This window comes from Centruroides vittatus, unplaced genomic scaffold, assembly GCF_030686945.1.
Source record: "Centruroides vittatus isolate TY-2023 unplaced genomic scaffold, ASM3068694v2 scaffold_1172, whole genome shotgun sequence".
NCBI lineage: Eukaryota > Metazoa > Arthropoda > Arachnida > Scorpiones > Buthidae > Centruroides > Centruroides vittatus.
In genome coordinates this window covers 408,958-510,104 of record NW_027122672.1, presented here as the reverse complement: position 1 = coordinate 510,104, position 101,147 = coordinate 408,958, and the positions used below count along the sequence as shown (strand labels likewise).

General features: G+C 32.9%; 1 protein-coding gene, 1 long non-coding RNA gene and 1 pseudogene across 2 annotated transcripts; all 3 read right to left on the bottom strand.

The window, feature by feature from the left end:
- Positions 1-20,102: 20,102 nt before the first annotated feature.
- Positions 20,103-65,343, bottom strand: ric8a (ric8 guanine nucleotide exchange factor A). The gene is made up of 15 exons (XM_067284421.1): positions 65,122-65,343; positions 54,061-54,108; positions 48,224-48,434; positions 45,920-45,989; positions 43,929-44,004; positions 43,532-43,584; positions 41,355-41,643; positions 40,082-40,176; positions 39,729-39,900; positions 35,959-36,054; positions 34,004-34,065; positions 30,933-31,015; positions 28,098-28,248; positions 26,630-26,749; positions 20,103-21,344 (listed from the first exon to the last, which is right to left on the bottom strand). The coding sequence occupies exons 1-15, from the start codon at positions 65,200-65,202 to the stop codon at positions 21,263-21,265; spliced, it is 1,689 nt and encodes a 562-aa protein (XP_067140522.1). The 5' UTR covers positions 65,203-65,343; the 3' UTR covers positions 20,103-21,262.
- An 11,776-nt stretch (positions 65,344-77,119) lies between these two features.
- Positions 77,120-77,220, bottom strand: LOC136986816 (U6 spliceosomal RNA; annotated as a pseudogene).
- A 4,156-nt stretch (positions 77,221-81,376) lies between these two features.
- On the bottom strand, positions 81,377-82,368 carry LOC136986764 (uncharacterized). The gene is made up of 3 exons (XR_010882527.1): positions 81,993-82,368; positions 81,831-81,903; positions 81,377-81,541 (listed from the first exon to the last, which is right to left on the bottom strand). It is a non-coding gene; the product is annotated as an uncharacterized lncRNA (long non-coding RNA).
- Between the last annotated feature and the right edge of the window lie 18,779 nt (positions 82,369-101,147).

Here is a 101,147-nt window from a genome sequence, read left to right as displayed (position 1 = left end):
TTTTTTAATTTTAATTTTTTTTTAATTAAAAAAAATTAATTTTCTTTTTTGCATTTAAAACTGTATTATATTTTCCTTAAAAAGTACACAAAAATCTTACAATTTATTTTATCTGAAGTGATTTTTTTTCTTTTTCTACTTAAAATATCACCCAGAGAAAATGTTTTGTGTGTGTGTGTATGTGTGTATGTGTGTTTTTTATGTATTTTCTGGTGTTTTTTTCTGTTAAAAAGTCACATCTGCTACACATATTTATTTATTTTTATTATTTTTTTTCGTCACGGTTATATTTTTCTTTCGTTTAAATCAAATAATGTCAATCTATATAACGTTGTTTTGTTAGAAATTGACTTTGTTGCCGGTTTATTTTTATTTTGTTTCCTACAAGAAAATTTGTTTCTGACTTTTAACAAATTTAATTAATTATAATTAAGTTAAATGAAACTGTCGCATTCACAATAACACGCAACTAAAGTACAGAAAAAACGCACTGAAGGCATTATCAAAGTGTATAAGCTGTATATTGTAAAAACTCAAATCTTTCGAAGCTTATATAAATGTTAATTTAATCTTAATTAAACGAATAAAAATTAAAAAAAAAACATTAAACTTTATCGATATAATAATTTAATCAATAAAAATTAAAGAAATAAAAATTACATAATGACTTACGTATTGTAAATGATATGTATATACGTATATTCAGGTTTAATATATATATATATAAGTTTAACGTTTTTTCGAGAGTTTCGAGTGTGTTAATCTTATTAAATTAGTAAAAATTATTTTTCGAATTTTTAAAACCGCAATTAATCACGTTTATAAGCGCGAAACCGTGTATAATGCGCAGCGAAAGAAGAACCGGGGAAATAAATAAAATGCAGCTAAATTCGAACAAATTTACATTCAAAGACTTGAAAAAATGTAAGAAAGAAAGAAAAAAAAATTGAATTTTCCAAGCTTACAGAAAATTTAATCTCTTAAATGCATTAAAGTAGCGCAAAAAAGCAATAATAAGTAAGAGGAATTAATCAAAATCGAAAAGTCGAAAAAAAAAAAATCTAGAAAATAAAAATAAAAAAAATTTGAATCGGCTTAAATCATTGTTAAAACTTTTATCCTTTCGTCGAACTTTTCTAGATTTAACAATTGAATTAATTTCGAGAGAACCCCTCGTCTCTACACGAAATTTTCTGTTTAGAATGGAAGCCATGCAAGATATTCCAGAAGGGGGTGATGGAGAATGCCAGGTCATCGCATTCTTTCTTCAATGGCTCGTGTTTTTTTGTGTGTAAGGTTGGAGTGATATACACACCTACTAACGCTTCGATCACATCAACTGTAATAACAAAAACTAAACTTCTAGATGTATTATAGAGAAAAATATAATAAAATATTTTTTTTTAAATATCGCGCAGATATCTCTATAACTTGTTTTTTTGCTTATAGAAAAATTCTGCACGCTACCAGATCTATATATATATATATATATATACACATACATACATACTTACAGCCAAGAGCAGCTGTCGAAACCGAAATTCTTTTATTGACCAAGAGGAAGTGAAATAAACAAACAGAGAAAAGCTGTGTAGAAAAAGAAAGCAATTACTGACATTGCTTACAACAGCAATTTGAAAGATTCGAACATGTCGAAAATGACAACCTAACAGCAAATCTATTAATTTTGGAAAAGCAGAAAAACAATTAAGGGTCAAAAATAAACTCTTAACTTCATTTCCTGTTCCATATCCACTGCTGTTTTATTGCATTCTGATGGAGGTAAGTCTCGTTCGCTCTCGTGCTTACCTTCACCTTTCTTCGCTTGTTATTGAATTGTAGAAGATTTCCTCCACCTCCACGACTAAATTTTAGGTGAATAAATTACCCCTTTAATTAAATATGCTAACAGAGTAATACATTATAAACTTCAACATGCTATTATAGTAATAATACAGCTGTAATTTATGGTCGTCGTTGCTGCGTGTAACTCGATGAGGTAACGTAAAATAAAGCGAGATTTTCGAGATTTTTGCGTGAGAATATATTAAATTTTTGGACTTTTTATGAAATTTAACTATTTAAATACACATTTAAATGCTTCTATGGTTTGATGCAACGTGAATTACTACTACATTTCTGCTCTAGTTTATTGTATTGGCTTCACGTTTCGTGTCACAGTTTTAGTTTGACAATCGAATAAATTAACCTTTAATTAAATATGCTAACATCGCAGCATGTTATAAAATTCTGCATGCTGCTACAGCATTAATAAGCACTTTAACTCGTATATAATTTATTATGATATTCCTCTAATTCGCCGACGTGATACGAATTCGCTGGAGAAAACAGAGTTGAGGATCGAACTTTTAATTGCAATTTTTAAGATAAACGTAATAAATTTTGAAAAAATTTCGACTAATATTAAATAAAGTGTGGTGTAATTTACACTTTTCTCCATTTTTCTTTAAGAATTCGACAAAAAATGGCCCCCTTTTTTCGCTGCTTCGCTCCTTATCAGTGCCGAGTAGCTTCACGTTGCCTAGCAAAAATTTGATATTCTAGAGAATAAATTACCTTTTAATTAAATATGCTAACACCGCAACATGTTATAAAATTTGTCATGCTACTACAGTAATAATAATCGTTTTAAATGGCTTATTATTTATTGTTATTTTCTAAATGCTAGTTAATTCAGCAGTCACATAAATTTAAGGCAAAAAAGGGGAAGCGATTTTCTTAAATATTTAACTTAACTTTTAAAATTATATTTAAAATCGAATGAAGAATACACACTTTACGTAACTGCTAATGTATATTAATATAAAATATTATAAACTTTCCCCAAGAGTCCTTCTTGCAAAAATCCTTAAGCAAAATCCTTAGAATCGTTACAAGATAGAAATTATACTTATTCTTGTATAGAATCCTTTTTATTTTTTAAAGGAATCTACTGTCTTACAGAATTTACAGAATTCTTATCACTTAACACAGAATTCTATAGACTGGTAGAACCTTTCTATAGAGTCCTTTTTACCATTTTACAGAATCTATAGAATCCTTTTTACCTTTCTACAGATCCATAAAATCCTTTTTATCATCTTAAAGAATATTTCTTATCCTTCTAAAGAATCCTATTTACCATTCTATAGAATTCTTATCTTTCTATATATCTATAGAATCCTTTTTATCTTTCCATACATCTGCGAATTTCCCTTATCTTTCTATAGATCTATAGAAACCTTCTTATCTTTCTATAGGTCTGTAGAATCCTTTTTATCATGTTACAGAATCTGTAATATCTTTCTTATCGTGCTAAAGAATCCTATTTACCATTCTATAAATCTAGAAAAACCTTCTCATCTTTCTATAGATCTACAGAATCCTTTCTATCATTTCACAGAATCTACAGAATCCTTCTTACCTTTCTATAGATCATTTTACAGAATCTTTCTTATCTTTCCACAAAATCCTTCTTATCTTTCTACAGATCTATAGAATCCTATACATCCTGAAGAATCCTTTAAGAAAAAAAAATCTAATTAGAATCTCGTTTTTTTATATATAAAAATAAAAAAACCCTCAAAATTTACAAACAAGATCAGCGGGTGTTAGAGCTTGACTTAAAGATAAAGAGCAAGGATGCTGAAGAGAATCCTCTCAGCATCCCCTTCAGCATCCGCACTGTTTGTGTACTTAAGAACACGTGATTTTTAACACGAGTGACGTAGAGATATTTGTATATCGATCGATTAAAAATCGTTACGGGGTGGATAAATTGTTCATTTTTTTCTTTTTTTTTCATATTTTTTCCTTCTTAAAACGAGTTAAGAAACCGTTTGAAGAAGAAGTTATTAATCTTTTGACGATAGAGCAGTTTCTGCAGTTGACAATGGAGGTAGTTGGTCAAGCCACTGACAATTTATAACATTTTTTTTCTTTTTTTTGAAAGGTGGTATTGTATAACCTTTTCTTCTTCGTTTGGTCAAACGTTAAAGATTTCGACATTTTGCTAAAGGATTCTCTTTCTTTCTCTTCTCGGTTTGCTGTTTTAACCAATCATTTCTTTGTTTTAATTAATAAAACAGTAAGGGTGACCTGAGAAAAATATGCTCCCTTTATTAGAATCGATTTTTTAATTAGGGAAAATTCCCTTTTAATCATCTTTTATACATTAAAGATAATCGAGTCCTTGTTCTCCTGGTGATCGATCTCTTTTAAAAAAATGCAAAAAAATCGATGATTTTTTGGGGATTTTTATCAATATTTTCACCTGGATTTGACATTTTTATTATCTTCTTTTTAAAACAATTTATCTTTTAAATCGTTATTTTGATTTATTTATCTTTAAAAAATCTTATAAATATGCTTTACTTCTTACTTAAACTACACTTCTTTGAAGTATTTAATTAAATTTGATTATCTTCTTTTATCCTATTGATATCCTTACACACGTCTCCTACTAGTATCATATTTTTTCTTTATGGGTATCAACAACTTCCTTAATGATATCAATTGACACAATTTCTGAAGTGTGCGACTGATATCATTAGGGAATTTGATGACGTAAGGAAAAAAAGAGAAGCATTTATATCATAAAATAACTAAGATAGGGAAGAAGTTATTCCTATTCATATCACAATTTCTTTACTGATATCATCTACTTTCCTATAATAAGTGACTTTTTTTCCATTGATATCATTACACTTTTACGCACCCTTGTGATTTCTCTGTTGATGTAATTTCTTCGCTAATATCGCTTATTTTTCTACAATAAGTGCATTTCTCCTGCTGATATCATTATATTTCTCCCATAATAGTATGCTTCTTTATTGAATGTTTCGTTTCTTCATTAATATCGCTCATTTTCCTAAAATAATTGCCGTTTTTACCTATTAATATAACCATATTTCTGTATATTATTATGCTTGCTCTATTGACCCTATCATGCTTTCTCTATCGATTCTCTTAGGTTTTCTCTATTGACACTATCGTGCTTACTCTATTGATATTTGCTATTGTTTTGCTGTCTACTATTGATACTCTCGTGTCTTTTCTATTGACACTGCTTTGCTGTATTGATATTTGCTACTGTTTTGCTCTCTATTGACACTCTCATGCCTTCTCTATTGGCACTTTCATGCCTTCTCTATAGATATAACCTATTTTTATACTGTATTTTCTTCGTTAATATCATTCGGTTTCCTTGAATAATTTTATTTGTTTCCTATTGATATCGCCTATTCACGCTCCTATATATTATATATAAAAACTGCAATTTTACATAAAAAAAAAAATAAGCAGAAATTCCTACATAAAACTATTGATATCAGCACGAAGACATCAAAAAGAAACTTTATTGAATTTCACTAAGATTTATAAGTATTAAATTATTCTATATATTCAATATATTCTAGAAAAGTATATATAAATAAAGAGATAAATAATTTGTTTTGGTATCTTATAGAATTCTTCGCATTCATATTTTATGGCTCTTCAGAAACTGATTTGTGTCGGAGAATTTAACTTGTTGAGCACGTTCTTTTAAAGTAAAGAATATATAGAGAAGATGCTGGACGTCTCTCAGCAGCATCTTCACCAGGAATTCTGCATATTTTTTTTTCTTTTATTGAAAAACGATTTATATATTCGCTTATTTTATCCGATTTCATTCAATTTACATGGAAGGATTTTTTAAATTATATGTACTTTTTTTCCAAGTGTTTGCTTGTAATGTTTACTTCTTAAGGTAAAGAAAATACGATCAAAGTTACATTTTTATCTCGTAGAAAATGCCCCTTACAAACGTTAATCTGCGCTCTTACATCCCAACTTTTGTTTATTTTAATTAAGATTAATCTAATGCGAAGAATAAATATAGAAAAATTAAATTATCCCAACGTTTTCACTGCCGTTTTGAAATATTTTTCGTTGAATTTCTTTCGATTTCTAACCAAATTTCTTCTTCGTTCCTGCTGTTCCAAAGTGTAGAGGCTGGTTCTAAGCTTAATATCTATAGTATAAATACGTACAATACAAGAAATTCAGGTGTGTAATTGTAAAAAGTGTGTTTAAAAAAGTAACCCAAACCCAAAAACGTCACATTTTTGGGTTTGAGTTCGAGATTTTCAAAATTTTCACACGATTACTTCCCAGTGTTACGGACGTAACAGCCGTGAAAGTAAAAACCTCCATTTTTAATTATTGTAGATAAGTTACATTATCCGGAACAATTATAATACGTCACAAGAGATTATGACTTATATTATTAAATACATAAATTTCTTTCTCGATCCGTACCATCCGGATGGGATCCAGGAGTCGGCAGTGTATTATGGCATCCGGAGAATAAACCTGTATTGTGAGAAACTAGATTTGGAGATGTGCAACGACATAGATTATTCCAGGATAGAGTTGGTTTAATGGTCCATAAAAAAGGAGAATTACGACCTGTTGGTTCGTCGTCTTGTAATCCTGCAATCTTCAGTAAAGACAAGATCTCGTAAAATGTGCAACTGAATCACGGCTAATATTGATCTAGTGCTGCATCAAATGAAGTGAAACAACACCAAAGATCGTCGCCTTAAAAACTCTTAATGGACTAAAAACATCTCCAACTTCTAAATATAAAATTAGAATCTTCTCCTAACTTTATTATGAAAATGGTAATAAAATTCGGCCTTCGTTTAACACGTCTTTTAATACGGGATTAAATTCTCGGGCCTTGTGTTAACGGTGCCTGGAAGTCGATTTGGAGGGTTGGATCACGTGCTAGCGGTTTAGGAGGTGAGGAATGACGTCCCCATCCGACAATTCGTGAGAAATTCGAACCCGGATCCTCGTGGTATTTACTTCGTTTAATGTGATGCCGATTAAGATCTTCCGGGCCCCTAAGACAGAAGATTACAGGCCCCCAGCTGAAAATTGCTTTTTCTTTCCAATTTCGGGGTCCTTGTGCTCTGGGCACTTTACTCTTAAACGTAGGCCCCAATTTTATCCATTAAACACGTCTTAATCCCTAATAACTCAGGATGAATAAAGTAAGAAACTCCATCCAAATTACCATAATAAATTACCAATCTGGGTCGGATCCGAACCCGGACTCTCCCTCTATCGATCCATTTTCGCATAAAAGATCTCGATTTTAACGGCATTAAAACTAAATTAAACTTAATACACAACACCCAGAGATGGTGATACAAGAGGGTGAAGAATGCCAGAATTAATGCTGTTTTTTGTGTGTCCTCTTCGCTATTGTGTGACGTCCAAGAGAGTTAATAGTTTTTTCCTCGTTTTCAATACACTATAACTGCAGAATTGTCGAACCCTCCTCGTAATTCGACCGGTATTAATTATAATGTTAACACATATAAAGCGAACTATAAGCATTAAGATGTCACCCAGTTGTCAGAAATGTCGTGTAATTAGGTTTTAATGATGTCGGCACACTTCATAGACACATGTCGACTAACTTCTATACAGTGGCATCACTCAGTCTATATTAATTATATTAAATTTAATAATATTCACCCTACTTAACAGTGTTAAAAAAATCTGGAATAAATATAAATTTTTATGCGTAAAATATTAAAATATAAGTGTAAAAGGAAAAGTAGAAAATAATAAAAAATTAAATCATTTCGGTGAATCGGTACACACAGAAATATATTATTAATAACGTATAACACGCGAGTTAAAGCATTGACCTTACATTCTTGGCAATGTTAAATGCGTCTATACACGAATACTGAAGTAAAACTAGGAGAAAATGTATCTGTAAACAAACTACTTAAACTAGAAAAAACTTCTACCTGTAACCTCCAGGGGATTTCGTACTAGAGCTTGAGATTTGGTTCCTATACTATTGCTGAAAGTAGAGAGAAATGTAGCTACAAACTGCTGAAACTAGGGAGAAATGTATCTAACAATCGCTTAAACTAGGGGGAAATGTATCTAAAATGGCTTAAATTAGAGAGAAATGTATCTAACAATCGCTTCAGCTAGGGGGAAAGGTATCTACAAACTGCTTAAATTAGAGAGAAATGTACCTAATAATCGCTTAAACTACGGGGAAATGTATCTAACAATCGCTTAAGCTATAGGGAAAGGTATCTACAAACTGCTTAAATTAGAGAGAAATGTATATAATAATCGCTTAAACTAGGGGGAAACGTATCTAACAATCGTTTAAACTAGAGGGAAATGTATCTACAAACTGCTTAAATTAGAAAAAATAAATCTATAAATTAATCTTACCGCTAAAACTAGTGGGGGGGGTATTTTTGACATCACAAGTAAAAATCTCCATTAAACTTAATATAAAATACATCCTTTTTCAAAATGATGTGGACAACTTTGTCAATTTATTTCTACATAAATAAATAATTTCCAAGTAAATAAATCCTACTAAATAAAAGCATAAATATCGAAGTTTTTAAACTGTATTCTACAATATTGGTCCCACGTGTAACCTGGCAGAAATCGACAAGAGAAAGTATGGCACGAATCTGATTACGGAATTGATGTTTGTGGGGTTACTTAATACTTTTAACAAATAGAACTTGTTGGTATCGATTCTGACAGAAATCCGTTAATTTCCCTTTTAACTTCAATTTTATTAATAGAGAAAATACCCTTCCTCTTCCATTTTTATAGAACTCATCCGGAAAATAATTACTTTCTTCTAGAAAAAAAAGTGTAATTAAATATTTCCAATCTGTTTCCAAACGAGCGTAATTGATTGGCCGAATTTATTGTAGATTTCCGTAACTGAAACATTTATAATTTATTTTTTAAATTGTAATTTACGTGTTCTAGAAAATTTAATTTTTCTACAATTTCACTTAAAGATATTACAGCGAAACCTGTGCAAACCGGAATCTCACTAAAACGGAAACCTGTCTAAACGGGAAAAAATATATTCGATATCGCACGAGTCCGGTTTACACAGGTTTTACTGTACTTCTAATCCTATTAAGTTCGTACTTAAGAATTGCATTAATAACTAAACTAAAACCAGAATTCGATTTAGCGCGCCTAAATCGATACTAAATCGAACGTAGTGCTAAACGTTGTATGCAGTAATGAGGTGTACACACGAGTTTTCCTTAAAAGTCACGTGGTTTGGATGAAACAGATTTTTATATATTGTAATTTTATCTTTCATATGACTTGGCCCTTTATGGAATAAACAATAAGGATTGTAGTTAATTTTACGGACCGGTATTTAAGGCAGGAAGGACTGTGGAGTCGGAGTCGTCAAAAATCCCCCCCCCGACTCCGACTCCTTTTTACTTTCCCAACTTGTTATGTATATAAAATACGAAAAAAATCGACAGGATAAAGACATAGAAGGGGTCATGTGTCATGTCTCCAGTGTGATCGGACTTAATGAATATTTTACTCGTTATTAGCATTCACAGTCTTATAATATAATCGAGATGGGTTAATAATAATGATGATGATAAGCTCAGAGTTCAAACGGTTAAACATTAAAATTTGTATTTTTTAAAAAATAATCAAAATCGTCGTCATTATTACTTTCCCGGCCGTTATACAGTATAGGCCAGCGGTGCGGACGACTTGTTCAAACACGCTCTCACAGCGAGTATTATAGAAGATCAAATTACACGTACACATCGAGTTGGAACTTGTAAATTGCTCGTGTATGTACACGTCATACATGCGTGTTCATACCCGTCGCTATAAACGCGGCGACATAAAATAATAGGAATAGTTGTATTACATTTTTTATACTGTCGGTATTTTCTTAATGTATAAAATTAGTGCAATGTGATTATGTTATATTTAAAAAATTTACATTTATAATTACAGTCAAAACTCAATTAGTAATAGTAAGGCTTACTGTTATTATTCCTTTTGGTGGGGGGTCGCGAAATATTAATTTTATTTATATTTACTATTTGGAGGGTCGCGCAGCTAAGAAGGTTGAGAATCGCTGCTCTATTATACATAACAGAAGAGTAAAAATTATCGTATTGACCCATTACTTAGAGGAATATTTTAGCTTTGGAATAAAAAAGTTTCTACGTTCTATCTTTATTAATGCTAATATTCTGAGGTCACTTGATGACGTCAGAATTTTTGGGCCTGCTTTGTTAACAAGTACGTCCCTGGTCGGAGTCGTGTAAAAATCTACCGACTCCACAGCCCTGATTTAAGGACTACGTAATTAATTTTAAATAGTGTCAAACTTACCAACACCATTTGGAATAATAATGTAAATAAAATTGTTAAAAAATCCAACAACGAGTTGCATAACTTTCCCGGCAAAAAGATTTAGAATTGTGGTGGCACCATCCGTTAGGAGATTTTATTTTTAAAAACTTTTTATATTATTAATTATTATATGATGGGAATGGGCTTAATTTTTAGAATGAAGACGGGTTTTATATAAAAACTGTAAATGTTAGCATTTACAGTTTTTATATAAAACTGGGCAATTTATTATTGTGACACGGTCACGATGCTGGGCTGCAATTTTTAATCATTTTAATTTAAAATATATGCTCTCAGCTCAAATTAGTAATGGCTTGTCCCTGTACATCAGGCCTGGCCAACCCGCGGCCCGTCACGTTAAATTGTGTGGCCCGCTGAGCAATATTATATATCTATTAAAACTTTTGTTTCCAGTTATGCGTTTATACCAAAACAATTAAATAAATGAAAATTTGCATGTGTCATTGTTATAATGCACAAGTGCGAGTACGAATTCTTGGTATAACAATAAAATCTTATTCATTTTGTATTTGTTTTACTTTTTTAAAAGCATGTTTGCCTAAATTGTGGCCCACCGTAATTTTACGCGTGATCAAAGTGGCCCGCGAAACAATTTGGGTTGGCCAGGCCTGCTGTACGTCATACTTTTCCTTTTAGAATAGTCGTGCCGATCTAACACCTTTCGGGAGGGGTTTGAATTGAAATAACGTGACTTCCGGTACAAACAGTACATTTGTATACAGTTAATAGGGACCTCCTGCCCCTAAGCTTTCCATATCTGGTCTTGAATTTCATTTATCTAACACCGTTCTCGAGATTAAGGAAAGACAGACAGACATCGAAATTTATGTCTACAATTTTTTAACATTGCAGTCCAATAACGAGTAAAATCTTCGTCAAGTCCGACCACACTCGACATATGACTCCTTCTAGCTACCCACCCGCTCGACCTTTAACCACCAAAATTTAATAGAATCAATCTCTCTAATACACAAACTGCCTTGCAAAGTTTCAAAAATTTTCGACAAAAGACACAGCAGTTATTAAGTTTAAAGTGGGCGAACAAAATCGTGTCCCCATACCCTTACATACGAGAAAAAACCCGAATTTTTTTATTTTTATTTTTATATTTTTTCACCCCATGAGAAAATTATAGAAAAATTGAATTTTCTAGAACGTGTAAATTACAGTTAAAAAAAAAAAAAAAATACATTACACATGTTTCGGTTACGGAAATCTACAAATAAATTCGTCCAATCAATTAAGCTCGTTTGGAAACTGATGGAAAAATATTCGATTTTGCTATTTTTTTTTTCTAGAAGAAAGCGATTATTTTCTAGATAAGATCTACAACAATGGAAAAGGAACGGTATTTTCTTTATTAATAAAATTGAAGTTAAGAGGAAAATTAACGGATTTCTGTCAGAATCGATACCAACAAGTTCTATTTGTTAAAAGTATTAAGTAGATAGCTAGTTAGATTAGATACTTCCCTGTAAAAAAAAGGGGGGGAAATAAGAAGAGGAGAAAACTAGTCCATTAGTAATCATTTATCGACAGAAATTAAGAGAAAGGCATTGGGTGTTAAATCTAACGATGAATGTTAAGATAAAACTGGATGAACGTCGTTATCATTGTCATTTTTCCTCTCTCACAATGAACTGAATATCTTCCTCTCACAGCATTAAATTGCCTCTTATCCCTTGTCATTTTTCCTGATAGAAAATGCCTGCCTCTGTCATTTGCCAACATAAAGAGGGAAAAACAGGAGAATAAAATAGAAAAATCTTGATTATTACTTTCCATTCTAGAATATATTTTATGGCCTAGTTTCTTCCGCATTCTTTATTCTAATTTTAGTTTTTTCTTCTATTAAAAAAATATATATAATAATATAAAATAACTCTTCTAGTCACTTCGGTGATTTTTAAGCTTAGTAGGAACGGGGTGGGGGAGTTTAATACATGTATCTAAGATAGTATTCTGGTCATTATCTCGGTAACAGGTTCGATAATGACAGCATCGTTTACTAGTCTCATTAATTAGTCATGAGCCTGGTTTGGTGGATGAAGGGTGAAGTTGATTAAAACAGCATTTACAAGAAATTTCCTACGTTCGAAATTTATATACATATATATATATATAGGTTTTTTCCTGAATTCCCAATTACCTTTACTCAGATGAGAATCCATTTTTAGAATAGGATATTTAAAAAGATGTATCGATTCTATTAAAATGGTTATTAAGGTTCCTTTTTTTTGTTTTATCTCGTAATGTAATGCTTAGTTATATATTCCGTCCGCATTTTGTAAGAATAATTGCATAAAACTGAGTCTTTAAAACTGGGAAAAAATAATCCAACAAAGAGTTGCTTAACTTTCCCGGCAACATTTAAAATTTCGATGGCGCCATCTGTTACGATATTTTATTATTAAAAACTTTTATATATATATATATATTTTTTTTTTAATTTTCAGGCAAAAAAGCTTAATTTTCAGGGTAGGGATGGATTTTATAAAAATAAAATTATAAATGATGATAAGTAAAATCGTCATTAAGTCCGATCCTGCTAGATACACACGCGACCCCCTTTAACTCCTCAACCCGTCGACCTTTAGCCACCAAAATTTAGTAGCATCAAATCCCCTAATACACGAACCTCCCTGTAAAATTTCAGAAATTTTCGACTAAAAGCACGGGAGTTATTGAGCTTCAAAGAGAGCGAACAAAATTGTGCCCCCCAAACACACCCATACATACAGGGGGAAAAAAATAGTAGTAAAATTATTTATGTTTATACTCACTTAGCGTTAGAAATGCAGAAAATTTTATTAAATATTCCAAATATATCAGGAGAAAAGGATGAAAGGGATATAGGTGAAGCTCAAGAGCACTGTCATTGAAGATCTAGAATAGTGTATTATGTTGTCTTTACTGACATTAGATCCCGAAACGGGTGTAATATATTTTCCAAAACGATAAAAAAATACTTTAAAATTTATATATTTAAACACCTTCCAACCTTAAATATATTCTATCTTCCTGTAAATATTCTTGTACGGGTGTATTACGTCGCCTTTCCTGCTATCACATCCGAAAACTAAAAAAAATCACAAAAAAAAGGACCAAAATTAGTTGAAAGGTATAAATTTAAAGGTATTTTAACAGAGTATATCTAGAAAAATACACTCACTCTACTGTCAACAGTGATATATAACGTTTTATGTAATCCTTGAAGGAACTGCAGCACTAAACTGGAATAAGAAAATATAGAGAAGTGTGTATAAATAAATTATAATTAATGTAAGCATCTTTCAACGAAAATATATAATAATAAAAATAAAAAAAAACACTCACTCACTCTACTGTAAACGTTCTTATATAACTTTACGATCATCAACTTCTTAGAATGGAGCTCTGAAGTGAATTTTATGATGGTACAGTGAAAGATCATGAAGTGCTTCAAGAGAAAACAGCATTTTATTCCGTTATTTTTAATGTAAATAATTAAAAAAAATCGATTTGAATCGAAGCTACAGGGTTTATTTCTCGTAAGAAATAGGTTAGAAGTTGAAAGAATGGCGTGTATCGACGTGGAAGGAATAAAAATCAAGATTAGTCTGAGAAGAACAACAAGTGGATTGCCTTGAGATAAACAAACAAGATCACGAAAGAAATTAAGAAGTAATGTTAGCCTGCGGGCTTCTTGTAGAGAAAAAAAAAAGGTAGAAAAAATAATTCTAGAGTAATATTAAGTGAGGAAAACTTCAGTATATTAACAATGCCAGAACGTTTTAAAGGTATTAAAACACGTTAAAGATGGGATTATTAAGGAAGATTGGCTCCAAGCTGTAATTGAGTAACGATCATTAAAATAAGATAATCATCAGAAGGGTATTCTGAAGATAATATCATTATCACTTTCTACACAATCAACGTCAAACCTTTCAATTTTCTAGAGAAACAAACTAATTAGACTAAATGCAGTTAAAAGGAAAAGTAGTAAACGTTATTAACTCGTTTGGGGTCAATCGAAATGATCGGATGTTGAGAGGAGGAGAGGGACTTAAAACTATTCTTTACTTGGTAGAAAGAAGAAGAAAGTGTCAAAGATCGATTCAAGCTAGAGAAAATAGCAAAATTATTAGAGAAAATCCTGGAAATAATGACTTTAGGGATTTACTAAAAGGAGGAGGAGGGAGAGGAGAAAGGGGAAAGTAGTAAAGTTTTTAGTGAAGCGAAACTCGAAATGGGATAAAAAAAAAATCCATTTTATAACACAGGAAAAGTCGAATTTTTCGAGTAACATACCGCAACAGTGTGTAATCCATTAATAAAGTTGAACAAATATGTCATTAAGGCAACAATACATGCAATAAATTAATTTGGTAGGAGACATGTAACAAATGGAATTACTGTTTTGCTGCTAGATATATATATATATATATGAAAGGGAAGTGAAATCACAATAGCGAGTCAACACAATCCATTTGTTTCGCACATCTTTCATTATGGATGGCACAATTAAAACAAACAAAACGTTACCCGCTTCTACGGTATTCTGTTGAAGAATTTCCTCTTTTGGCACAATTACTTCAGAGATCCGTTTAAGAAAAGTTTCTTCTTTTTCTATTGTGTTAGATGCTGCAAAGAATATAAAAATCTTCCCCTTCTTCTTCTTCTTCTTGAGTGATTCTAACATTCGAATAATTCATAATTCTTGCCTTTTCTTCTTCTAAAAATAAAACTAATTACACTTAAAGAAAGGAATAACGTAGCAGAAGGGTAATTTGGCCAACGAATTAATTGCCTAAAAAGATAATTTATAAATTTATGATCTCGTCCTACTCTTTAATAATAAAACTACTTAAGAGGAGGAAGAGGAGCGGAAATAAAAATAAATAAATAAATAAATATTCCGCATCATTAAACACGAGAAAATTCCGCATAAAAATGCCCAATTAATTACATTCGACACCATTAAAATCCTCACGTTAATTGAATTGTAGATAATAATAATAATAATAATTAATTAGAATTAAATTAATTAATCGACATTATTTTATATTTTATCGTAGAAAGCGGAGGTGAGAAGATTCGATCGATGTAAAGATTGATTTCTACTGTCATGGAGAATGTACGTCTTCCTGTCTGTACGACTATATCCGGTTTGTCATGTACGTCGAGACAAGCTCGGTATTTTCAATCAAACTTAAATTAGGATTTGTCAGAGGATTCCATAAAATTTTGATCGAGTTTTATTCTATTTTTTTTTTTTTTTCTCTCTCTCCCCCTCGTGTTCTACTTCTTGGAAACGTGGTTTGCCTTCGGAAACCTCCGGTTGTCGATATACCGATCCGAGTCATTGTTGGTAAATCAATGGTAGATAGTCCTTAATGGTGTCTAGAAAACTAATAAATCATCCTGGCATGTTATTCTTTCTAGCTTATACTACCTTAAATATTCCAGACTGACTCTAAAATAGGAAATTAACGAGAGTAATACTCGGCCTATTCAATCTCTCACCCCCTTAGTAAATTGCTATACAGTCACTACTACTACCACTACCACCCTGTTTTTTTTTTATTTTTCATTTTATTTTTTGTTTTACTTCACTCGACGATAAATTACTATCGACTGTAAAGAATTATTAAATATATTTTGCAGTAAAAAATCGGTAAAACCGATTATTTTACTGGTAAATATGCTATACCAGTGTGAAAGTTACACTGGGCATTCAAGGTCAATTACGCGAAAAAAATTGCTTAGAATAGATTTTTTAAAAATATTTTAAGTGTAAAATTTAAATAAAATAAGTTATTATACGCTAAAAATCAGTAAAACTGATTATTTTAGTGGTAAATGTGCTGCCAGTGTGAAAATTACTCTGGACATTCAAGGCCAGTAACGTCGAAGGGTTAATGTAACCCTTGGTGCCAAGATGGCGGCTCGTCTCTGATTCCAGCAAGGAAACAGTGGGACGCACGTTTTAACCTATTCTAATAATTTGGTTGCTAATAATTATGGTAATTTATTAGAATAGGTTAGAACGTACTGTACGTCCCACTGTTTCCTCGCTGGAATCAGAGACGAGCCGCCATCTTGGCACCAAGGGTTACATTAACCCGTCAAAGTAATGTGGAAGTTGCAGCAATTAATAAAGTAAATTACTTTAAAATATTATTTTAAAAAATCAATTTTATGTGTAAAATTTAAATATAATAAATGATGCCAACGTGTAAATTTCTCTAGATTCTCTGAAACAAATGTTTCAGTGAATCCTGGGTTTTTTGCTATATTCTTTGAAGTAAATATCCAGATCTTGAACCTTTTTTTTATAATAATATTTCTTAATTTTTATTGAATATTTTACTAATTTCTAATTAATTAAACTTTAATTAAAAAATAATATGAATATTTCAAAAATTTGCCTGCTTGTAGTTGTGAATTTTACATCAATCAATTTCTTTTTTTTTTGTTTTGAATTTTCTAAATTAAAAATTAAGATGAAAAATTCTTTAAAAATCATTATTTATTGTAAAATTTGTAATCATAAATGGTAATTTTTTGAATTTTTTTTATTTATTTATAAAATTTTTCTTTAAAGTTCTAATTAAAAATGAATAAAATATTCAAAATTTGATTATTATATTGAAAGAAAACAGCAAAAATCTTTAATTTTCTCAAGGAAAAAAAGAGAAAAACAAAAGGTTAAATTAATTAATACAAAATTTGCAAATATCAATGGGAATTTTCAAGCATTTTTTTTTTTACTTTTCTTCATAAATATTTGAATTAATAATAAATGTAAAAGTTAAATCTGAATTGTTATGTTTAAAATTATCATTTTTCTCCTCCAATTTTTCAATATAAAAAAAAAAATTCTAAAACTTTAGAAAAATTTCTGAAATTTTCAACTGAAAAAATTATTAAATAAGTATTTTATATGTTAAATACATACAATAAAAACTTTGTACATTTTTATTAATTTGACATGACTTAAAGAGGAAAAATTATATAAAAATTTTATTTTTCTGTATATTTAAATAATAATATATAAAGTGCAAGTTAAAGAGAATCAAGAGAATATTTCAAGAGTTAAATTTAAATATATTTATTAAACAATTTTTAAATTTATGAATTTTAAATGATCTTACCCTTTATCATAATAATAATAATGTTTTTTATTTTTAACTCCCTCCAACCCTCCACGCACTAATAGGAATTTTTTCCAGTTTGTTGAGGGTTTGGATGGATGCACAATGGGACAGTCCAGCACAGAGAAACAATGGACCCCAACAAGTGCCCGGGTAGGCTGAAATTTTCGTGGGTTTCTACCGACCCAAAATCAAACCCACGCCCCGCAGTGTGGCACGCACGGAGTCTTTTTCTGTTCGTTGAGGGTTCGGTCTCTTCCGGAGTGGGGCGGCCGAATGCCGAAAAACGACAGGACCCTACGTACTGGGTTTGTCTCGACGGACTTGATTTTTTGTCGGTCTGAACCGGCTCGATCGAAGCCGTGTCCTACGGAGTGGCACGCGCGAGAGGGTCTATTTTACGTGTGTTTGTCCAAGCGACAATTTAAACAATTTTTTCGGTTCATTTCTAACAAGAAAACACTTTAGTTTTTGTCTTTTTTTTTTAATTAAAGGAGAAAAAATGTTTGTCAACATTTATATTGAGTTTTAAAAATATTTATTTTAGCTTTAAAACCTAAAATTATATATATATATACTTATTTATTTGTGTGCAAATGCTTTTAAAGTTTAAAATCTTTATCAAGATATTCTGAATTATATATAACAATACAACATTACTATTTTTAATAATAAAAAATTTTCTCTTTGGCAATTTATTAAATTTCAACTGATAAAAATATTTAAAAAAATAATAAATTGAATTATAAAAATTGTTTTTCTTCTTTAATATATAATAATAATAAATTATAAATTTTGCAATAAATTCAAAATTTTTTTAAAGAATTCTTCCTTTCCTATAACTACTCAAAAGTCCTTATTTATTATGGGTTTGGCCACGCTCTCAACAATATAACCAAGTAGTGAGAGACGAAGCCTCACGACAGTGAGGATGAGGATTACAAGGGTTTACCTGCTCCTCGAGGAAAATTTCCAAGCTGAAGTGAATTTAAAACTAAATATTCCAGCGTGTCCAACTGCCATATTTCTGAAGGTATTTTCCTAGAACTTTTGCACTGTTCTTTAAGGAAAGGAATGATATTTTAGGTAATAACTCTCCTATTTTATTTCTGAATTTCTTACAAACACGACTGTAAAAACTGATCTGCACTGGAATCCAGTCTTCGAGAGCGGCAGACTGGAGTCTTTCTGTAGATATTTTCCTATATTCTACCTTATTACAACTTTTAGGAAAAGTGTTTTAATTAGAAAAGTGTCTTTCCTACTATTTCTAAAGTGTTTAGACGCTTCAAATAAAGGTATCTTTTGCCAATCGACAATATTCAAACATGTAATAAACGGTTTTATTGATGTTCCTTTAGAAATATCAACAGATACACTTAAAATAAACTTGACGATAAAAATTTATTAAGTTAAAATCGAGAATAATTATCTTTAAGAAAATCATCATCAAACAAACATTTAGAAATAAAAGAAAAAAAAGATTTTATTTGATCTTTTTTGCATTGAATTTGCTAAATAATTTAAATAATTAATACATACTTTTGACATTAATGAAAATATTCGGTTGATAATTTAACTAATTAAAATGTTTTAACGATCGGCAGATAAATTAATTAATGCCATTAATTCACAAGTTCGAGAAAACGGCAATAATAATTAGTTAATGGCCGAAGGAGCGAGAAAGTAAAAGTGTATTTCCTTTTCCTTTTTTTTTTCTTCCGAGTATTGTTTCCTTTCGCAGTCGTTCGGATTTATCATTTATCGGAGCGAATTAAAAATTAATAAGGCATCGTTTGCCGCTTTAATTTTTGATAATTCGACTAAAATGTATACTCGCATAATCAAATAATTCTAAACTTGAAGTGGATATAAATTAACTAGAGAGTATTTAATTATATCAACTCCTCTAAAATACAAACAACAATAAAACTCTTGTGTTTATCATATTTTAAATTATTACTTAAATTCAATTTACTAATTTCAATTATTTAAAAAAAAAACTAATCTCTTTGTAGAAATAATTTGTTTTCACTTTAAAAATCTTTGTAAATGTCAGACAAAGAGACGGCGTCGGAAGCAGATTTTAAAATTGCTGTTTGTTTTTTGCGTAAACGCTCGGTTCCTCTCGCAAATTTAATCAAATTAAAAATATGCGGCAGACGAGAGGAAAAGTTCTTTTTTCGAGTGGGAAAATGTAGCGAAAGTTTAAAAAATTCAAGAGAAAATAATAATAATTTACTCACAAATGAAGATAAAGTTCTTAAAAATCTTCTAGCGAATAATGTAATTTGATATTTTTCCTTAAAATAATTATCTTAAAAAAAAAAAAAAAGGAAACAAAAATTAGAAAATAAAGCAATTACTCCTTAAATTTTAATTTTTTAAATAATAATAATAACAATAGACTGTATTTAAGTGTAAATTAAATAAAATTTATATGTAAATTTCTAAATCAAAATAAAATAAATTTTCTGAAGTTAAAATGAAAAAAAAAAAAAGTAATAAATTGAAAAATAAAATTAAAATTAAAAAATAAATCAATAGGATTAGAGTGAAAATACTAAATTCAGTAACTTACAAAAGAAGAAGCGAGGTTGATCCTTTAATTCTATATCGAAAATAATTAAAAAAAAAAGTTCTAGAAGATTTTATTTTCTATTTATTTGCAAATATTTTCGTGCAAGAACAATAAAAACACAAGGATTTCTTCATTATTTTCCTTTTTTTTTTTCGGTTTTATTTCTGAAAACAGATTACATATTTTCCTGTTGAACGACGAGGAAAAAAATTATCTTAAAATACCTTTCTTCTTTCGGGGAAGGTACCGATGATAAAATATACATATTCACTGTATAACGGCAATTACAAATCCTAAATTTGCTGAAAGAATTATCGACGAAATGCTACACTTAAAGATATCCATCAATAAATTTTAATATATATATATATAATAATAAAGTTCTAAATTAGAACCATATAAATATATAATGTATCAATATTGGTCTCGTAACAAATTTAATATTTCGGAAAAGCAAGAATGCACTTTGTGTAATTGTTTTTAAGACTCTGAAATAATAGATTTATATATAATTTTATATATATATATGTATGTATACGTATGACAGTCGATAGATCACGAAACTTTCAAAATTCACTTTCAAACGATACACAAGAGTTTACATTACTTACAAAAACTATTACTAATGATGATAATAATAATAATAATAATTTATAAATTTGTCTTTGTAGTTTACTTTGCAGAAATGTAACTCGTCCTCTTCTTAAATCTATCGCATAAAAAATAAAATTGTTTAAGGTTTAATAAGTATTCTTTGGCATAAATGCTCGCAGATACATATATATGAAAATATACGACTCGAAGGTCTTCCTTGGAACTGAATGACGGAGGGAGAGGAACTTAGAAGATAAATTATGTTTCGGCATTCGCTGCATTTACGTAACATTAAGTTCGGTAAACGATAACAAATATTACAATTATATAGTACATAAAAATAGATTCACATAAAGCTATTTCTTTTATAATATTAGCATTCAATAAAATAGTTTTGCAGTTTGATGCTTTCTTTCCGTACGTTTGAATGAACACATTAAATTCTCGAGGTATAAATAACCGTCCAATTTTCTAAGATCATTAGAAAACAGAATGTACAACGAAAGAATTAAACAAATTTGCCAAGTATACATAATTGATGGTTACGTCACCAAAACTGGCATATAAATAATCTGTAAGTATAAAGAACCGCTAAAAGAATCTTCATACTAAAAAATCTGGCAATATATCATAATTTTTTTTGTTTGTAATGCTGTAATTACAAAGTAATCGAATTCGATGATTAGACGATTCATTCTCGAAGCTCGAGCACGTGTTCCACCGGATGGGGCTTTCCGTCGTCACCCACTTTCATGGGTTGAAGGATGCCGTCCCTAGAAAATAAGCATCATTTAATATATTTGTAACTATTTACAGACAAGTAAAGTAAATCAGTTCTCGAAATTTCTATATATTGATACAGGGTGACCCAATATTGATTAGTTAACTGACTCTTGGGTCATCCTATATCTATCATTTTCTTTAATGTATAGCTGTTATACAAAATTTGATATATAGTTGTATTTGTTTCGTATAAACCACACTCGTACCCAGCAGAATTCAATATACAAAAAACTTAGATTTAATGGAACGATATTGTTTCTTTTTCGAAAGTTAAAACCTGAAGATGGCTTATTGAGTAAGCCGAAAACGTTAGTTAAATTAATAAATCTCTCAGCGAACATTAAGGTGTTAATTTAAGTTTTTTGTGTATTTGTTTCTCCATAAAAAATGTTAAATACAGTAGAGCATCGATTATCGATCAAGCGAAACATTGGTTAACCCAAAGCGTTCCAGTCGGCAAATTTAAATTTCTGCTAGTGCTGTGAAGCTGCAATATTCGGCTATGTCTTGGGCTACTACAATATTATTTTTGTTGGTGTGTGTGTTTTAGCTGGCAGTACTGGAACGACCATGAGAGGATACTTAATGATGCACCAGGATTTAAACAAATTTCAACATGGGATAGGTTAATATAATTTTTCGTTCATAATCAGTTATCCGAAAAATTGATTATCCAAACAACCCCCGTCCCAAATTGTTTCGGATAATTGATGCTCTACTGTAAATAAAAACAGAAATACAAGCTTACTTCAAACTACTTTGTCAATAAGTTCCTTTCACAATAATTACTACAATCAATTTTTGTTAAAAGGCTGTACAATTCCTATCTCAATTTCATATAAAGAGCTTTATTTTTTAAACAATATCCACCCTGTGGCACTAAGAAGGCCTTTTTAGCAAGCTCATTATGGATTTGATCGGGGGCCACAACGAGGTAGGGCGAGGGATGGGACCCAAAATACCAGGATAGACCATCTCCAGTTCTCTCACCTTAACCACTTGGCCATACAACCATCCATATATAGAGCTTATAGCCAAGTTTATAAAATGTTTACATGTAATTTCTCTATTATCTTCAAAGATTAAACACACATTTACAGTATATTGTATGTATTTTTTCAATATACTTTGCTTCGTATTTTGATTAAGTAAATATATAAATTAATAATATAAGTTTGATTAAAATAATTTCTCTCATATTTTTAATTAATATAATGATTTACATAACTGTACATAAAATGTCTCAAATGCTTTATTATTTAATTCGTCGAAGAATCTTAAAAGACAATATAAAATATTGCGTAAAAGAGAATAATGCTTGTCAATCACTCGTAAATTTTTTGTGGTATTTTAAAATTTACTTTCTTTAATAAGAAACACTTTAATCAATTATATACAATATAAATGCAATTATAAAAATCTCCACTGCATCAAGTTCTTTGTAAATAGTCAATGTTGAAAGTTGTAAAAAAATAGTAAAATAATGTAAATGAAGTGTCATTCTGAAGGAGCGAACTGCCAAACAATCTCAAAGTCGTAAATAAATAAAAGGCGTTAGCCGTCGCTCGGGGAATTCAGCAAATGAATAAATCAATTGGTTTCTTAACGGTTACCGGCTGCAGCCTTAGCAACCGTCCTTTCTGGAATGTTAGCTATTTTGTTTTATCATCTACTAATTTCAATTGGCAGGAAACGAAAACTGAAAGATGTTAATCTGAAATTTATAATTTTTCTTTTGTACTTTACACAATAAAAATTTCAAAACAACAAAATTTATTGTTTAAAAATATATATTTAGCATTGAAATGATTTACTCCGACGAAAATTCTTGGTACAAAGCAAAATGGTGTCTTTGAAGCAATATTACATTACGTTGATAAATAACTGAGTTAAATAAGTGGAATTTTGTTGTTGTGAAATGTTTGTAAAACTTGAAAACTGTAGATGAATATCAAACTGATATCTTTGGAATTGATGATAAATTTTTGCCAAATGAACTGCTGTATTATCAGGCTATAATAAAACTAGTTAAATAATTAGATATAAAGACTTTTATAATCTTATTGCCACCCAATAAAATGGCAGTTCGTTTGGCGTTAATTGAAAATCGGATTGGTGGATTTGATGATAATTTTCTCACGAAATTAATATATGTCAATACTAAAGGATTACAAAAACTGATTTGATTTAAGGAAAACTAATTATTAAATAAAGCAAAATAAACCATAAAAAATGCATAAATTAAATAGTCAAGATTTAGAAGTCATTTGCTTGCCTTCAAAGTATGCACTAAACTTAATGTGGTGCTAAACCGAAGGGTCACAAATAATAAGGTGTATTCACAAGTTTAAAATTCATGTAATTTTGTGGTAAAAATGCTCTTTGAAATTCAAAAATTATACATTTAGTAACTCAGGTTGGAACATTCTCTAGTTAATTATTAAAAGAAAAATCCATTTGTAAGTATTTATTGGCATTTTGTGAGGGTGGTGTTATATCAAGGTTGACTGTATTTTGCAGAACATAACATATACAATAACTGAATGAGTTCAAAGTACAGAAAAAGTAATAACCAGCATAAAATTCACCCAACAACTAATTAACTAAAAATGTTTGTTCATATCTCAATTTTATGTCAGATATTAAAAGTTTTTGTTTAAATAAACTTGGAGGAGACAATAAATATTAGGAAATATATATATAAATATATATTTAACAAATAATATGTCAAGCTGTGAGTTCAAAGTCATGTACATTTAAAGCAGCCCAAGTAACCCATACCATTATCTTTTAAATACATCGATTTGGAAGCAAAGATTAGATGGAAGTTCAATTAGCATAAATGGTAATTCATCTGTGCAGTAAACAAAACTTGCAGGTTCAGACAAATTACAGATAAATCTAAATTAAAGCATGACTTTTTATTTTGATATATTTACATATACAGTGCAATTGTAAAATCACTCTCAGTGGGCAAAGAAACAGGAGGAGCTTTCAGGAAGAAAATAATGACATCATTGGCAAATCAGGCATTGAAAGCGATAAAGTTATGACATCAACATTCAGCTAAGCCACATGGACTTGACCCACTGTATAATGGAGCAACTGTATAATGATTTGAAATGAATATTCTAAAATTCTTTAAAATTGTGTAATTTTTTGTTTGACAATTCTATTTTATCTAAATTTTAAAGTGTAAAGTCATTCAGCAACTTTGGCTAGCCTAAAACGTCATGTAGAAAAATATCTTAAGTAAATGTAAAATGAAGAATGTTCGAGTATTTATATCAATTATAAAATATTACATTATATACAAGATATTAAACATCTGTCCGAGAACAAGAGAGATCTTTCTAACATTGAACAAGTGTATGCATGTGTAAATGCTTGCTCCAGTACTAAAATAATCAAAGGGAATCAATTTAATACAATTTAACAAAACACAAATAATCTCTGATAGAGAAAACATTGCAGAAATTGATATTTTAGTGCTGAAACAAGCACAGACCGCACGTATAACTCATGAAATACTGGAAAGATCTCTCTTGCTACGACTGCTACGAATTTGTAGTTTCCTGCAGCAGCCACGTCATGCATGCGTGAATCTGCAAATGTCTGTGAATTTCACCGAGAAAAAAGAAGAAAATTGCTAGAAAAGTCATTATAAAACTATTATTTGTTGGAACCATTCTTTTTGTTCAAATAATAAACTGACACAAAAGCATATTAAAGCCATCAAGCTTGTTATAAAGAGAAGACTTTGATCTTGATTCTGGCAAATAGTAACAGTTGTAGCAGCTACTTTACAAATTATAGCTTTTTAGTTAGAAAATTAATAATGCTATACAGGCTAATGCTTATATCTCAATATTTTGGACAAGAAATTTTCTTTGAAACAGAGCAGTTCTTAATAATTTTGACTTTTAAGTCAGGGCAGTTTGGAGTAATTTAATACTTCACATTTCCACAATACTCTGATATTTTTCTATCAAGGATAATTTTATGTAAGTTTATGGTTAATTTAGCAAAAAAATACGATTTTGTTTTAATTTAACTTATTATTATTTTATCAACGTTTTAGGAAAAAATATGTTGATAAACCAAATGAGATCAAACCAGAATAAGCTATTGAAACTGCATAAAGAATTTTACATGGTTAATATAACAATTAAAATCTACTATCTCCAAAATTCATTCATGAAAACGGTTCAATATAAATTACATGTGGATTAAACTGACTCTTGTTCTGTGCTAGAATATTTATTGTACAAAGAGTTATTTCACTGATAAAAGGGCTGAATGGGCATCCTGGCATGTGTCCAGGGGACTCTGCAAAATGATCATCATAAAAATTAAAATAATAAAAGAAACAGAAAGAAAAAGTAAGAAATGATTCAGGAAATGTAATATAATGTACAAATCTAAAGTAAAGAAAGTTGTAGTAGAATTTTCATGGACACCAGTCACTATAGGGGCCTCCGAATAAACAAATCTGTCTGTGACTGACAAATAGAAACACATCTAACTAGCCAAAAGCACAGTTCTGATCCATTTTCATATGCTCATCATTAATAACCAGCATTTTAAATGGAGTATACTATCTTACATAAAATACAGATTGAAGCTGACAGTATTAGCTTAGAACTGCATTGGAATTGTTCAGACTAAAAAAGAAATTTTTTAGAGGAGAGGTTCCACATCAGTATCATCTTGACTGAACTTGTGTTGGATTTGATATCTTAACCAAATAATTTCTTTAAAATTAAAATTAGGTTACTTCTAGAACACTTTGCAGATGAAGATTGTGATAAAAAACAGTATAATAGTGTTAAAGGATTATACTGCAGTGTAAATTATACTATATTAAATTATACTATTATATAATATTACACTACAGTATAATTAATACTTTTAATTATATTAAAAATAGTGTAAATAAAAGTTTGCAATGTTCAGTCAATAAAATGTTTAAGTGAAACACATTCCTATTTAAACAGTGCTTGTATATATGTAAAATGTTGGAATACTAAATATACAGTAATCCCTCCATTTATGCAATCAATTGGTTCCACAAAAACATGTAAATAACAACTGTAAAAGAATCCATGGAAAGCTGTTCCATATTCTCAAATATAGTATTTTACTCTTGACGTTTTTTACAATTTTTTACCACATTAATGTATATTTTCACAAATGGACTGTGTAAAAAGAAGAATTACAGTATTTATTTAATATATAAATTAAGTAATAAATAAAATTTAAAAAACTTTAATACCTGGTCAATTTATTCATCATATTTACAAGCTGCATTGCTTCGTATTCCTTTTGCTCTTCTGACATGCCTTCGAGTGGACTAGGTTTTGGTTCTTCGTAACATCCTGACACTGGATTTATTCTACATACATAAAAATAGAAATATACACTTTTCACAATGCAATTAATAACAGTCAACTAAATGCTTTCTATATTATAACAGGGTAAAACTTTACTTCTTATGTATGATGTCAAAATGTTTTCAACACTTAAGAGTTCTTTATAACCTTATTATTTTATACATACCAATGATTCAGTTTTAATTTTTTTAAATGATTCTGTTGTTTGGTTGTTTGACTATTTTAATATTTTCTTCTATAGAACATTATTTTTAATGAATAGACAGCTTGTACAGTACAACTGAATGCAGTTCAAACAAATACACTAATACCAAATATCCATCATAAAAAAGAAACTTTAATACACAAACATTTTCAATGCCATTATCAAGTTTTAACTTAGACTGCATTCAAATTGCCAATGACAATAACCACAGATCCTAAACTATAACTGTGATGTGTCTTTTGTCATATTCCTTCATCACCAAATGCATTGTTCACTAGTTTTCATGTTAGATCGTGTGTAATTTACATTAGCCTTAGCAATATTACATAGATTTCTGCACTTTTAGACTCACTTGTCTGTTTTAAAAATGGATATGTAGAGTAAAATGGTAATTCTTCAATGTCGACAGCTGAATTTATTACTGTTGTTAAGGAAAACACCAAAACATCGGTGGTGAATCAGAGCTACTCATATTAATATAAATTAGTTCCTCCATCTTATTCAAACAGAATTGTGAGAAAATTATGTTGATCGGCCAATCCTATTACAGTAATGAAAAATGTCGAATCGTGAATAACTTTCGGATTACAAATAAATAATAAAAATATTAGTTTTTGTTGTCATCAGTGTAAATGTAGCATTAGAAAATTCAAATAAAAATTGTAATTAAAACAAAATTTTTAAATCAAAGGGACATTAGTTTTATTGGATGCAACTGTATGCATAACAGATGACGCGTATTACTTCAAATAAATTATTGTCTGTGCTGTTACAGGATGGAGGTTCTTTTGATTAATGCGAGTTTGTTTGCCTATTAGTATTTTAATGATGCTGGATTTTTATTGTTATTGTCTTTATTGCTTATAATAAATTTAATAACTATAAAAAAAATAAACCTTTAAGCACTGTTAAGTTCCAGAAGGTAAGAAATTAAGCTCAAAAGTGATTGACCGATTTATGATTTTTCATAATTATTACTCCATTAATTTAAAAGCAAATATTTTCTTGTTTAAACCATTGAAGAATTACCTTGTTTTAAATTTTCATTGTTACAGAATTCAGAATCAAACTTTTCTTCATCAATTTCATTTGTAAATCTTATGTAAGAAGTATGAATTAAACTTGAAATATATAAATTTTATTACTTGTCTTTATATTTAAGATATTCTTCTGTATCACTATCATCAGAATCACTAGAATAATCCCTTGCATTTCCTTGTCTTCCTTGCATGAGACCGTGATTAGTGAGAAGTCCTGCGGCATTACCATAACCAGTATACTTAATAAGTCGTTCCACTATACAAAAATAATAAATCATTTTAATATAATTTCTTAGATTTTTGCATTCAAAATTCAAGAGATAAAATCTATGATAAATAATTATAAAGCTAATCAAATTTAATCAATCATTAATTGAAATTACACTAATCTTAAAAAATATTGAAATGAAGAAAGGAGAGATCTTTATGTTATATTCACACTCCTTCATACTTAAAACTAAGATATCTAGAGTTTTTTTATTCTTTCATATCTGTGGACACTACAAAGTATTTTTTTGGGCCCATTGTGGTTCAATCTGGCATACAATGGGGCAGCTAAGTGGCAAGGGATTGCACCCAACACATCCCCGTTAGACCACTCCCCAAAAAATTCCTGGGTTCTTTTGATTGAGTCGGTAAGGCTAATGCCTTATCACATCAGCCATCTGGCCAGCTACATCAAGAAATTAGTAATGCTCACATTTTATTATTATTTACAACAGGCAATGTAATTAAATTCTATAAAAAATGATAATACTATTTCTAAATGAAAAATTATGAAAATGATTTATGAAATTACTTTTGAAAACATAATACATAATCCCATTTTTCAAATGTTAAATTAGAAGAGAAACAATAAACAAGATTAAATTAAAGTACTTTTTATTTTAAAGCCTGTGTGAAATTGGGGGGGTGCCGAATAAGTCGGAAACCCACTCGATTGTCACCAATGTGTGAGATCCCGGGGAGGTAGGTAAGAGTTTGTCGTACCTCTTTTTCCGGCGTCTCACTTGTCAAGGATGGCTGTTACGTTGTCGGCGCGTTACGCGTTACGCAAGTGGATGAGGAGGAAGGATGGGGTCGACGATAAGGCGAAGCCGACAGTCAAGAAAGACACCATTTTATAACAAAACAAGATTTAATAAAAGCTAAACGAACTAAAGTACACTTCTATTCTTGTATACAAAAAGGGGCCAGAGAGAGAGAGTTTACAATTATTTTTCATACCTCTTAACAAGTCCGTAATAGACGGAGTTCGTAATGGACGAATATTCTCTCAGAGGTGACGATGATGTTCGGGATGACAGAGAATCAGTTAATGGGACGATGGCACGTCGAATCTTAGAATTCGTAGACTGGACAATGGCACTTAAAACATAGACACCTTGAAACTTTCGGGTTCGGTCGACGGCGTAGTGCACTTCTTAGTGGAGAGACGGTCCGACCCCTTTAGGGGGAAGGAAGCGTCTTTTATAAGTTTTTGATGGGAAAACTTGTCACGTGAGCGAAAACGAATCGCTATTAGGGCCATAGGTGTTCCCGGGATATTAAATAAACGACTAGTTCGGACGCTAACTATAAACCATCGTGCAAGATGATCTACCTGCTCCGAAGGAATAACGGCTTGTTGACAGTTAGGGGACAATTGTTGCCATTCGAGGGTCAACAATTTCCCGGGTATGGAATGTTGTTGATTAAGTCGTTTATAACTGGAGTGAAATAATTTAGAAATTTTAGGTTCTTAACTTCCAGATTTCACACCTGTATCTGCAGGAATATGGCCATTAAACAACAGCATTTGAAATAAAACATTTAGAATATTTAAAAGATTGAACAATGTAAAAGACATCACTTTTATAGTTAGTGCATAATTTGACTTTCTAGCATTAAATAATAATTAAAAAAGAAACCTCAAAAATACTAAAACTGACAAACATTTGAATTAAAATTTGTTACATTCACTCTTCTAATTTAATACCTTCAAAAGTTATATAGTATGGGATTAATAATAGTTTGTGTGCATAATATAACTCTCCATATGTACAGGGTCTTCCAAAATGAATGCTATGAATTCAAATTACTGTAATTATGTTAATTATTACCCAAGAATTATGCAATTTACACTAATCAATAGATTAACCATCCCTATTTTGTCTCCCATCTGCATCCAGACATCTTGCTGTCTACTACCTCTAGACAGTGCCATAAATGAAGGTGGCAAATTTTACTTTACTTTTTACATTAATCAAATGTTTATAATTAAACTAATATATGATTGAAACATTAATCTTTCTACTTTTTTAAGAAAAAAACTAATCTTTTAATGTACAGTATCTATGTTATTATTATGAAGACTGTACCAAAAATAACACAAAAGTGGGCATAACATTTTTACTTACTGACATCAATCATTGAAATTGCACTTGTTAGTAAGAGTAACACTTCCTCTATACAAAAGTACAACTCAACAGAGTCACAAGCAATGCATTTGTGCCAAAGTTGTGTTCAAAGTGTAAATGCATTATTTATAATATAAATTATGTTGAGTAGTATCTTTGTATTGAGGAAGAGTTACTGTATGTAAATAAAAAAAAAATTATGCCCACTTTTGCATTATTTTCGGTACAGCCCTCTTATTTTATAAAAAGTTACATCATGTCAATAAAAACATTTTGTTTTATTTTCATTAATAAGTATTATTTAATAATAGCGAGGTTGAGGCTGAAGTTTTCAACGCAAAAACATGTACGTTGGATGTTCACTGCCACTTTCCTGTAAGCCTAGAAGTTTGGCAACGACGTTTGGAAAGTCAGTGAAATCGTGCTAGACATTCCAAAGGCCATTGCCAAACTTCTAGGCTTACAGGAAAGCGACGCTGAACGTCCGACATACACGTTTTCGCATTGAAAACATCGGCTCAACCTCACTATTTACACTTACCATTTTCTTTACATAAAATAAAGAGAAATTCTGCTACAAGCTCTTTAACATCAGTCATAGGTGAAGTCATCAATTTAACTAATCTATTCATCAAAAAAGTGTAAATAATATATTTTATTAATGAAGATTATACAAAAAAAAAAAAAAAAAAAATCCATTATTCTATCATAATAATAAAATAACATATATATATTTTCTGATTTATTAGGTTTAAAATCTACACTATAATTTAATATTTTAATAGTTAAGTAAGTAATTAGTAATTACTTAAAATGTAAATTTATTTATTTAATTAATTTACAATCACATAATAAAAAGGAATGTCGCATGTAATTAATAGTTGTATGTATATCATTAAAAAACATTTAAGTAGCAGCAAACTTATTATTTCTATATTAATTTAAAGCAAATGAATGGAAAAACGTTTCTGATAAATACACTTCAAACATTGGCTAAAACAAATATAAATAAAAATAAATATTCAAATACTAAAATAAATAAATATGTTTATTTATTTTAGCCAATGGTTGAGTGTATCCTGATGAGTCAATGTTCTTAAAATAAATGTTTACATCTACTTCACAATCTATATTAATATTATAGTGTTTTTCAACCTTTTTTATCTCATGGCACACTTGAACCTATAATTAAATTTTCACAGAAAAATCACATAATTTAAAATTGTGTTTGTAAACATTCTATTGCCATATTACTTGCCACTTAACCTAATTCTTTTTGTCTATATTTTTTGTGAATTAAATAAAACAGTATTGTTGTTCCTTAAAATAGCAGCAGGTTACAGCAATAGTTATTAAAATTAATAATTATCATTTACATAAGAAAAATAATTAACGTTACGTCTTAATCTGCATAAAAAACTGGCATGATAATTTCCTTTAGAAACCTGCCCTACGTCCTGCTATGTCTAAGTTAAAATAATTTGAACTAAACAGGGACAATTATAGATACATTTTTGATTTAAAGAAAATTTCATTTTAAATGAAATAACCTGGTGTTATGCTTATATAATTTTGCTTATGAATATATATTTTTTACTACATTATGTATACTTTTATTTACTATAACATTGAAAAACTCGTATAATCAATTTATAGAGGTTTTAATTTTGACGTGCAATTAATGTTCTTGGACTTCTTTCAAAAATAATTTATTTAATAATCTTCATAATTTTCGTGGCACACCAATTGAAAATCACTGATATCATATTATATCTACTATAGGATATACTCAAACATTGGCTAAAAAGTAATGTTTGAGTGTATCCCGATGACAGAAACAACAACACACGAAAGCATTATTATATATTGTATTATTCATGTGAGAGCCCAGACTTGACGAAAAAATTTTATTCAAAAATTTTTCGAAAGAGGAAAAAAAAACTAAAAAAGATATAGTTGTGTGTTTTCCCACAGACTTGCTTCTTTTCCAGGATGACACATCAAATGTATCACCAGGAACCTAACGGAAAAATCGCCATTGGACTGTAGAACTAAATATTACCGAAAAAGGACACGAGTAGCGAGGGGGAGGACCCAAAAATAAAAGAACAGAATCGATGACGACAGAGGAGTTCGTCGATCATCTAGAGTTGGTTGGAGTTAAGGTTCACTATTTTGTAAGTTGCCAGCCCCAATTCCTTTGGACAGTTCCCCAGCTGTTCATCTATTTAAGACATTGGATAACTGACTTTTGAATTTACATCCACCTATATTAAAAGCTATCCCATCCCAGGACAACTTACCAATGTTCAGCTCAGCTATAGAATCTACAGAATATCTCCAGCACTGTCTGAAACATCTCTAGAAATCCCCAGGAAAAAGGCTTATCTCTTTGGAAATTCCAAGGTATTTATCACACCACAAATTAAATGTAAACTCTCTATTGTGCAGCCTACTATGTTAGTCTTTTTTACATAAAAGCTTATAAAATATTTTATGCTATACAAACCCTTATTAAATATGTCATGCTATATAGCTAAACTCTAGTATGTGTATATGTGTAAATTAATCTATACAATAAAACGAGTATTTGTTCAGAAATGCTGTAGTTGGGTGCGCTTCATTCTTGCAGCTATGCTGTCCATGGACATCCTCCATCTCAAATCTGGCTGCCTACAAACAAGACCGCTCACGCACGAAATGAAACATAATCGCTATCATGATTTCTGCGTCCTTTAAGGCAGAGTGGAGTCAGTCCTGACGTGGCATCTTGATGTGATGCCGACTCTGTAGTCACATTCATAAAGCTTTCTTAGATATAAAGTATTTTTTTTTACAAACACACTCAGATGCTTTTAAGTACTACTTCCCGTGCTTATTTTAATAAATATTGAAATAAAACAAACGTTTTCAGCTGCTTTAGTGGCCCTCATCAGCTTACAAAAAGAATTTCTTACACTTTTAAATTAACTTGTGCAGACAAAAAATTAGCACACATAAACTGGAACTATACTAACCAAAATTCACATCTAAAAGCTAATTCCAGCAGTAAAAGTGAACAAACTTTAATGTTCGAACGTTTTCGGCTTCTTTTAGAGGCCCTCCTCAGACAACAAAAAAAAAAAAAAAAACAGTCTATCGTTCTCTCTTATCTTGGTTAAGAATAGATTTACGCATGGTGACGCTGGCCAAATTATACAGAAAGGCCGTTCTATCCCTAACCAAGATAAGAGAGAACGATAGAACTCTTTTTTTTTTTTTTGTTACCTGCAGGAGGGCCACTAAAAGAAGCCGAAAACGTTCAAACATTAAAGTTTGTTCACTTTTACTGCTGGAATTAGCGTTTAGGTGTGAATTTTGGTTAACTTGTGCATTCGATAAAAGAATTTTTTTTTACAAATAATCTGTTTTACATAAATTCAACAAACTTTAACATTTGAAATGACTTCTGAAAGCAATTTTTTTTTCAAATTTAAAAATTATAACAGCAATTTCTCATTTTATATTAATCTATATTTAATCTAAAAGTTTTCAATTTATTTTTTGTTATGAAAAATCTGTAAATTACTATATAAAAAATTAATGAGTTTTGAAAGTTAAATTTTTAAGTACCTGTTTCTAAGAGTCATGCCTTCCTCTGGTCTGTTCATGACATCTTTGAGTGGTGGCAAGACCTACAGAATTTTTTATATTCATTAATCATTTTAAATATATGAATTCTGTACATTTATAAAACAAAATAAAATATAATATTTAACAAAATCTAAAAAATTACAAAAAAATTAAGATACTTTAATAAGTCTAAACATTAAATAATATACTTAGGAGCAAAATTTATTGGAAATGAAAAGTAAAAAGTGGAAAAAATAAACTGTTGTAAATACAATACAAAAAACACATTAAATAATCATTTGATCTATAAAAAACAGTTAAAACTTTGGGTCACCACACACAAATTTTCAAAAATGCAATTACTCATAAAGCTTGTAAAATAATTTATTAAATCCTTACTCATCTCCTAGACCAAAGTCTAATAGGTTTTATTATAGGTCTATTAAGGTTTATACTTTATATTTTTTAATATTAAATTTTTATATTATTTAAAATTATTAATAAAAATAAGAAATAAGTTTCCATAAATAATACATAACAAACAAAACAAATAATCAGCTCTAATGTCCTTTATTCTGAACTACCCCCTTTATGTTCTATCTTAACCTTTTTCTGAATCTATGAATATCAAGTTAAAGCATCAGAAGCTATATTTTTCTATCTGCCTAACTGCAAAAATTGGTTTTCTTTGTTAATCTATCTGGCATAAATCCAAACTCATTCTTACTTATCCCATTCCTAATCATATTATCTATGATCTTTCCTTGTGATGTTATTGTATGACTCATTAATTTTATTCATCTAGAATTACATACTCCATTACACATCCTTTTCTGTTATATAACAGCTCTTATCCAGTTCTTCATTCTTCTAGAATTGAGTCCCCTATTGCTATCCTGTTAAATAACCTAATTAACCACTTTACTCCAAGTTCACCTACAATTTTCCATGTGTCGGCAGTGATCCAATCCAGCCCTACAGCTTTTCTTCTTTTTAAAGCTTCATAAACCTATTTGTTATATTTTCATTGAAGTTTTTCTGATTTCTAAATTTGAGCTACTGCTTAAACCTGTACCTTAATTTAAATGCTTACTAAATATTCCATCAACTCCCTATTTACACCCCTTCCTTCCTTACACTAATTTCTTATCCTCTTTATCTTTTTTAAGCCTACCTTTTCTATATCTCTACTTTTTCTAAGCATTGCTATTTTATAAATGTCCTTTGCTCCCTCCTTACTATCTAAATTCTCGTGTATTGTGTATTATTTCCCATATCTTGCTCTAGCTTAATTACTTTTCTGTTATTTTTTATTTAATTTACTGCTCTCGTCTCTGTTCAGTTCAAACTTCCTCATTAAGATATTACGTTCTTTAACTACTTTATTTTTCCCTATTTTTGTGACATCCAAAACAGGTTTTGAATCTTTCCCAAACCTTTGAAGCTACCATATTCCACATTATCCCTGCTTTTCCAACAAAGCTCCAATTCACCCATTCAAATTCTTCATGAAACCGATGGGTTAAATTAACAAATCAAAAAACCTTAATGTGTTGCCAGAAAAGAACTTTAATTCAATTTGTTTCAGACAAACTTTTTTGATCTAAAATAGATCTGCTTCAAGTGTGTATGATTTAATGTTCTATACCGGAATCTACAAAAGAACAGTGATGAATTTCAAATCTAAATACAAATTTGAAAATTCAAAAACTGTAGTAGTATTTGACATGGAGTATAGTAATGGAATAGGAAATATATATACTTCTATATTCCTTAATGCACACACGTTTTTGTCATCAAGGAATGAAGAATTTGTATGTCATCAGATGTGTGCACATTCACAAATTTATAAACATATGCATTTGTTTACATAAAATGTAAATATTTTGTGAAATAACTGCTTTAAATTGATTTGTGTACTTAAGCAATAATATTTTGAGTAAAACAATCAATACCTTAATACGGAGATATTTTCGGATTGTTCGGTTTGCACGAGCACATTCACAAAGACAAGTCAAAACTGGAGTCAGACTTTCCTTTATTTCTGTTTTCTAAAAGTAAAAATATATTAAATATTTTGAAAATATATATACATACTTTTTAATATTTGTACAATTGCCTTACACTATTTCTATAAATAAACCTTCATTTCATGAAAACATATTGAAGTATGTAATGTTTATCACCAATTACAAAAACTTACATTAAAAAAAAATTTAAAAATTCATTGTTAGAATAAAATTTGTCTTAATCTTAAGGAGGTTTGATGGGATAAAGCAATGCAACATACAAATAAACTGCCAAGGGAGCGTCACTCAAAAAAATTGTACATGAAACTAACTCCTTATTTAGGTGTTAGACACACAAAGAAACCCTGCAAACTCCTTGTGGCTAGTTCATTGTCATGTGCAAACCCACAACCAACTACAAGGTAATTTCATCCACTTGGCCACTGATGGATTAATCTTAGGGGTAAAGAACTGTTTTCATCTATAGAAAAAGTACTTATTGTCCAATAATATAAAACTTGTTGATTTTTATCTTCTCACTCATGCATTTTTACAATATTGTTCCATCAAAAACCAATACTGATACATTTTAAACATTTTCTTTTAATTGATATACTACTCAAAATTTAATTTAATATTAATGTTTATAAACTTTATTATTACTTTGTATAAAGTATCTTAAAAGCAGATTATGAAAAGAAGTAATTATTTTGAATAATCACTGCAACAATGCAGACAGATAATTCTGCATTTTAACTAAATGAGAAACAGAAATAAGCAGTTTTTGCTATAATTCTAACAACTAAAATTACTCGATCTTGTATAAATAATGAAATCAGAATGCAAAATAACAAAAAATATTTGTAATTAGAAGACACAAAAATGTAGTCTTCACATTATCTTGTTTCATATCAAAAGAACTGCATATTGTAGAGTGGATTAAACTTTAGTTAGATTCTTCGCTCTAAACAAGTAAAAATTAGACACCCACAATTGCCATAACTAATCGGGCTATATTTTGAAAATAATAATTATGAATTATAAATAAATTTGGTACTGGAGGGAGGTGTTAGGCACCATCTCATATTAAAATTAATAATTATAATATTTAATTAATTAATTTAGAACAAACAGGAAGAAAAGAATCGGCCCAAAGTGGGACTCAAACCTGCAACTCCCACCTACTGTTGCAGCGTCATTGCCAGTTATGCTATCTGGACTTTTGAACCGATTTCCTCTTCCAGTATATATAAGCCCAATGTACAATCATCAACAGTTAATATGGTGCCAACCGGGAACATACTTGCACCCTTGGCCAGAAACATCCACTCAAGGCACTCAGTCGACCATTGCATACCCCAGCAAGGTATGGATATACAAATATAAACATCAATCGAAACCTGATGCATAGTAAATTTGCTATGAGTTGGGTTTCGGTTGATGTTTTTACAAGTAAAAATTGTTGAAAAGTTTATTTGGAAATAATTCTACATCTTACTTCATTGTTTATACAAGTTCTATGTTTTAAACTATACAGGTCTTCCAAAATAAATGCTACAATTTTAAAATACTGTAACTATGTTAACACTGGCCAACAAATTTTTTCGAAATCTGTTGCATAAGATTTCTTCACTCATTCTTAATAATTTGGGTGTGCTGATTTCAAATCTGCAAACAGTTTTTTCTCTCCATGCTCTAGTTTTCACACAATTCAAACTTTTGCATTCCAGCACTTTATGTTTATATTATTGGCATGATATATGATAAAACTGTGTAGATATGAAAATGTAGATTCTTTTTCATATCTGATCATGGCTACAAGGAGACATCTATGAACAAACAACCTCAACACTTTTTGCTACATTTGTGGATACTTCACCCTTACTCGACAAAGGCGTAATATAGCTTTCTTTGCGAGACACGTTTATAAAGCATACTTCGGACTTACTATTGGAGACCAAGACAAGAAATGGGTCCCACATAGGGTGTGTCACAACTGCAAGGAAATGCTGCATGATTAGACAAAAGGGAAACAAGGGGTTACCTTTCAGAATTCCCATGACTTGAAGATCATGGAAGAGCACTACCAAGGAGATGGGACAAACATATGATGGCAGACTACTGCTGGAGCATTACACAGGATTGTCCTGAAATAGATCACAAATGCAAGAGCCTGAAATGCAAATTTCTGCTTTGATTGTATGCACTTGTACTTAGCCCACATTGTAGGATCAAATGCATTATGTAGCAATCAGTTGATGCCTGTCTGTGTTTCCAATTTTACCCACTACAGACATGTAGACTATTTTGCAATGTAATAATTACTAATCACCTCATTTTAGGGCAAAGTATGCCTGTATGTGTTTCATTTTGTACCAATAAAAGAATTTACACTATTTTGAAACTTAATGTTTATTAATTAGCTAATTTTAAGATAGTTTATGACTGTATGGGTTTAGTTCGTATTACTAAAGACATTTAGACTATGTTGTGGTTTAAAGTTTATTGCCCAGTTCATTTTGAGAGAGTTTCGTCAAATATCTATCCACATATGCAAAGAGGTTAATGAGTTAAACATGAAAAATTGAAATTTTGACATTTATCGATTGCAAAAAATCCAGAGCTTTCTGGAAAAAACGAACCTATGATCTGAACACAGTACCCCCAAATTAGGTGTTGATAGTTATTCAACAAAAAATTTGTTGGCCAGTGTAATCATTATCCTAGAAGTATGCAACACATACCAATCGATAGAGTAACTGTCTGAGTTTCATCTCCCATCTGCATTCAAACATCTTGTGTCTAATATCTCTAGGAAGTGCCATAAAAAAAATAAATAAATAATGGACTCTGCAACAGAGAAGGTATTTTGTGTACTGCAGCTCACAAACTCAGAATTACTTGAATCACAATGTGAATAATCTCTGTAGGAGCTGTAACATTGTGACTACTGAGGGAGAAATGACAACAGATATATATGCTGTAGCAAGTGTAGGTAGAATCTGGGTATTAGCTGGATGCATGCCACATGACACAAGATGCACTCTGAGAAACTGTAATGGGCAAACATGGATAGTTTCCAATGATTTAATGTACCTTACAACATTCTTGGATAATAATTAACATAACTACAATAATTTAAAATGATAACATTCTTTTTGGAAGACCCTACACCAGACAGACCTATAAAGATATTTTACAATAGGAATGATTAAAACTTCTAAAACATAAGAAACTGCAATGTAATGAAATTCTCATTAGAAATTGAATTAAAATGATTGATACATTTGCACTTAGTTAAACAATTCTGATAATAAAAATTAATTTTTCTGCCAAATTTTCAAATAAAATAAAATATTTTAATAAATAATATTTAACTAATTTAAATAACTACTCACCACACTGAATATTGTTAATAACGTACACCAAGGAACCAATTTCGGTGTGATAACGAAACAACAAAAAAACAAACTTTTCGAACCCTTCTGGGCTTTGCAACAGGTGCAAACCGTTCCTAGATGGTTATTTGATTAACGAATGTTGTTTAAATAAAAGTTTGATCATAAGTTAGAAACAATTTACGAAAAAAAAAAAAAAAACTGTTGCACATGTGCAACAAGTCGGCCTGCCCAGACAAATGAGCGGCTAGAGCGTATCACACCATAATTGGTTCCGTGTACGTTCTTGTCTAATTTATTATTTTTATAAATGCAAACCTTATGTAATCGATTTTCCATAAATTTTAAAAGCACCGAGATAACTTCCATACTCATCCCTTCGTATTCGTGCTCTTTGTTATCACTTTTATCAATAGGAATGTCTGTTAAGGGTATTAACAATTCTTCGTAGCTGGAAGTAGGCATATTGGTCAAAAGATTCACAGTATGACTGAAAAATAATTTTAAACGAAAATTTATGTGAATGTAATGATGATGATAATAATTTAATACAAACATACTGTAATCATTTAATAAAATAAATAACTTATCTATTAACTTCATTAATTGTATGAAAGTAAATTTATGGAATAATTTTAAATGGTCTTGTAATCATTTCCAAAAATAGTTACCTGTGTAATTCATTTTTCTTATCCACAGTTGACGTATCACATAGCAAAATATCATGCAGTATACTAACTAATCTCATAAAATGGGCTTCTTCTTCCTAAAAATATAAATCAATTAGCATAAATATAATGTTTTTATATTTATATATTTATTCATATATAGGTGTAGCTTGCTTTAAGATGCTTTGCAAATGCAATGTTTTTAAAGTTTATTATCTTTGGCCCTCACCTTGCTCTTAAGGAGGTTTTTAAAATTTTTTTATTTACTATTATTTTACTTTTGAAACCTTTTTAAAGCCTACTGCTATTATGCATTTGATTAAAAAAGAGCATAAGAATGTTTTTAGGCTTTTATGTGCACTGGGAAGTGGGAAAAAAGGTTGTAATTTATTTTATAGTAGCAGCCTGTAACTTGATAAACTGTATTAGCAAGGCATGAGTGTAATAAATTTATTGAAATATATAAAAATAAAAGTTATACTGTTAATATATCTGGTTAACAAACTGTTGTGTTTCCACAACTTTACAATTAAAAACTAAATAGTATTTCTTTTACAATAATAAATTACAAGTAAATTACTTGTAACTGATGTAATTCATTGTTTACAAGTAAAATTACTAGTTCCACAAATGTTTCTGCTACTATTTTAATATCCAAATTCTATTTACAAAGTTAAATTAATATGCCTCAATGTCCTTATTTTATTATAATATAATTTTCATCTACTAGTACGTATTTTCTATTATCAGGACTTATTAGACTGGCTTTACAGATAATGCAACACAGTTTCACAGATCTATTTACAAACTTTACAATCTGACATTAAGAGCTTTACTTTATTAAAATTATTGAAAGAGAAAGAATTTAAAGTAGATGTTTTATTTAGAATCAATTGTATAAATGTACTCAAATTTTTGTAACTACAGTATTTTGTCAGTTATAACATTTTATAAATGTTGAAAATCATAACGGCAATTTGAAGCTATTGAAGAATGTATTTTTGCATTGCTGAGCATTGGCTCAAGCATCGTTTAATTCCAGAATTCATTTTTGGGCTATACAGAAAAATCAATAAGCAGAAGTACATTGTAATTACGAAATTATTTGTATCTGCTTAAGAGTTCTGAAGAGCTTTTAATGTCATAACTATGTCTGTAATTAGTTTAAAGTTTTCTTAAAAAATAGTGAACAAAATCTTTAAAAATATATTATTCACATTAATTTTAAATTCAATTTTAGAATAAGAAACAAATAACTTAAATATATTTCACCTACCTCATCTAAATTATATCTATCGACATTAACTGTAAGGTTAAAGAGCACTTTCAATACTTCGCAAGCAAGATCAACTTCTTCAACACTTAAGCATGGATTAATATACTGTTCTGCATCTGGAAAACATTTATTTCCCTTCTGCTTTCTGCTTCCTCTACTGTAACGTTTCTTTCCTTCCTTTTTATGATGAAGATTCTGTTCTAACAGCCTTTCAGCATTACATTTTAATATTAAATCTAAAACTTCCATGAGATATATAGTGCCGTGAAGATTATTTCTTAATTTTGGCCTGTATAAAATTTATAGTTTATATATTATTTCACGTTTAACTACTTGCAGATTAAGTAAGTATGATTAACTACAATTTAAAGATAAAATATTTTACAATCAATCAAAAAAATCTAGAACATAAATATTAAAAATGCACAGATTTAGAAGAAATACTCAAATATTAAAATGTTTTATGTTTATATTTGAGTGTTTCTTCTAAATTTGTGAATCTTATTATTATTAATTTATCATCCCAGACCTTTTTATCAATTATATATTTTTATACTAATCCACTACTAGAAGGACCAGTTTTTACTGAGGGGGAAAAATAAACCTCAATATAAAGGTCAACATTGCCATGTGGAATGTGTTCCTGAGAATATGGAAAAGGACAAGATAAAAAGACATTTTTATTTTCTGTTTGAGTGTTTAAAAGAAACATTCAATCTTTTAATAATTTCTATACACAATTATCTACAAATTATGTAAAAATTTATAATAATAATAAATTGAGCCTCAAAGTAATTGAACATAATGACATTTACCCAATAACTTAAAAAAATATTTATGAAGTTATGTGAAATCTAGTTTTTGAAACTATTTTTATAATAATAAACATCCAGCAACAAGTTGCATAACCTTCACAGCAAAAAATATTTATGTTTAAGAAACACTACGATACATTAACACAAAGTTCATATTATGTGTGGGCCATCTGTTGAGATTTTATTATAAAACATCTTTTATATCATTATTAATTTTTATAGAAAGGCAAAAAAGGCTTAATTTTGAGGATAGAGACAAGTTTCTAAAAAATATTGTAAATGTTAATAATCAATAAAATTTTTAAGTCTGACCCTAATTGAGATAATGTGACCCCCTATCTCCCTACTCTTGTTTTCCATACTCCAAAATTTAATAGCATCAATGCCTCTTATATGTAAGTAACCATGCCAAATTTTGTTTCTTAATCCTTTACCCCCTCCTGAGATATTAAACAAAACAGATGCCAATACACACAAATACACAATACACAATCCAAAAAAGTCAAAAGGGTGGAATTTTCTCCCTATTTGACTTTTTTGGGTTCAGAGGTCTGAAAACATTCAGGTCAAATTTAGCATAATTACAACACTTTCCCATATTATTATTTTCTTGGTTGTTATTTATACAGGGTGTTCAGAAATTCTCGTTACAAACTTCTAGGACTTGTAGAGGGGAGTGAGTACATAATATTTTGATTAGGAACCCATCCACTTCTGCTTGAGGAATTTGAATTAGCTGTGACGCAGTGCAATTATTAGGTAACTATTCGAAAAGAAACATAACAAAACATCCATTTATCACTTAAGCACATTTGTTTTTATTAACACTTAAACTTTATGTGTTTACATTATTCCAAAACAAAAAAGAACCCAGCATACTATACATACTGAACAGTACTGATGCATTACAACAGCGGCTTGATGTGGCGACCACCAACGTTCTTACAGACATTGTACGTACGAAGCATGTTCTGGTACAATCTGAGACTTTTCTCTCCCTCAGCAGAAGTGGGAAGAGTTAAACATCTGAATTGAAACCATCATAGAACGGAAACGGTACGTTTCCAGACATGGGTTCCTAATCAAAATATTATGTACTCACTCCCTTCTACAAGTCCTAGAAGTTTGTAATGGGAATTTCCGAACACCCTGTATAAGGAACTCCAAAATGTTATCTCATTCTCCATGAAATATATATATTTATACATATATAGTTTTCAGTTTGTATGATTTATTTCATGTGCATTTTTTAAAAATGGATTTCTCTTAATGTTATATATATAAATAAATTCTGTATATAACAACATCTGAGTTGTAAATGTATTAAATTATACATATTTATCATTAGATATGAAAACATACCTGATTTCTGCACATAAAGCAGTCAATAAAAACAGCATTCTCATGTCAAAAAACTGTTTAAAAGAACATAAAAATTAATAATGGAATTTATTTTTCATTATAATTCAATATTATTCATTGATTAAAACTTTGGATCACAAATTTGATCAGAATTCACGTAGAATACATAAAGTATTTGTATTTATGTTCAGATTTTTAATTAAACGAAAAATTTTAAAATTATAACCATTTCCAAACAGATTTTATACAATTTTAGCATACTGAGGTGGGAGACAGCCAACAAGAGGTACACTTTTCTGAACAGAATTGCCATTCCTATGGTTAAAATGGATGAAATACAAAAACTGTGTGTATTCTGATAGAATTCAGTAACTAATTATTAAGTTTATTTACTTACTTTTACGTCGTGTGGAAATTGAAAATCTTGATAGGTTCGAAGTCTCAGCATAATACCTTCGACACAACCATTCATACTGCAATTAGATTGAAAACGTCAGCTTTCTTACATATGATATACAGTAAAACCTCTTTAATAAGACCACCTCTAAAACTTAGGAAAACTTATCATTTCACATGACCTTGCCAAAAGGAGTGATAAAAATATATTGGGTAGAGTACTATCTACCCAATATATTTTTACACAGTATAAGCAGTATTCCAGTATAATACTATACAGGCTACTGTATAAACAATATACCGTATTTTCTGGCATATAAGACGACTCCTGACTTTTACAGTTAAAATATAGAGTTTGGGATATACTTGCCGTATAAGACTATCCCTCTTCCAACGCACACCAAATAAAAGTAAAAAACAAAATCAGATTTGATTTCAATATGGTAATGTTAATTCAAATGCTTATGACATGCAGGTACTTGGGTTAAAAATTCGTCTTATACGCCGGAAAATACGGTAGTAAAGGTTATGTAAAAAAATTCCATATATTGATTTATAAATTTATTTATTTATACACAACATGTAATTCTGTGTACTGTGCATTAAAATGTAATACACGCACTCTTAAATGTTTGATTTAAAGTAACCTGAAATGGACAGGTCCGTTTTAACTTTTTTAATAGGATGATACCTTTACAATATTTTTTTTATCATCATCTCACACTACACTGTTAAAAAGCCAGGTTTTTAAGGCTAGTCAGAAATTTTTCAAGTTTTGGTTTATAGAAATGTCTCATCTACAAACCAAAAACCTCAACCTTGAATTACTATCCAAAAATAAATAAATAATGATGCAAAATTCAAGTAAAACAATGCAAAAATTTAGGAAAAGTTCAAATTTACAAGTTTGTGCATTTCTGCACATAACCATAACACTTGCGGAGATGTTTTGGTTCAATGTAGTTACACATTGATATTGTCCACATCCAAATGTTTAAATTGTTCTCTCTTGATTTCCAAGTCATGCTTGGTGGTTGCTGTTACAAGAGCTGCTGCAGTACAGAGAGGGACATTTCTCAATTGTGAGTGAACTACTAATATTCCACACTGCGCGCTCTCATAATAATATCAATACTTCAAGAGTATTACCTACATAATACTTTTAGTCAGTCAACTGAAAAACAACAAAAGTACAATCTTTAATAGGATTTAAAGAAAATTTTAAAATGAAAAATACTCTTGAAAACATTGATGAAGCATCGAAAGAAATCACAGTAACTAACATGAGAGCTATTCGACAAGAACATATTCCCAAATGCGCAAACGATTTCCAAGGATTCGACACTGAAATTAACAGTATCATAAAAGAAATTATGCAACTTGTCTTGATCTAAGATTAACCGTAACAGATAAGGAAGATGTTCAAGATTTGCTCCTGTTCCCTAATAATGCTGATAAAGAACTTACTAATTTAATGCAGAACAAATGTACAAAGTTTAAGGGATAGCATTAGAAATGATAAAATTAAACCAGCAACAAATGAATTCATGTGAAAAAAAACTCAATGAAATGATTCATGTCTATAAATAATAAACGACAATCCTAATTTTGGGCATTTGATGAAAATGCGGTGAGAAATAGAAAACACTGCTCATTGTTATCAAGTCACATACTGAAAGAAGGAACTTTTGAAGCAAAATCTCCTGCATATATTTCTATAAAATAATTCATATGAACTTTTATTTAATAATAAAGTTTTAAAACTAAATGTTGAATTTAATTTATTACCTCCTTCCTTTAAAGTATGTACATAAATAAATTTCTAATGTAATATTTAAAGTTTTAATTATTTTTTTTTTATATTATTTAACATCAATAGACAATTGTATGACTATTTAAATTTATTAATATCCTTTTGTTAAAGCCAATAAGAAATTTACAAGAGGAAAAGAGACCCGAAGAAAACAAAACTATAAATTTATAGTCACTTACCTGCATATTCTCTGGGCAGATCTGCAATTGTAAATCAGGTTGCATAAACATTTCTGAGCTTCAACAATAACTGTAAAATAAAATTTCATTAAAATAATGCCTCTTTTATTTATAATTAATTATAAAATAATTAATAAAAAACTAAGATTATTATTATTACTAAATTCATTAATTTACTCAAATTTTAGCAATAATAAGAATGGAAATACATATTTCAAGCTTAAATTTAGAAAATAATATTTATGAATGGATATTGCATAACACATTAAGGGGATACTATAGATTACCACCTATGGAATTTCGAGACAGTATATTTCTGAACTGAGGGGCAGGCAGTCCGGCAAGTCGGCTATATATACCTTCAACAGAGGCAGATGTTGATCCACGAGCACACTGATTGTCTGCAGTTGGAGTTAAGTCCTTTAAGCACACCCTTGCTCCTCCATCTTGGGGCCTTAGGCCCCTCAGCCGCCGACACACTCGCTATCGCTCGCGGTTGGCTAGTACTACACGCCACTATCGCGGCTCGTCCAACAAACATGACCTATTCCTCCAGGAGATGACTATCACCGCTAGGCGGCAAAAAAATCTGAAATGACGTGGAATGCACTGTGAAAAGCAAGAAATCGTAAATATTATAACTTTCTTAATTTTCTTCTCCGGTCCAAAAGCAGAGTATCGTTGAACTCATCTCGGTCCCGAGTTCAAATATATACTAAAAGCCCCGAAATTCCATGGGTGGCAATCTATAGTACAGCTCACATTAGTATTCATTCGTTATTATTTAAAAGAAAATTGATGATGATGATTAATTTCTCCTGAAATGACGATGTTTATGGGGCTTGAAAATCAATAATATAAAATAATATCAGAAAATATGAAAATGATACTTTCAAACAATATATTTTGTGTCATTCCTCACAAAAACCCAAGGGAAAGTAAAAGGACCATGGCAAATTTGATCAATTGCCATAATGTTTTAAATTTTGTTTGATGTTATATTTATTAAAATCTTATAAGTAAAAATTACAATTTCTGTTCATATTTCTTATAAAATGTAACTCATATTGTAACATTATTCACTGTGTTGTTTATTGATAAGAATATTAACATTGAAACACAAGCTAAGTGTATTTTATATTTTACATGATTTTATTATCAAATCTAGTAAATCCAAGAAAAGAGTTTATTAAGGCATTGTGTACATTGAGACAAAGCTGAAAGCACTTCAACCTAAAAGGTCCATTGTGCATTAATTAAAGCATAATTACTTGTTTGTGATATTGCAGATTCAAATCTCACTCTGGAATAGTGAAGTTGAAGAATTAAACTATAAACTTTTACTCCGGCAAACAAAGTTATATTATGCAACAAAGTTTTTGATCTTATTTAAAGGTTGAATACATTAACAGACGATAATGATAGTCAAGATTTACGGTATAATTCTTAAATAATGTAGACCAGTCTGTGTGAATGGGGATACTGAAGTTTATATTTATTAGTTTTATGAGAATTATTCTTAGGAAGTAAGCACTGAAGCATTATATAACATTATTATTATTATTAAGTTTTATTATGATAATGTTTTTTTTTTATGTACAGAGTCTTCCAAAATTAATGCTACCATTCTAAATTGCTGTAATTATGTTAATCCAAGAAGTTTATGACGTACATCAATGGATAAAGTAACTGTCCAAGTTTCATCTCCTATCTGCATTCAAATGTCTTGTCTACCATCTCTAGGAAGTGCCGTACACAAAAATGACAACACTGCAACAGAAAAGGTGTCATGTGTTTGGCAGTCCACAAAATTGGAATCACTCATTACTGTGCAACACAAGGAATCTGCAGAAACTATAGAATTGGAGCTGCTGCAGGAGGAGTGACAATGGATATACCATAGAGAATGTATGAAGAATCTGAGACGTGTGTTTTCTGACACAAGGTGCACACATGAAGAAATCGTAATGAGGCATATGTGAAACTTGGACAGTTTTCCAATGTTTAATATATAGCATGACATTCTCGAATAATATTTAACATAATTACAATAATTCCAAATAGTACCATTCTTTTTGGAAAATGCTGTGTAGAAATTACTAATTAAATTTATATATATAATTGAAAACTAATAAAATTTAGTTGATCAAAATTAAAGATTGATCAATGGTATTTTACATTAAAAGTATATATATATATATTGTAGTATATATACTGAAAACAGAAGACAAAGACAATTTTGTATCTTCAATATATATATTTTAATTATACTTAATTAGTTAAGAATTTTAATCTTCTTAATACCTGGAATATTTTGATTCTGGGATTGTTCAAGAATTTCTTCTCCATCAATAACCAAGCCAGCAAGATAAATCAATGTGTTTATATGCTCTTGAGTGAACAGTTGATCGAGACCTACTTTATCTCTAGTTAAAATTCGTGTCGCTTGAAGGCATACGCAGTGATTCTGAGAGCTCGAAGATCTCAAAAATTTAAATATTTCGTTGATAAACTGCTGCGAGGAAAATTAAGATTATATTTTTATTAATTTGCAATATTTAAAATCTTTAATTGCATATAAAAGATAAATACGAAAGACAATTCACATATAGGAAAATAAAAACTATTACTGATAAAAACTATTCACACTGGGTAATTGGTTTGTGAATCATAAGTTGGTAATGAATAATATAATCTTTAAGAAACCCAACCTAAAATTTAATTGACTCAACACTTATGCAATAAACTTAAAAATTATGTACGTGCTCTTACAGCCTGCTCTACTCCATCATTCGGGCAGTGTCTAGCCTAGGTTTCTACGAGTGGAAGAATCATCAAATGCCAAGCATGTACTAGATGCTGATTATCCTTCAGAGAGCAGACATCCCTGCTTCCCAGATCTACTGCCAGAGTTTACTCGCCCCTCTCCAGTATCACACATCGAATCCCATTAGATGAGTTTGTGGGGCGGCCATTATCCTCCCGCTCTCACAGTCATATTCCAAGTAATGACAGTCAACTGGCTGAGGTGGCTTCTCCTGAGCACAGATGTGTTGAAAATCTCCATGCACCCCACAGGGGTAGTCATCCCAGAGTTTAACATTGCAGATGTCTTTAACATTGACCCCAGCTGTAGTGTTTACATGGCCATAGTACTGGCCATCCACAAGGCACTCCAGACGGGAAAATACCGAGACACCCTACTGTAATTTTCACAGACGGTAAGTCCTTCTGGACCTTCAACATTGCCCTTTCCTACCCCCTCCTGATTGGCATTGCTACATCCATAACCACCTATACACCAACAGTGACTCTCAGCCATGCAGGTATTGATCCATAGCCTTCAAGGCTGCCCCACTGGCTCCCTCTGGAGAACCACCTCCCCCAGGAATTTCCGTATACATCTGTGATAAGTGCCACCAAGACCTCCTCGTGTCTTGGTCGGTCTCACTGCAACACAAAGGACAAGTGCAAATCCAGCCATTTCAACCATGGCCTTATGACCACGCCTCCACCTCCACTAGACAGGCCAAGACACTCTTGTGCCACTTTCATACCAACACCGCACCTCTGAACTATTTCCTTTACTCCAGATCCTGTCTCCCTATGCCATTGAAACCACCAACCACTTCTGGCTCACATGCCGACACTACAATCAGGCTTACTTTGCTCTCAAATCCACACTTGCAATTTGCCTGTCCCTCATCAGAGATCAACCTTGATCTACTGGCCCTCCACACTTACAACCCCATGCTGCCACATCAAGGCCTTGGAATCCTATCTATGTCACACTGGACACTTTGACAAACACCAGAGGTTGCTCAATCGGAGGAACAAAGCCAACAGGTTATAATAATGCTACTATTTAATAATTAAATGTCAATTTGGTCTAGAGGTAGGCATTAGGTGCCATATTTTGATAAATTTAAAATTATAACTAATACTTAATACCTCTAGGACAAATTACTTGGCATTTAATTATTAAATACTGTAGTAGCATTAGTACAGCCCGAAATAATCTGGCAATGATTTGGCATTCATCTGACAATAATTTAATACAATTTAGAATTTAATACCAATTTATAAAAGCCTAAACAATTCAATCATCAAAAAGCGATCTCTCATTTCTTCAATTTCCAACATCTCGACTTTACAATAACACTTACTGTATTGTTTTAAAACAATTACTGATTTTACACCACGCTTAAATTACCTAGACATTTTATAAATCAATGCTAAATTCTGATTTAATTTAATTTTTAGCACAATTTCCAAGAGATAGCATGGTTAACTAAGTACTGCCAACATTTTCAAAGCTAATAAGTTTGAATCTGTTACTTAACTAGGCATTTTTCAAACTTTGGTTACCATCACTACAATAAACAATAATGCTGTATACAGAAAGGACTTGTAGAAAAACAAATATACTAATCACTCAATACTTCACACACTATTCCAACACAAGTTTAATTAAAACAAACATATTTTCTTTAATTTGTATTTTAATGCATTTTTAACCCGAGTCAGACCTCTGAACGGGGTCGAAAACATTTGTTTTGGTTAAACTAATGCTGGAAAAGTGTGTAAGTGTAGCGTGATTAATACTGTATACTCTGCAGAAAATTGTAAGAACAAAAGTAAAACCTCTATATAACCCACATTACCGCATATCCCATGCATTAGGAAGCCAGTAAAAGCAAGATAATTAAAATAGTGCTTTTTCTGTTCATTTCTATTAATAAATAATTGTAGATATGCATTATACAACCAAGTCCGAATATTCTATAATAATCATATTAATTTCTGGAATATTCTGAGTTTGGCTAACTATTAATAATTAATATAAAATAATTTTTCTAAAAGATAGATGGTTAGACTATTATCTTATACAAACATTAACTAATAATTTCAATAATTTTTGAATTTATATTTATTAAATTTAATTCAAAATATCTAAATTGAAATTGAAACTAATAATGATGTTACCTCTTTGCTTTATTTTTTAAATTTCTGTTTTACATTCGTTAAACTGAAAATTTGTATATAATTTAAAATGTTAAATAACTTCTGGTTTAAGTGTACGTTAGCAAAGATAAAAACTTAGTATGGCGTCGTACGTGAGTGTGCGCTTGTGTATTATCTTCGCTAATGCATGTTTGAAAGCTTCTTGTGTATGATACAGTAGTATGATCTTTAAGAAGTGGCGATTGATAAATTCCTCTGAAATATTGAGATATGCATCCCTATACTCACTAGCCAGCCTCCTAGTATGATTGCAGGTGTTTATGAATTGTTCCAATTATGTAAATTAAGTATAAAAATTAATAAATACAATTTATTGTTTTTGTTTAATTAGTGATTCCCTTTGTCCAGCAATAATAATAAAACAAACTTTAAAAACAATCAGAAATTAATTATATTATTGATATTAAAATTATCAACAATACTATGTCTAGTTTATAAAATCGCGCTGCTGTCAACTGCTGGACACCTTAGAGGTATGGAGGAGTACATATCAGGAGTTACAATTTGGCACAGAATATTTGGTGCCCAAATCATGCACACACAAAAAATACCAGACTTGTAGGTAGTCAGGGGACTGAGAACCGAGTCAAAATAAAATACAAAATGGAGACACTCTTTCTACAAACTGGTGCTAGTGCGAGATTTGTTCATACGCTGCTCATTGAGAAGTTAGAAATGCAAACGTTGCACGTTTTTCAAACTAGATGGTGCTAATCGATATAATTTTATATTAAAACTAACTTCTGAAATAAAATTTTTTTTTTGTTTTTACATTTATTAATATATTTATTTTGTTTGTGCAAAATAAAAAAATAATTTCAGATGATACAATAGCAATGATTATTTTTTTCAGAAACAGGAAATTTTCGTTAGGTATCGACAAAAACCCAATCATGGCAACAAGCAACGGAAAGAAATTTCGACATTAGATAAGTTAATTTCACCGAAAATGCCGCGTGGTTGTGGCCAAGGGCAGTGAGGTTTGAACGACTGTGCTCAAAACCAGTGATACCAAAGAAGATTGGAGAATGAGAATGAGACTCGCCACGAGTGTCGAAGTAATCCTGCTTAGTAGCGAGTCTCCGAGATAGTCTTGTCTCAAAAATGGCCTTGCCATTTTACTTGTTTTCTACTTAATTTTATTAAAAATGCTGTAATGTTTTAAAGAAGATTTTGCCACGAAATTCACTTGTTTTAATATTTTACTTTTGTAAAATTTAATTCTTTTTGGTTTCTTGTATTTTGTGCGAGACCAAAGATTAATTTGTATCTTTAAACTAATAAATACTGCAGAATTTTTAACTTTTATATGAAATTTCTAACCGAAAACATTTAAACTGTAGTACTCTTGGTAAATATTTAGCATTAAATGATGGTAAGGATGAAACTGAACTTAAAGAAGAGATAATTAATCTCTCTAACCTATTGCCTGTAGATATTAAAAGTGCCAAGTGTTATTAATAACACTCTTATTATCTAGGTATGCCTAGTGTATGGCACATTTTATGGTTTTTAAAAGAGAAGCCAAAAATAATATATCAGAAACCTTAATTTTAGTAATTTAATTTTTAAATCAAGATAAAAAGTATATTACTACACCACAGTACTTATAAACTCATAATTAAGACTTTTTGAATGTTTCAAACTAAAATAGTTTTAAAGGGTGTACCAAAGGAACAACGTTGTAGCTTACTGTTGTAGAAAAATACTGCATGTTAACTACTGATGAAAAAATATTAGAGGTAATGAGACATAATGTTATAAACTTTAAAAATATAAGGGGAAAGCATATAAATAACCTAATAAATGTAATATTTTGTTCTGCAGTTTATTAATAAACACACATTATCTGTACACTGACCATATTACTGATGTACCAGTACTTCCATTGGTAATATAGTCAAGCAAATTCTCATAAACTGAACAGTTGAAAATGAGAGTAATGGTCACAGAATTCTCTGTATTCTTGTTTCATATACTGACACAAGTCCTTCAAATCTTCCTTCTTTCCTTTTATTATCAAGTAATCTATTGTAAAGAGTAAAAAGCTGTATAGGGGTGCAGAACTGTATAACTTTGTTGGCTCTTCCTTTTCTCAGAATGACATACTGCTTCCATGGTTGCAGTAAACTATAATGTTTACAGACATACACATCATTGCACAACTGTACAGTACATAATATTGTCCTAACATACAATATTGTTCCATTCAACTGACAGGGATAGTTCTTTCCAGGTACTCATTTACCTCTTTTGCTTTGGTAAGGTTGTCCAGAGTCCATCAGCCACTTCCTTTTAATATCCTTCCACTCAGACATCTTTTGTTTTCTTGACTTATTGGCTTGTTTTAGATCACTACATGAAATACGAATATATTCAGTGTCAGCCATCTTGTTTGCTATACAACAGTGTTCCACTCAAACCATTCAAGTGTCTGAACACAAATGCCATCTAGAGATGGATATTAAGCCAACCATTTCTGTGGAAAAAGTGCTATACATTGATGTTCCATAAAAACTCACCATTCCCAAAAATGTACTATACAGCATTGTTCTTGGGTCCAATGGGTAATAATATGAAAAATTTGATTGAAAACATTATTAATTGTCTTCATATAATATAGATTTCCTATCACATCTACATGAAATACTGTAATTTTTTTTGTCAGACATCTTGTTATGGTACTGTAATTCAAACTATTTTCAGGAATCCAACTTTAATTTATTATACTGAATCTACTGAAATATGATGGTTTGCCTAATAATAAAGTCATAAAGGCAAGAATTTATTGTATTTCGTAATTTAATTCAAGAAAAATGAATTTCATCTTTCTGCAGTAATCTATTTATTACAACGATGTAATGATGTATTAAAACAGTTCCAGAAATTTGTGGAAACATACGCACTTGTAACATGTGACATCAATTATAATAAATGAAGAGTCTTAATGAAATATTTTATACCGATGAGAAAATTCTATTAGAATTAAAAGAATTTCATACAAAATTTTGAATATTTATGCACTTTATTAACAGATTTAAACTAAATAAATTAACTAAATTTTAAAATTTCAATCCAATTTTTTGATTGGGAGAAATCAAAGGTGATTTATTTACCTGTTTTTTCTCAATTCCTGAATCGGGAAACGCAAACGTCTGCCCATTCTGAAATTCACAAAAGAATTTTATTATATAAAACATTTAACAAATAAATAGTAATACAAAAAATAATTAATAATTTTCTAATTAAAAATTTTTTAGTTTATGTGATAATTACATTTTTATACTAACAAAACACCAAATTTAACAAACAATAATTAGCATTAAATCCTATTGTTCCCCACTTATCAATTCCTTCAAAAGGTAATTACTAATTACATTCATTCGAGTAGCAATATAATATTCTTTTTTATTTTCATGACTAGGTGCATTAATAGACACAAGGCATTTTTTACATCATCCTTTATTCCGAATCTTCTATAGGCCGATATGCGTTTCAGGCAAAGGTCCCTCCTCTGTCGGCATGACTTGCGGGATTTTCCTCCGGTGATGACACATTCCGTTTTAAAAATTACTTATTTACAGGTAAAAATTGTTTAAAATACCATTACAGTTTAAAATATATCTACAATTTTAAATTACTATTGCAGTGAAGGCTTCGTGGTTTAGTGTTGAACATCGACCAGGGTATACTCCAGGGTAACATAACACAAATGTCAAGAGTATACCCTGGTCGATGTTCAACACTAAACCACGAAGCCTTCACTGCAATAGTAATTTAAAATTGTAGATATATTTTAAACTGTAATGGTATTTTAAACAATTTTTACCTGTAAATAAGTAATTTTTAAAACGGAATGTGTCACGTCACCTGAGGAAAATCCCGCAAGTCATGCCGACAGAGGAGGCGGACCTTTGCCCGAAACGCATATCGGCCTATAGAAGATTCTGGAATAAAGGATGATGTAAAAAATGCCTTGTATCTATTAATGCACCTAGTTGTGAAAATAAAAACGAATAAAGGACAGGTCTCGGAGTACATAACTATAGCAATATAATATTTAAACTGTAAAATTAGTCAATCCTAGAAGTGTGTTTTAATGCTTAATTTACCAAGTTTCTTACTAGAACTAATTAGTCCAGAATGATGCTTGCCTCGCAAAACCCCTTATAACGTAAAATTAACATTTTAACATATAAAATTATGTTGAAATACATATTAAAGCTAAACCAAATGAATTACCATATAACTGGGCTACAATAAAGCTACTTTACCCTTATTGTAAACCAATAATATGATGGTTTGTTTGGTTTAGTTTTAATTAATAATTGAGTTTGTGAATTTGTTTATTTATACATATTAAAATTGAGAAACCACAAAGATTGGAACCAATATAAATTCACCCATCACAAGAACATTTTTAAAGTATTTAATTCAACTCAATCTGTTTAATAATGTATAAATTTCAAAAACATTATATTAAATGCTCTAATTTTGTCTCTTAATATATGGCAGAATTCATTTCAAATGCTTGGTTTTCCGCTTTTGGAACCCACAATTTTCAAACCGAACTTTTTAAAACCGTGGATTCCCGACAACGAATAAAAGCCTGAAAGTTTGTGAAACCGAGCAATTATAAAATACGCCGCATTTAATTTTTGTTTTTATAAATTAAATCTTTTAATGTGGAGTATTCTATATATACTCCACATTAAAAGTGAATACTTAAGGTTAAAAAACCACTTAGTAGCTTGAAATGATATAATGAATACTTCAATCAATGAATACAATTTAAGGCTTTTGAATGAAGTGTTTATTAAGAGGATTCTGTACACTGTTTCAGTACATAAAATAAATTCTAATTTTCCATAGAATCAATGTCATAAATTATGTTTTATCTTAAACATAAACTTTAAACTACATATTAAACACACCAGCCAACAACCAAAACAACGTAAACATCTATTAACCCAATTTTTAGATTAATGCCAAATGATTTCCAGATTACATCAGACTATTATAATACTGCTATTTAATAATTAAATGTCAAGTAATTTGGGCCTAGAAGTACCTCTAGGCCAATTTCTAACACCTACTTATCTACCATCTAATTCTAAGCCAGATCACTTTCTTCCTCAGGATTCATTAAATTGGAATGTGGAAATTGAAATGTTTTTAAAAACGTATAAACTAGAATTTTTTAACTAATTCTCTTAAAAATTTAAAATAATATTTTAAATCGATTAAATCGAATTTAAATTTCTTCAAAATAATTTTTAATTCGACTGCTCCCTTAGGTGTAAGATTGCCATGCATAAGATACTTGTCCTTCCTCTTTGAAATTAATGCAACGGCCGATCTTTACGGATTTAAATATTCGAGAGCATCCGGTGTTCTTATTTGGTCATCATGTTTAGATTGTCTTATGATGGAAGCTTGGTCTAGATGGACTTGAATGTCATTGTCTGTGGCATACCTGGCTAGGGCAGTGTTGTATTTTCCTTTACTGATATCATACTTGTGTTCAGCCAGTCTTACTTTGAGAGATCGTGTGGCGGTGCCGATGTATTCAAGATCACGCTGGAATCTATTGTTTCTCAGCGTGATCTTATAAATGCCAGGGACCCATGTCGGTGTTGTCCTTTCCGTTTCTAAGGATGTTATAAATAGTGGGAACATGCCCGTAAGCTAATCTATCCCCTCTGTGATGGGCAATCTCTCTATATAAGCTTTTCATGTTGTGGTTATAATCTAGAACTATGCGGTGCGTGTTGTGAGCATTCCCACTTAGTGATACAACGTTATTGGGCATAGGAGTACCTGTAAAATGGGACCCGTAGGAGTACTCCAATGTTAGAGGTTGCAATTGATTATCCTGAAATTTCTTTAAAGGTTCAATTCATTGCTAGATGGAATTCATTTGGAATTCTTAATTATTTAAATTTTGAAATTATGATTAGTGTATTTCTTGTTTAATTATAGTGATCCTATAAGTTATATTTTGAATCTTTGTAAGCATCCTTACATTCCTTGTAAAATATTAGCTTGAACTTAGAACACCCAAACATGAATTACATCATATTTGGAGTTTACAGTGCTTAAAATGCCAATGTACAAGTATATTTGAAAATCCAAACAGGCCCCAATAGGTCCAAATTTTCAACACTTCAATGTATTTTGTAATTGTCTATTTAAAAAAAACTTTATGATATGTCTGATTAGGCCATATAATACCAGAGATCACGAGTCTACTGTACTATATATATATAACATTGAAGACAAAGTCTGCCCTTTTGGACACACTTTGTCTACTGTACTAATAAAATGTATATATACTTTCAAAACTAAATAATATGCTTTATTAGTTTTGATAGATCAGACATATTTAAATATATTTGATATACACTGTATATTCTATATACAGGGTGTTCCAAATTAAACTTTTATTTTTGCTGTAGCCAGCTGGGAGACACTTCCCAGCTGGCTAAAGACATGAGTTTGGAAATGCCTTAATGAATTTATGAGTTTTTCTAGATCAAAAAAGTTAGTTTCTAGAAGGCATGTTATAGCTTTATACAGAACATAACAATGTGCTACATAAGTTATCTGCCTAATGTGAACAAAACACGTTCTAAACACGATGGCCACCATTGTCTGCTACAATCTGAAAGCATAAAGCAGCATGTTCAATTATTGCAAGAAGTATATGCCTTAAAATGTTAGGCACAAGGCATGCTACGCTGTCATTAAGGTCTAACATCAATGTCACAGGATGATGGTAGACCAAGTCTTTGAGATAGCCCCAGAGCCAAAAATTGCATTGATTCAAGTCTGGAGATCTTGCAAGCAAACCCAGAAAGTTTTGTGGGAGGACTGTCTAGCATATGTCAGGGGGCCTGTCCTTCCCCACCTGGTTGTCGTCACTGTAGCCTAACCAAACCTATCATGGTTATGATTACAAAGGCCCTCTTAGTTTTTAGTTTCCACAGGGCTGAAAAAAGAGAGTAAAAGAAAAAAAAATCATAATACTTAAAAATATTAATTTTTATATATTATTATGGATTAATCTGTCTACTATTTCTGATATATCAGCAATAATTCTTTCATTTATAAATATTAAGATTTTTTTTCAACAGATGATTGAAGCAATATTACATGAAATCGGCTAGTTCTTAAATCAAAATGAAATTGTTCATTATCATAAATTGTTATGTAATGTAATACAGAGTCTACTGTATTAGATTATGTAACATATTTGTCTTCTTACATCCTGTTTCAATTTATGACATTGAAACAGGATGTAAGTGCTCCAAAAATTCATTTGATCATAAAATCAAGGATCTACTGTACATACAATGTTTGTGTTGACTTAAATATTTAACCTGTGTTGTTTTTTTTCTATCATCAACTGTTTAGTTAATAACTAATGAAATTTGGTAACATTTTGAGTATTTTTTTAAACTCTTTCTGCTCTGTGAGCACTAAATAGGGCTACTTTAGCCAGCCCATTATGGGTTTGGCCGGGCCTAAAATGAAGTGGCCGGGTAGTGAGAAATAAACCACCCCCCAAAAATTCCAGATTTTTGACCCATTCAGGTTTGATCCCAGGTTCCAAAAGTGGTGAGATGCCACACTAATCACTAATGGCCATACGACTGTTATATGAACCATCTGCGGCTCCTTAAACTGTGGTTTTTGATTTATATTAACCTCAATTAATAACTTATAAATTAGGCAAGCAGTCTTTCTCTTTCGATTCAAAGATAATATAATATTGAAAATAGCTGATTTATCCCGTTCTACTTAATACCATATTTACATAACCCAACAACTATGAACCTGATATACAGTACACACATAATAAGCCAATAATTATCGGATTACATCGAGCTATTATATTGTGATTATTTTAAATTAATTACTAAATAATTTGTAACTAGAGGGAGGCATTAGGCATCATCTCTTATTAGGTTTAAGATTTATTACACTTCTGGAAGAAAAGAATTGGTCCGAAGCAATTCGTTTCTTCCAAAATTTTCTAAATTATTTAATTTAATTATTATTATTAAATCTAATTAGAAATGGCAGCTAACGCCTCCCTCCATTGACAAATTATTTAGTCATTAATTCAAAATAACCGCAATATAACAGCCTGATAAAATTCAATAGTTGTTGGCTTATTACGTAATACCATATTATTAGGCCAAATATAAATCAGCTGTTTCTTAATTGTCCTCATTAATATATTCACAACTTTCTGAAATATTTTTCAATTTATTGCTTTCTAATCTTTCTTAAAAAATACAGAAAATATTCTGGATTTTTTGATTACCTCATGAAACTATTCATATCAAATGTAAACATATGCTCGTATGTAATAAAAATATAAGTAAATTCTCCAATAATACATAACTAAATCATTTCCATAATATTTAAACTTAAAAATAGCAATTGGTCTTTCATGGAGAAGTCAAAATAGTCTATTTTTAAATATTTTCAACAATGGTATCTGTGTACTCAGAGCATATTCTGTAACCTAAAGTGAGGCATACAAAAAAACATAAAAAATAGTTTGACTTGAAGAAAACATTTTTTATGTCTACATTGTAAATAGCACATTAATAATTACATATTAACATTAATAGGATAAAATAAAACCTAAAATAATTAGCATGACTTTCTCAAAAATGAGGTCAGTTTAATTACATAATACAATTATGTGAAGTACAACAAAGCAAAAAAAAAAAAGACATATTTTCTGTCTTTGTTTTAAAATGTTTCGTAAAAATAGATAGTGCCATTGAGAAATTTTTACTATAAATATTCTCATTCCTGCTAAACTATAGAATATCATGATGAATTATTAAACATGATCCCAAATATAGTATAGACTAATTAGGCTCAATTTTCTCTCGAACTTATCTAAATATAAATTACATTCAAGCTAGATAAATGGCCAAGCAGCTAAGGTGGCAGCTGACTGCTCTGGGAGACCCAGGATAAAATCTAGATGGTTGATAAACAACAGCAATTTTTTGCGAGGAGATTTGTCTGGATATGTTGGGACCTGTTCCTTACCATCCCACTTGTGGGCCTGGCTGAATCCATAATGGGCTTGCTAAAACGATCCTCTTAGTGCCCGCAGGGTTGAAAGAGTAAATATATATATATATAAAATGTTTCAAAACATCTTATAAATGCTACTATTATATTTCCCTGATTAGATGCCTGTCTTGAATAACCACCAGAGATTTTAACCTCGGCAAATAAATATGCACCTACCTCAACCAGGTGCTTATTCATTTGCATGGGTCAAAATTACCCATGCTTATTCATGCGTGGTAGCTATTGGAGACTCACGACAGTAAATACCATTAGAAGACTGTCATTTTTACATGAAATTGTGTTTTTCATATAAGAATAATACCACACATGAGAAATATGGACAAACACATTATCATATAAATTTTGTTAAAATGGAAATTCTTTTTTAGAAATTTGTTTTCACCAATGTTGTATTTTACCATGGTCTGAAATAAAGCACCTTCAATATTGATGACATATCAACTGAAAAAATTTTGCTAACTTTATTTTAAGTGTCTTGTCTGTGATTAATGTATCTTGAAGTGGCCTAAATTTGGCCAATTTTTCCAGATTTATCAACCTTGTAAGTCAAGTGATGAAAATGGAATCGGAGATCGGTTCATTACTTGGCCTACAAGGTGTGATAAATCTGGAAAAATTGGCCAAATTTAGGCCACATCTTTATTTTAATCTTAGTGATTATCAATGTTAATTCAAGGAAATCAACATCTGGTCAATTAACTTTGAAGAAAAGTAAGAAATTTGGAAAAATAGCAGATTAAAATTTAAAAGTTTCATAGTTAAAAATATTTTTTTATTTATTTAAAACACTGTTCATTGTTTTAAAGAAGAATCTTCACTTCATTTTAATGGGTAAATTATTAATATATGTAATTATATTAAAGTATTTACATATATATCTTTATGTTACATTGGAAGCATTAATTATAACAGTTTTTTTTGTAACAACAATCAATACTGTCAACTAATTATAATCATTTTTCTTTCAAACAGTAAATAATCAGTTATGCTACAATTGCACTTTATATTTTCTTATATATAATGTTATCTACTAATAATTTGCATATATTAATATATACAGTATTTAATAATTCACTTTTTTAATCAAATGGATCGTAGAATATAATTAAAAGGATTATAAATTAATATACTTTTCCGTAATAAAATAGAGCATGGAAAACTTCAGAAACTAAGTTTTATTACAAACTACAAGAGTTCAATTGCACAACTGCATCTACTTGCTATAAACATATATTCAGTTGTCAAATATATGCAATTTCTCATCAAACAAGCGAATAATTATCATACTGAGATTTCGTATCTTCTAGCACTTTGTCAAAATATTACAAATATCAACATTATTTCATTATTTGTCCATCAATTTTCTCTATAATTAGGAATGGCAGAGACACTGTGAAGTAAAGGTTCTCACCAAGAATGTAGACATATCACTAATGGATCCCAGATTAGACCGTCTTGGTGCATGTTGGAGCCACCACGGAGCCCTTGGTAAGGATCAAAACATGTATTATCAGTAAAAAGCTTTTCAACACAGCACTTGCTGCTTACGTAGAGGATGAAAGCATACTTGTACGAGCAAGATTATTGCTTTGAACCCCACAGCTCTTAAATATCTGGAATGTGTGGAAATGTACTGTACAGAATGGCCATGAGTCAAAAGATTATAGTTTTGAGGAGATGGATTCCTTAACGGCAACATGGAAAGCATGGTTCTAGCTTGTGATGTAATTCTTCCTTCTAAATTATTGATTGTATAATTTTTCATAACCCAGTGAAAAATTATGAGATTCTTTTACAGTGCACGTGCAGAACTTTTGCTACTGAAAGTTTTTTATTTGAAGTATGTTCTGTTTAACGAATTTTGTTCACTTCTGCATTCAATGTAAATTACCTGATAATGACCAATTTTAAATGGATAAAAGCATTTCTATGAGTTATTTGGATTTTTAACTGATCAATCACTTCTGTGCAATTGGGTGCAACAAACATGTTTAAACATCTCTCAGAATCTCGGGGTCATTACATAGTATATCACAGACTCGTTGGGACTAGCTTCATCGAGGAAAAATAGTCCCAGGAGAAATGTAGTTGTGAATCCACACCAGAATATAACTTTATGCTAGGGCAGTAAAATCTGCTGGAAAACATGAGGTTTTTCTATGGTCAGATTCAACAGTTACTGGTATTCCCTGTTACAGAGATAAACATGTGTCTTGTTACTTTACAGGATCTTGTGTCCATGACACAGCCACTTCCATTCAGGCATCAAAGACCAATGCAAAGGTCAATTGAGTTTTTCAGTCAGTAGCAGGCAATTGCTGGTTATGACTAATCTTATATGAATACCAATGCACCAACTTTCACTAGCACCTTCCACACAGTGCCATAGATCAGGGGTGGCCAACAAGTCAATCGCCAAGCCAATTTTAGTCGATCGCTAGCGATGTCTTCACTTAATGTATTATATTTGTAACCGAATGCAACTGTATGCATGCAGTTATGACTCGACTCATAAGCAGTGAGTGCACTTCGTACTGAAACAGTGTATAAACATAGTATGTATTTCACACTTCCCCCTCCCCACTTAGACTATGCCTATGACAACAAGTCGATCGCGACACATTTTTACGATAAAAAGTAGATCTTATGTGAACGAAAGTTGGCCACCCCTGCCATAGATTACGCCAAACTGCTGTAATACTGCATGTGCCCTATTCATTGATTGTTCAACAACAGTTGTCATAACTTCTTCAACAACTTGAGAAGTACTAGGCTTGAATCCTCAACCTGGTCAACTCCCAGATGTCCTGTTTCCTAGAAATGAATGATCCTTCTGTTCCGGAGAGCTTGTGAAGGCTTGTTGTAATTCTTTTAATAGCAAAATTACTGAAGTGCATCCACATTTGTGTTTTCATAAAACAACTTTATACAAAATGCACATTCCAACAAGGTGGTGATCACTGTAGCAGAATGACATTCAATTATTGTAACCACTTTTATACCCACAAATCAGTATCAATACATTCTTATTCAAAGAAAACTACTTTTCAGTGCTTGCAGCATCAAAAGTACTTGTACCATAGTGGTAATTGTGGCACTAATTCATTTTTGTTTATTATGGAAATGTCTCCTGCATGTCTTGAAATGTCGCCATACCAGATTTGGTTGCATTTTGACTGCTAAATCTCTCTGTAGACAGCAGTGAATAGGAAATACTTTAATTACATTCACCTGGCATATTAGGCCTAGGATAAATGATAAATACTAATACAGTTATACCTCATAATTCAAATGACTAACTTCGAAAGAAATTCAACCCAGAGTTTGAACAATGTTTTGCGGTTTGAACTGCTTGCACAGTGATAATGCGTGTTTGCTGCATAAATGACATCTGTCATACACCCAAGTCATCTCTTGCTCTTACCATAAAGACATCGCTTGTACATTTCAATGCTTATTTGCTTTATTTTTGGTGTATTTTGGTTATATATATCTATACTAATATATAAAGAGGTAACTAAGTTTGGTTTGTAACAGGTAATCTCCGAATCTACTCATCCGATTTCAAAAATTCTTTCACCGATATTTAGAATGGACCTTCAGGGTGGACATAGGCTATATATTATTCCATTAAACATTCATATAAATTAAAAGATATCATCTAGGATTAAGGCTTTTATGTCCAACAGATGGCGCTAACTCCGACGACCTAAGTTTGCTTTTCTGTGAGGCATTATGCCTTTCTGTGAGAATGGACTAAAGCAGATCATTTTCTATCTATCTATATAAATAAAATATAACATTCGTTTGTTCCTACCAATTCCTTTGAAATTTTGACACAACATTGCATTCAAATACGCACGTGTTTTTATATAATATACATGTCGAAATTCCCCCACTGGGGGGAGATGGACAGGATTAAGGCTTACCGTGAAGAACTCGGCTTCTATTATACTATTTTAGATGTGGTTTTTTGCGTTTTAATAAGGTATGTCGAGAGAGTGTACACTAAGAAAGGATATTTTGAAATTCCCCCATGAAGGAAGTGTTATACATTTATAATAGATACATTTTGAGCCACAACAACGCGTGGCTTGGTCTGCTAGTATATATATAAAACCATATAACCCCAACTAGTTAATAGGTTGGGATTATATACACAGTTATACATCAACAAAAACAAACGAGGCTGACATCTGTTTTTACATTAAGTTTCATGCTAGAAAGGTATGCAAGGTCAGTGGGAATTTAAAGAATAGTTCCAGCTTTAATAATAATTTTATATACTTACATACTAGAAGATTCTAGTAGTTCTACAAAAAACTATTATTACCGAATCTAAAATAAAACACAATCTAACAAACATAATTAACTTATTACCGTATACATTAGAAGATACAATTCAAGCTCCGAATGAGGGTTTTCGACCCCCTCGTACAAAGTATAAAAGTCAAATGGGGGGTTTGGAGATAGAAAAAAAAAAGCATAGGAATATGTCACACAGAGTAATTTTGAGGGGGCTACATCTGGCAAAAGGTCACAGGTAGAGGTACAGTTCCTTTGACTTTTTTGCCGGTACGAGTATGCGTTAAGGTCTCATTCGGAGCTCAAACCGAGCCCATTAGGCTTGATTCAAGCTCCGAATGAGACCTTAACACGTACTCGTACTGACGAATGAATATTACATAAATATTTTTTAAAAAAACAATATTTTGAATTATAATCTTCGTATTCTCTTCATGATGAATGCATGCCCTTCCTTCCACATCACAACAGGATCATGAATATGCATGATGTAGGAGGAATACATTCTGTTAACAAATTTAAAATAATTGCAATTAAAATATGAAAGAAAATATTTAAATTTTACATCATATCAATGCAGATTTGCATGATCAAAGTGATGTGTATTTATAATCTGGAGTCGGATGCTTGCTGACATTTACTGAAATGTCATCAAAGTTTCGGCAAAGGAAAAAAATCCATTAAATCCCGATTTAAATATTCATAAAATATTGATTTAAACCTTATATTATATTTAAAATGTATACCTGTTTAACAAAATCGCTTAAAACCTTGCCACATTCTTCTTCGTTTCCCGTCTGCAGAATTTTTAACGATGCATCATCCATAGTTTTCTCGTGATTGTTATTTAATAAGAAAAACGACCATCAACCACCATCGCATAGAATCAAATGTAAGGATGTCGCGAGCGTTAGTTATAAGACCTCTCTCCGTCTCATGCCTACGCCACTAAACTGCATCGGAGGATCTGCACTACGCCACCTGAAGGCGAAAATTGTAGACGACTAAAAAAAAAAAAAAACAATTATTTTGGAAAAAATTTAAACTAGATTAATTATAAGAATGTAATTTGTTCGTCGGAGATTAAAGTTAATTAAATGCGAATGTAATATGAAATAAAATATCGCTCTTGGATGCTAGAAATTATGTTTATAAATTATGGTTTTCATTTTTTTAGACTCTTTTCTCTCTGTGTGCACTAAGAAGGTCTACAGGGCAGAATTTTTGATGCAATTTATTTAACTTAGAAGACCTCTTTTAACAGGTCCATTATGGGTTCGGCCAGACCCACAATGAGGCGACTATGTGGTGAGGGACGGGACCAAACATATCCGAACGGTCCACACTCGAAAAATTCCTGGGGATCTTTCGACCCGTCTGGATTCGATCCCGGATCCCCCAGAGCCGTAGACGTCATAGATTCTAGGTGAATGACTTATGTAAACGACTACTCGACGTAATTATGTACTGTAATTTATGTATTACATAAATCGATTTTGACGTAAATATTTCTTATATGTAAGCGCAAATCTAAACTTAAAAATTATTTAGTATTTGTTATTACATGAAAAATATGTATATGAAAATTTTTTCAGTTGGCTCAATAGCCTGACGCTACTAGAATTGCCGTAATTACTACACCTGTATTTTTTTGTTACAGTTATTTTTTTTTTATCTTATCGCTTATTACGCGAAGCTATTATGCCATCTAGTGAATCCATTTTGGATTCGGCCTTGGTCTTAATGAGGCGGCCGAATGATAAAAGAGGGGACTCGACATATTCGGCCATTTTCGCCCGTCTGGATTCGATACTTGATCTCGCTGAATGGTAGGCCGACGCCTTCATAGAAAATCTAAAACAAAAAGAGCTGCATTACACGAAGACAGAATATCTGGTTAAGAAAGTCTTGTGGATGGTGGACTGCATCATCGGTGCTTAAAACTGTATCAATCGATAGATAATCTCGGCTGTTACCATTGACTTTTTCAAGAATAATGTTATTTATTTCTTCTGACGTTATATTTCTAGCTGAAATTATGGCCCTTTCACACAACTAAAGATACGAAGATATTAAACTAAAGAAAGATATTAAATAAATCTGAAATATCGGGATAAATTTCAGAAATCAAATCATCAACTGTACTCACTATCTTACCTGTGTTTTCACTGACAGTGATGTAGTCATTTTCGTTGTCTACTGTTCCATGACCAATTTTCGGTAACTGTTTCGGAAATGCAGGGCCGCCTCCCGCAAGACGAACTCTCGTGTTCGTACGCAAATAGAGTTTATAATGCACAAGTACGAGTACGAATTCTTCGTATAACAATAAAAGCTTATTCATTTTGTAAGTAAACAAAAGTTCACTCTTCCGAGTCAGTCAAAATCTACGCGGTTCTTTACGTGTGAGAAATACATTTCGAGCACGTTAATTTGTTTCATAATTTACATTTAAATTACCTTGCAGGTATTTTATTTTTTAACGAATAATGCAATAAAAATTTAGGAATCCAGTTTTACTTAAAAAAGTAACGGGAAAAAAGTCTTTTTTCTTTTTTTGCAAACTTTGTATACTTTGTTTTAATTGAAAGAACATGTCGTACATTTTATAAAAATTGATACGATAGGCTACCCTTTACCAAAAAGTTTTGGCCCTGAAAAGAGCCGTTTAATATTTTGAAGTTTACTTTGAACTGGTGTACTTAGTTACAGCTTTAGTACGCTCCGAAACGGCGTGCTCGGCCAATTCTCCAGGTAACAATATAAGAACGACAGTATAAATTTCTTCTTCACCCCTACGGGCTGACTCAGATCTTCTTCGTTCTTCCGGGCGGACTATCGACCTTCCTTCTTCACCCCTACGGGTTGACTCGAATCTTCTTTCTTTACCCCTACGGGCTGACTGGGATCTTCCTTCTTCGTTCTTCCGGGCGGACTATGGATCTTCCTTCTTCACCCCTACAGGGCTGACTCGGATCTTCCTTCTTCGTTCTTCCGGGCGGACTATCGATCTTCCTTCTTCACCCCTACGGGCTGACTCGGATCTTCCTTCTTCGTTCTTCCGGGCGTACTATCGATCTTCCTTCTTCACCCCTACGGGCTGACTCGGATCTTCCTTCTTCGTTCTTCCGGGCGTACTATCGATCTTCCTTCTTCACCCCTACGGGCTGACTCGGATCTTCCTTCTTCGTTCTTCCGGGCGTACTATCGATCTTCCTTCTTCACCCCTACGGGCTGACTCGGATCTTCCTTCTTCGTTCTTTCAGGCGAACTATCGATCTTCCTTCTTCACCCCTACGGGCTGACTCGGATCTTCCTTCTTCGTTCTTCCGGGCGTACTATCGATCTTCCTTCTTCACCCCTACGGGCTGACTCGGATCTTCCTTCTTCACCCCTACGGGCTGACTCGGATCTTCCTTCTTCGTTCTTCCGGGCGTACTATCGATCTTCCTTCTTCACCCCTACGGGCTGACTCGGATCTTCCTTCTTCGTTCTTCCGGGCGTACTATCGATCTTCCTTCTTCACCCCTACGGGCTGACTCGGATCTTCCTTCTTCGTTCTTCCGGGCGGACTATCGATCTTCCTTCTTCACCCCTACGGGCTGACTCGGATCTTCCTTCTTCGTTCTTCCGGGCGGACTATCGATCTTCCTTCTTCACCCCTACGGGCTGACTCGGATCTTCCTTCTTCGTTCTTCCGGGCGTACTATCGATCTTCCTTCTTCACCCCTACGGGCTGACTCGGATCTTCCTTCTTCGTTCTTCCGGGCGTACTATCGATCTTCCTTCTTCACCCCTACGGGCTGACTCGGATCTTCCTTCTTCGTTCTTCCGGGCGTACTATCGATCTTCCTTCTTCACCCCTACGGGCTGACTCGGATCTTCCTTCTTCGTTCTTCCGGGCGTACTATCGATCTTCCTTCTTCACCCCTACGGGCTGACTCGGATCTTCCTTCTTCGTTCTTCCGGGCGTACTATCGATCTTCCTTCTTCACCCCTACGGGCTGACTCGGATCTTCCTTCTTCACCCCTACGGGCTGACTCGGATCTTCCTTCTTCGTTCTTCCGGGCGTACTATCGATCTTCCTTCTTCACCCCTACGGGCTGACTCGGATCTTCCTTCTTCGTTCTTCCGGGCGTACTATCGATCTTCCTTCTTCACCCCTACGGGCTGACTCGGATCTTCCTTCTTCGTTCTTCCGGGCGTACTATCGATCTTCCTTCTTCACCCCTACGGGCTGACTCGGATCTTCCTTCTTCGTTCTTCCGGGCGTACTATCGATCTTCCTTCTTCACCCCTACGGGCTGACTCGGATCTTCCTTCTTCGTTCTTCCGGGCGTACTATCGATCTTCCTTCTTCACCCCTACGGGCTGACTCGGATCTTCCTTCTTCGTTCTTCCGGGCGTACTATCGATCTTCCTTCTTCACCCCTACGGGCTGACTCGGATCTTCCTTCTTCGTTCTTCCGGGCGTACTATCGATCTTCCTTCTTCACCCCTACGGGCTGACTCGGATCTTCCTTCTTCGTTCTTCCGGGCGGACTATCGATCTTCCTTCTTCACCCCTACGGGCTGACTCGGATCTTCCTTCTTCGTTCTTCCGGGCGGACTATCGATCTTCCTTCTTCACCCCTACGGGCTGACTCGGATCTTCCTTCTTCGTTCTTCCGGGCGTACTATCGATCTTCCTTCTTCACCCCTACGGGCTGACTCGGATCTTCCTTCTTCGTTCTTCCGGGCGGACTATCGATCTTCCTTCTTCACCCCTACGGGCTGACTCGGATCTTCCTTCTTCGTTCTTCCGGGCGTACTATCGATCTTCCTTCTTCACCCCTACGGGCTGACTCGGATCTTCCTTCTTCGTTCTTCCGGGCGTACTATCGATCTTCCTTCTTCACCCCTACGGGCTGACTCGGATCTTCCTTCTTCGTTCTTCCGGGCGTACTATCGATCTTCCTTCTTCACCCCTACGGGCTGACTCGGATCTTCCTTCTTCGTTCTTCCGGGCGGACTATCGATCTTCCTTCTTCACCCCTACGGGCTGACTCGGATCTTCCTTCTTCGTTCTTCCGGGCGTACTATCGATCTTCCTTCTTCACCCCTACGGGCTGACTCGGATCTTCCTTCTTCGTTCTTCCGGGCGTACTATCGATCTTCCTTCTTCACCCCTACGGGCTGACTCGGATCTTCCTTCTTCGTTCTTCCGGGCGTACTATCGATCTTCCTTCTTCACCCCTACGGGCTGACTCGGATCTTCCTTCTTCGTTCTTCCGGGCGTACTATCGATCTTCCTTCTTCACCCCTACGGGCTGACTCGGATCTTCCTTCTTCGTTCTTCCGGGCGTACTATCGATCTTCCTTCTTCACCCCTACGGGCTGACTCGGATCTTCCTTCTTCGTTCTTCCGGGCGTACTATCGATCTTCCTTCTTCACCCCTACGGGCTGACTCGGATCTTCCTTCTTCGTTCTTCCGGGCGTACTATCGATCTTCCTTCTTCACCCCTACGGGCTGACTCGGATCTTCCTTCTTCGTTCTTCCGGGCGGACTATCGATCTTCCTTCTTCACCCCTACGGGCTGACTCGGATCTTCCTTCTTCGTTCTTCCGGGCGTACTATCGATCTTCCTTCTTCACCCCTACGGGCTGACTCGGATCTTCCTTCTTCGTTCTTCCGGGCGGACTATCGATCTTCCTTCTTCACCCCTACGGGCTGACTCGGATCTTCCTTCTTCGTTCTTCCGGGCGGACTATCGATCTTCCTTCTTCACCCCTACGGGCTGACTCGGATCTTCCTTCTTCGTTCTTCCGGGCGGACTATCGATCTTCCTTCTTCACCCCTACGGGCTGACTCGGATCTTCCTTCTTCGTTCTTCCGGGCGTACTATCGATCTTCCTTCTTCACCCCTACGGGCTGACTCGGATCTTCCTTCTTCGTTCTTCCGGGCGTACTATCGATCTTCCTTCTTCACCCCTACGGGCTGACTCGGATCTTCCTTCTTCGTTCTTCCGGGCGGACTATCGATCTTCCTTCTTCACCCCTACGGGCTGACTCGGATCTTCCTTCTTCGTTCTTCCGGGCGGACTATCGATCTTCCTTCTTCACCCCTACGGGCTGACTCGGATCTTCCTTCTTCGTTCTTCCGGGCGGACTATCGATCTTCCTTCTTCACCCCTACGGGCTGACTCGGATCTTCCTTCTTCGTTCTTCCGGGCGAACTATCGATCTTCCTTCTTCACCCCTACGGGCTGACTCGGATCTTCCTTCTTCGTTCTTCCGGGCGTACTATCGATCTTCCTTCTTCACCCCTACGGGCTGACTCGGATCTTCCTTCTTCGTTCTTCCGGGCGTACTATCGATCTTCCTTCTTCACCCCTACGGGCTGACTCGGATCTTCCTTCTTCGTTCTTCCGGGCGGACTATCGATCTTCCTTCTTCACCCCTACGGGCTGACTCGGATCTTCCTTCTTCGTTCTTCCGGGCGGACTATCGATCTTCCTTCTTCACCCCTACGGGCTGACTCGGATCTTCCTTCTTCGTTCTTCCGGGCGAACTATCGATCTTCCTTCTTCACCCCTACGGGCTGACTCGGATCTTCCTTCTTCGTTCTTCCGGGCGTACTATCGATCTTCCTTCTTCACCCCTACGGGCTGACTCGGATCTTCCTTCTTCGTTCTTCCGGGCGTACTATCGATCTTCCTTCTTCACCCCTACGGGCTGACTCGGATCTTCCTTCTTCGTTCTTCCGGGCGTACTATCGATCTTCCTTCTTCACCCCTACGGGCTGACTCGGATCTTCCTTCTTCGTTCTTCCGGGCGGACTATCGATCTTCCTTCTTCACCCCTACGGGCTGACTCGGATCTTCCTTCTTCGTTCTTCCGGGCGAACTATCGATCTTCCTTCTTCACCCCTACGGGCTGACTCGGATCTTCCTTCTTCGTTCTTCCAGGCGAACTATCGATCTTCTTTCTTCGCCTTATCGTGTTGACTCGGGTCTGCTATAAATATGTTTCAGTTGATCAGGAGCAACTCTATTTTTAATTTCCTATAAATGAAAAATAACAACTTACTTAAGTTTATTTTTAATGAAAACTATTTTGGAAAATGTCATAAAAAAGAAAAACGAGAAAATTTCCTCTTAATGCAAGTTAAATGTTTTGCAGTGTTATTGCAGAGGTATTTGCATACCTTGCAAAGCATGGAGTAAGTATACACTATATTTATTCCATGCTGCGAAGGTGATACGTTGCAAAATGCGCATGACGTAACAGTTACATGGGGTTTCTTTGAATAAAAGTGGTTTTGATCTGTCTGTTATTTCTGTTAAAAAATGATTGGGCCTTTTTGGTAAATGTCACAAATTGTAATCTCTGCTTTTTTATTGAGAAAATAAAATTATTTATTTAGCTAATTTTGATTTATTTTATATTTAGCTTTTCTGGTTAGCTCACAGATGGTGGTTTTTTCGCTGTATAAGCGTGTTTTGTGTTTTTCCATCTTGGGAAACTATCCATTGGATTGACGTAGAAATTAAATTTTTGTGTTTTGCTTTTAAGTATGGAGGTTACACTTCTTTGTTTTTTCCTGGATACTTATGTTTATGATTTAAAATTTTTAAATATTTAATTGTTTTTCTAATCAATTTTGTTTATGTAATATTGTACTTAGTTAATTAGTTTATACCTAGCAAGAAGTTTCTTAATTTCCACAACAAGACATTATGTCACTGAGAATTATTTATTCACTTTAACGAACGTTTTCAACCTGTTCTACACGTCATTTTTATTATTATTTTTTTAAATCTACGGAACATTGATAAGTTTTTTTCGAATATAAGAATTAAGAACACATTTAAAATATAAAAATTTTTGGAATATATTGCAATATTATATTAAACTTGTAATAATCTTTTATGGTAAGAATACTGTTGTAATACCCGCATCGTGTTTGAAATAAGTATACTTAATAAATGAAGTGACAGGCCTAATACTTAGTACGGGTTACCGAACGTTTATTTTATGAATTATGTAAAAAGCGGTGACTAAAGATACGGTTTGCTATGCAGCTCGTTCGGAACGAAAATTATTTTGTTACACGAAGGACGAGAACCTAGCTTACAAGGACCTTTTGTCTGGGGCTCTAGACCATCGCAGGTTCGGCCGGGTGGTAAGAAACACAGCCCGATATATCCGATTTACCCACAAAAATTCTCGAGTTTCTTAGCCCACCCGGATGCGATACCCGGTCTTCAGAGCCATAGGTTGATGTCTCAACCGCTCTGGTTTCATCAAAGGCTATTAGTACTTTTTTATAGAATTAAACCGTATCCTCGAACTCTTCACGTAGACAGCCAGACGGTCGAACCGTAAAGGTGAAAGCCTACCACTCCTGAAAACCCGGAATGGAATCCGGAGATAAGGGAATTTCATAAGGGAAATCTATTTTGTTTCTTCGGCACAATGAAGTGCAGTCGATTAAGATTCGTGCTGAAGAAACAAAGTAAATAAGAAGACGCAGTTTCAAATTTAATCGGGGAAATCCAATAAGGGAATTTTGTTCCCTTGAGGAAACGTACGAAAATATTCCGATAATTTTCATAATACTTATATTAAATAAAGTGATTTACCCGTAATACGAATTTGTTTAAAATGGATTCCTTCTATAATAATTTCTTGTGAATTGGCTAATGTCGTCTTCCAAATGTTTCATTTCGGGTTTGTTTCCTTTACTGAAATACCGTGTTTCTGTCTTTCCCTTTTCCCTCGATTATTCTGAAAGTTCTCGGGGTTTTTCTTCCGTTATTTCTTCTAAAACAAGAAAAAATTTCGGCATTTTCCTTGGAAAGCGCCGGCGATACGAAAATGGAGTTTGGATTCAGACCAACAACAATGGCGTTTGTATTGTTGATTCGGTAACAATCACGGATAAAGCTGAAATTTAATTGTTGTCGTCGATGACGTTTGGCGAATGACGTCATGAGCCGTGTTGGCCAATTAGAAAAGTTTATAATATACAATAGCTTAACTTTTGCAAATTATTATAGAGATTACGGTAACAAAATATTTTTGCTCGCAATTTGTGTTTGTTTTGAAATATCCGGCCGAAATAGACATAAACTACTTTATTTATTTATTTTTTTTTCTAAATTATTTACTATAAAGTTTAAAACTATTTGTATTATATATTTAAATATTTTATAATAGCATAAGACTTAATAATGTCTATATTTATTTAATTCAATTAAATTACCAATTGAATAAAAATACTTCATTGTGTTATACTTATCTGATTTTATCATACTTATCTGAGTTACAAAAGCCAAAAGTTACAAAATATTTTGAGAAGAGAAGATCAACTTACAGTGTTCTTTCACAAAATTCGATGCACGCTCATCAGGCATAATACAGTCAGTCTTTTCCATAGTGCTCCTAAGCCAGGTGTTCACTCTTCGGGGAGCGTACTGAAGGATTGTTCTACGGTCGCCGTAGTGCATGGAATTGTGAATGATTTTCTTATGGCAGAAATATATATATATATATATATATATATAATAATTTAGTCCTTTGACCGGTGTGCTTGTCTCTTCTTTCTCTGTAAAACGCAAACGTTTTCGAACCTCGTTGGTTCTTCGTCAGGCGTAACGGAATTCTGTTCGACAAAATTTTAGAAAAAATTTGCATTCTGGAACGCTGTCGCGTGTAGCCGATGTCGTCATATTAGACTTGCGCGATGTGAGTATAGCGCTACGTCAGGGATCTGTTGAGAAAGGCTTCCCAAGCCGATGATAAGATGATCTCCTTTTTAAAATTGATGCAGTGCGTGTTACTGCGGGTGTTGAGTAAGATGTATATAGCTTCAAGCCATTTGAGGTGATCTTGTCGAAACGTGGGGTGAATGATTACGGCACGGGTGAAAAGAGGCTCTATTTCTGGATCGGATGAATAGACTGCTAGGGCGGTGTTTTGTCTATGGTGTAATATGTCCGCTTTGTGCTCTTTGATCCTCGTCTGTATGTTGCGTTTGGTGGATCCGATGTAGATGGCTTCGCTGTTATCTCTGTGGTCGGCGATGGGTATAGAGTATATTCCCGGAAGTCTGTTTTTATCTGGAGCGTCTTTTCCGTTCCTAAGCCACTCGAAAATCGTTGGGCATCTTTTGAAAGCTAAGCGGATATCCTTTTTCTTCGCTATTTGGTAGTATATGGTCTTCAGTGCCGGATTGTAGGTGATCGGTATAAATTTAGGTGGGGAACCATTGGAAGGAGGGGTGTGGGTGGAAAGAAGCCGTAGTGCCTCAAAGTTGTTTTTGCGTGCAATGTTGTGATATCCGTGTTGTTTAGCTATATTCTTGATGTGCCGCATATTAACAACTTTGAGGACTACGGCTTCTGTGCACCGAACCGGTCCTTCAAGGTTTCCCACCTAAATTTATACCGATCACCTACAATCCGGCACTGAAGACCATATACTACCAAATAGCGAAGAAAAAGGATATCCGCTTAGCTTTCAGGAGATGCCCAACGATTTTCGAGTGGCTTAGGAACGGAAAAAACGCTCCAGATAAAAACAGACTTCCGGGAATATACTCTATACCCATCGCCGACCACAGAGATAACAGCGAAGCCATCTACATCGGATCCACCAAACGCAACATACAGACGAGGATCAAAGAGCACAAAGCGGACATATTACACCATAGACAAAACACCGCCCTAGCAGTCTATTCATCCGATCCAGAAATAGAGCCTCTTTTCACCCGTGCCGTAATCATTCACCCCACGTTTCGACAAGATCACCTCAAATGGCTTGAAGCTATATACATCTTACTTAACACCCGCAGTAACACGCACTGCATCAATTTTAAAAAGGAGATCATCTTATCATCGGCTTGGGAAGCCTTTCTCAACAGATCCCTGACGTAGCGCTATACTCACATCGCGCAAGTCTAATATGACGACATCGGCTACACGCGACAGCGTTCCAGAATGCAAATTTTTTCTAAAATTTTGTCGAACAGAATTCCGTTACGCCTGACGAAGAACCAACGAGGTTCGAAAACGTTTGCGTTTTACAGAGAAAGAAGAGACAAGCACACCGGTCAAAGGCACTAAAGTTGTTGGTTTTCATTTATTTTCACTCCGGTGTTGTTCCTTTATATATATATGTTTCGTTAAACCGGTCAACGACTTCTATATCTCTTAATTTGTCTTCCGATAAATTCTTTATCCACAAATTATACCATAAGTCCAGTTCTCGGATGTCATCATCCAACTGATAAAAATTTGTAAACAGTTCTGCGTTCTAGTGTAAATCTGTGATACTCATTTTGTTCATGTATAAAGGGTTTTGTTAACGCAAAAGCTGGGGTATTTTCTTGGGAAAATCGAATATTTAACTATGATGTAAGCGAATCCAGGTAGGGTTTAATGACGGCCGGATGGCCGAGCGGTCAAGGTGGCAGCTTACCGCTCTGGGGGACTCGGGATCGAAGCCAATCGGGTTGAATAATCCCCAGGAATTTTTCGGGAGTGGTCCGTTCGGATATGTCGGGCCCCGTCCCTCACCACCCGGTCGCCCCATCGTGGGCCTGGCCGAACCCATAATGGGCCTTCTAAAAGAGGCCCTCTTAGTGCCCACCGGGCGGAAAGAGTTAAAAAAAAGATATGGTTTAATTAGTAAACGTCGCCAGTATATAGTCATTGTCTGATGGCGGATTGCTCTTGTGTTTTTGCCTATGAACAAGACGTAGAACACAAATTTCTAATTCCATTACCATGTTTGCGCTTTTTTAAGTAATTTGCCAGTGATTCGATCTGCGTCTTTACGGTCGTTTTTAAGTACGTCGAGGATTCCTGTAAAGTGTTCTCCCACCATGATGACATACCATGGTGTTTTCTCGCAAGGCGTTAACTACTGGTTCCAACACTGCTGAGTATTTTGCAATAGAAATTAGCGCAACGATAAACAATGGTTTTGTAACTGCTGAATGCAACTGGTATGCAGATTTTCTTGTCATAATTTCCCTCCGTGAATAATTGTCGTAACGCTTTCACAAGCTCTGGGAAATTTTGAGATTGAGTTTGGGGCTTGAGCAATGAAAATATAATGCTCGAGAATATTTCTTCCTTTAAATCACTTGTACACCACCCTCTTTGCCTGCCATTGTAGAGCAGCCAGCGAAACCAAATTCAACGCAATATTCTGGTGGAAGATTATAACTACCTATAAAATTGTCAATTGCTTCTGCGATTGATGAAGCATCTTGTTCTTTTAGTTCCACAAAACCTACAGATTATTCTCGGATTTTTCCTTTTCTTTCATTGTAGAGTCGCAAACCAATTGATACGTCTGTGCTGTGTGGAGGGAGGGAGGGAGGGAGTAAGTCCAATATCACAACACGTGGAATATGTAACACTCGTTTGTTTCGCCCAGAAAGTGTACTCCTTGACGTCAATATGACCTCATTTTTCGGTTTGTTCATTGTAAAATTGAGGAGATGACGTCAAATTGACGTTAGAGTGTACATTTTTTTTAATGAAAAGAACGTGGCTATTATTAATTAGAAAAACATTTTAAATTAATTTTATAGAATAATGAGGTGTTTGTTGTTTGAAATAAGTTAAAAAATTCAACAATGAATTTCGTTTGTTATAAATCTTTTATTGTAAATAATGGCTTTTTCAACAATAAGAAGTAGGTCTAGTACTATCCAATTACACCGCAAATCGCAAGACCCAGGGAAGATATAATAGGGAACACTTGACAATTTTACGTGTCATCCTTGCACAGGGCACGCTAATGGTCTCTGTATTGTTCCGATTTTAGAATGGTCTACCGAAGGTGTACCAATTGATTACTCATAATTCTATTAATTATTCACATTCATTATTTCAGGTATCGAACCAATTGACAGTACTTTGACGATACACGTCATCCTAATTTTATCTTTTGGTCTTCGACTTACGAGTCACCCTGTGTAATGAAAGTAGTAGATAAATGTCAGTTATACCTTCTAATTAGACGCATTGTTCTGTAATTCATTTATCTACTACAAATGCATGTTCTATATATATATTATATAGAATTTTTAATAAAATTCGTAATGTATTGGCAACGGTTTATATCGGAAACTATCGCGATTCCAGTTTTTACCGTAATGGCGATTCTGTCTAGTCATTACGGGGTTTCTGGACAAACAAAAAAACCCACGGAGAAGAGTGAGACCTTGACGATGGTTCCGTGGCTTCTAATGGAATTTCATTTCCTGTAACTAACTTCACTCGACAGAAGCACTCGAAAATATTTTTAGAATTTGTTCCTTTTTCGGGATATAATTGATAGTTTTATTTTTATTTTGTAATCATTTTTAGGCATGAAAAACATTAATTCGTTAATTGTCAACGTTTGTTTACCCCGGAAAGTCAACCGTGCAAAGGAAAAATAAAATTTTTCGCATTAAGTATAAATCGAACTTTTTGCTAAAATAAATGCGTAAAAATAATTAAAATTTAATAATTATAAATATTAACTTCGTAATTTATAAAATTATTATTTAATTAATAAAACGAATTAAATTCTCAGAAAACAAAAGGAAGTTTTCATAAAGCCACTACCCATTTCCGTCTCCAGGTGGTGTTCTATATTTCACGATGGTAGACTCACGTGGTATACTTTACTGTATAGTGTTTTGTAAAGCATCCTCCAACCAATCAACCGACTATAATAACAACAACAGCGGATAAGTTAATATTTATTACGATGTTAATCTTTAGTACTACCGCATCAATTTTATACGCGATTTCCAGAAACACGTTGTAATCGTGGGCAAGAAATTGAAATTTAAATTTAAACAGTCGAAATGAGTGCATTAAAAGCAGACAGGAATTGTAACGAAGAAAAAATCATCAAAATACATCCTGTAGTTCATCCAGTTCTGTTCTGAGAGGAAACAATTAATAAAATTAACACTGTTAGTGGCAGTGGTGTTCCTATTCGGCCAGAATTTTTACGTATGTGTGTTCTGGCATAAAAGCATAAAACAGAAACTGAACTGAAAGCTGATTTCTGATTCAGTTTTCTGCCACACAATTTTACGCATGTGTTCCTGGCCTTAGATGTAGAAAATCAAATACTTGTATAATTTCACAATGTAACACTTTCGACTGGGATACACTTGAGTAGGCCTACAGTGAAACCTCGGTTTTCGTTGACTTCGGTTATCGCCGGTTTCGGATTTCGTCGATTGTTTTCGGACGAATTATCGACGAAAACCGAGGTATCACTGTACTATGTGTTACCTGTCGCAGTAATGATGTTGCTCGTCTATTTGACACTATATCATTGTCGCAGTAATTAAGGCAATACAATATTTGCTTCTTTAATTATATGAATTATACAACGATCTAGAATATGCAATATAGTGGCTAAAGCGACGCCATCTTTGAGAAAAATTGAATACACGTCGGCCATTTTCCTTTTGGTCTAGTGAGCGTGGCATTTGTGTTGTGTGTTAAGGCAATGAGCTAGAATATTCCAACTCGTCGATAGTACCAGTCGTTGCCACAAAGAGCGCTGTAACAGCCACTCTATGTAGTATATTTGTGGTGGTTCGGAAGGAAATATTTGCGAGTCCGCGAGTAACGGTAACAAATAACGACACGGAGAGAAAAATTACACAATGAATACTCCTTTTATTTCTTCCGAACGCGGTTCTTTTAATTCACGGATCCCAACTCGATATAGTTACTTCTATAACTTTACAGGGGGGAAGGCAGGTCACTTTCTGTTACTTCACATATATGCAACGCGCGCGTAACACAAATGAACATGAAGATAAAACAAAAGGGGACCTAATAACTAATTTACAACTAACCTTATAACTATCTTAGAACTAACAAAGAAAAGGAATGGATAGACTAAGAAAAGTAGAGAAAAGGCAGATAGGAAGTACCCGGGCCCAAGTCGTGTAGTTAACGTCCTTGATGATTTTTACGCTCACACAAAATCGTAGTAGTTTCGCTCTACTCCTCCAGTAGCTCTATGCCTAGATTCTTCGGTTCTCTCGATGCCTTAGAGGTCTTCGTAGCCTCCTTTCCTCTCTGGTCTCGGTAGGTTCTCTCTCAATTCGTATTCCCCTTTCTTTCTCAGTCTGGAGCACTACTTACTACGTCTGTATCCTCCGATGTCCAGCCAGAAAAGTGTCTCCTTTCTTTTCTTACGCTGCCTTGGGCCTATACTTTCTTTGTCCATATCCTCAATTTCGGGGAAGTCTTAATCTCCTCCTTTGTTCGACACTTGGTTCTTGGAAAGGGCAACCCTTTCCCTCGAGCGGTAACGGTTCACGTATGAGTCGCTTTGAGACAATGGGAAGGACGTACGAAAGTAAGAATGAGAGAAGAAAATAGAAACGAAATACAGAACTTATGAACTCTATATATATAACTAAAATATGGCTGACGGCCACATATTCTAGATTAGTGATTCCCAAAGTTTTTTGATCCACCGCCCCCTTTGTTCCATAAAGTTATACCCAACGCCCCCTAACCCATTTTCTCTTGTGTGAGAAAGGATTGGAAATATTCTTAGGAAAACTTTTCTATGAATCTCACACTTTGTGCCCTTACCGTACATTGTTCTCAACATCTGGAAACCATTAAACGCAATGTTTCCTCTTATCCATTTAACAGAGGAAAGGGAACAGCTGTCAGTGACCCCAACTTTTGCCTTTGGTCACCGTTCAATACCCTGCCTCCAGCGCCCGTATAGATTTACTCACCGCCCACAGGGGGGCGGTAGCTCCCACTTTGGGAACCACTGTTCTAGATCGTTGGAATTATATTTAATTTATTTTTTAATTTTTATCCAACAGATGGCGCTACATGTAAAGGTAGTGAGTCTGACGTAAACAGAAATTAATTAACATTGAAATTCATTCACTAATTTGGGGTGGTATTACGACATTATCTAAGTTAGAAGTATGTTGACCTAACTGTCGAGTTTGATAACAATTGATCGAACGGCTTAGGAGTGCATAGCCAACAAACACCCTCATTTTAAATGTATATAAAACTTTATTCATATAAAAATATAACATCGTCATTTATATACATATATAAATAAAGATATTTTTATTTTGTCATTCATAAAAAAATTATGATAAAAATGAAAACGCTGATATTTCTGACAAACAAAAGAGCTCAGAAGATCACAATATTTCATTAAAAACGCCCTCGTTTAACTGATATTAATATTAACACGTAATACAGTACTTTTAATTGTGATCGTTAGTTAATTATTGATTGCTTTAATAAACATATGTCTTAGTAACGAAAAAGAATAGTATACTTTTATTAACTTTTAAAATTTAATACTATGTTTTGCATTGTCCTTTGTTTCGTTTAGCACGAATTCATGACACGGTACTTTTCGGAACCTAACTACTTACACGAGAGATGTGTATTGCACTAGTAGAACTTTTCAGCAAAGCATGTTTACAAGATACACATGGTATACTCCACAACGGTGTAATACCATGGTTCTCAATCTTTTTGAAGTCAGGGAACACTAAACTTTGACATTTTCTTCCGTGGAACACTTAAAATGCATAAGCTTTAAAGCAGAGGTGGCAAACCTTTTTGAAATCAAGAGCGCACTCGGTCTAGTATATGACGTCATTAACATTTGCTGATTACTTTCCCGTACAAAAATTATTTTACATTGTATTGATTTTTCTTTTGCAACAATTTTAATTGTATATTTGATTTATTCACGGAACACTTGAAGTTCCTGCAAGGAGCACCCGTGTTCTGCTGACCACAGATTGAGAACCACGTGTGTATTATTTTGAAGTGGGCTTCCCTAGTCTCTGCAGAGGTCCATAGTCTAGTCAGCCTCGTGAAAATGCAGCCCTCATCGAAAGGGAAGTTATTGCAAACAATAAACAATAACTTTTTCATATGACACAATGATAATTATATAATTGACAGAAATCCATACCTTAAGTTCATACAATACTATATTTATTTTGTTTTATCATTTTCATTAGATACATTCGCAGATATCCTGATTGCAGTGTCCAAAATATTTTCCTTTTTCAAGGCATTCTCTATCACACTCGAGAATCGCAGTAGCTTCTAATAGCATCCACTGTCATTTCGGAAACGAAAGCTTTAAAAAATTAGAATATAGTAATTTAACAATTTTGAATGATAAATAATTCACTATTTTGATAGGTTAAATTATTTAATGCAGAAATCGACGTGAATATCACCCCGTTTTATGATTAATCCGACGTAAAACGAGTCGATCTATATCATACATTCCCTAAAATAAGACTTTATTATATAATGCTACACAGAAATGAAAGAAGGCATTTAATTACACGTTTTAGTTATAATTCTAATTCTTTCCATTAACCTATACATAAACCGCGTTTTAAATAATTGAATCATCTTACCATTAATCACAGTCATAGCGAGAAGAATTAGAACAATTCTAGTAGAGATTATGGCAATTCGATTTCTAGTTAACTATAATAAAATAATTATATAAAAATGTAAATATATGTAAAAATAAACAACACATACAGAAACGCATAGAGAAACACAAACAAATCTACACAAAACAACTCTAGACTATGTTCTGATGGATCCAGGATCGAATCCAGGCGAGCAACTCTACAGGAAATTTTCGAGAGATGGTCGTGCTCCGCATCATCCAGCCGCTTTATTGTGGATCTGGCTGATTTTTTAATCATACCCATCCCACGATGGGAAGAATTAAAAGGACCTCTTAGTTCCCACAAGGCTTGAAGGATTAAATATGAAAATAAAAATACACTGATAAACACGCACAGGTCCGCATATGTCGGACCCCATCCGACCACTGGTTGTCTCATTGTAGGTGTGCCCGTGTGAGCGCTAAGATAGCCTTTTTAGCAAACCCATTATGGGCTTGTTAAAAGGCTATGTTAGTGCCCCCCACAGGGCACTATGTATTCTGTACTATTATAATTGTATAAAGTATATACTTTAAAAAATTATTTCGTTATATAAATGTTAAAGTATAATACAAATGCAACATATAGTACTTACAGTTACCGATTGATCTACGAGTCGTTGTGATCAGTTTAAGGCTTCTATATAAATGAATTTACAGCTATAAAATTGTCAAATCAGCCAATTAAATAAATATAAAATGAGTATCTGGATAGCAAATGTCTGGTTTACTAACATCTGATTACAAATTAATAAACCTGTAAGAAAATTATTGGTGGAAAAAACATAAATGTATTTATTCTGTAATTGTTCCCATTATTTTAATATACAATAATGGAAATATGAATTTAAAAAATTTGGGGTTTTTTTTCGTATATAAGAATGTTATTGTGTGTGTGAGAGGGAACGATTTTGTTCTCACAATTTTGAAGCTTAATAACTTCTGCTGCCTTTTGTCAAAAATTTCTGAAATTGTGCAGGGAGGTTTGCGTATTGGGGGATTGATGGTATTGAATTTCGGTGGTTAAAGGTTGAGGGAGTGGGGAGATAGAGAGGTTTCGTGTCATTCTCAAATGGAGTCGGACTTAATGAAGGTTTCACTCATTATTAGAATTTGCAAATTTTTACAAACCTCATCTCTACCCTGAAAATTAGGCTGTGTGTGTTTTTTTTAAACTCTTTCCGCCCTGTGAGCACTAAGAGGGCATCTTATAGACGGCCCATTATGGGTTCGGCCAGGCCCACAATGGGGCGACCAGGTGGTGAGGGACGGGGCCCGACATATCCGAACGGACCACCCCCGAAAAAATTCCTGGGGATAATTCGACCCGTTCGGATTCGATTCCGGGTCCCCCAGAGCGGTAGGCTGCCACCTTTACCGCTCGGCCATCCGGCCACGAAGGATAGGTTGTAACTTGTCAACGGGCGCATTGCAAACACTTGTGGAGTTTGTATTGTGTTCATTAAGGACCAGTGCTGCCGTTTCTAGGGTAATTACCCTTTTCTAGAGTAATTTCAGCCTCTCAGAGTAATGTTTCGGGTAGTCTTATATTTAGGATAAAACTACCCCGTGTTCTGATGCTATTACTCATCGCTCCACAAGTTTCGCTGGAAAAAGTTTTAGCTTGAAACCATTCTGTTTTTTCCTATAACTGGAGGGTTTTAGAATAAGACAACAGAAGCCAAAAATAATGCAGATTGATGCTAGGTACAGTACATGGATGTACACTGTACAGTGATACCTAGGTTTTCGTCGATAATCCGTTCATAAACCATCGGCGAAAATAACTCTGCAACATTCTCGATTTTCATAAAAATGACTGATTTATTAATAAAAGTTCCTGACAAACTAATTATTTTTAGTAAATTAGTTGTTAGAAAACATTGACGTCTCAAACACTGTAACAGATTTTCCTCAATGATTGAGTAACAAAGTTGAAAAGTAACAAAGTAACAAAAGTAACATTTCTGTATGTGATGAATAATTTTGTTACCTACTTATATAAGACGATTGAAGATAAATAAATCATAATGAAAAAGAAAGTTTTATTTTTTTATCATCACCTCGTTATTAGTTAACATCCAGAACATGTGGTGGCTTTTAACCACGATAAATCCGTCTCACAGTGGTTTTTAACTTTAGCAGATGATTTTTATTTCATCGTGTATCAAGCACCTACAAGTAGTTAGACCTTTAGCACTTTTTAGCAAAAACAAAAGAAAAACAAAATGTGTATTTTTCTCCATACATTTTTCTTTTAAATTTTTTTAAGTATGAAAATTAAATTTCTAGGAAAACTTATAGAACTAATGTTGTACAGCATTAAAAATTGTAAATAAAAATGTTTCGAGACTAGAATCCATATTTTAAAGTTACGAACCACTGTGCGTCATATCACCCTCTATCGTGGTTGCATTAGCTAACTTTCAGAACGCGTTATGGCTTTTCTTAATTACCACAACGCGTCGTGGTCAAATATCATGAAAGCCACAACACGAATTTCGCTTTGTGGTCTTTTTCACAAACGGCCACAAAGCGAAATTCGCGTCGTAGCCGTTTTTTCGCTCAATGAGCGATTTCGGTCTTTGAGCCTAACACACACACACACACACACACACACACACACACACACACACACACACACACACACACACACACGCACACACACACACGCACACACATATATATATATATATATATATGTGACAGAAGGAAAATATAGCGATGGGTCAGAAAATAAGCTGCCAAAATTTTTTTTATTTTTGGATTCGGAACCTTGAAACGTCGAAAAATGCAAAAATTTCCTGTATGTATGGCTGTGTATTTAGGGGAGGTTTAGTTCGATTTTGTTCATCCACTTTGAAGCTTGATAACTCTTGCTTTTTGTGGAAAATTTCTGAAATTTTGCGGGGTGATTTGAATAATAGGAGAACTAATGCAATCAATTTTGTTGGTTGAAGATAGAGGGGGTGGAACTTATTGAAAATTTTACTCGTATAATTTTTTATAAAACACATCTGTACCCTAAAAATTAAATTTTTTTGTCATTTTATAATAATTAATAATATAAAATGGTTTTAAATAAAATATAGTAACAGATGGCGCCACACAATTTTGAAATATTTTGTCGGGAATGTTACGCAACTCGTTGCTGAATAATTTTAAATTTTCTAATTACTAAATATAGTCAATCATTCATAATATAATAATAATATTAATGTAATACACTTACAAACACATTTTTAAATGTGTTATTGAAACATTTTATGACAAGGAAAATTGTACGTGAATAAAGGAATTTTGGGGCACTACCAAGGGAATTATGGTATGTCTGGTTGGCAACATTCCAAGACAGATTTGGGGACCGTAGGAAGAAGACAACAGGTAAAACAAAGGAGGGAGACGAAAGAAGAAAGAGAGTGACAATTTGTTGCCCAGTTGTAAGAAAAATAAAAAGAAAAGGTCAGTATTTTCATATTTAATCTTGTTAATGTATGTGATTGATTTCGAATACGAACGAGAGAATAACACAATAGAATGACAGTGCAACACATATAGCACGTGCTATATGTGCTGCACGTGGTCTTCGAGTTCCAGTTGAATTTTCTCCCTTTTCCTTTCTTTATTTACTTATATTTTAAGAGAGTACTAAAGGAAAAGAAAAACAAAACCTGGTGATATGCTTCCAACTATTCTTTTCTTACTTATTTGTGTAATTTCAAAAATTGGTGATATAGTTTACGTTTGTAAAATAAAAATACGTGTTTTTAGTAATATTTAGCTAGTCTATCAATTATTGGTTCTTTTAAAATCGTTCCTTTCTTTTATAATATATATATTTTTTTACTATTTCATAAATGTTTTGTACGATACGATCTTCGAAAATTGGTGTTCTTTCTTTGCGCTCATGTATACAGTAACGCTATTTCTTTCTTTTGCGCGAGCCGAATAGACCCCGAGCGAGCTTTAGTTCTAAATTATGCCGCTGCGGCAAACAGCGCGAATGGTCGGCATTCGATTTGTGGTATATTCTGGTCATAATTGCGTTTTTCGATCGAATTATAAGAAAAACATGGTTAAAACGTGTTCATTTTTTATGCGCTCTCTAGAGAGGGGTGTATAACCTAAGTTAAACCGGCATGACGGTTTTTACCACACGAAAATATTTGATTTCATGGTGTCCCTGGATAGACGAACGTCCCGGACAAATTTCGAAAATACAGTAGCACTTTAGTGTCATACTCAGTACGGTAAAGAAAGAACACGAATTTCCATATATGGAATACTAAAAATATAGATAGGGACGCTTTTAAAAAGGACCTAATAATTGATATACCGCCTAAATATTATTAAAAACGCATATTTTTATTTTATGAACGTAAACTAGGGCATTACCCAAAAATTTTATACTTACTAATCTATAAGTTTGTTTTTAGGGCCCTAATGTAGGGCTGACCATAACATTTACAATCCAACCAGGGGCATATTTCAGAATCCGTTAAAATGGGATGTAAAACTGACTGAATTTTGGTTATTGTTTTAAAATTTATTTATTTATTCGTTGATCTATAAATTGATGCTATTATATTGGCGCGTTAAGGAAGTTGCTCTATTCAAAAATTGATTTACAAAGAAATATTAAAAACACAAAACCGCGAAAGTTTCTAATAGGAATAGGGTAAAACTATAGTTTCTTACCATTAAGTATTTTCTTCTTATTTTTGTTTTAACAAACACATACGCGATGTAAATTTCCATAACACGTATAATTATTTGGTGCTGACCCATATAAAAAGCGCTACAAACAAAAATCGATGGGACTACTTACCGACTGTGCACCGTTCGGGCCTCCATTGCTTAAGCGAGTTTTCGTCGTGGAGAAGCACGGCGGACGCGTACAAAGCGTATCACGTGACCCACTTCGACGTCATTCTGCACGTAACTACCTAAAGTTTACTTGTGTAGTAACACAAAAGTTATAATAATGTACAAATAATTTTGGTACTTTTATAATATGAAAGCTCCAAACAATATCATAGAGAAATTCACTTAGTAAGATAAAGCATGAAAAATGAAGTTCAGAAGGAATAAACGAACGTACACATGTACGACAGAGTTACGTTACAGAGCCTTTTCCCGTGTAAGTTAAACATTGTGTCATTTGTGTACTGATTCAAAACATTTTAATTTAAAAAAATTAAAATAATATATGCTTTACCGTCGGAAATGTTACGTGACGACGATTCTAGGTAGTCACGTGACGGAACAACGTCGAAGTCGATCACGTGATACGCTTTGTACGCGTCCGCCGTGCTGCTCCACGACGAAAACGCGCTTAAGCAATGGAGGCCCGAACGGTGCAGAGTCGGTAAGTAGTCCCATCGATTTTTGTATGTAGCGCTTTTTATATGGGTCGGTTTTTAACCCATAAAGGCCGGTTCATAGTAAAATGTTACGCTCATCTAGTGCGACATCTCTAAACTTTCAGAAAATAGTTTTTATTAATTTAAGGCCCACCAGTAACCGGGTAATTAAGAACTTTTAGCCCGGGATTAGTGTTTCGGTTGAATTTCTTTAATTCTTTTTTGTTTTTTGTATGTAGTAAAGCTCAGATATTTGTTATTGAAGTCTATAAAAAAAATTTTTGAACTACGTTGGATGGATTTTCGGGTCTTATACATAAATATAAGTACTGTAGAAGCATAGAGAATATAAGAGAGTGAGTATGTGTGCGCTCACGCTTATTATTATTATATTAAACTGTATGTACTTTATATGTATTATGATAGAAAACAGTAAAAATGCTCAAATTGCAATGTATTATGAATTGCATGCAGTTTATTTTTAAAATGCATATCCTCTGTTTTTTTTTTAACGCTTCAACGTATCCTTTTGTTTTCTTCTGTTTGCGAATAAATGGTTACACGATAAAATATCTACATTAATATTTATTTTCGAGTAATAATTGCTTCGTAAAATAATTTTCATAATCATGATAAATTTTACACTATATAATTAATCATAATTTATTTTATGCAGAATTTCGAGTGTTGGCGAAAGAATCGAAGATAAAAATTCCAATTTTGTTCCGTTAATAAATCACACAAGCGAATCATGTTCTTCACTCGAATCTTCTTGTGTTTAATTCTTCAAATCGTCCTCTTCGAGGTAACGGTCAGAAGAGCGAAAACACCCGAAAACTCGGAAGCCATTCCACTTAACCGCCTGAACGCCATGGTCAAACAATACAACGCAAAAGTACACAAAGAGGGTTCGTGCTCGAAACCCGTGGCCAAATTGATTCCGGTGGGCACTTCTCCGGGAAAAATCTACGTTCCTCACTGCGCCATACTCCACAGATGCTCGGAGGACACGGGGTGTTGTCACGGCAGCAGAAAGGTGTGCCAAGCCAAGAAAACGAAGAAGGTCAAGCTTCCGTTCAGAGTGTTCGAGTTACTTATTAATGGCACGTACGATGGAGGTAAACCCATCTTCATGAATTTTCTGAATGATACTAAATGTGCATGTAGAAAGAAGCGAGCGTTTAGATAGATTATGAATTAATTACGGAGCCGAGCAATCTTGGAGGTGCAACGTATTGATTTTGTCTAATGCTAACGTGTAAAACGTTTGTTTTCATTCCTACAAACTGAAATTATGTCTAATATATTTTTTGAATTTTGTATTTTTTAGCTGTTTACCTACTAAAAAATATTATTTAAAACGAAATTCTACATGTTATAGAGAATCATTTTATATTTATTTAAAGTGTCTATGCGGTAATGTCGTTTATGAATGTAAAATTTCTCTATTTTTAAATAAATAAAACTAAAATTTTGTTTGTAAATTTATTTTACTTGTAGGAAAAGCAGCAGTGAGCTTAAATAATTTTTTTTCGTTTATTGTAATACGTATTCAAATATTACATACTCATTTTTGTTAAACCATAAAACTAACGTTTCAGTAATAATTTCTGATAAAAATTAAATACTACGTATTACAATTTTCTACAGAAATAGTAACGATGCTAACTGCATATCACCTACAGTAGAATTCAAGAATTAAATGAGTAATATCGATGAAACATTTCAAGTCGCATAACGTTTATTGAGTCTTTCACACTAAGAAAATGTGGTAAAGGAAACATGCAAATTGCCTGGTACAGCAATTTATAGCTTCTTGTGTTAACTATTAACAAATAATAGTGAAATTGCCCAACTACGTCTTGGACGTCCGTTCGATAAACTGCACAACAAACGAGAATTTCGACTAACGAAAAAAATTTGTTAAAAATTATAAAACATTTCTTGTGAAGTTCTGATTCTCAAATTCAACTAAATAATAAAATCTAAACAAATATCACAAATTCTTATTGAAGAACGATAAGAACATTTAAACAGCACTTTCCGTACAGCTAGTCGAACTTTTCTTTTACTCTGTTGGAAGGTGAAAGAACAAAACAAAATTTAAGTTTTGTTTCGTAATTTTACAGTTTACTTAATTTCTATCTGCTAAATTCATTTCGGATGAAGTGAAAATTCCATAAGATCGTGGAATTTCTCCTTACACATTGGACTAATCAGTCTCGTACATAATTTTCGTTTTTGTCTATCTTTTTTAGAAGTTTTTGGTCATTGATCCAGTGTTATGTACACGCGATACTGTGTACAGCCGCACTTATTTTGTGTTGTAGAAATGATTCATTAATACCTATTTGTTACTCATAAAATACTCGTTATGAAAATTTTCGAAAATTCTACTTGTAAGTTGAACCGAAATCACAGCAAATTAAATGAGAAAAAAAGTGTAAAATTAAGACGTTACGAAATATTTATTAAACTGAAGTCTGATTTTATCGCGCGTGTTATCAATCTCGCTCAACACACAGTAAAACACAGGACGAAATGGATGTTTTAATTATTTTTTTAACTAAATACGGCGCATTTATTTTATGCTTTACTGCTATAATCTATAAATGTCCGTTTTAATCAGTGTCATCCGTTTTTACTAACCCGTTTATTGTACTCACCTTCTAACAGGCTCCTCACCAAGAAATACTTAGCGTTGACATAAAGTGTAATCGTATAAAATTCTAAGTAATAGATTAATAACATAATACAGTATACCATATTTTCCGTTTATTAAAAAACAATCACTTTTGATAAGCGACTATCGAGTGTAGCGGCAAAGAATTTCATTTGCATGTCGAATTATAACTTTGGAACATACCAACGAGCTAGAATTCACTGCATGGAGTAGGTTTAGCGACGCCATACTTAAAGAAAATTCAATGCACGTCCTTCATTTTCTTTTTAGTCAAGTGGCGTGCCATTTGTGTTGTGTAAAGCAATGAGCTGGAATATTCTAATTCGTTGTGTAAAAGTGTGCGAAGGAAAGGAAGAATTTTAAAGTTTATTAAACTGTTGTTGTTAAAGAATAAGTACAAATTAATTAAAATGCTTCGCCACATTGCGTGACAATCAAATTCTTCCATAGTGCCGTGTATTTTCCATAATTACAACACTGCTTTCCCAAAAATGTTTAATGTTTATTTTCAATAAACAAAATATCTGCATCGATCTACATCGATATTTATATTTTAGAATTATTCTTATATATATGTATATATATTTTTTTAAAAGTCTTTTCTCTCTATGGCACCAATAGGGTCTCTTTAGTAAGATCATTATGGGTCTCGCTAATAAGACTCTCTTACCTCTTTACCCCATGCCACTGCACCTCTATAATAGTTACCAGGACCCTCTACAGATGATCACTTATATGTAAGATACGTAACCAATTCGACATAAAGACTTTTCTGTTAGGAAACGAAATGTTTTATTTAAAACAATAGATGTAGCACGAGTTTAGAGCACATAGAAACAAAGTCCAATTGTACACATGAAAAGATGGAATTAAAGAAAACACATATTTTTACTTTCCTGGCTGTTGTGCATTAACAGATGGAAAGTATGGAGATCGGTCAGAAGATGATCTCCAAAATTTTTACATTTTTTGGTCTCAGAACAGTCTGGTCCTTGAAACGTCCAGAAATGCAAAAAGAATTGTACAGTTAGTACAGTTGTAAATTAGTGTAAATGATATAAATTGAAGTAAAAATAGAAAACAATATACAAAGCATAAAGTTGTGGATAGTGGTGATTGAATTCACTTCAGTTTTCGTTCATGGTGCTTTATAAATTTTAAAAACTTTTTATTCGTATTTATTCTTTCGACATTTGCATAGCTTTTTATCCTCTTTATCCAGCATGTGAGATGAACAGAAGCTCGTGGTGTTTCGACGTAAATGTTCCAAAAAAATATTGAGGTCAGCAGCGCGGTAAGATACTACAAATGTTTGTATGAGCAATTCGAGTTCAAATATGTGTTGTAATTTTGGGTGTACTATAGATTACTATCTATGGAATTTCGGGACTTTGAGTATATATCTGAACTGAGGGGACCGGGACGAGTTCAACGATACCCTACTTTCGGACCGGAGACGAAAAATAAAAAAAGTTATCATACTTTTTCACTTACCATACTTTTTTAATGCTCTCACGAAGACGGCACCATAGTTGCTAGTACTGCCGTCTTGCGGTAAAATCTGCAAACCATGACGTCGGACTACAGTCATCTCCAGTAGAGTTAAACACGCGATACGAGAGCGGAGAGAGCGACGCGACTTCCGATCATCGCGCGATCGCCATTTCGGTTAATGTTACTTATGGCAGCGAACGTGGCGGCCGTTCCGACTGTTCGTGCTCCCGACTGACCTCTCGGAGGGGAGCCGCCGGCAGGCCGCCATGTGCTAAATGACACTAGTTATTGATTCACGGTAGTTCTTGAACAAAGTAAAAAACAAGGGGGAAACGTCTACTAAAGGCAATTTTAACGGCAAGCGACGCGACTCCCGATCGCGATAGCGAGGCCGACTTAGCGGAGAGAGCGACGCGACTCCCTATCATCGCGCGATCGCTGGAAAAAGTATGATAACTTTTTTATTTTTCGTCTCCGGTCCAAAAGTAAGGTATCGTTGAACTTGTCTCGGTCCCCTCAGTTCAGATATATACTCAAAGTCCCGAAATTCCATAGATAGTAATCTACAGTATCCCCGTAATTTTTAAAATACTACCTACATTTTCCATTCTTCGTTTCCTCCAACCCATTCGTAATTGAAAAAATTAACTTTGGCCAGACACTGCGTTGTTTAATGTTTCCAAGTGGACATAAACTCACAGTCAATATAGCATTCATCAGAGCTAGACGTAACATTATTTTCAATTATTATAAAAGCTTCTACAATATCGATTATCTTAAAGTCAACACAATTTAATTTTCAATGTAAACATAATTTAAGACAAAATTCCAAGAAATGTTTATCTTGAGAGTCATTCATTATTATGTCTCTCCATAATATTTGTCTTTATATAATACATATGACAGCTTTATAATATGAAAAATCGATTTGTATTCGAACAGGGAAGAGTTTAAAAGATTCGTAGCTCGAGTAATACATTTATTCTACTACCAATTTAATAATATAAAAAGCATTGTTGGGCCCCAACCCTTACCACGGGCGCCCCATTGTGAACACGGCCGAACCCATAATGGGCTTGCTAAAAGAGGCCCTTTCAGTGCCCATAGGGAGGAAAAAGAGTTTAAATAAAAAACAATATAAAAGCACTAGTTTAATTATGCTACGTTCTCATACTAAAAAATTCTTCATTTTCCGTATACAATAGAACAGGGCTTCTTAAACTATGGGTCTCCACCCCAAAAATGGGGTTGCGTGAATGACTGTAGGTTTTCGCGAATGGAAAAAGCCTAAGAAACCCTGAAATAGAACGATCATTATCGATAAAGTAAAACTTCTTTTACATTTTAGGTTAATGTTACTTTAGGTAGCCAAGATGGCGGCTCGTCTCTGAAACAGTGGGGACGCACGTACTAACCTAACTTATTCTAAATTACCATAATTATTGCCAACCAAAATATTAGAATAGGGGTAATTTATTAGAATAGGTTAGGTTAGTACGTGCGTCCCCACTGTTTCAGAGACGAGCCGCCATCTTGGCTACCTAAGGTAACATTAACCAAATTTTATATCATTATTTTTTTCACATTATTCCATTTGATAAAGCAGAAAGTAATTGTCAAATCGTACAAATCGATTTGATTTAATAATTGAATAATTATTACTAAACGTCAGTAAATTAACTAAAGTTACCTACAAAAATTTAAACTATTCACAAATTAAATTATAATTTGAAGTATAAATAAATGCACAAATTTTCCATTATCATTAACAAATTTGTGTAAATTTACGTTATTTAATTTACATAAAATCTGTCAGCACATCTTCGAGGGATAGTTCGATATGCAAATAAAATTCTCTGCCGCTACATTCGATACTCGCTTATCAAAAGTGATTGTTTTTTAATGAGCGGAAGACAGTATTTGGTGGTGTTATTCATCTATTAGAATTTTATAAGATTACATTTAACACCTAATTCTAGTTTATGTCAACGGTAAGAAGTGTTTCTTGGTGAGGAACCTGTTAGAAGGTGAGTACAATAAACGGGTTAGTAAAAACGGACGACACTGTTAAAACGGGCATTTATAGATTAATAACGTGATTATAGCTGTAAAGTATAGAATAAATGAGCCGTATTTTAGTTTAAATAAATGAATTTTAAAAAGAATTACATTCCGTCCTGTGTTTTACTGTTAGTGTTGAGTGAGACTGATAACACGCGCGATAAAATCAGACTTTAAACTTCATTTTAATAAATATTTCGTAACTCTTAATTTTACACTTTTTTTCTTGTTTAATTTGCTGTGATTTCAGTTCAACAGCTATAAAACAAGTAGAATTGCCGAAAATTTTCATAACGAGTATTTTATGAGTAACAAATTGATGAATCATTTCTACAACAGAAAATAACTGCAGCTGTACACAGTATCGCGTGTACATAACACTGGATCAATGACCAAAAACTTCTAAAAAAGATAGACAAAAACGAAAATTACGTACGAGACTGATTAGTCCAATGTGTAAGGAGAAATTCCACGATCTTACGGAATCTTCACGGTACAATTCTAGGTCCGAATGAGGAGGTTGGGACTTTAACAGAGCTGTAGAGCATACTGATAGGAACAAAAAAAGTCTAATAAACCATGGGTGTACGGGCGACCCTTCGCGAGATACAGGCCCCCCAAAATGACTATCGACGTCGGAACTGACGCCGCTTTCTCCGCTAAGCCTATCGCGCGTTTAACAGGCAGCAAGCCCTATTGGGTGTACTATAGATTACTCCTTATAGAATTTCAGGACTTTGATTATATATTTGAACTCAGGGGACCGAGACGAGTTCAACGGTACCCTATTTTTGGACCGGAGACGAAAAATCAATGTTACTTATGGCAGCGAACATGGCGGCCCGACTGACCTCTCGTACGGGCGCCACCACACGCCGCCATGTGCTAAACTAGTGATCGATTTACGGTAGTTCTTGAACGAAGTAAAAAAAGGGGGAAACGTCTTCTAAAGGCAATTTTAACGGCAAGCGACGCGACTCCCGATCGCGATAGCGAGGCCGGAACTGACGTAGGCGCATCTTTCGAGGGCTATATCTCGCGAAGGGTCGCCCGTACACCCATAGTTTATTAGACGTTTTTTTGTTCCTATTAATATGCTCTAACGCCCTGTCAAGGTCCCAACCTCCTCATTCGGACCTAGAATCTTGCCATTTTCACTTCATCCGAAATGAATTTAGCAGATAGAAATTGAGTAAACTGTAAAATTACGAAACAAAACTTAAATTTCTTGTTGTTCCGCCTTTTAACAGAGTTAAAAAAAAGTTTGACTAACGTACGGAAACAGTGTTCTTTCAATAATAGTGACATTTGTTTACAAACTTAAAAAATTTAGATTTTATTTATTTGAATTTGAGAATCGAAACTTTACAAGAAATACGTTTTTTTATAACGTTTTAACAATGTTTTTTTTTCTTTTTTCGTTAGTCGAAATGCTCAGTTATTGGATGTCATTCGATAAAACGCACAAGACGTAGTTAGGTGTTTTTTTTCCACTATTTGTTAGCACAAAAAGATATAGTAACAATTTGCATGTACATTTTCCTAGTGTAAAAGCCTAGTGTGTAAACTTTGTATGACATAAAACGTTTGGTAAGCAATCGATATTAGGACTATTCATCTAATTCTTGAGTTCTACTGCAGGTGATATGCAGTCGACATCGTTGCTATTTCTGTAGAAACTTGAATTGCATAGTTTTTAATTTTTATAAGAATAAATCATTCCTGAAATGCCTGACAAAATTATATTGCTTCTCTAAAATCAATTTAAAATATTTGAATATTTAAATAAATATCGTAATTGAAACAGTTCAGGCAGTGTTTAGTGTTTCAGTTCATATTATCCCGACCTACAAACTTCTATTAATTACATCATTGTTAATATATAAAGTACAATATTCTAATACACTTACAATACACATATATACAATGTACTTATCTATTACAGTATTATATTACACTGTGTATTAAAATTGAAATTTGGACATTTTACCGCCTTGTTTCATTGTGAATTGCATGCAATTTTTAAAATGCGTATCCTATGATTTTCCTATTTTATCGAGTAACCATATTTTTATTCATAAATATTTGTTTTCGAGTAATAATTGCTTCGTAAAATTTTCATAATCATGATAAATTTTCCACTATATAATTAATCATGATTTATTTTAAACAGAGTTTCGAGTGTTGGTGAAAGAATCGAAGATAAAAATTCCAATTTTGTTCCGTTAATAAATCACACAAGCGAATCATGTTCTTCACTCGAATATTCTTGTGTTTAGTTGTTCAAATCTTCCTCTTCGAGGTAACGGCCAGAAGAGCGAAAACACCCGAAAACTCGGAAGCCATTCCACTTAACCGCCTGAACGCCATGGTCAAACAATACAACGCGAAAGTACACAAAGAGGGTTCTTGCTCGAAACCCGTGGCCAAATTGATTCCGGTGGGCACTTCTCCGGGAAAAATCTACGTTCCTCACTGCGCCATACTCCACAGATGCTCGGAGGACACGGGGTGTTGTCACGGCAGCAGAAAGGTGTGCCAAGCCAAGAAAACGAAGAAGGTCAAGCTTCCGTTCAGAGTGTTCGAGTTACTTATTAATGGCACGTACGATGGAGGTAAACCCATCTTCATGAATTTTCTAAATCATACTAAATGCGCTTGTAGACTCGTGCGTTTAGATAGATTATGAATTAATTACGGAGCCGAGCAATCTTGGAGGTGCAATATATCTTAACATTTTGTCTAATGCTAACGTGTAGAACGTCTGTTTTCGTTCGTACGAACTGAAATTACGTGTATTTTTTAGTTATTTACGTACTAAAAATATTAAAAAGAAAATTCTAGTTATTATAGAGAACCATTTTAAATTTATTTAAAGTTTCAATACGGTAATCTCGTTTACGAATGTAAAATTTCTACTTTTAAATAAATAAAATTTAAAACTTTGTAAATTTCTCTTACTTGTAGAAAAAGTAGCAATTGGCTTAAGATAAAGTTTTTTGAAATTTTATTGTTTCCACACACGGTTTTTCTGGAAACATCCTCGGCCTGGCCAAACCTATTTACAAAAAAAAAAGGGTCATATTGGTGCCACAGGTGAAGTTTTAAAGAATGTAATGATTTGGCATTAGAAAGTTGAAATCGTGTGGGGGGAATGTTTATTTAGCTTAATATGTCAGGAAGGGTAAAGATTAATACACGAAATTTGGTGTGTAGGCTTATATATGAGGGGCATTGATGCTATGAAATTTTTGTGGTTAAAGGTCGATGGGGTGGGGAAATAAAAGGTGGTCATATATCTCGAGAGGGGGTTAGACTTAATGAAGAATTTATTCGTTATTAACATTTACACCCTTTTATGAAACTCTCCCCTACTTTCAAAATTAAGCGTTTTGCCATTTTATAGTAATTAAAACTATAGAAAGTTTTTATAAAACCTGATAACAGATGGTCTCACGCTCAACTTTTGTTTTTTTACTTAATAATGTCAACGTTTTTAAATAAAAATTCATAACAGCCGGGAAAGTTATGCAACTCTTGTTGTTTGATTTTTTTTTTAATAATGCAACGTGAATATTTACATAGCATCATATTGTTTGAAGATAAACTTCCAAATTATTCCATAAATGACAATAATTATCAATAATTATAATACATAGTGATCACGATTCTCATACATAAAGCTGTGTTCTCGTTTTCCTAAGTTGAAAAATATCTCCACATATTTGACGGATGATTGTTTGGATGCGATCAATGCAAGTTGCTCAAACTTGCTGACGTGACACGTGAAAATTCAGTTATTGAAGAAAATGAAATTCTCAATTCCTCGTTAAAGCACATGCGTAAATCGATCGTTGATAGATTTTTTTAAATGCAATTTGTTAAACCTTGATGACCAGAACAGGAGAAAAGAAGAAATTAACTTTGTGCAAATGAGTGTTAGATCTTAGTAGCGTATATTAAAATTCTGTGGCCATTCTACGGAAAATTCAATTCGACTCACAAATTTTACTACAATATTCGCCTGTTCATCTTAGTTTCTAATTCGTACAGATGTAAAACAACGTAGTTTCTGATGCTACTAATATCATTCGACAATATACTAAATGAATACACAACTTCTTAGAAATGCTACAAAGATTAGTGTTTATCAGAAAACTGGATCATAAGAATGCTATAAGTGAACGTCACACTGATAACAGCCACAACAAGATTACTATCCACATAAAATATATCCCATGCCGTAAATCTCGGTAAATCTTGCAGAGAGTACATAGAGAATCGATATGCCATTGTTTGAACAGACTTATCTCTGCAATCATCAGATACTTTATAAATGGCGTTAACCACTTTTCTAGCCGATTTAGTTACGTTTGAAGAGGAGAAACAGATGTCGAAAAACAAATAAAGTTGAAAACAAGGGAAGCAAACGAACACTACCACATCTAAAATGTTGTGGGTTGATTGATTAATAAAGATTCCAACGTGAAAAATAGCATTTCCACTAAGCAGAATTGACCAGACAAACAGTACCGGGGAGTAAATACGGTGTATCTCGTCCATGACCTCTACGAGTTGTTTATATTTTAACGAAGTCGCGACAATAGACTTTGTTGTATCGAATCCTTTAAGCATAACTTCATGTAAGTGATTAAGAGAATTTTCTAATTGTTTGCATATCGAAGAGAAGAAAAGAAGCAAGAAGTTGTGTGGAATTAAGAGAAATATTGTAAAACAAAGAATCGGGAGAAAATGTAATAAAATTGCTTCTTGTAAAGAAATGTTGGCTAAGAGTGATACTTGACTAGGCAAATTTGAGTTAGCTTCAATCACTCGAAACAAAACCACTGCGATGAAAATTATGGAAAATATCCAGATCAAATAGCATTTCAACGTTAGAAATTTATGAATATTTTCGGATTCGTCTGTACGTTGTAAAATATCTTTAATGCTTTTAATTTTGGACACGATAAGCTTTTTAGTCACGTGAAAATAGTACAAAGAAAAGAGGTACAACATGATCAGAGGAAATAAAAAGTAAAGAAATATAAACCATTCGAACATAGATGATTGCTGCTTCGAATTTACTACAATGACATTATAAATATAGAAAATTGGATATACTTTTGCCGAAATCAGCATTAGGATAGTGTACATAGAAAATTTTTTTTCCAAACCCAAACCTAAACATTTCATACAGATTATTAATGGTTTCCATCTGTTGCTGAAGATTCTTTGCTCTTCTCTTCGTTGGTTAGTTGCAGTAAATATACTAAAGAAACTCATGCTTTATCAATGTGAATTTCAGATGTATGAGTGTTCAATGTATTGAATATTCTTCCACTTTCGTTTCTTCTGACATCTGAGATAAAATTATGCATATATTAAACAATTAAAATGCTATATTATGAATTAAGAACTAATATAAAATATCTCATTAATCGTCTGCTGAGGAATCTAAGAACATAAAAACAAAAAATAAACCTCAAATACAATACAAATAATTGTATTTGAGGTTAAAATACAAATAATTGTATTTGAGGTTACAATACAAATTTGACGCTTCGAGTTTTTTTTGCAAATCTCCACATTTTGGACCTTATGAACCCAAGAAGCTTCTGTTTATGTATAGGGGCATTGATGCTTTTAAATTTTAGTAATTAAAGGTCGAGGTTTTTTTTAACTCTTTCCACCCTGTGGGCACTAAGAGGGTCTCTAATGGGTTCGGCCAGGCCCACAATGGGGCGACTGGGTGGTGAGGGACGGGGCCCCCCCCGAAAAATTTCTGGAGATTTTTCGACCCGTCGGGACGAACCCGGGTCCCCAGAGCGGTAGGCTGCCGCCTTGACCGCTCGGCCATCCGGCCTCCAAAGGTCGAAAGCACTCCAAAGGGCGGGAAAATATAGGAGTCATCGAAAGATTGGACCTTACTCGTTATTAACATTTATAGTTTTATCTATTTATTTTTATAAAACCCGTCTCTACCCTCAAAATTAAGCTTTTTGCCATTTAATAAGAATTCATAATACTGTATAAAAATTTTATAATAAAATCTCTCAACAGATGGCGCCACAAACTATTTTATTTATTATGATTAATAATATAAAAGTTATTTTTTAAACGAAATCTCATAATAGCGTGCATTTCGCGCTAATTCCCAGTTAGAGTTAGTCAAAATAAATGAAACTGGGCTTTACTTTCTTAATGAGTAAGAAATAGGCTGGTGTTCGCAGTTCGCACCTTGGCGAAAAAAGAATTTGTCATCCTTTAAAAAAATGTTTCCAGTGAATCGAATCTTTTCCATAATCCCATTCATGATACTTGTGTTCTAGTTAGCTCTTTCTCAAATTCCTTCGCCATTTTTATGGCGGGAATGGCGGTGGCTTTGGCAGAAATTTTAGGTAGTTCTGTCCCATCAAACGTCATCGAGCCAGAACGCCATTGCCTTTTATGCTCATGTTTTTTGCTCATCACTTTAACAACCCGGGATTTAATCGTGACGGGTTGAAAACACCAGGACGTTTTGGCCTGTCAAACCCATAATGGGCTCAACTAAGCCCTTCTTAGTTCCCATGTGGCAGAGAAAGTTAAAAAAAAAAACCTTTATCGAAGTCGGTTAGCAAAGTTCAACGGGAAACAGCATCCCGATTCGTTCTAATCACAATAAGTTACGATAATTCTGATTGGATTCGAACCCGGATTCCCACAGCGATAGATTAGATCATCAAGGTACGACCACTTGACCGATTTGAAAACCTCTCGAAACTATCGGCAATGTCTTAATTGCATCGTTCAACTAATAATGCTTTAATATACCCTATATTATATTTTCATGATTTTCAAAAAATTCGTTTAACAATATTAATTTTATTAAGAATTTAAGTTAAATCTCATAGCTATATTAAGATCTTACTTGAGCTGCAGATGTCTATCTTTTAAACTCTTCTCTGTTCGAATACAAAATAATTTTCTATGTTATAAAGCTGTCATATTTATTTTATAAAGACAAATATTATTGTAGAAACTAATAACGAATAGCAATCAAGATAAACATTTCTTGGAATTCTGTCGTAAATTATGTTTACATTGAAAATTAAATTGTGTTGTCTTTAAGATAATCGATATCGTAGAAGTTTCTACAATAACAGACATTAATGTTGACTCTTAGCTCTGTCTGCTACATGCTGTATTGGTGTGTGTGGGTTTATGTCCAAGTGGAAAAACTATTATATGAAATTTGAGAGGAAGGTGTTATATTTCAAGGTCAGAGTAGTAAAGCTCTGTTCAGTCTCTCCCGCGAAAGTAATAGACCCAGCTACACCCACACTCTGAAGGTCAATAAACAGCTAATTGTTTCATTACTCTGTAAACAAAAATTCTCTTCTCGGTTAGCAGTGAGTCAAACGACAAACTAATTGTTTAACTGTACTTGGGGAAATGCTTTCTTTAACATTTGATAACTAAAATTTTCAGCAATGAATTCTATACTCTTATTTTTTCCGAGATAGTTATGCAGTTACAAAAATTCGGAAATTTACGACATAATGCCGAATGCGCAAATTAAAAGATTAACAATTTAAAATATAGAATATTAATAAAATTATCAAATAAATGTTTGGGTGGAGATAACAGAATGACACTGCTACGTAATAAACAAAAGTTTTAATTGTTGGAA

Coding starts and splice junctions, on each gene's coding strand:
- ric8a (XM_067284421.1), bottom strand. CDS start 65,202: ATGGATGATGCATCGTTAAAAATTCTGCAGACGGGAAACGAAGAAGAA. Junction 54,109..65,121: donor TAAGCGATTTTGTTAAACAG/GTATACATTTTA, acceptor TGTGAATTTCAG/AATGGGCAGACGTTTGCGTT. Junction 34,066..35,958: donor GAAAATATCTCCGTATTAAG/GTATTGATTGTT, acceptor AAAATTCTGTAG/GTCTTGCCACCACTCAAAGA.